Below are 144,179 nucleotides of genomic sequence, written 5' to 3' on the forward strand. Positions count from 1 at the left end.
AACATTAACCAAGATAACTAAACAAAGACCAATGAACCTTGAAAAAGAGGTCCAGGTCAGATGAACCATGCCAGGCAGACATGTACAGCTAACAATGCTTCTATACAACATATATAGTTGACACATTACTTATAGTTTAAGAAAAATAGACCAAAACACAAAAACTTAACACTGTGCAATGAACCGTGAAAATGAGGTCACGGTTAAATAAAACCTGCGCGACTGACATAAAGATCATAAAATATTTCCATACACCAAATATAGTTGACCTATGGCCTATAGCATTAGATAAAAAGACCAAAACTCAAAAAATTAACTTTGACCACTGAACCATGAAAATGAGGTCAAGGACACATGACATCTGCCCGCTAGACATGTACACTTTACAATCATTCCATACAACAAATATAGTAGACCTATTGCATACAATATGAGAAAAACAGACCAAAACACAAAAATTTAACTATAACCAATGAACCATGAAAATGGGGTCAAGGTCAGAGGACACCTGCCAGTTGGACATGTACACCTTACAGTCCTTCCATACACCGAATATACTAGCCCTATTGCTTATAGTATCTGAGATATGGACTTGACCACGAAAACTTAACCTTGTTCACTGATCCATGAAATGAGGTTGAGGTCAAGTGAAAACTGTCTAACAGACACGAGGACCTTGCAAGGTACTCACATATCAAATATAGTTATCCTATTACTTATAATAAGAGAGAATTCAACATTACAAAAAAAATGAACTTTTTTTTCAAGTGGTCACTGAACCATGAATATGAGGTCAAGGACATTGGACATGTGACTAACGGAAACTTCGTAACATGAAGCATCTATATACAAAGTATGAAGCATCCAGGTATTCCACCTTCTAAAATATAAAGCTTTTAAGAAGTGAGCTGCCGCCGCCGCCGTAGCCCCCGTCGGATCACTATCCCTATGTCGAGCTTTCTGCAACAAAAGTTGAAGGTTCGACAAAAACTGGTTTGAGCAACAACAAAATCTACAATTATATGGAATCCAATGAGGTTAAGAACTTTAACCATTCACATCTTCCATATAACTATACTAGTAAATCAAATACATAGAAAAAGCATGAGTATTTTATTTAATAGAACATTGTGTATAAAGATTGCATTATAAATTTAAATGTAAACAAAACAATTGCTGGATTTCTGGAAATAAAATATAACAGAACTGAATGTGTATACTTGAACTATGATTAAAATTAGTACACATTCACATTCAATAATTAATGAAGTACATTTCACAGTGAAAAACTGCATGTATTTCAATTCAAATTCTAACATAATAGTGAGTTCTAACATATCAGTCAGATGAATGACCATAGTTTATTTTCGTCACTTGAAATAAGCCTGTTGTAATAATTTTTACAGTGGAATGTTAATTATACTTTAATAAAAAAAAAGATTTACTATTATTCACAAAAAAAATCTTCAACAAAATTAAATCAATATTGGATCTCTAAAAAGAACATCAAATTTTATTTAAAGTTTTTCATGACTAAAATTAACTTATATGCATGAACAACTGTCATTATACGGAATGATGAAGTTCATGAAATACAAAGAAATGCACTGTGAGAAACAAAACCCAATAATTTGATTGTTACATTGAATGTTATATTTCTGATACTTCTAACAAGTGTAATCATTTATCAACATTTAACTGCAAAAAAGAGAACAACACTATATCATGTTATACCCTTAACTTAACTGATCCCCTTTTTCCAATATTTTCAAATCACCCTTTTATATAGTTAACCCTTGTCCCCTTATTTACCTCTTCTTTCAGATTAACATTGTTCATACACAGCTGTTGACATAATATCTGTGTCAAAAGCAATAAAGCTTCACATTTTTCATATTTTTCGTGTATATAGCTTTTTGAGTTAGTAATGTCCCTTTATCACAGAGATAACCACAGTTAGAGTAGAATATTTTGATTCATTTAACAAATATACAATATTTTTATGTACACTATATACAATAATATCACATTCTGTTGAGCAACCTTCAAATCAGAAGAAGTAATCTTGAACTCTATACTTCTTTGGTTATAATCTTCAACTCTATACTTCCTTGGAAGTAACCTAAATCATTAACTTTTCTACGAAAATTCATCACAAATAACGTAAATACATCATTCAATTCATTTAATCAGTTTATAAACTTTAAGATACTTGTCTACTTAATATTTACAAGCTGAACCTAGATTTATGAATATCATTGAAAATTGCTTATTGTAGCTATGTCAACTTTATTTCAGAATACAGAAATGTAGTACAATGTTATTATAACATTGTTGGTTAACATAATGACATTTTAAATAGGATGTTAATAAAATATTAATTTTATTTAATTGAAATTAATGATTTTTAATCCTGTTAAAACAAACTGTCCATCTGATAAAGAATCTAATTTTCATTTACTACATTAAAACCAAAAGTGACACTTATGATAATTCCAAATTGTTGAATTGATGAACTGGCTTAGGACTTATTTGGCTGGTACGGTTTGTGTTGTTCCACTTCTGGGGCTCTTCTATTATATGCTTCATTCAAAAGTAAGCATTCATGATCCTGTGTTATAAGAACAATCAGTACTATTTCTTTTAATAAATGCTATGGACAAAAGGAAAATAGGCTGAAAATGTTTTTTTTTGTTCTGTAGAGAGAGAGTTGAATGTCAAAATGTAATCAGAAATTGCTTTTGAGATACAGTGCGACATGTGAAAAATGCACCCCCCTGTTTTAGTTATAAAGTCCCGTAAATCAAAAAGTTTAAATCCTATTTTCACCAAAGAGTATACAGATCGTTTGACCATCATAAGAAACAAATATGTTAAGTTTCATGAAATTTGGATGAGCAGTTCTTAAGTTACAGTTCGACATGTGGACGTCAGACAGAGGGACAGACAGATGCCGGACATTTTTATACCATAATACGCCCCGTCAAAATTTGACGGGCGTATAAAAGCTGTTTGAAAAACCTTTATAAAAATATCAAAGTGTCCAGAAATGTATTAAGAGATCACTTTATTGGATTAGACATCAAAATATCTTATCAAGAAATAGAAACCCTGTTTTTAAATAATAACACAAGTGCAAAGTTTAATGATACAAATATGGACTTATTGATACTTCAAAAGATTATATGCAATCATCTGGTGACATTTTTATAATAATAGGAAAATTTGTTTTTTTTGTCAAGGAGGGAAGTGCCTTTATATATACACAGAATGAAAATTGATTTAATTTGCAGATTTGTATCAAAGTACATCTCAATTATTTTTATTTTTATTTCACCAAGATTTCCTGAACTAATCACACGTTTATCAACATTTCAACTGTCACTTGTCTGCATTATTTTTATCATCAGAGTTTATCATCTATAATTTATAAATAATTTAAGCCATAAAGAGATTACATCAATAGCAGACAACGAAACTTCTTTTATTGAATTTGATTGTTGAAATTGTAAAATGAAACATTTCTGTCTAATAATTTTGTTTAAATTGATGAAAATCTATACATTAAGTTTTGTTGGCCTACATGGAATTTCAAATTGATTGATGTTTCATCGACAACTGTTGCCTTTTTCAAAGTATAAATAAACCGAAGCAATTATAAAATGCAACATTTAACAAATTCCTAATTGCACAATGATATATGAGGTATTTGGAATATTTAAGCTTAAAGCAATTTGTTTCCAACACTTTATATATATATTGACAACATACTGCAACCACTTTTTGTTAGATAATTTAGTAAGCTTAGATCATTTTTATCTTATCAAATATTTATACCCAGAGTTTTGTTTGAAGGCTTAAAGTACAGTAGTCTTTTTATTCAATATGAATGTCATTATAGTTTATACTCTTGAAAGAAGAAACAGTTAAATATTTATGATCATTTCTTTTGAAAAATTAGAAATTACAACATATGCAATTTATTGGCAGCCTTTTTTTAAAACAATTGTATCTCTCCAAGTCTTTCAACAATGTAAATTATTCTGCTCTCTGTCTCATTATCTTCACCAATGTCATCTCCTCCATCTTGAATCAATTAGAAGCATCTACTCCATGTCCATCTGATAACTGATACAACTGAGCATGCTTAGCACCATCAATTATGATTGGATATTATTTTGTGATGTCACTTCCTTTTACTCATGGTAGATCTGAGTACCAGAGCGCCATCTATCCAGAAATTAGGTCTATCTACCATTGCCTGCCATAATGAGATCTCCTCTCCTCTTGCATCCATCCAATCTACAAGCTTACTATAACTTTTTCCTGAAATTTAATCATATTCAATCATTACAAACTCATACAAACTACCAGATCTTGCATAACATAATTAAACAAGTGAGTTAGTTCCATTTTATACAACAAATTTGAGAATTATCTCACTCTACAAAACTTTATTTAAAAAAAAATGAGAATCCTCATAACCATCAATTTACTAAAAAAAATCAAAACATTAAAATTCACTTTTATAACAAATAATTTATTATCCTAATATTTTACAGACTTCATTGGAGTTTTCTACCCATTCCATATATATCCAACAACGTTTTGTTCAATCACTAAATAAATACCAATTAACAGTAAAGAGAAATCGTAGTTATACCTGTTCCCAGATTAAGCCTAACTCCTCCTAAGAAGTCATTACTTGACAGCTTGTCATGGTCCCATATTGTCAGCTCCAACGACTTCTCCCTCAGATTTTCAGCAGTGACATCTTCAAACACCATGGTACAATTCCATGCAGGGTTGCATTCTTTTTTTATCACTTGTGTTTTCTGTTTTTCTTTGTCTGGCTGTAATTGCCTGTAATAAATATAAAATCAAAGTTTACAACAATTAAGTACATTGTAGTGGCCACAGAACTTAGAAATGAATATGTCCATAATAAATGACACCATACAGTTATCCATGGTAAAATTTGAAGTCCTATCAAGTTCCAAATGCAAGTCTATTTTGTGTTAATGGCATATGACTTTGATAGTATTTGTTCAATTCATTAAATTTTCTAGACATTTTAAGACAATTAAGAGCTTGATTTTGAATATACATCTACCAATATCATAAAGTATTCAAAGAGTGTACCTCAAATACACTAAGAAGCAACAAATTGCACCTCACTTTTCAACATTCTTGTTATCGTTTAACAAAGTTGACTAACAGTTTACCTAACAATTACAACACTGACAGGCATACTGTGGATATATTCATTTATTTTCGTGGGTACCAATTTTTGTGGATATTTAATTTCGTGGTTTTGCTGAAATCTGTTTACAAGCCTATTGAAAATTTGCTATTCGTTAAACATTTAATTTCGTGGTTTACCTGTTCCCACGAAATCCACGAAAAATTGATATTCAACGAAAAATAATGAATCCACAGTACTTGTATTTTATAATATAATATAATGCTGTAAATTAGCATATAAAAACAATCATAGCAATACTACTAACCCTTTACAGAAAGGATCTGAGTAGCCATTAGATCTGACAGCAGTCAAGTTCCTAGCCTCCTTGATAAGCACATGTAACTGGCCTTTGTCTCCAGGCAGCTTAGGTTTCCTGGCCTTCTTCCTTGATGGAGAGGGGGAGTCTGAATCTCTGTTGACCTTTTCTGCTGGAACATACTTCAGACAAAGAATTATGTCCCCTTTATAAGTTAGAAGAGAGGTTGGCTGTTCAAACTGTAAAAGATAAAGTTCCTGTTAATGGATCTTAAGTGCCAGCAAATCTTCATTGCTTAAAATAAAAATGATTAATTCTGATCCACTCCATTTTCTTGTATACAATGTAAGTTTAGGGCTATTTTCCTAATGCTTGTAGTTTAAAGATTTGGTTGGTTCCAGGGTTTCCGCTGGGGGTCGCCATTTTCGCAATTTGCGAAAAAATAATAATTGTGGCGATTAAAATTCGTCATTGGCGAAAGAAATATATATACGATTTATTTTCAGCCATCTTGTTTATTTACATTTTTTCAGATTTCTCGGATTTTACCTGATCAGACAATATACTCGGAGTTCACCTTGAACTCGTTTAGATTTTGACAAAAAAATCAATAATCAGCTGAGGACTAAAGGGCTAAAAGGACTAACTTATAAAGGTGTTAATTGTATTGTTGACATTATGATATGGTTAAATGGCGTCCGTCATATACATATCACAAAAGGATCATTTATTAACTACTTTGCAACGCACGTGTTCGAAGCAAAGTTTTGATGTCTCCTCTCCTTTTAATGACAGTCCAGAAAAGAAAACTGTTGTTATGACAAAAATTTATTAAAAGCAAGAATTATTTCCGATTTAAAACTTTATCCTTTGACTTTGATATCGATAATTGATTTAAATGTTAAAAGTTTATTCATTACAATTTAACTGTAACAATGTAGACTCTAAGATAAGTTTGGGAGAATAATCATAGACAACGATGGGGCAAACTCATCTTATTTAGGGGGGGGGGGAATTGAACGACAAATATATAATATTACATGGCGAAAAAAATAACAAAGTGGCGAAAAATATATTGTTTTGGCCAAAGAGGTGGCGAAAAAGATAATTGACCCAGGGGAAACCCTGGTTGGTTCACTTGCTTTGTTTGTATAAATGTTTGCTCAGCCAATGCAATTAAGATTGACATTGCAATCAATAGATAGGTAAGGTTTTAACTTGTATACATTGCTTAACATCAACTACAAACTGAAGCCCTGCCTATCTATTAATTAAAGGTGTCAATCTTAATTACAATGCTTTAGTAAACATATCCATGATAAAATAAATAGTTTTTTGAGATTTTGAAGTGACTTTTTGATCCAATGGGTCAGATGTATTTAATGTATATGTATTATATTTATATTTTATTAAACTGTTAGTACACATGTCACTATAATAAAAATGTACTTACTTACTTAACATTGTATAAGTACAAGCACTAGGAAAATAGCTTTAATTAATGTGGCATGTAAAAACTAAATACTTGTACATAATATCAATGGATCCAGTGAATCTTTTTACAATTTACTCATTCATCCAATAAAGATTGCACAAAACATGATACTTGCCCAAATTAATTTGCTCATCACTTGCTAATGGATTGGTTTCTTTGAAAAAGGCTGATTAAACAAAGTTTAGAAACATATTTTTCATTTTATATTTTTTTTTTTTTTTTTTAAACTTTAATGATGTGTAGAATTGATGATAAAAAATTACTAAACCTGTAATTCTAGCCAAAAGTGGCTTCAATGACATTAAAACATGTTTCTCTTTAAAGATAGAGAGGTGTATTAGGTGAATCAATCTATCCACTAGATTGTGTGTTTTTTAAAATCAAAGTGTATATCTATAGTCTAACATTGATCAAGAATTGTGAACAGACATGCAAAGGAAAAAAAAGTTCCTATAAAAAATGAATTTATCAATACATGATTAAAGACAAATTGTCCATTTTGAATGTCCCTCTTGTATCTTTCGCCTCTCATTCAATTTCACTTAATTAAAAATAAATTAGTTAGCTTCTATAATACATGTATGTACATGTGTAATGTTGAATATGAAATATATGATATGATTATTATTTGTACATGAATGATCCTGAATATAAAAGGTAAAACCAGAATGTGTTATTGCTGTTGGAGTACGAAGACACAGTGAATGATACAGAAAACTATGCCAAAAACAAGTCCCCCAACAAGAATGTGTCCCAAGTACACGGATGTCCCATCCGCACTATCATTTTCTATATTCAATGGACCGTGAAAATGGGGGGGGATCTCTAATTTGGCATTAAAATTAGAAAGATCATATTATAATTGGAACATGTGTACTAAGTTTCAGGTTGATTGGACTTCAACTTCATAAAAAACTACCTCTACCAAAAACTTTAACCTGAAGCGGGACAGATGGACGGACAAACGAACAATCACAGACCAGAAAACATAATGCCCATAAATTGGGTATAAAAATGGGGCATAAAAAATCTTGTTCACTAATCATTGCTGTTGGAGTAAAAAGACACACCCAATGATGCAAAAAAAAATGTCAAAAACATGATAAGTCACTAAAAAACTTTCAAAAATTCTTGTAACTCAGTTACTCTAATTGTCAAACAATAATGAAATTGAAATAGAAGTTGAAAACCCTTTCGGCTGCAAATGTTTTCCTCATAATTATTTCTAAATATTATTACAAAATAACTGCTAGTCAAAATGTCTTTTTTAAATCTAAAATATTCACCGTGAAAAATGTTTAGTTGTTGAGATTATATAACATCTGGAAATAGAAATATTTTCATTTGATCCTTACAGCAAATCCTGACTATTCAGAATTCCTGATTGATTTATTGTTGGTTGCTTAACATCCAGTGGCAAATATTTCATGCATATTCAGGACAACTGAATTCATGAGAAATAGAATGAACCCATCAGCGTATGTGTGAATATGAAGTAAGGGATTGAATATAACAAAATACCAATAATTATTGGAATGTCAGCCTTTTTCAGAACCAAAAACTAACCAAAGAATTTGTCCATGGTTACATTGAGATTTAGTACCTATGATGTTTTGTAAGAAAGAGATTATTATTGACCTACAAGATGAATTAGTAAAAGACAGACCTTATCCAAAATTTTTAGCAATAACAAGATGAAGGCCAAAAACATAGAAAAAGATGAATAAATACTTTTGACAATCTGTAAAAGAAATATTGAATTCCACTGAGTTTTCAGAACCAAATACATATATCTTATCCAAAAGCAGTAACCTGATAACTATATAGACCATGAAAATGATTTTGAAAGTCATGTGACAGTAACTGTCCAATAAGATATTCTCAAAACATATTTTGGTGAAGAAAGGGATTAATAATGATGTTAACTTATTTGCTAATGTGAATGCTGTCCCTAAAATAAATATGATGGTGATTTCAGAATTGCCCCCTAAGACATTTTTTGCATGAGAAAAATAAATGGAAACTAAAATGTGAAAATCTTGATCACCTAGCTCTTCCACATTTAGAAATTCAGACTGGTCCAAGTCAAAATAGCATATTTATGTTTAGTCTTACAATAATCTAATCAAGGCCTAAATTTAATCTTTAGAAGCCTTCATTTACTCAAAATGTAAATTAAAATAATTTGCGTTAAATAAAAAGAATTTTGTGCGAATACTTCTCACCGGTATAGATAAGTCCTAAAAACAGAAGGTATTAAATCATAACTATAATATATTCATCAAGTTTATAATGTACTCATGACTTCCCCAAAATATATACATATATATCGAAGCTGGTATAACATAATCTTGTCAAACTGGATGTGCCCATAACAGCTAAGTCATAAAAGGTCATTCTATTTGTCACAGGTAACTAAGGTTTCACTATAGTCCCAACTGTTAAGTGCTCCCATTGTTTGAAACCCCTCTGGATTTATCCCTGATAATTTCTTACAACTTTTGCCAAGAAACCATAATGTTTCTAAAAAGATAATAAAGTCTTCTTGTAATATATCTTCAAACTTAAATATACTGTAAATTTAGAAATTATTGTGTGCATTTATTATTGAGATTTATCAAGATTTGTCAAAAATGTGAGATTAATCATTGCGATTTCAGGAAAACCTGCATACAGATACAAATATTGTATCAGATATCAGAATGCGAATTCTTATTATTGCGATACTCACCCAGTCACATTATTCACAATTATTAAGGAGGTAGACCTAGGTTAAGGGAAATAACTCTTAAAATCATCAGTACGTTTGTGTCAACCGTTTTCATAAATATATTCTAAGCTTCTAGGTTACATAGATTATTTCCAATATGTTTCAGGTAAATGCTTGAAAAACATTGATGAAACTTGACTTTAACAAACACATAACTGATTTAAAGAGTTATCTCCCTGAACCAAGGTCTACCACCTTAAAACCTCACAATAAATTCTGAATTTACAATAATTTTACATACAGCTTATTAATAATTTTCTTCAAGAATTTCATAAAAAAAAATCAAAAATATCCCAAAGAAAAATCTAGTTTTTAAAGCTTTTACCACAAAATTTCCTATTTCTACATAATTTTCATTTATTTTCACCAGCTAAAGAAATATCAAAACTTTGATGCTGTATCTGTAAATACAAATAATGTATCACAATCGGTGAAAAACACAATCTACAAATTTTTTTCCCATTTTCAATAGAATATCCCCAAACTATACAGCTGTTATAGCCAAACCCAGTCAGGTATTATTATTTAGGTAATATATCTTTGTATAATTCATCAATGGTGCAGGAAAAAAAAAATTGTAGAATTTTTAGGGTTATATTGGTTATTTGGTAAAAAAAATTTTGACTTCCATTATTGGGAGTATGTATATGTATCTATACTACATACTGTTCATCAGAAAATTTTCAAGCTTTGTTATTTTAAAAGGTATGGTTTATCTTTTGTTTTCTCTAAGCATTATCACCTTAAATGGTACATGGTAGGATTACCCTTTCAGAGCACAAGATAATTATTTCTATCGATATGAGTCAAATTATAGTGAATTAACTGTATATTGATTACTAAACCCTCAAACCTTGACCATCTTGCCCTAACTAACCTTAATAACTCTATTAAACAATTTTTTTTTTATGTCTTATATTTTCTTTTGAAATATTTGAAAACTTCTTTGATCCCTAAATAGGTGATATTTTTCATTTATTCCCCTTGTTCTGGAATGATCAAAGATGAAAATTGCTAAAATCAAAGGATGCATATTTTTACAAATCTTAGTATTTTGAAATAATTCATAGTGTATTGATATTAAAAAGCAAATCTATATGTTGTTGCAATGTTTGAAAAAAAGATTCCTTAACAGACAGTAATCCTCTTAACCTTCCCAACGAAGGTCAGTGTAGATCGCCTATGTCTCCCAGTGAAAATTTTCTGATGCACAGTACATCTCTCTTATGATAATGACAGTTTTATTAATGAAGAAATGGAAGTTTCAAAAGAGAAAATCTACTACAAGATGAACCAATACAACCCTAATGAATTTACCCTGATATTCTGTCGTAGGTGTGGAGGAACCTGTAATACAATAAGTCAACTGGATGCTTAAAATGCTTCCACAAAACTTTTTTCATAAGCACGGCTGGTAATCTACACACGCAGAACATTTGGTTCTGCAATGAAAACCGTGAGAGGATTTTCCGGTTGTGCTTGAGTGGAGTAATTGTCACCGCTTCAAAAGGTATGTGCATTTCTAAATCTTAATTTTCTTATTCAACTGATCAAAATATTTAAAATCGAAGAATGCTATGCTGTGGTGAATACTTAAACGAAGACATACATGTATTTCTTATTGCTCTACGTGGAGTTGAACTCCTATAAAATCAGTTGCCCCACGAGAAATTCCTTAAAAAAGTTACATTTAAATTTTGAAACGGCTCTATTAACAGACCTACAAGTTCAAATTTACTTTTTTTTCGGCCAATGCGTATGAATGTCGTTTTTGGCGGCGTGTATGCTGATCAGTGTCGATAGACATCTTAATGAATTTTAAAACCTCATATTTTCATAATGTCATGCGTGAGGGGATCAGTTCAGATTGAGGACATCGTGAATGCGTGAGGGGAAGTGAACTCATATCTTTGTATACAAGCTATATATGTGAGTCGTTGAAAGTTGCCTTAAAATGGTTAGATTGTTCATGAAAAAAAACCACATTTGTGTGCATAAAGAAAAGATATAAGATAGAATTTTGAAATAACAATAAATCACCAAGTTTTCTTTAAATGAATAAACAGTCTAACCACTTAATTGCAAATATGTCTCCAAATTCGTGGATTTGGGCAAATAATCGGTCTAGTTTACTACCACAATTTGATATATTGTAATTTTCATTGCTATTATTAAATGTTATAGGAGTACTACAAATCTTATCTTGAATTCTATCTTAAGTCTATCTTATTTTGGGGATTTTTTTTAGAAATTCAAACGCGACGTCACGTTGTGCGTTGATCGCTTTGGCTAACTCGACTGAATTTGTATGTGCTGGTTTAGGTTGTTTTATGTATCCGTGTTTATCCTGAAGTTAGTCACCACTTCGAGTTTAGCATGTTTATCTATTATATAGTCATTTTATATAAAAAATACTGGTTGCAAAAGTATGAATTATTATAAATGATAAAGATGTTCTTATCCCAGGCAGATAACCCTACCCGTATTAGACACAACATTTTTGGAACTTTTGGTCTTTAATGTACTTGTTTTGGCATTCGAACCTTTTTAATAGTCTCGTGTGGACGAAACGCACGTCTGGCGTATATATTTTTTTAAAACCTGGTACCTTTTGTTAGCTATGTTTTCTCTGTCCTATATGTTCTCTCATTTATTTGTATTGTAGTCCTCTCATGTAATGTGGTCATTTAAATGTTATATTTAACATTTCCATAAAAGCGGAAGGTTTGGCATGCCACATTTATGCAACTTTCAAAGACTTATAGCTTGGATATGAAGATATGATTTCACGTCCCCTCACGCATTCACGATGTCCTCAATCAGAACCGATCCCCTCACGCATTACATAATGAAAATTTTCGGTTGTTAGATTCACTGAGATGTTTATGAACACCGGACAGCGTACACGCCGCCCAAAACGACATTCATACCAATTGATTGAATAAAAAGTAAATTACAACTTGAAGGTCTGTAAATAGAACCATTTCAAAATTTATATGTCACTTTTTTAGGCAATTTCTCGTGGGGCAACTGATTTTGTAGGAGTTTAACTCCACGTACAACAGTAAATGATACATGTATCTCTTCGTTAAAGTATTCACCACAGCATAGCATTCTCCGATTTTCAATATTTTGATCAGTTGAATAAGAAAATTACGATTTAGAAATGCACATACCTTTTGAAGCGGTGACAATTACTCCACTCAAGCACAACCGGAAAATCCTCTCACGTTTTTCATTGCAGAACCAAATGTTCTGCGTGTGTAGATTACCAGCCGTGTAAGGGGTAAATTCAAAATAATAAATGAACATGCTCAACTTAAAAGTTTTGAGACAATCCCTCATAAATCATACAAAAGTACATGTATGCAATGACTAGTACCAAACACTTCTTTATTACTGTAAATAAATTTGTCGATATTTTAATATGTTAGATAGCATCTGTGTAATGTTATTTTATATTCTAGAAAACGTTAAAATTTAATTAATTATTCAATACTTGATTTTTATGGTCCCAGATCTAGAGCATACATTGGCGGACTACAATTTAAAACAACAGCCTTGACATTGTTTGGGTGTTGATACCACCAAATAATCAATTATTAAAATTTTAGCGTTTTTTTCATTATTATCATTCCCTATCCGATTTCTGTCTTCAACTGCATTACATATCATTTTCATGGATATGAGAAGATGATTTTTTTTAAACTAACACTAAGATTATCATTTAACAATGTTTTAAGCATAAATATGGAGACAGATTGGACGCATGAGCCCTAATATTCACAATATGTATGAAATTTGATAGAATGATGAAGATATTTTCTTTCAAATTTATCAAATTAGCACATTACACAAATTATGAATAAATGAATTATCAATGTTCAATAAACAGGATATTCAAATATACATAAATACAAACAGTTACAAATAAACAAATGATCATGATTTCAATACTTCTGACATATTGATTAAATATTTAAGCTTGGTTGAAGCATAATGGCTATAATGTGGTGAGATACAGTTGAACTGTCAGCAATCAAGCCTACTTATTCTCTAGTATGTCCTGTTGAATATAAATTCAAACCTGAAGTCTACTTATTTAATTCTTCATTTTCATCAAACTACTACAGTGTAACCTGCCTAATCCGACACCTGAGTATTCCAACCTTCTGCTTAAACTGACACATTTGTCTGGTCCTAAAATAGGCCTATCCTTGAAGAAAAAAACTGAGTATTCCGACATTTTTTTCTGGTCCCCCAGTGTGTTGGATGACACAGCTTACACTGTAATATGCTTTTGAGTCAAACAGTCTCAGTCCAAAAACGTGTCTATTCAGTTTATTTATCACAGAAACCTACCCTTTCTTGTAACTTGTACCATTTTGATGCAGAATCTCCAAATCTGTAATAGTCAAAATTGATGGTGACTTCCCCAAGGAAATCATTCCTACCAAATCTATCATTGTGCCAGACAGTCACCCATAAAGTTCTGTTCTCCAGTTCACTCTTAGATATCAAGTACTATAATGACAGTATAGAAACATATAGTGCTACATTAAACACAGAATTAGTATACATGTCTCATCTCATCCATCTACACAAATCAATAGCTACTCTTATTACAGCTGTAAAAATAATGACCGTCTTATAAAAACAAACGACAAAATCTGATTGAAAAGCAAAGTTCCATTCATAAGATCTTTTGCATTTTCAGTAGCACATGAGACCACCCCAGTTTTTTTAGAAGGGGGAGGTGTTACTCAGTCTGCAGTTTTCTATGTTGTGTTTTGTGTACTGTTAATCATGTTAATCAGGGTTTCCCCTGGGTCAATTATTTTTTTCGCCACCTCTTTCGCCAAAACAATATATTTTTCGCCACTTTACTATTTTTTTCGCCAAGTAACATAAATATATTTTTCGTTTAAAATTTACCTTTTTTTCTACCCCTCCCCCCTCCTTCCCTTAAATAAAATGATTTTGCCCTTTTGTACTAAGAAGTGGTTTTTTATACAACAATACAAAAGTTTTTATCACATGAAATTGATCCCTTATTTCATGTGTAGTCATTACATTAACATTGTAAATTGTCTTTTTTTGTTCTTTTTCCATTGAACTGCCAGCTTGATTTTGACTAAATTTGAATGTCCCTCTGGTATCTTTTGCCCTTCTTTTTTCAGTTCATTTTGATAATGTTTGGCTTTGAAATCTTTTGTTTCAAGCAAATTTTTCTGATTACCATCATTAATTATAGATTCAAGCATGTTTCCTGTGTGATGAGTTCTTGTTAGGAAGTTAATGTGCAACCTAGCATGAGTTGCTCTTACATAACATTATTGATATATTTTAAGTTATATTATTACTTGAAAGAGATACTTTATGTTTTCTCAAATATAACAACTGGTATCCCTGTAGACCATTAATTAATCAAATGCAATCTTGGACAAAAGCAGACGTCTACTATGACAACAGACAAGTCTGGCAGTAAAATAAACACAGATACATCATTTTAAAACAAAGAAAACCCATTTCTGAAGAGTAAATAGAAATTATGACATAAGTCTGGCTATGCAATCATAGAATATTACATTTTTTTTACTTGAGGATAAAATTTGCTTGGAGCCACACACAGAGTAAATATGACATTTAATCAATATTTGTGTGAATAGTAATTTTATAATTCTTCATTAACTCTATCATGTTACAGAAAGCACTTCTAATTACCAATGGATCAATTAGAAGTTGTTTTAATGCTATCATTTACAGATTTTAAAATGCTATAATTTACTTAAGTTACAATGCTACATGTATTATTTATTTCTGTTATTATGCTATTAATTAAATCTGATACTATGCTATCATTTATTCCTGCTTATTTGTTATTATGCGCATACTAAATCTTGATATTATGTTATCATTTTCCCTGTTAGTATTTGATATGAAGTAAAACTTGTAAAAATGGCAATCAATTTATGTTTATAAAATGGATTCCTTAAAAAAACTAGATGTGTCAAAGAGACACTTATGGCCCCGTCCCAAAAAGTTGAAATTTTCTGCAATTTCAATAACACATGTGGACACAAAGATGACGGTAGTCTCACATATCAAAAATCAGCTCAAAATCTGGAGGGGTATAGAAAAAAAATCTGTATAACTATGATTTTCAATAATTTATCCAAAAGTCCAAAAGCCTGTAATTTCAGCAAAAATTAGTGAAGCGGAACAAAACTTATACTTGATCTGTAACTCATCATGGTTAACTTTCATGTCAAAAATCAGCCCAATATCTGAAGGCGTTTAGAAAAAACTCAGTATAATAGTTTGTTGCGGAATGACAGAATGACGTAATTACAAAATTTCAAACTATCGGAATTATGGAATATCGGAATTTTGGACAAGGGTAAAACTATATGGCACCGACAACATTGTTGCGGGGCCATAAAAAAAAATCTCGTGTGTTTCAATATCGTAATTATTCTCTCTATTATATTAAAATTAAAAAATGGCTATATAAACCTGCGATTACTTGTATCAATATTTATGCCTGATTGCGAAGTAGAATCCATAAAATTGTCTTTTCAAAGCTATTAACAATGAAGATGTTATTGCAATAAAACTGTTACACTAACTTTATGTATCCTTGTATCATAAAATCAGAACATAGTGATCTAGGTCAAACTCTAGTTAGTCTGATGACCGAGTTATTTATACCAGTGGTTAAGGTATATTTCTAATGCTAAACTGAGAATAAATAAGCATGTTATATTCAATATGTTGGATCTCAGTGCACATTCCCACCATGGACAGGTTGAAAAATGACAAAACCGACCAATGTCTTAATGTTTGCTATGCAGTATGGGTTCTTTAACATTTGTGGGGTACCAGTTTTCATGGATTTTGTTGGTATAACCAGAAATTGAAGAGTTCAACAAAGTACAAATCCTTTGTAATGCTTTGTAATCCTCTTTAACACAATTTTTAGTCAATCTACAACAGGGGCGGATCAAGCCATTTTAAAAAGGTGGGGGTTCCCAACCCAGGACAAAGCAAGTATATGTCAATTAGTCAATCTACAACAGGAGCGGATCCAGCCATTTTAAAAAGGTGGGGGTTCCCAACCCAGGACAAAGCAAGTATATGTCAATTAGTCAATCTACAACAGGGGCGGATCCAGCCATTTTAAAAAGGTGGGGGTTCCCAACCCAGGACAAAGCAAGTATATGTCAATTAGTCAATCTACAACAGGGGCAGATCCAGCCATTTTAAAAAGGTGGGGGTTCCCAACCCAGGACAAAGCAAGTATATGTCAATTAGTCAATCTACAACAGGGGCAGATCCAGCCATTTTAAAAAGGTGGGGGTTCCCAACCCAGGACAAAGCAAGTATATGTCCCTATTCAAATGCATTGATCGTCAAAAAAAAAGAAGGGGTTCCAACTGCGGAACTGACCCTCCCCCCGGATTCGCCACTGCTACAATAACACAATTAAAGGAATCCACATTAAAACACCTGCATAAAATGTTATACATACTGTCAACTTTTCATCAAATACAGGATTAAGTGTGTGCTTCTTGATTTTTGTTTTCCTTTTTCCACTTCTTGTCTTGTCTGGCAATAAATATGTCTTTATATACCTAAAATTAAACATTATTCAAATCGTCAAGATCTCTTTAAAAAGAAATAAGACAAAAGTGGTCCAAAAATCAATTAGATGACAATGAAAGCAGAGAACATAAAAGTATGTATATATAAAAATATAGGAACTTTTTAAAAATGTATTATAGTTTTAGGTTTCAGTTGAGCAGTACAAAATTGTGAAGATCTACTCATATACTTAATATATCTAGTCTTTGTAGCTTAAAGCATTAAAAATTTGTAAGGCCAAAATAAAAAACATGTTTGTTTCCCCTCGCCCCGACCGGGTCAAAAATAAGCCCCCAAGTCAAAAAATTATTTGACCCCAAAAAATCGGATTTTTTTTTATTCCCGAAAATAATTTGTTTCCATTCCGACATTGGTTCCGATATTACCGGAAGTCTTCCCGGGACTCTCTGGAGTTATCTATCAATTTAACGGTATGTATCGAGGGTAAACTGTCTGCTTGAAAGATGGGCGACAAGATCGCATTGTCGTCTTCTGTACGAATTAAGTACAATGACGCGTCAAAGGTGTTACCCATTGTGGTAAATAGATTATACAGCTTTTCAAAAAGGTGCACATGGAACGACGTGTTGAACGATTTAACTACAGATGATGGTCACAACATAGATAAATTAGATGAAGTGACAGTTTCTGTGTCTGATAAGATGGCTAACAGTGTGACTTTTGAGCCCGATTTTGCTGAAGAAATAAGAGTTGTTCATGATTTTGACAAGAGACTCAAAGACGTCCAATCTGACATTATAAGGGATGCACCACCTTCAAATGACAAAAACAATAATCAGACTAATAGCAATGCACAAAATGCATTTGACGTCCTAATGAGAAAAGCTAATACTCAGGCAAACTCGAAAGTGCCTTCCAAACTTGATGAAACAGCACAAAGATTTACTGGTAAGTATGTTAAAATTATTTAAGGTATTAAAGAATTTTCTTTATTTTCTTGAAGGCTTGAGATGGTGTATGGTTCATGTCATTATGAATTAACCTGCCCCACACCAACTCAATTTCTATCTACATCCAAAACTTTTGGCCTGGAAAATGGTGTGGGAGGGGCTAAAATGGTAACTTCCTAGGCGAAATGCTGCCGAAATTTTTTACACGTAGTGGCGAGGTATTATGTGATACCCTCCTAAAAATTTGTAGGTGTAAAGGGGAAATATTATATACCAAACATGATAGTGATTAATTTTTTAGCTCATCTATGTGGGCTATTGCTATTCACTATATGTCCGTTGTCGTCATAAACTTTTCAAAGGTCTTCTCTTCTTGACACAAATGGGTGGATTTGAACCAAATATGGTACGAATGACTTTATGGCATCTTAAAAGGAACTGTCAGATGTTGGGATTTTCGATTGGTCAAAATCCTGGCCGCTGTTACTAAAAATAGACAACAGAGCTAAACAACAGTTTTTCGCAAACATCTTGAAAACCGTTCAGTTTAGCCAAATTCTGAAAGAGGGTAAAGTGTTCAGCATGATGAGATCTATCCTTGGCCAAATTTTCATGAAAATCTGTTTACCGGATGTTAGAGTTATTGTCCTTTTTTACTGTTTTATGCCCCACCTACGATAGTAGAGGGGCATTATGTTTTCTGGTCTGTGGCTCCATTCGTCCGTCCGTCCGTCCAGGTTAAAGTTTTTGGTCAAGGTAGTTTTTGATGAAGTTGAAGTCCAATCAACTTGAAACTTAGTACACTTGTTGCTTATGAGATGATCTTTCTAATTTTTAAGCCAAATTAGACTTTTGACCCCTATTTCACGGTCCACTGAACATAGAAAATGAAAGTGGGAGTTTCAGGTTAAAGTTTTTGGTCAAGGTAGTTTTTGATGAAGCTGAAGTCCAATCAACTTGAAACTTAGTACACTTGTTGCTTATTTATGATATGATCTTTCTAATTTTTATGCCAAATTTGATAATTACCCAATTTCACGGTCCATGGAACATGGAAAATGATAGTGTGAGTGGGGCATCCGTGTACTTTGGACACATTCTTGTTTTGAATATATGTCACACTGTGTAAATGTTTTAATCAAATTCAATATTGCCAGGATCATACACCTTTTTGAATAACTTTTTATAAATCCCATAGGTACATGAACATTTTGTTTTATTTATTTATATGATGAATGTAGTTTTGTACAGTGTGAACATATGCCTGGATCAGATCCTTGTCTGACATTAAATATTTCTTTCACCCCTGGCATGCCAGGAATGAAAGAAATATGTTATAAAGTGTAATAAACAAATTGCCTTGTCAGACAAGGATCTGATCCAGGAATATGTTCTGACACACTGTACAAAACTACATACAAACTGTGTCTTTGTTTTACAGGAGATGTTCTTCATGGTAAAGCTTTTGTGAGACTCCAGATGTCCTGCACCACACACATTGAGTTCGCGTACTATTGTTCAAGTGTTGGGAAATTGGATCTATGTGCACAATGTGTATCTCCTGATACCACCAAGGACCCAGAACTACTTAAAAAATTCAAAAACTTCCAGTTCTATATTTTGGAAGAAATCCAAAGAAACAGACTCTTAATTATTAATCTAGTACAGTTGATATAAAAGTTTGTTCAGTGCCTCTTTTCATTCTAGTCATTGTGTGTTCTATTGTTCTAGTCAGACACTTTAAATGTATTATTATATAAAATACATATATATAATAACTGCAAAGTTTGATTTTCTTAATGTTATTTCCAGTTTTATATTTTCGAGATTTTTGTGCCAGGGTAAATATCCTGGAATTGAATAACTGCAAAGTTTGATTTTCTTAATGTTATTTCCAGTTTTATATTTTCGAGATTTTTGTGCCAGGGTAAATATCCTGGAATTGAATACATGTATAACAAGCATGGCAATTTGGAATCTACACCTTGTCATACATGTATTAATATGTTATTAATAAAAGCTTTAATAACTGTCAAATCAGAAAGTAGTAAATATACACTTTAATGCTACATTAGTTTTATGCACTAAATGTGCATATTTTGAATAGTGCTTGAAAGCAAAAGGATTGATAATCTAAATAAATACACTCAAATTGAGCACTAACAACTGATAAGTTGCCTCCAGTGGACAAGTCAAACCATCCATGACATCCAGTTGGAAAAAAAAAGTTACCTGCCTGCCTGGTCTGTTTACAAAGAGTAGACCCGGGGCAGGGGAAACAGACATTCTTTTAAATGTGGCCTAATCACAAATACAATTATAGGTCTTTTGCATATTCCAATATCAATTTGTTAAGACGTGAATATTTCCAGAAAGATATGTGGTTGCAGAAACCTATTTAACAAAATGTATAATATTTTAATAAATTCTTTTAATCAACCAATAATTTCTAAATTTCACTACTACTTCTTTATTTCAATTCTTGTTCATCTCCATACCAATGATGTATGCATTCAATATTTTTCTTAAAGTTGCAATAGCTGCAGGTTTTCAATATTGAATTTTTCATAATAGAAAACAATGAAGTGATGGCTTTTGACCATAAAATATCCTGGTGATAAATTCAGTAAACATTTTGTTTGATTTAGTAACAAAACTGTAACAGAAATAAAACTTTGGCTATAAAAATCCATTTTATAAATTGCACATCTTCATTAATTTAATGTATTTTCTGTTCAGTCACTCAAAACGAAATAAAAAAGTCAAAGAATTTATCGTGTAATAATCAATGACTACAAGGTTACTGCTATGCAATGCGTTTTTGTTTGTTTTTGGATAAGGTTTTAAAGTTAATTCAAAATTTCATGAAATTTATGTTGTCACAACTGCAAGAAATTAAAATGTGAATATCTAGTATATTGCTTTGAAGGATATGCAAATGAGTTAACTGCTTGAATTTCACCCTTGCAAAAAGTTTGTGCATTAAAATCATAAAAAATAGCAATCCCTTAACTACAAAATAAGAACACATAAATCAATTGACAAAAGTTGCAGAATAAGGAAAACAATTTTTTTTCCAAAGGGACATAATCTACTAGCTTCAACAACTACTTACGGGTCAGATCTATTTCTCCTGGTGTCTGCAGGTGCTAATCCTTTACACTGCGTAATATGTATCTCCAGCGTCCCTGTTCTGTAGTTATAATCCATACCAAACTGTATATCTCCTGTAATTGGTATTTTACCATAATCTACATCGCCAGCATTGCTGTAAAAACTGACAATACTCTCTCTGCTCTCCTGAAATTAGTAAGTGTGACAGTAGTTAATTTAGTAGGGTACAAATTTTGGCTACTACATGGTAACTGTATGATAAAACAACTTCCTGGGGACAAGGTACAAAGATACCTTCATCAACAAGTCTAAATTTTAAATTCTGAATTCACTGGAGCATGTGTGAAGGAGCAAGGGTTAAAGATATCTTCATCAACACATCTAAATTTTAAATTCTGAACTCTCTTGACCACATTTTAAGGATACTCAAATACTGCATGCAATTAGACACATTTATGCTGATATAATTGAATACAAATAACTACACATATCTATATTTATCAATGATACTTATTTTGAATGGACGTAAACAATAAAACAGAACAAAAGTTGTTAAAAACCTTGTCATGACTAGTAAAATTCACAAATATGACTCCTGTTTGTTACAGTCAATACCAAAATAACTCACTCATCTGGGTTATGAGGTGATGATTTCATGAAGCCCAAAATAATATATGGATAAATATTAACGCAAGACATCTTTAAAAAATTATACTGGGGCACCAAGGCCATCATTTATCTGAATCCACTTCAATATCAACCTTTTGAGTTTAGAAACAGGAACCACTACTTTGAAAAATATCTTGCTTCGAATTGTATTATGATAAGTTGTCTACAAAGTGGACATAAATTCCATTATTTAATTGTAATAATGGATCCCTTTAATGAGACAAGAATGACAAAGTCAGAAATATAAGCTAAAAGCAGATCATGCTTTGTCTATATATAGTAACACAGACCATCCATGGGGAGAAATCATTCTGTTGACTAATACCAATCAATAAACTGCCTGATGGAAACATTTTCAGTTATTATTAATTCATGGATATGGGAATATTTGACATCTTAAAACTGAGATCTGTTGTACCATTTTCACATTACATGTTGTTTACATGTATTTAAGAAGATAAAACATTAAACAAGTGGTCATAAGATATCTTTCTATTCAAAATGAGTATAGAGAGTTTTCATAATTGAGATGGCAACCCTAAAATAACATTCAAATTAGAAAAGACATCCAGGGGGCAACTAAGTGTCTATAACAAAAAAATGCTTTAATCAATTAAAATAATATTTTCTGAATTGATTGTCTATTTTCTTTAGAACCTTTAGCAGTCAATTTTCGATATGGAAAAGGAAAATTAATAATTCAAAGGAAAAGAATTTTCGATTGAATTGGAAATGATGTCTGACTGATTTTTAATAATCATACAGCAAATATAAACAAACAAATAATAAGCTTAATTAGCATATTGTACAGACACATGTCTATTGTAGAAGACTTTATGCTGACCTCCAAATTTATGTCTTTTTGGTTAAAACTAAAATAACAAAAAAATCTTGAAACTCTGAGGACATTTCTGAAAGAAAAGTCCTTAAGCAAACGGCAAAATCAAAAGCTCAAACACATCAAACTAATGGATAACAACTGTCATATTCCTGACTTGATACAGACAGATCATTATGCAGAAAAGGGTGGATTAAACATGATTTTCTAGCTAGCTGAACCTCTCACCGGTATGACAGTCCCATAACATTCCATACCACTGACAATTAAAACAATGTGTGAACAAATAAAACAGACATAACCTGTTTTCTTTTATTCCTATTCAAATTAAAATAATCAGCATCTACATAAGTATCGCAATCAATATGTTAGATTTGATAGAGCACATCAACTTGTGTAAACAAACAATTTTTGACACATCGCCAGGTAAACTAAATTTGCAACAGTAAAACTAGCGATGGACGTCCTTAAAGCTTCAAATACAGTTATCTCTTAAGTTTTGCAATTTTTATCGAAATTGGTCATTCTGATCACCCCTTCGAATTGGATTTATGCAAAGAAACGTCTTTTAAAGCTTTAAAATGAATAAATAAAAAAATTGGAAACTCTAATTAACATTTGATCAAGCTAACAGTTTAAAGTGCATAGAAAAACCCATCACCAGTAGATCTTTCAGGTAAATTGTACATGTAATTATTTTATTTCTCATAAAATGAATTATTGTAACTACTTACTGTCATGGCTGACAATAGGTTGCCACGACTACCACCCATTGAACCTTGATTAAGAGATCGATGTGACCTTACAAGTTCATCAATGTCAGGATCTTCCTCACTCTCCTTCTGCAAATATAAATACTATCATGTGACAAAATATTGTTTTCAGAATAACCATTAAAAAGTCATTTCTGCTCATTCATTAAACTGAACCATTCTGAAATGCAAAGATAATTATCAATGGAAATCAAAAAGCTTTTAAAATAGCAATAAAAATAAGGCTAGTAAAATGAAAACACTCATTTCAAGCCAAAAACAGGCTATAATAATCACAACTAATAATTTACAGAAAATAGTCTTGATCTTGCATTAAAGAGTAACATTGGACAGAGAAAAATTAAAATCCCAAAGAAATGAGACCAAGAGACAAATTTTATGTAAAATCTTTTGTGGTCTACATACATAAGGCTGCACTTAAGCATGGACCTATAAATCAAGAAGGTCTATTTTTGGATTTTGCTACTTTTATAAAAGACACTACCAAAAACATTGAAAATACTTGAGAGGCTTTTAGAGCCATGTATCGCTCACCTTGGTCGATGTACATATTCAACAAAGGACACCCTTCAAACATTGTTTACAAGATTAAAATTCGTGACAAATATCTGTATTTTGTTGACCCTGTATTGCTAATTATTTAGTCTGTTTAGTTTCTCTCTATCTTCTTAGTTTTTTTTCAAAACACAAAAGAGGTTAAAACAAATTCTTATTTAAGGGCAATCATTCCTATAAAGAGTGACAGGCTAATTAACTATATATTATATATATAAACCAAAAACTAAATAAAAAAGCTCATACCATATATATTAACAATATTAACATGCAATAAATATCTTACATCTGTAAGGGTAGATAACTTAGATGATGCCATTGATGCCTGACTCTGTAAACTATCGGTTCTACGATGTTCAGGCGTATTTTCCTGTGTTGATGCTCCACTGACATGACCACTATCTTCTAGGCTTGCTGACCCTTCTGAACTGGCTCTGGGCGATAATTTTGTAATGGAATCCGCTTCTGAAAATAACATTTTTGTTTTAAATTCAATGCATAGTCACACAGTATCAAATTAGTTTGCCTGTACGAAAGTGTACATGGGAACTAACTGTACAGTACTGCAGATAACTACATCTATCCTGTAATATATCAAATAATTCAGTCATGCATAAAAATGAAATTAAAATTTAATAATCACAGCAGGAAGTTGCCAGGTTTTTAAAAAAAAACATTGATTTTAAACATAATCATCTTTTTCATTATTTCAAAATTGAACGTTTAAAAAAAAAGTCAAGTGTATGAAAACATATTTAAGTGTTTTTAAGTCATGTGCATATATCCAATGTTCCTTGGTTTCAAAGGATTCAAATAAATATTTCAACATAGCTATAGCTACCTTAAAGTACATTTCAAGTTTAAATCAATTTCTAAACTGTTTTAAATTCTTTGTATCCATAGGAACAACTATACAGCTGAAGACATTTTAATTAATTTATATCTCTATGGTAGAATATCTATGCACTAAAATTTATACAATTTTTTCTTTTATTTACCATCATTTTCTTAGAACCACCAAAACATATCTGCAGCTGTTGCTTTGCTACAAATGTTATGCTGGTTATGAGATTGTAGTTTTTATGATTACTTATCTTGGCCTAATTTGTTTTGTGTTGCCTTAAAAGATGTATACAAAATTGTATTGTGAGTAATTTATAATTTTTATTCTCATTGATACTCAATACAAAATCCATTTTTACATGTTTAGCAAGCAAGCAACACTAATTCCTCTTTCTTATCCAAACACCCCCAGGTCTGGCATTTAAATGTTTTTACTGGCATTAAATGCCATTTTGATGAATTTTGTTGGCTTACTATTATTTAATAATATACTGTAAAATCAATCTATTCTGAAAAATTTAATCTTATATTTACTTTCTAACGGACAAGCCCCAAACTTCTTTTGGTTTAATGTTTAAGTAATATCTGGCGGTAACAGTTACAAGTAAAGAAATACACCTTTATGTCTTTTTCATGATTTTTGTAGTACGCCTGTTGGCATTGTGTTTACAGAAAATACTTTTACATTATTTGAGGTGTTTGTCTCTTAAGCTGTATATAGTTTTGTAACTCTTTGGGTTTTGCTTTTTATAACATTTATCTTTATTCCCTAGCCAGTGACTTTTATGTTATTGTATTCATTAAAAAAAACAACATTTATCTATCTTAATTACACTTCTGGCTAAGCGTTTCATTTTTTTAAATCTCAAATACCTTTTCATAGGTACACATTGTTCTTTCTGAACCTTTTACATTATTTTTTTTAAAATACAGCTTAAAACTTTAATCTCTAGTTTAAAAATTTGTTGGCAGATATCTCAAAAATATATTTATAAATATATATTTACAAAGAAAACTGTACTCTGTGTAAAGTAGAAACCTGTCTTAACTTAACCCTGAGTTAACCAGAAAACTAACTGTCTTGCCTAAACCATGTTTAAATCAGAGACAGAAACTTGTTCCAATTAAACCTTGTGTTAACCAGAAACCTGTCTTAACTTAACCTTGTGTTAACCAGAAACCTGTCTTAACTAACCTTGTGTTAACCAGAAACCTGTCTTAACTAACCCTGTGTTAACCAGAAACCTGTCTTAACTAACCCTGTGTTAACCAGAAACCTGTCTTAAGAAAATCCTGTGTTAAAGGGAAACCTGTCTAAAGGAAATCATGTGTTAATCAGAAACCTATCTTAAGGAATTCTGTGTTAACCAGAAACTTGTCTTAACTAAATCTTCTGTTAATCAGAACCCTGTCTAAACTTAACCCTGTGTTAACCAGAAAACTGTCTTAACTAATCCCATGGTTAATCAGAAACATGTTTAAACCCACCTTTCTTATTTCAAGACACGGAACAGGGGCGGATCCAGAACCTTGATGTCTGGAGGGGGGGGGCACCATGAAACCAAAATTTTAGATTTTTTAGAGATGTATATACGGTATATGCGAGTGTGTTTTTTTTTGGTTGTTGTTTTTTAAAAGGGGGGAGGGTCAGATCATCGTTTCTATATCTCTATATTTCTATATTTTTTTTATTGTTTTTACTATTTCACTTTATACTTTCTTTTCCTGCCAATTGATCTGTTATTATATTTGTCCTCAACATGCATCAAATATTTGCCACTGGACGTTAAACAACATACAATCAATCAATATTTTCTTCATCACCTCTATATTTTTTTGGCCTTGCTTCCAGACTTACTTTTTTGTACATTATTTTAATATCTGTAAAACACCTTCATATCCTTACAAATGGTGACCTTTTTTAGCCTCATACATGTACATGGCAATTGAAACAATAAAAAAAAACAAATATAACTGTATGCTCGGGCATTTAAAGAAATGATTAAGTCCCAGATTCAGTTACAAAATAGATCTTAGGAAAATAATTTAGCATTTTATTAATGATTTTTTTATAAGAAAATGTCAATTCATCATGTTTTTCCTAGACCGGTGAAAAAAAGGGGGTTTGACAAATTGTCGATTTCCCTTGAAAAAAAGAGGGAAGTAAATAGGACATTCTATTCCATTTAAAAAACAAACGTGTATGGTATTAAAAAATAATTTAATGATTTGATTTGTTGCTGAATAAATTCACAAAAAGACCGTTTTGAAGAGAGAAAACACATACTTTAATTCTAAATAAAATGGTAATGCGAGTACTGTATTTTGGAATGGAGAGAAATTAAGAACCTAAATATAGATGTATACCAACATTATCGACATAAACATATAATTTGTACCTATTCTTTAAAAACACAGATCAGAAGTTTCACCTGGTAATCGATTTTAATCTGTAATCTGTATTATAAACCAATAAAAATTCGTACTATTCCAATCAACATGTAAATGTATTTTCCATAATTTAAGCTTGCAAAGAGAAATTAAAAACACACAAAGGTGTCAATATTTACACACCCATCGATAAGTTGTCATAAATCACGCATGTGGACGCTGGCATTAATTAACGGCCAGTATAAGAAGTCAAATCAAGCTGTGATTCATTTCCGCTCTAGATTTTAAGAAGATTCAGTAGCAATAAAATTATGTTAAAATTTTTTTTTGGTGACCTGAACTGGGGGGGGCACATGCCCCCTGTGCCCCCCCGGTAAATCCGCCACTGCGGAATACTACAACTAACTTGTCTAAACTGACTTCAAGTCTGGAATTGCTTGGTTTAAACAGATATGATTGTTACAAGTTAAGTGAAGAATCATCAATTGTAAATTAATGTTTTCTTGTCGAGACAATAAATTGTTTATATAAATCTAGCTTTTTGTGCTTAAACAGTAATCATTTCAACAAAACCGATCATACTGTTTATGTTCTAAACACTATAATGTGGTTGCCTTTCACATACACCATATCTACACTTCACCAGACAAAAACAAAAAAGTTGATTAATTATATGAAAACATGCAGGATGCAAAAGGAAAAATACCATACAGGTATAAAAAACCATGTCATATGATATATTTAGTGCAAAATTATATAAATTTGTCCAATACAGAAAATCTTTTAATTTGACAAATTTTAGAAAACTAAACAAAAAGTTTAACAGATTTTTCTTTTTAAAAACTGTCAGCTCAATTTACTTTTTATGAATTGTATCTATAATGAAATTATATAAGTTATTTTAAATTTTTCAAAAAATTAAACAATAAAAAAACAAACTTGAAAATAAGAACTACATAAAGAAATGTTTTTCTCCCTCCAGATTAGAGATTAAAACTGAAGAACAAGTAAAATGCTTCATGACTATCTCAGATAAAAGTGTTCACTAAATGACTACTATTTACTTCTTATAGCCCCGTTTCTAACACTCTATTAAATTCAATAGAAAACTTTGTTACAAGTGACAGTCACACTGGACAAGCTGAATCTAAAATTGTTTTCAACCTTTTAATATTTAACTACAAATACTAAACTAAACAAAATTCTACTTAAACATAAAAGGGAGGTCATTCAAAATTGTATTACTCATCTAAAAATCAACTAAAATTTGAAAACATGCAAAAAATAAGTAATTTAAAGGACACTGCACTATGACAATGAAGCTAATATGAAAAAGAGTCAGAAAAAATTTCACTACATTTCTGAAATTGTCATCAAAAGCAAAGCTATAAAAACTATTTTCCAGGATAAATATAAAGCTAACTATTGATTAGTTGCTAAGGGAACGATTGTTAGTGTTTAGTCCCATCACCTTTTATACCTGTCTCTTTCCACTCCTGCATGTTTAATTTGGGCAGGGTCATCTGCTGGGAAGACAGGTCACATGCAGGGGTTTCAGATTTTAGGGCAGGGTTTATTTGCAAAGCCAGTTTGTCAGAGGCAAGTTCAGAAGAGTCTGACTGTGGACTAGAGTTGTCTTCTCTTGATTCCGTTTTTGATGTCAACCACTGTTTCACAAGGACTTCCCGAGACAGACTTTGACCTACAAGGTCAGATTTCTTAGACTCTTTCAACTTTTGACATGTAATGTCCTTGACCTCTTTGTCTGACATATTATCGTCTAATGCAGTACAAAATGTATTTTCAGAATCCATACTCCTTTCAGCTGGTGTTAACGTAATGTCTGCTGATAAATCTGCCTTTGTTGGAGTATAGCCACCCGGATACGGTGTATCATCTTTGGGTTTATTGTATGCCCTTTCAGGTGTAGATTCATTCATATAAGAAGGCTGCCTCATATTATCAGTTTCAAATGTCTTCTTTTCAACTGGAGAAGAAGCAATTTCAATTCGTTCATCAACGATTTTTCCAGAAGATCGACACTCGTTACCCACCAATACTAAACTTGACTCATCATCAAATCCATCTACCTCTAGTGTACCTGAACTGACTCGAGGATATGACTGATTCTGTTCAACAGATTTTGGGCTTGGTTCTGATTGGCTTGTTTTTAAGTTCACTTCAAGGTCACCAGACTTATATTCATACGCAGAAATGTCTTCTTTAGACAGTTTACTCCCATCTGACTGAATATCTTTATCAGTACTTATACCATGGAGCTTTTCTGTCATCTGCAGACGGTCAATATCTTTATCAGTACTAATACCATGGAGCTTTTCTGTCATCTGCAGACGGTCAATATCTTTATCAGTACTTATACCATGGAGCTTTTCTGTCATCTGCAGACGGTCAATATCTTTATCAGTACTTATACCATGGAGCTTTTCTGTCATCTGCAGACGGTCAATATCTTTATCAGTACTAATACCATGGAGCTTTTCTGTCATCTGCAGACGGTCAATATCTTTATCAGTACTAATACCATGGAGCTTTTCTGTCATCTGCAGACGGTCAATATCTTTATCAGTACTTATACCATGGAGCTTTTCTGTCATCTGCAGACGGTCAATATCTTTATCAGTACTTATACCATGGAGCTTTTCTGTCATCTGCAGACGGTCAATATCTTTATCAGTACTTATACCATGGAGCTTTTCTGTCATCTGCAGACGGTCAATATCTTTATCAGTACTTATACCATGGAGCTTTTCTGTCATCTGCAGACGGTCAATATCTTTATCAGTACTTATACCATGGAGCTTTTCTGTCATCTGCAGACGGTCAATATCTTCATTCCGCAGATTTTCTATTGGCAAACTGGAAAAATTACTTTTATGAAAATTTTCTGAAAATATCTCAGCTTTTAAGCTATCAGGTTTTTGATCATCCATTTGCTCATCGTTAGAATGTTTAGAAATCAATTCTTTTTCATGTTTAATATCTGTCTGCTCAGATGCTTGCCTGTCATTAAAATCTTCCGGTAAATTATCATCTCTTAAAGAATGGCTAGAATCTGTCGGTGAATTTTTTAATTTCTTAGTTTCCATATAACTTTCTAATGCAACCTGTTCTTTTACTTCTTGATAAAATTTCTGTAAATCATCAGTGCTTGTTTTTGCCTTTTTACTTTCATCCTTATCCACTGAAATATTTTTTTCAAAATTTTCTTGTTTAGAAGAGGCAACAATGGGTACAGAATTTTCAAGTTCTGTGGACATTTCAGAAACAACAACATGACCATGTACCTCAACATTTTTTGTAGGAAAAGGAAGTTTTTTATTCCTAGGAATGAGTTCATTTTCTGATGACTTCTCTTGTTCAAGGGCATCTGTGCTGTTTATTTCACCAATATTTTGTTCCAATTCTTCAGTTTGAGTATCTTTGGTAACAATAATATCTTCCTGTTCTGTATTACCCAGGGGTATTTGATTTTTTTCTGTAGATGTATCAGATTCACTTGGCTCTGATTCTTCGTCAATAATACTGAGTTCATCAGAATCACAACTACCCCTTGCCATCAGTGCAGGTGACAACTTTTCTCGATTCTGTGAAAACTCAATTAGACTAAGTATCTGTTCATCCATAGGTATTAACTTTCTCCTCATCAACTCACCAATTTGTTCCATAGTTAAATCATCAAAATCTATTTCCCCCATTTGTTCAAATTCTTCTGACATAGTAGAAGGAATTCCATCAGTACTATCTTTAGATTCATGCATTATCTCCCCTGATGAAAGATCTTCATCTAATGTTTTGTGAGTTGTCTCCCTTTTACTATCTAGTTGATCTTGTTCTGACCTTTGCTGTTTTCCACCTTTATCCAAGTTCTTTGTCATTGATAATTCAATGTTCTCAAGTTTTGCTATTGGTAATATTGATGCCTCTTCTCTGACAATCCGAACAGGGTTTATGACTTCCTCAGTTACAAGTTCTGGAGTTACTTCCCTTTCTAAAATTTTGTTTTCCACTTTCTGAGACTTACTAGTTACCTCTACTGATTGTTCATTGAGTTCACTTTCTTTTGGAATTTCAATATTTTGTTTTTGGACTTCATTTTTCTTTTCTTCTTTGCTATTCTTTTCAATTTTTCCATATTTATTCTTGACACTTAATTCTGCTTTCATATCGCTAACTTCTTTTTTGTGCTTGCTATCTTCCTTCACTTCATGATTATCTTTCTTACTTCCAATATTCATGTTTCTCAGATTTTCAGGATCTCTGCCCATTTTGTTTTCAATAACAGAATCTTTCTTTTCCATTTTTCTTTTCTTCATCAATTTTTTAATCCTCTTTCCCTTAGCTCTACTAAATGAACCAGTATCACTCATATCTGTAGTAGACTCATCAACTGAAAGGTCTGCTATGGCTATGTTAAATATTTTATCAAATTCTGAATCCACTGAATGTTTAGATTTTGCATCTTTCTCGGATACAAGCTCTTCAAAAGATAGGTCTCGGCCATCTGGCTCAGATGTTTTCATGTGTTTATCTATTTTACTGGCTTCTACACTTTTCTTACTCTTTTGATCTTTATTTTTCTTTTGAGAAACATCTAATTCAGATGTTGCTAAGTTTTTCTTACTGTCGTGAGATTCGTCCTGTTTCTTTGAAGTTTTTGATATCTGTTTTTTCTCCGACTGTTTTGTTTCAATCTTTTTACCTCCCAATTCCCTTTGAAGTTGTTCACTTGACTCTTTCTCAGTTCTTTCGTTCAATTTTTTAGACTTTTCACTTGATTTTGATTTCTTGGTCAATTCCGATTCTCTAACCTGTAAAGTGTGAACATTTTGCACATTTTCGGCATCAATTTTTGGTTCTGTTTTAGACACACTTTTATATGATATTTCTTTGTTGACTGAAGAAACTACTTGCCTTTTTACTTTTCTCGGAATGTTTTGTTTCGAGTCCACACCAGACTTTTGCGACAATTTCTGAGCTTCTTCATTGGTAATTGGACTGCCTGCACTTTTATCAGATAAAATAAACCCTTTACCATGTGAGTTTGAACTGGGAGGGGGGACAAGTTCAAGATTTAAAAATGTATCTCTGTCATTTTCAACGTCTTTTTCAATGTCAATAAGAGAAATTTCAGATATTTGAACAAACCCCTTTGCCTCAGGTAAATCTACAACTTGAACCCTGCCCTTACCTGAAGAACCCCTTCGGTGAACCTCCTCATCATCAATGGGACCTATGAAAGTAAAACATGCATACACATATAAACAATGCTGGATTAAAAACATCACATGCTAATACATAGATACACATACATATACATTTAGTTTGTGACAAAGACAGAAAGAGTTTCTTTTCCAGATATTTAGAGTTACTTCCCCTATTTAAGGAGGTAGACCTAGGTTAAGGGAAATAACTCTTAAAATCATCAGTACGTTTGTGTCAACCATTTTTAAAAATATATTCTAAGCTTCTAGGTTACATAGATTATTTTCAATCTGTTTCAGGTAAATGCTTAAAATACATTGATGAACTTGACTTTTACAAACGTACTGATGACTTAAAGAGTTATCTCCCTGAACCAAGGTCTATCCCCTTAAAAAGAATAAAATGCATTCAAAGGTAAAATGACAAATACAAAATTGATTTTCATTTAATTATTACTCTTTATATCAATTTTTAGATATTGGATATTTACTTCATGCATTTTATCCCTAAATTTTCAAGTACAAACAAGTTTTACATTCAAGAAAATATATGGTGGTTCTCTTTATACTGCAAGGTTCAAAACTAAATATCTTTATTGGAAATCTGACTTATTGATTAATTCCAAATTGGACCCAAAAAGGTTACCTAGTCTCAAGAAAACAAATAATGCTTTCTAATTGATGAGTGTTAGGTTTTGCTAACAATTTGCCTTCCAAAAAAATATACACCCCGATATTATAATCTATTTCCTTAATAATGAGGAAAAAAAAACCAGTAAAAGAAGACATGTTTTAGTACATGAAGATATATGATTTTAAGAGTTTAAAGTGACAAGTGCCTAATCTCACTGAAAACATATAAAGAGCAACATATAAAGCTAAAGTGTTAATTTACTTACAACAATGTCACATAATGCTAATGACCAAGGCCGGTACTTCCTTAAAAAAAATTCTAACAAAATTACATCTAAAAATATACATACTGTGCTCTGATGATCTTTGTGACTTTCCATTCTTCCTGGAAACTCGTCTAAATCTAATGTTAGAAAACTCCTCAACAGTGTAATCTTCCTCACCACTATCCTTAACTAATGATTCTGTTCCACTGTGCTCAGCCGTTCCACTTATTCCACTGACGCCACTAACACGAGAATCTGCGTCAGAATCCTGTCGATACAACTCCGTTGAAAACCTTTTCTTTGATAACGGTGAATCTGCATGTGATGATGGAATGCTGTCAAATGAATAAGGTGACGGTGACCTATTTTGCTGGTAGGCTTGTCTTTTTTGTAATTGAGGTGTGTCTATGTTTTCGGGTGATGTTGAACGATACGATGACATACTTCCCGTCCTAGCAACTTGGTCGTGTATATGATTTGATTTATGATCTTTGATTTTACCCGCCGTCTCTTGATCAAATTTTGAAGGTTTGATTTTTTTCGGTGTTGTTCCAGATGAATCAGAATGAATGTCAACACGTATCTGTGTTTCGGTACTTCCCGTATTTTTCATGAAAGGTGTTTCATCCGACATTGCTGTTTGATCAGAATCGTCAGAATAGTTTCGTTGTAAGACACCCCTCGTAAGATTGCTCACAGTTACAAAGTCATCTGCTGATCGTGTGTCTGTCATTCTGTGCGTTACATTTGGTGTTGAATCTCTTGACGATCGATCATCATCAGACGAACTTGATTCATCAGAATCATCGTAACGTTTCGTGGTTAATTTTTTCACTGACACCTGATGTTTAGTTTCAACATGTTCAGTTTTTTCACTAGTTTTACCCAATTTAAATGTATCGAAAAGTTGGCTCAACTTTCTTTTGTCAGAGTCATTAGGATATTCAATCCTTTCATTCTCTGCTTCTTTCTTACTTCGAAATGATGTTCCATTCTGGACTGGATTTCCATTCTGAACTCCTCTTGATTTCTCCACCTGAGAAGTGTCATCATTTACTCTACCAGGCCCTTGAAAGAGAAATAATGTTAAGTATAAAATTTTTAATCATACAAGTATTTTATTTTTATAATGATATTTTTTAACAAGCAACACTTGTTTCTACATTAGGATTGTTCTCAATAGAATTTTTATTACGATGATGACATTTTTTTCACAATTCCTCAGGATGCATTTTCATCTATGACCCAATATGTGCATGTAAAGGCTACTATTCAGGGAGACAACATCATAAATTTTTCAAATCAATATTAAACCTAAATGTACTAATCAGTGCTAGGGATTGTCTAGAATTTGCCGTGATGGGGTGAAAAAAGAGGCCAAGAAACCAAGGTGACATTATCAAAATTTCAAGTATAGGGAAATTATACAATATACTATAGCAACAACATCAACATAAAAGTGAAAGATAGACAAACATTAGTCAATTTAACACTACATAGAAAACCTGACTCCACCATAACCAGGGGTATTCTAATGCAACAACGTTTGTAACGTTCACTTTGATTGGATAACGTCACTTTCTTACATGACAATTGATGCTATGGGACGTACGTGCAAGCGCAGACAGCATATGACAGATTATAAATACATGTTTTAACTTTGTTTTCTGTCAGTTTCATTAGAATGGAGATAACAATATTGTATTTTAAGCTCCGACGGCATCAATTTGGGATTTGATGGTGGCAAATACCCGTTTACTGTCTCCGCTAACGCGTCGCCAGTAAACTTAATTTGCGACCACCAAATCCCCAATTGATGCCGTCAGACCTTAAAATACAATACAGTTATCTCCTAAATCTAGGGTGTGAAAATCTCATTGTCACTTTGAGATAAAGAGTATAATGAAAGCTGTTCCTTTCCTTTGAGTTTTCAAGAGTGCAAGTACATGTAGGGATTTTATGTCAAAACCAGTAATTAATATACCATTTCCCCTCCATCTTCCCATTGCTGATAAACATGTCAAATTCCAACTGGAAAACAAATAATATGATATAAAACCTCTACTTTTGTTTTACTATGTTGATACTTGACATGATATTGGATGATGCTTTTTAAACATCAACAAAAGTAATATCAGGTTTGGCTGCCTCTTTCACTTACAACAAAACGAGAGAACAATAATAAATTCTACTCTAACAATTGATTTGTAACCATTTAACAAAAGGTGATTCTATTTGGGTCATTCACGTATTAATGATTATTTTATACTTTTTAAATAGATAAAGAATTAGGAAATGTATAAATCACCAAACAATCAAAGCAAGCTTCATTTAATGGGATATTGTTGACAATAAATCTTATTCCAGTATAAATCGCAAAATTATGTCGTAAACTATGCAGTTACATGCACTTTATGTAAATAAACTTTGAAAATTATGTCATTTGTAGTTACAAGTATTATAAACAATTTTTTTAATTTAAAATTCTTGTTCCTTCCATTTTCTTCAGAATAATGCTAAAGCACAAGGTGAATGAAGTCTATGGTCAACTTGTAACCACTCTCAACAACGTACGTTATACGATAAAGCCTAACATTAATGAATTTCCTTGGAAAGAGAATCAAGGGATAGATTCAGTGCTTGTTTCAATCAGACAAGGATATCCTTTCATTTCTCCCAAATGCATCATATATCAATAAAACTTATTATCAGCCTTATCTTATATTATTTTAGGATCATAATAAAAACAAGATTCCGAAGGATTTATTACCCGTATTCAACCTATAATGATAAAACAATCTAAAATATGATAAAGGCAATTGAATAAAGAGGCTCCAGAAATGTTATATATTAAAAAAAATTGCCGCCATTTATCATTGAAAAAATATTCCTAAAATTTATAAACCTCAGAATGCAAGTTAAAAGTACTTTTTTTGTTTGAAAAATAGCTGCATAGTAGACATATTTACTATGGGCTATGCTGAAAATGTTACTTTATAAGCTCCCTGAAAATGTTCATTAATAACTCGTTCTGGTCCCTGTAAAAGTTAGGATTGGACTTACTTGTACCAGTCCAGTAAGCAAGAATATGTGTCATACTCCAGTCTAAGAAATCCACAGTTTTATAAATGTCTGGACTGTATTCGGCAGTGTATCTGTTTTTGATCTCCATTTGTTTATCAATTCCCATTTCACAAATATTGCTCAATAAACCATTCTTATATCATGTATATCAATGTTTAAATCGCAACTTATTCCAAAAGTATCTTTACGGTAAAATGTCAAAAACAATAAAAACTGTGCACTAAAAAAATATCTTGATTGTCAAAATCACACAACATATGTAAAATTCATAGAAAAAGTTAAGTTCCAACACAAACAAATATTGTATGTCTATTTAGACTGAGATTAAATATTAAATACTTCAAATTTTACAACCCTAAATTAAAATTTTTAGTTCCTTCTGAGTTAACGTTGCTTTATTGAATGAACACTCCAGCAATATGTTGGACAGTTTTACTAATAAACAAGTCATACAAAAAAGAAGGTTTACTTATTTCCTGTTGTCGGAGGCCTAATTTTTTGTGGTTTCCTGAACAATTATAAAGGAGTGCTTGTTTTGTTAAATCGACTGTATTGAAGAGATATGCATCAGCAGACTTTTTATCATCAACAAGGACGTCTTCATTGGACCACAGGATGTTTTCTCCCTAAATATTATCATCAACACCTATCTTACATACCCGGTACATGACCATAAACATCTATGCTACAAATGGGTTGGGACCGTCTAGAAACTTCATCAACTCATGACACTAAGGACAGTTAAATCCTTGAAATTTCAAAAATATTGATTGATTGTTGTTTGTTTAATGTGCAGTGGCAAATATTTCATGCATGTTCAAGGCTACCTGGATATATTATACAGACAGTTATCAGTTGACATTTTGGTACAAGTATGTTTACCCATATAACATGACATCTAAACCTAGTAAAGCAGGATCTGTTGACCCTTCCAGGAGTGCAAAGTTGTGTTTTTGGTTATGGAAGTGTGGTTTTTATTTGACTTCAGTATTTTTATTGCCCCTTGGTATCTTTTTGCTCTGGTTTTCAGGAAAAAAAGAACAAAAATTCAATAACATGATAACTCATGATTTCCTGGTCCTTGGTGATATCATGGAGATGAGTTAATCACTTTAAAAAGTCTGGACATTTAATTCATTGTTGTCATGCAATTTGGAGCTTCTTTAAAAGCTTTTAATTCAATAAACACATTATGCAAACATCAAAATAACCATCAAACGATGCCTGCAAATCAGCCAATACATTATCATAAATACTTTTATCTTCTAATTTTATTTATCCAAAAACCCTCAACATAATATATAACCCTGAATTTACACCTACTTGTACATGAATGTTCACTTCAAGTGACTTATATGTTTACATATGGTAACTAAAAGTTGTTATAAAAATTTATATTATCTAAATTAGTCAATTATTAGAAATTCAATAACAATATCATCCTTAGAATTTTAAAATCCATAGTTTTATAAAAGCTCTGTATTGTATTCAACAGTGTATTTGTCTATGATATCCATTTGTTTATCAATTCCCATTCTGTAACTGTTGTACAATAAAACCCTGTTACATGTTATATCAAGGTTGGAATCAATTTCATACAATTCTATTGAGGTATAAAAGTAACCCAGTATCCTGTTAAAATCAAATTTCGTCTATACCTTGCCATTTCTGGACATATTACAGAGGTTCCTGTAAAATTCAGATGCATCAATATAAATATCTGAGGCCACAAATGCAGGTGATTGTTGTATGAAATCAAAAGTTGGTGGTGCGCAGATTCTCCAGTCAAGCGGAGCAGATTTCCAATAAGCATTAGAGTCTATTGAATGAGATGTTTCAGCCCCAACCTTCTTCAAAGGACAAATGAGCTGATGAAACACTACATCTCTTTACCTTACCATTTCTATGAACCAGGGGACATCTTATAGTAATACAAAACGTAGGAAAATATCCATTCATTTAACAAAAACAGGTTTGAACAAGAATGTGTCCCCAGTACACGAATGCCCCACTCGCACTATCATTTTCTATGTTCAGTGGACCATGAAATTGGGGTCAAAACTTTAATTTGGAATTAAAATTAGAAAGATCATATCATAGGGAACATGTGTACTAAGTTTCAAGTTGATGTAACTTTAACTTCATCAAAACTACCTTGACCAAAAACTTTAACCTGAACTTCGCACTATCATTTTCTATGTTCAGTGGACCATGAAATTGGGGTCAAAACTATAATTTGGCATTAAAATTAGAAAGATCATATCATGGGGAACAAGTGTACTAAGTTTCAAGTTGATTGGACTTCAACTTCTTCAAAAACTACCTTGACCAAAAACTTTAACCTGAAGCGGACGGACGAACGGAGGCACAGACGGACGGACGGACAGACAGAGGCACAGACCAGAAAACATAATGCCCCTCTACTATCGTAGGTGGGGCATAAAAAGAAACTTCCTGTTAAGATTTACCGTTCCCTCTTACATTCTCACACTACAAAAAGATTGATTTGCTATACTTCGTTATGTCTATAAAATGTTGTTGTTTTTTGCATTGCCTTGTAAAGAGCATTAACCTTATAGTAATTTTTGTCATGACTTTTCCTTAATGATAATTTCAATATAAACTTTGCCATCTTTTTGTATTGATTTTAAATGTTTCATATTCTAAGGTACAAGAAATATCATTTGAATATTTTCACGGATAAAAAAAGCAACCCGCATACAACCTGCTCATCATTGATCCTGAAAATTAATATCTTGATAGAAAATCTTCCAGCTTTCAATGGAATATATTCAATGTACTAGACCCATATAATTAGCCGATAAATGAAACATTACAATAAATATTTGATGAGTTTGAACAAATGAGGATAAATAGATTTATAGACTAAGAAAGCAAACGCGGTTATGTTTACTCACTTTGCTATTTTAATAAATAATGAGCATGAAATAATTCAGTCTCACATGAGCGATTAAAATCCTGGAAAAGCTGGTTTATTTCGTAACTTAATATTGACCTATACATAAGTAACAAATAAATATCCTAGACTATGTGTCACTATGTCATGCAATTACCTACATGTAAATAAGGGATTACTGACACTCACTACTAGGTATAGAATTTTAGATGGATGCAAATACCCTCTGGTAAAATTTGAAAACATGTACTTTGATTAAAAGATCATTACAATTCTGAGATAACATACAAAATTGAAAGAATAAAAAGGGTGAGCATAAAACAAGGAAAAGATATTTTGAAAACTGAAAATTACAGATGCCATTATTGAAACTCAAACCTTTGTATATAAGCCACTCTTTCAAATTCAAAAGATATTTTCGTATTTTCAGTTATTCTTAAGATTTTATTATCTGAACAAAAATTGATATATCTTGACCAAAAGATTACTGAGTGAATAAAAATTACCAAGTGAAAAGCTTCAATATTAAAAAAAAAATAATGCATCAATGAATTGTGAAGAATAATCCCCTCAACAGAAAACAAATGAGTTTTTACTAATTAATACAAAAGCAATATTGGGTTAACAACTAAAAATAAACAGAACAACAAAAACACAAAATCAATATAACTATTCTGTAATGGAAACCGAACTACATCTATATATATAACAAAACCAAATTACATCTAGTACAACATATGACAACATTGTTATTACCTGACGCTGCAGCCTCCAGAATTAACATCCGAAACCTCTCCAGCATGCTTAAAACCAAGCATTACCATTAATACATCAAAATACAACTAATCACCACTTTTAAAATGATGAACAAAAACATATCGCTATCATCCCATATTTAAAAGTAAAAGTAAGAATCGTTGATTACTCTTCACCGATTTAATCAATATTCATCTACGGGAGATACCATCAGGACAATCTTTACGACACTCTTGGAAGTGCAAGTTGCACTGAATGTTGTTACTAATCAATTACACGTTAGACAGAGACGGGTCGTAATTGTTTGGAGATGCATGTTACATTGATCACTAGATCTAGGAATATAAATCTATATTAGCTCTCAATAGATTAAAAATGACGAGAATTATTATCCAAACTGACAAGCGTAGTGGTATGCAACAAAACCTTGCTAAGCTTCACAGAGTTAGGAATTGTTAGCAAGCTGCTTTCATATAATTAATATCTATATTCAATATATATATAATGCCCAGCCTGATAAGGATATCATGATTGTATTTATACAGATATTATCAATATTTCCTGTGAATTCTGTAATCCTAGACACATTGTCTGTGTATTACCTTAACTAAATAAGATACTGTCTATAATAGAACTGAATAATGGATTTCTGATTCTATAGTAAACAGAACAGATATTTCAGAAATTCTCAAAAATGAAGAACTTTATTTAATTACTTCCACAGAAGAGCAGACATCATAAAACAAGGACATATGGTATGATTGCCAACCAGACAAAATACATAGATTTAAGCAATTATAGGTCATCATATGGCACAGTCTCTGTTGTTTTATCAATAGACAGACAGTAATTGAAACAAGAAAGATCAATGCCTACATTATATCTTAATAGGAAAGTCTGTGAGTTTCAATGAATTTGCCATCTCATATATCTAAAGAAAATTAAGATATCATATAATTTGTCAGGTGATAAAAAACCCACCACCTGTCTAAAAGTGCTTAGCTGTCTTATAACAGTATAAAACTAAGTATTTTCTCAACTTTATCTTTAAAGAAAGCATATATAGTAGTCTGTCTGTCCCTAAATTGCTTTCTTTAGTGATGCTAGATATTTACTTATTTAATTCAGGTAAATTTGGCTGTTTTATACCTGTCCACTATCATGACTATGGGAGTGTGTTTGTCCCCCTTTTCCAACCTCTTATCAATTAAATAGACTCAGGAGCCTGTAATTCAGTGGTTGTCGTTTGTTTATGTGTTACATATTTGTTTTTCGTTCATTTTTTTACATTAATAAGGCCGTTAGTTTTCTCGTTTGAATTGTTTTACATTGTCTTATCGGGGCCTTTTATAGCTCACTATGCGGTATGGGCTTTGCTCATTGTTGAAGGCCGTACGGTGACCTATAGTTGTTAATGTCTGTGTCATTTTGGTCTTTTGTGGATAGTTGTCTCATTGGCAATCATACCACATCTTCTTTTTTATATTGTACTAGTTAATCATCAGTATTTCAATTTTAGTCATCAGTATTTCAAATTTTCCATAAAACGAAACCAATAAACTTAAGCAGAAATGAGCAAGTTGGTCACAGTTGATTGGTGAAAAGCAAATAACTCATATAACGAAGTGCACTACTAAATTTTCAATCAATTTTGTTTTCAAATTACTTTACATTTTAAATTGTTACATCAATCTGTTTATCTAACGTGATTACATCATATTTGTCAGATCTGTTTAATTAAATACTCATTTCAAATTCATGGATGTCAGGCACCAAACACTTTCTAATCAAATATTTACTTAATTTAATCTGCTTAGAACTATAATGCTTTAAAAAAACAAAGTTCATCATAAATTTTGAAACAAAATCCATTTTCTACAATTTCTGATTAAAATTAATCGATGGGAATAGATTAATAAATGCAATAGATAATTAAAATCATAGGTGCATAACCTTTTTAAGCTTATTTTTAATCAAATTTCCAATTCTTTTTATCTTTCACTTAGATCTGAGAATAAGAATTAATTAATTTTGAACTCCTTTCTTAAACAGCTACCACAAGAAAAGCACTTAGTAAATTTCAAAAACTGAAAATTGTACTTAAATTTAGTACTGATGGCCTTGTAGAAAGCTTTCCTTTTTTAACTAAAGCTTTACAGATAAATACATTAATTTTCTTTTCTCTATTTATTGTTAAAACATTTGCATTTGTTATACGATATTCCCTGTATCAAATTACGTCTTTTTTGTACATAACGACAGCAAAGATTCTCTGTTTTATTCCTCTCTATAGCAAGAAGACCTCTTATCAAAGAACTTCATCTTCACAAATTGTCTCCCTTTGTATGTAGAACAACTTTTAAGAGGCCACATTATCATAAACAATCCTTTGCAGGAAGACTTCCAATAATGTATTCAATTTCACATACACCAATTCAGCTGATTCAGGTCTAGGGAACTTCAAACATGTTATCAAATTATATTTTTTTTTAGATTTGAGTTCTATCAATTTTATTAATTCTGAACTAATCCATAAAACTACCTCGATGTAACAAGAATAACTGTAAACAAGAAATGAGCTATCAACTTGATGGCAGACAAATGTTTTCTGTATTTACAAGCCACTCTCAGGCTTGTTTTACCTGCAAAATTCTGTGCCTATTTTCCAATCGATCAAGGACCATAACTCCAGAACAACAAAAGTGAAAATTGTCAATATAGAACCGTCTGACCACTGTACTCATTATTCAAATAGAAACGGATTTTTTCTCTGGAAAATGGGTGTTTTGTTTTTAATAGGTTGGCAGGTACTCATGAATTTCAGTAAATGCTCATCATATTAAAGAAATAAAGCAAATATCTTGACTGCCTGAAAGCTCAAATACAATATATCTACATTTTCACTTTAATGTACTTACTTCTTTGTTTGACCATAGAGGCCTTGACCAGGTCAGTACCTGTCTTTTTAGTAGTCTTTCCTTTCTTATTCCATTCTTCCATAAAAAATTTCAACTGCCTGAAATATCACATCTCATTTATTTAAATAATTCTGAATATTTATTTGAGTTATCTCCCTTAAGTGAAGAAATTTGAAGCCTACATTATGTATAGATTTGAAGGTAATGAAAAAATAATTCACACATTTAAAGAGAGCAATTAAAGTTCACTCAATCATTGAATACTAAAATTCTATGCTAGAGTTAATATTCTACACTATATAAACAGTGCATAAAACATGTCACTATAAAAGCGACCAAGGTCACAAGTTGAAAAGTAGTAGTAATGATCGGATAAACTGCACAAACGAAGCCCTTAACTTATTGCTTTTATCTTTCCAAAATACCAGGGTTTTCACTCTTTTAAAAGATAAAGCACAGTGTTTATCCAGGACAAAAATTTTATTTCAAGGATGGTATCAAAGACGATGTAAAAAGCATAAATTTAAAAAAAATTGACTGTAGTCTTGCTGTTGTTAACAATTGCAAACAAATTACTAATATAACTTTCTTATAAATTCTCTTCTGGCTGAATTCATAGCCAGGTTCTTAACTTATAAATCCAGCTATTCTTGTTCAGAAAAAAAATAGCTATTTGCTATTGAACATTTAGCAACCTAAAATTAATCAATATTTTTTTATTTTATTTTAGATGAACTATACCTTTGCTTATGGCATAATGTACACAACCATGTGCCTGCAAGCCCTTGTTCTTGACATGCTCGACACACTCGAAAATGACACTTTGGACAAAGGTCACCACGATTGAAGAGAAATCCCAGCTCTGCATGACACCTGGCACAGATTTTTGACAAGTCGTCACCATTCCGTAGCACACTTTTCATGCGAATAGCTTGTATTTCTAACTTCAGATGCCTGAAAGAAAATACATAATTCTGTTTATTTCATATGCAAAATGCAGATTCAAAATATATATATACCTTAGATTCAGAAATTATTGTGTGCATCTATAATTGTGATCTTGTCATTTAAGACTTAAATGCGATTTTAATTATTGCGATATTGAGAAAAATCCTGTTTAATTCATATAAAACAATTCAAAATGCAGGTTTTAAATATATTAGGATTATAATCCTATTGCATTTTTCACAATAATTTCTGAATTTACAGTACTTGAACATTTACATAGTTTATAGTCAAATTGGTGACCAATACTTGCCTCATCATTGAAAGATCAACAATTAGTGTCATTTTTCCATTCATTCAAAGGACAGCAATTATTTTTATAAACAATCTGCTGAGACAAATATATTGTTGGTCACAAACAATACAGTATATAAACTCCAGATCAATTCTAAACATAAAATTTTATTTTACCAGCAGCTGGTGTTGTTTTGAAATGCAGTAAAAAAGTGTTTCATTCAATAAAAGAAGGAATTTTCATATTAGAAATATCTGCACATAACATTTATCACAAATTTTAAATCCTACAAATGATATTTGTTCGATTAAATATATATCGGTCAATGCAATATTTGTGTCTCTATTATACTTCATAGAAGACATACTGTCCTGTGATAACCTATCATTGTACGATCCCCCAAAATATCAATTAATTTAAACATTAGAATGTTGTATAATACTTGTCCTTGGTTGAAGAATTAAGATTTTTCCACATCCCTGTAAAATTGGTAAAAAGTATATAAAAAAAAAAAATGTACGGAAAAATCTGAAGAAAATCAACAAAAGATGACAGAACAAGAATTTCAAAAACAAAGGCCATCATACAACCTTCAACAAAGAGCAAAAACCATACTGTATAGTATAAGAAAGCTATAAAATGTCCGAGGATGACAACGTACGAAACAATACAAAAGAGAAAACCAAAGTCCTGGTTTATATTTCTATGTAAGGCAGAAATAAGCTTTTAATCACTGGTAATTACAAAAGTTATTATATTATCTTGTATAATTATGGTTTACCATTCATTAACTTGAATTAACTATTATAATTCATTAAATACATGTAATTGCAAGTAACTTCACACACAATTATCTTGGTGGTTCGTGTCATGAATATTTATTTCACTGATATAAGTTTTTGTTGTCGAACAGAAAAAAATGTTCCACTTTTTAAATATAAGATATGATTAATTTTATTTACCATTCATGTTTTGCATTTAATCTGCTTTCATGTTTTACAATGTATGCTAACCAAGTGGGTCTCATTGGGGTCTAAGCTTGACGCGGGATTGCCGATTTTTGGTCAGCGTGACACGGGAAAGTCAAATTATTGTGTCGTGAAAATGGGAAATTAGGTCTAGCGGGACTCGGGAAATGACAAAAAAATGAGAATTGCTTACGTACATAGTGTAAGCGGGATATGGGAATCTGACAAAACAGTAAGCGGGATCCGGGATCGGAACCCCCCAATGAGACCCCCTTGCAACCAATTGTTAACTATCTGTTAACATGAACAATTACATAAACAAATCTTGAAAAAACTGGGCATAAAATGGTCATCCTCATTTTGCTCAGGTAGTTAAGGGTAACACAAATACAAGTTATTTGCTTGAAGATGTTATTTCTTAAATAAATTCAACAGATACCAGGATTATAATTTTGTACACAAGATGCAATTTTGTTTCATCTACAGAAGACTCATCAGCTTGGATCAAAGAATTTAAAAGACCATATAAATTTGATCAGGATATCTATAAGTACATATGTCTGATTTAAATTTTATTTTCAAATAGAATGAGTCGACAATGGGTGAAGGGAAAACTAATTTGATCAAAGAAAAAGTATCTGTTTTAGCGATTGCTTTTTTAATGTGAAAATTCGATTTGACTTTTGCAGTGTTCAAGTTATCCTTATTCATATACAATAGTTATGTAAAAAAACCTAAATAATAACATTAAAACACCCATACTTTGTTCTTTCAAGCATGACATTTGACACCAGAATATAACCTTAGGCAATAAAATATTAATTCAAAATAGTTTCACCTCAATTGAATCTATTATAGGTAAATTCCTCAATAAGTATAATTATACATATGAATGAAAAAGAAAATAAATATCTACATCACACATACTGATCCTTTTGAAATTACTACAAGATTTCAAGATTTAACGTAAAAAAATCGATTTAATACCTATTGATAAAAAGATTATGTGGTCGTTTGGTATTTATTTATTATTTCCCCGTGACATATTGTGTACTGTCCAACTATCCCAAGTATTTACTTAAAAGATTAACTAGCAGTGTTTACATTATGTATATAAAACATTTCATTCAACAATACTGCTAATTATATAACAGGATTGCATGTACTTGTGCATCATATGCATTTAAAGTGTATCGTCTTATTACACAGTGTGCAATAAAAGCATAAAAAACCATTCAGTTTACTGTCAAGTGGAACATTAGCAAGATTTCCTTTGTAGCCTTTGGACCCACCTGTCCCCTTATGTGTTTATGCCAATTCTATCAATAGGAAGGTTACAAAATGAAGTCCCTCTGAAATATTTTGGGCTTAATTCAAATTGGCACTGTAAATTCACAAAAAGGTTAACATGAAATTATGATTAGTGAAAATACTATGTTAAAAGTATAAGGTGATGTAATAGGGACCAGGAAAACCTGCTTCATTAATGACATATACAAGTAATAACAAAAATAATTGAAAATTGAAAAAAAAAAAAAACGATTTTTATAAAGTGCCAATGTAACTACGCAACTGTTCTTCCAAAAAATTGTAACCATTTCTAAGAAACAATGAATAACTTAGTCACCAAAACACAAAAAAAAAAGAGCAAAGAAAACACAATAATATATTACCCTCTTCAAATAGAAATTTCATATAATTTTCAAACATTCAGTCACAAGTTTATCATGTTTATATAACACATGAAGTTGTGATCACAAAACAGGTGTCCTTTTTACAACAATAATTTTTACTTTTCATCATAAAACAAAATATTTAAGTCTATTCAGGATAAGACATTAAACCTGTATGTTACATCATTCTGATGAAATATGAGAAAATTCAATTCACTTCACAATTAAAATCGACAACAGCAAACAGGATTTCATTTTTTAGAAAGAAAATACTTGTATAATAAAGATTCTTAGAATACCTGTACAGAAGCATAAGTGGAATTACAATATGAAAAGATAGCTTATCAAATCACACTTATGGCAACACAAAACCAGAGGCTCTGAAAAGCCTATATATCGATAAAATTTGGCTACAAAGTTACAAAACTTGGTCAGCACCTAATAAGGAACATTCATGCTAAGTAGACTTTTGTATGCATTTCCCATAGGGTCCTATGTTTAAAACTACCCTCCCTGGGCCATCTTGGATGATGGATCGGCTACAAATTAACAACACTTGGTCAGCATCTCATAAGAAACATTTATGCTATGTTTGATTTCATTCCATTCAGTGGTTCTTTAAAAGAAGAAATTTGAATGTATTTCCCATAAGGTTCTATGTTAAACTAAGTTCCCTGCTGGCAGCCATCTTGGATGGTGGATCAGCTACAAAGTAACAACACTTGGTATGCACCTCATAAGGAACATTCATGCCATGTTTGGTTTCATTCCATTTGTGGTTCTTTAGAAGAAGTTCAAAAAGTAAAATGTTAACGACGACGACGACATACGACGACGGACACCAAGTGATGAGAAAACTCACTTGGCCCTTTGGGCCAGGTGAGCTAAAAATAAACAGAGATCTTGGTTAAACTTGCATGCAACAGCAACCCAACATCACCCCATTACAGATCCTCAAAAATTCTTAATAAATAAATAGAGAAGCACAAACAAAAGGCAAACCGAAAATGACTAAATGAGTTGTTAATCAGTTCAAAAGACACCATCAAAGATTAGATATTATATGAACACCATATATAATCATAATTCTGAACAGAAAATGTGTCACCAAAATGGTTCCAGACAAACCCATTTATATATAATGAATTAAATATGTATATAGGCATACAGTGGATTCATTTTCGTGGGTTCCAAATTTCGTGGATTGAGAAAAATAATTCATGGATATCTGATTTTGTGGTTTTGTTGATGTATGTATATAACAAAATAGAAGATACACAATTGGTTGAACATTTAAATAAAACAAAATCCACGAAAATTAGTAACACACGAATATTAATGAACCCACAGTAGTTTGTAATGTAGAATATATTTGTGAAGTTGACCCTAGAGGTAACATTTCAACCCTCATGTATTTGAGATTGAAATTCCGGAAAGTCAATACCGTTTTAGATTTCTATCACTTTTGTCTATGCTCACATGGTAAGTATATCATCTCAAGATCTGATGTGCAATACCAATTAAGAATTAGGCTTCTTGTACCTTACTTTACTATGGTGTATTTTGTATTCTGGTAGTTTATTTGTCTTTCAGTCTTTTTTGTATTTTAACATAGCAATGTCAGTTAATGTTCCTCCTCTGTTATGTATACAGTGTTTGTTTGTCTTTTTGTTTTTTGACATGGGGTTTTCAATTAAGTTTTTCAACTTATGAGTTTGAATGTCACTTTGGTAGTTTTTGCCTAGCTCTCTTTTACATTTATCTAGAATATAAAACTTCAAATTACCCTATTTTTTTGTCTTGAGTCCTTTTAAGTTCATCATCTTTCTTCAAGACAGACAAGATAATCTTGCGTTCTTCTTCAGTCAAAGTGTCCAGATTTATCAAACTTTCCATTGACATAATGAGGGTTTGGGTTGAAACTTCTTTAACTTTTAACTATAATATGCATGTTGGTGTCTTCCTCAAACATTCTGAAAATATAAAACCAAAATTTGATTAAGTCGGTTTCTCACCATTTCATATCCAATAACAAGCTTTTGTTTTGTAAAAGTAAAACCAAGAGCAGTATTGGGAAAGATCGTTGTGAATCTCTAATTACAGTTAATCAGATTTCAGTACATGTGAAAAATAATTCTAATGCGACAACGTTTGTAACGTTCATTTTGATTGGATAACGTCACTTTTTTACATGGCATCAATTGACAATTGATGCTATGGGAGGTACGTACAGACGGCATATGACAGATTTTAATTACATGTTTTAACGTTGTCTTCTGTCAGTTTCATTAGAATGGAGATAACAATATTGTATTTTAAGCTCCGACGGCATCAATTGAGGATTTGATGGTCGCAAATACCCGTTTTACTGCCGTCGGAGCTTAAACTACAATACAGTTATCTCCTAAATGATCCTTATGCCCTTTGTAATGTGTGAAAAAGCTATTTTTTTATATTTCAGATATATTCCAACAAAATATTTAAGTAGTTCATAATCAAGCTAACTTTAGCAGAATAAAATCAACAATTATTCACTGCAACCTTGAATAAGCAATACCTATGTCTCAATTTCCACAAAAAGTGATGCAAGAACAAATCCAAACTGATTAGATTTCATTACCATTATTAATTATCAACCATAAAAAAGTCAATTATAATTTTTTTTAGGTTGTGATGTCAATTTGTTTTTAATCTTTGAACATTTACACAAATAAATTGCAAAAAAAAACAAAAAAAAACAAAAAAAAAACAAAAAAAAACCATACAGGTATCATAAGTATTTTAAATGTTTCTTTCATTTACATAAACTTTCCATAAATTTGAGTTGGATCAGTGAAGTATTATACATTACACAAACACAATGCCATTTAAAAGAACATTCTGATGCAAACCTAATAAAATTTGTCATTTTTATCTAATGAAATTGTGCATTTAACACCCTAACATGTATAAATATATTTGATGTCAAGCAATAAACTGTAATATTATTCTGACATGCATTTTAGATACCATCACTTGTTCAGAGTTAACTTAAATGTATACCTTGATCTGCCTTCTCGAAATTTTTATAAGATATTGAAAGAACATTTTGCAATAGAAATTAAACCAGAAAATTAAAAAAAAAAATGAATATGTGTCAATAAGCATGATAAGACACATATCACATCATCAGATTTCACTGTTAAAGAAGCATGTAATCTGAGTCAAAACTTGAAAACCCTACTTTTGAATAAATTGAAATCTGAGCCAAAACCCTAAGTTACAATGTTGGTAATTTCATATTGAACATGTGCACTAACATGACTAAATTTCAAGAAACAGTTGTTGTGACCAAAACTACCATGAACCAACATTTCGATCATCACAATAGGAGAGATGAATCGAAAAAAAACAAGAATGTGTCCATAGTAAACAGATGCCCCACTCCCTCTATCATTTTCTATGTTCAGTGGACCGTGAAATTGGGGTCAAAACTTTCATTTGGAATTAAAATTAGAAAGATCATATCATAGGAAACATGTGTACTAAGTTTCAAGTTGATGTAACTTTAACTTCATCAAAAACTACCTTGACCAAAAACTTTAACCTGAACTTTGCACTATCATTTTCTATGTTCAGTGGACCATGAAATTGGGGTCAAAACTATAATTTGGCATTAAAATTAGAAAGATCATATCATGGGGAACATGTGTATTAAGTTTCAAGTTGATTGGACTTCAGCTTCATCAAAAACTACCTTGACCAAAAACTTTAACCGGACAGACGAACGGAGGCACAGACGGACGGACGGACGAACGGAGGCACAGACCAGAAAACATAATGCCCCTCTACAATCGTAGGTGGGGCATAAAAAAAACAACGATTGGTCCTCTTTGATCATAGATAAGGCATAAAAACAAGGTAAACTAGATATAACAACAGAAATTTTCTTAAAGTTTCAGCATATTTACTCCCTAATTGCTGAATATGTCATGGAATATGTCTAGAGCATTTCTGCCATTAGAACGGCTATCATCAATAGAAATAAATCTAGGAGCAATTTAAGGCTTACTGGACTGTCTTGACACTTGTCACAAGAGGTAGTGATTTTGGAAGGTGCGTTTGACTCAAACCTTGGCTAAGGACTGCCAGTTTACCTGCCATTAGGTCTGTGGTGCTACAATATGTAGAGTCAATAGTGCTGAAAATTCTGATAAAGGTGATCAATCAATCAACCAACACATACATGTAGGTGACCTTTAGATATACATGTCATGTTTTTTGTAAAAAGTCTATAGATCATACAGCCTCATTGAATTTCAAAATTAATAAATCTTTATCATGTTTATGAGAAAAGGCTACAAAATTCAATACAAAATGGTTCAATTTCAATTTGTCATAATTTCATTAAAACTACTTAAAAGTTGTTTACTTCTTTCAAAAACTGATAAAATTTAATCAATATTAAGGTGAAAATTAAATCTAACTCACCAATAACATTTAAAACACCTTTAAAGCTACAGCATTTTTCAAATGAACGAAGAAATTGCTTTTTTTCGCATTTTCTACGCACAACTGACTATGAAATTATTGCCTTTCGTGATATATTAAAGTGAATAAATACATGTAAATATCACAACCTATAACATGAAATTGCAGGACTAATTTAGATTGATTATTCTCAATAAATGGTTGAAGTACACATGGTATTTTGTATGAAAATCAGCTAATTATTATACACTTATTCTTTACAACTGTCATCTATAAATTTGTGAGTTTCTTTCATTCATTTTCCCTGAGTTTACATTTGATTATATTCACTATATTCACTAGGAATTGACATGTAAACGACATTAACAACCAAACACTTTTATTAGTAACTATGGACAAAGATGCATAACCTCCATTATCAAAACCGCCACACATTTTCTGTGAAACAGTATACTGTGGATTCATTGTTTTCGTGGGTATCAATTTTCGTGGATTGCTCAAAACTTGCATATTTGTGGATATTTGATTTGGTGGTTTTGACAATCTCTGTATACAAAGTCTGTTGAAAATATGTTATTCGTTGAACCTTTGAATTCATGGTTCACATGTACCCACGAAACCTACAAAAATTGGTACTACGAGTAATAATGAATCCACAGTATCTTTGTACAAGTTTTCCACTGCTCCAATATAATGTTGTTGCTTCAAGAAAATTTCAATATTTTGTAATTAATGTATCTATTTTTGCAACTAAAAACTTAATACTATTGTTGAGATTATATATAGTGGTTTGCTAGGAAAACTACAAAAATAATTACCCCTGAGGAATAATAAGAAATCTACAGTGTATATTATACTTTACATTAAAAAAAAATCCGGAAAGAATGCTTGGCTGCATCAAGATCAAAAGTTCACACAATCCATTAAAATTCAACCAAACAAAGTCATCACATTAAATTATACATACAAACAATCAGTATCAGAAAAACAAATCTATACCTTCCCTACCTAAGGGTAGAATTCTTCATATATACATGTAAGTAGTATCAATGAATAATACACTTTGAATTAGCAACCTGTTGCATTGACAAAATAACCCCAGGCTAAAAAACAGATTGTAACATGGGATCAAAATAATATAATCTCTCTTTTAAGGAAAACAATTATGCTAAATTTATCGAGGTTAATCAGAAATATGTAAAGCATCTACATGTAATATATCTTTAACTAGTAGGTGAAAATTGTGTAAAAAAAAAACTCACATTTTTTTCTGAGAGGAAAAGGGGATTTAAAGATTAGTCAAAGGGGAATAACTAGTATCATGTATGTTATAAAATTGAGACTTGAAATGGGGGATTATGTTAAAGAGACAACAACCTGACCAAAGAGCAGATAACAGCCTAGGCCACTAATGGGTCTTCAACTCAGCAAGAGATTCCATCACCTGATGAAGTGACTTAGAAAAAGACTTTTGGAAATTACAATTCTTTGCATTTTTCTTAACAAATACACATGATAATATCTATTATCAAATCAAGAATAATACCATGTATCCCATGCTTTTTCAACCAGATATATAATATCAAGCAGATGGAGTGGTTGAACCAAATTTTACCTTTTATTTTCACTTTTTCAATTTACAAACAAAATAATTCTAGCGGTACTCACAGGGCATGCACTAAAAGTAATATGATAAAATGTCATTTGAAATGTAAATAACAGTTGACTTTCATATATTTTGTATAATTCTTATCAAAATAAAAACATAAAGTAACAAAAGTATTACTGTATTACGTAATACATCAATTCTATATTAATCTATATCTGTTTTTTCTAGAGACTGATTTATACAAGCATAATTTATCTATCAAATATAATTAATCTTTCATTGGAGATAACCCTTTCAGCACTCTCTGAATTAGTATGATTATTAATCCTAATGATATGAATAGTTTTTGGCAATGTGGCACAAGATAAACTTGATATGGCCAAACCAAGGAGTTCAACTAAGATGGCAAGTTCATTTTGAACACACAAAGAAAGGCTTAGTTACCCAAAACAAAATTTAAATATTATCATTGAACATACCTTTTATTGCTTCAATGCATAATTATGTCAGCAACATGTTCTAAAATATTTATAAATACATCCAATTTTACAGATTTTTTCCCCCAATGAACTCTTACAAAATATACACATCGTAGGTTTTTGTAGACCATGAGAGACTCTTTTTCACATAACATTAAAGGAATTTCTTATATCCATACTTAAATACTTACAAAAATTCCGATGTAAAAATCGTAAAATCCTCTTTTATGCAGTGCACATTAAATCACTTAAATTCACAAATAAGGTAAAATATTGACCTACATTTACACATTTTTAATTTAAAATTAAATCTTTTGTGTCAACTGACAAACTTGTTATAGAACATTTATAAACACAAATCTGACAATTTGAGGTCAATATTGACATTTTTTTTTTACGTAAAGTACCCAAGTATTATCCAGCTTATTAACTTGCATACCACTCCACCCAATGGACAAATTTACCTGCATTTTAACACCTGTTGACGTGTCATACCTGTTTAATGACAATCTCTACTCCATTTGTAGATCTTGATCAGAGTTCAATAAATAAAACTATTAATACAAAAGATGGAAGAACACCCCACATTTTCTTTTTTTAAATCCTTTAATTATTGGCACACAGATATTGTTTAAGCTGACATAAACTATTCCAACTATTAGAAAAAGTACACTTTGATCTCAGATTTCACATTCAATATATAAACTTTTTAAATTTTGTACGGTGGAAGACTGTCTCCAAAACACTCAACAGTGATGTCAAAGGAAAAAAGTAAAAAAAAAAAAAAAGACCCAAATGAATTCTACAATCGAAACACCACTATTCTCTTATCTAATACCCTATATGTATGTAACTGTGGTCAATTTAATCTTACATTTGAATATAAAGTTAATTACTTATGTATTCTTGTATGTATGTTTTTACTTGTTATAGCTTGACCCCTATGGGTGTATTTTGCAATAAAGATTATTATAATGAAAATTACTTATGAAATAGAGTACATCTAGATTTTAACACCTAAATTTATAACAAAAGTTATTGATTCACAACAAAATGCATTTAGAATGAGATATCTCTTTTTATCAGTCTTTTTTTAATCGTAAATTTATCCTTACAATTAGACATACATGTACCTATTGTTAAACAGGTTAAAAGTAAGGTAACAATACAATATCTCCTTAAAGAGCCAATGACCCGATTAGTTCAACCAATTTTATTTATGGGACGGTTTTTAATTGAACTAGACCTTTATATATCTCTATGTGTGACAGAATTTACATATACAATGTATTTTGTAAAACACTTTACATAAAACTTAAATAAAATTTTTCATACAAAACATTTTTTTTTAAATTTTAAATTCCTTTTCTAATCTTATTGTCCTGAAATGCTCTTCTAATTTTTTAAAAGTAGAATAACCTCTGTTATTGGTATTAATATGTAATAAATTTTTGATTTAACTGGAGTATGGCACTGAGATCAACATGTTGTGTACATGTACGCCTCATGTGCTGATTTAATAACTCAATGGTGTAAGAATTTTTCGTGCACACAAAAATATTTCTCAGGACTAAATGAACTCGAAAATCAAGATATAGGTTCAAAATGATGTTGTGTTCTTTCCTTACAACTTTAATGCTGTCGATCTTTTATCAAATCAAGCTAGAAATATAATGTATGAATTACTGGTATACATATACAGAACCTGTTAACCTTTCTACCACCAATAGCACTCTAGTTTGGACAACAAACTGAATGCTCCCTAACAAAACAAGGTAATATGTAAAAAAAAAAATTGTAAGGATTCTTGGGAACCCAGTGTCTCGCCTACTTTTGCTGTAAATTGCAGGCTCAACAAAAATGAGAAAAAATAATTTTAAAAATATTCCTTTGGAAACAATCTTTTGATTGTAAGAACATGAAGAAGCTTATTAATTCTGTCCAAGTTTGGTAAAAATGCAGGATAGTTTATGATTCTAATAAATGTTTTTCATCATTAATTTTAATATAGGATTTTTTTCTAAATCATGTTTTATAAAAATCAAAAGGGTTATAATTTGAAGAAATTTAAGAAATTGGTCATGTTAGTGGACAACAATTAATTTTCCACAGGGAATCATTTTGAAACAGCAAATTATATATATCTACCTATTGCTTTTCATTGAAATCCTAGCAAAATCAAATGTTCCTAAAAAATTTGACACCACTGAGGGATCAATTAGGAATATTAATGGATTAAATATATCTAAACATCAACTTTAAAAAAAATCCTAACACAGATATGTTTCTCTCTTTGGGATTTTATTTAAAAAAAAAATATACTATTTTTCTATCACCTTGTTCACTTTTAAAAATCAACAACAAGATTTAAATAACTGATCTGCCTTGTTTATAATTGAACTGTATATATGTATACTGTTCAACGGTTAGACAACTTCATTTATAATACTGCTCTATTTGTACTGAACAAAATGACCATTTAAACCTTTGATGGTAAGTCCTTTGATCACTGACTGTCCACTAATAAAATGTATTCAATAAGTTGTGAATTAAAGCAATTGTAACATTACAAGTTGAATAGAAGACTAAAATAAATATACAAAATATACAATGTTTAAATGAAAGCATTTTTATTCATATTGAATTAGTAAAAATGTAGTACATTTGTGTACCAGCTAGTAAACAAATTATATTGTATACCATATTCAATACTCCTCAATATACACGTACTTAAAAATATAGGAGTGGGGGAAAAGGGTGGTGGGGGGGGGGGGGGGGTATAAAACTATCACTGTCAAGCTGCTCACCAATATGAACACGTATTTTATTCTTGAAACTGTTCCTGATAAAAGTGCGACAAAAATAGTTGTTATACTAACAGATGGACAGACAGTTGATTGCAAGATAGATAATTAGGATAAATTTATTTTTATTAAAGTCTCACGTAGTGATCTTACACACCAGTAAAATATTTACAAGTACAATCACAAAAAAAAAAACAAGATCAGCACCCAGCCTATTAAGGCTTTCTTGTTTTTATATATAGATTAGACCGTTGGTTTTCCCGTTTGAATAATTTCACACTGGTAATTTTTGGGCCCCTTTATAGCTTGGGGTTCGGTGTGAGCCTAGGTTCTGTGTTGAAGACCGTACCTTGACCTATAATGGTTTACTTTTATAAATTGTGACTTGGATGGAGAGTTGTCTCATTAGAACTCATACACATCTTTCTACATGTGTATCTATTATGAGACACTATATATGTCGCTCCAATTCTAAACTGGAGTGTAAAATTGTTCTGCTATACCATGAGACCAGACATATTGTCTGACTTCTGGACAAGAAAGTATTAATCTGTGTAATATTTCTTGTCAGTCCTTTCAACTAGTGTCAATGATAGCTTAAATTCTAACTTAAAAGCTTTCAATGCACATGTACATCATGTATATTTATAACATTAGTGGATTATAATTAAAATATGATGTAATTATAATCTTAAATTTCATCTTTAAGATTATGCATAGCGCAACAAACCTAGGAAAAAACTATAAATAGTAAAATTCATGTAAACGTGGCAAATATGGTATATTAACTTAAAGTGGGAGTCAGAATTTTATAAAGACCACACAATAACTTGCATCAGAATTGTAATAATTCAATACTAAAATTACTTGCCATTTAAAATCTATCCCTTTAAATAGAAACATATATACATGTATAATCTAAAATACATATATTCCTAAGGAAGTATTGATATGTTTTTAGAAATTGCACCTAAATGTATATAGATATCACTGATAAAAGAATTCCTGTAGCTTTGTAAGATGTAAATTCTTACATGTCTTAACATAAATGAATCAAATTACTAAAAAAAAAAACATCAAAGTTTTGTATGACAATGTGTAATACATTTGCAAGTTTAAATTTTTGCAGGCTAGCTATAGATGCACTTAAACATGTACATGATACATGCACAACATATGCAGACTATATTCGTACTGTTTGAGGGTTAAGTGAGAGGAAAAACTTCTTTCATACATGTTTGTGTACACATGTCTTACCTCATTTATATTCCCTTTTCCATCATCTCAGGAGCCTGGCTAGACAGGGTGTCACTAAAATGAAAAAAAAACATACTTAGGATAAATAATTGAGCATAAGTTTACACTAAGATAATTATATATATAAGATTGTTGTTTGTTTTTTGTTGTACTTCAGTGTTTCTGTTGTTACGTTGTATTTCTCTTTAAATTGATGTGATTCCCTCTGGTTTTTTTTGCCTTTATTTATATACATATATCATGTATATACGTTTTTTGTTTTTATATAGATTAGACTGTTGGTTTTCCTGTTTGAATGGTTTAACACTGGTAGTTTTTTGGGCCCTTTATCTGTGTCAGCCAAGGCTCCTTGTTGAAGACCGTACATTAACCTATAATGCTTTACTTTTATACATTGTTACTTGGATGCAGAGTTGTCTCATTGGCACTCATACCACATCTTCCTATATCTATGTACATGTATAATACACATTTACATCCTTGCAACAAGATGATCAATGAATTCGGTAGAAATCAAATTGAATTCACAGAATGTTTTTTTTCTATATTCACAGTGTAGTGATGGTTTCAAACACTTTATACAATGTTATACAATGTAATGAAATTCTTTTAGATCAAATGATTAGATATTAAAGGGTGCAATACATTATACATCATTTTGTGTACATTTATCAACAGTAATAATATATTATAAACATGCAACAATTTTGTACTCAACATGTTTAATTTGTTTATATGTCCATGATGTCAATAAACATGATAAAGATTATAATTAAAAAATTCAAATTCAAAATCATATTTGATTGATTCCAAATTTAAACAAATCATTTGACTCCTGAGTTTTCAGCTTTTAAGGGTACAATGTATTATTCACCATTCCAACTTAGCAGGCTTCAGAACACTTATAAATGTGGTTTTTGTATATCATATTTAACAATTTACTAGGTAATCTTCAACATAATTATTTGCCCATAGGTATTTGTTTTTAGGATTTACAGATAAATCCTTTTCAATGGATTGCTTTGTAAATAGAGATTTGAAATTAATTTTACTCCATTTCAATTGTATATTCTGAATTTAATTATTTAATATGTTTTTAAACCAATTTCTATCAATAAAACTGTCAGTCCCCCTGGCAATATATTATACATGTACAATGTACATGTATAATATTTTAAACACATTTAAAAACTACATGTACATTGTATAAACACAAGAGTAAATTTGGAAAATACACTGTCATGACTGTAGGCATAATTTGGAATGATGGCTCTTGAAATGGGGGACCTGTGACAGGATTGATTTCCTCAGTACACGTTCATAGCCAACCTTAAGCGATTGTTCAAGAAAAGTATTTCAGAGAATTTTCTCTAGCTCAGCCAGTTAAAACACTGCCTTGTTATACAAGAGGTCCAGGGTTTTAGTCCGGGAGGAGACTATCATTTGATTATTGAAAATATGAAGAATCCTCTTTTAGAAAAGTTGTTTCAAATATAATTAATTTCCCCCTTTTACTTTTTTATTTTCTACAACAGCAAGCTATAGCCCCTTGTGTATCCCACATTTGGAAGGTAACAAATTATTATGTTCCCAACCTGTCAACCTCTATAGTTTTTAAAATAGAATATGTTGCACTTCCTTACATTGCTCACTGAGAAAAGTGCTGAGTCATCATGATAGGTCAAATTGATTGGTAATGATATAAAACTTTATTCTAGGATGTCAATACTAACTATATTGTGTAAAATGCACCATATTATAGTTCTTTTGTATTCTATTTCACCTTTCGCAATGATTTTTTCAATTGGAAACACCAGAATTCAAGTCGCGATAAATTATTTTTACTGAAATGTTTGCCTTTTTTGCTGTGTAACTCTCTAAATGTATCACTTGGGTATTTCTGTAAACATAATCTATTAAAATGGGAAATTGTTTGGTTTAGTTTGTACTGTTTATGGAATTAGGCAATATTTGGTCACATTGGAAGCATTTTCAGTGTTAGAATTGTTCATCTAAGAAAAAAAGAGGCCCACTTGAGGCTAAATTTACATAGAATTTATACTCTCCTGTGTAAAGAATTGTTCACATTCTTGATAATTCATGCAGCAAATATTTCAAAAGTGCTTCATTTTGTAGTTTATTTCTTTTATGATATCAGACATAAGTAATTTTTCATTTCCTACTGTTTGAAAGGACTTTTGGTGGAAATTAATACTCCCAAGGGACATAATTCAGCTTATTCATTGATTAATACAGGCAACAAAGGCAACTTTACAGCTGAGTATTTTCCATATTTAATGTTTAAATTGTCTAATATCTTTGTTTTCATCATCTCAAGACAGAATAATAGATTTTATAACAAGCTCTGAAATTTTTAACCACAATATGGCATATACTAAAGCATGGAATGGAGATTAGTATGAAAAATCTTGAATTTGTGCATTTGTTGTAAATTTTTGATAAAATGAATACAAATTGAATGGAACTGTCCATTTTATCTGTTTAAATGGAACTATTTATCATTCTTTTTAAATAAGATAAGATATGATTGGATACAGGTTGTTTATTAAGGCTTTTCTGAAAGAAGTAGAGAATGAGGTAAACCAGCTTGTAGGGGTGGGGACATAAAATGATCTATGTTTCTTTAAGTACTGGGGACATACAAGTATTTTTTATAGCCAAGGTTTTCACAATAGCCCAGTATTGCTTTAATAATGTCATAAGAATTCTTTATATCTTTATGTCACAGTATAGGGAAAACGGTAGTATTTAATTTTCCCAGCATTAGGTTGGCCTTTTGTGTACCCAAGGCAGGTGAAGGAAGTCAAATTAGGAGCGCTGTGATTGGATGTAAGGCTTAAAAAAAAAAGATATGTGGTTCCGGTAACATCATTTTGAAAAATAGGGTCGGTAGGTCGGAATTCTTTTTTTTTTTTTTTTTTTTTTTTTGACATCGTAAATGAAATCCGGAAAATTATCATGTTTTTTCCAAGTCCGGATCCGTAATTAGTTTCAAAAACCGGAAGTGTGCCATTTGCAATGTTTTTGAAGCACCTGCTGTGCAAATTTCTTGGATTTTAACCTATTTGGAATACCTTTTGACATTAATAAAATGTTTTACTGGCTTTCTATGCAAGAGGAAGCAAGAGAGAAAAAATATTATGTCATCTATCAGAAGCCCGTGTCAAAAACAGGGTCGGTTGATAAATTTTTTAAAATTTTTTTTTGGAAGATCCAATAAAAAAGTTAGGGTCGGGGCTAAAAAAAACAGGGTCGGTCGGGTTACCGGAAACACAGATCTTTTTTTTCTCGGCCTAAGGGTACAATATATTTTTTATTTATCTATGAATAACTGCAGTGTGTATATTTACAATATAAATTTTGAAACCTATTAAAATATTTTCTAGAGAATTATTCGAAAAGACTTGTAAAATTTCATAAATTTGGTGCAAAATGACGGTGGGCATGGATAACATAAACAAGCTCCGTTGGAAGTTGGTCATGATACTATTTGGCTTTAATTTTTAAAACACAATAATAAAGTACTAATTAAACACATCATATAGCTGTTTTATCCAGGTTTTTATCTTGAAAAGTGGTAAATTTAGAAAATGTTAACATTGTCGCCTATGGCAGTATAAATAGTACCGTTTTCCCTTAAACAGGCTCCCAGATAGTTTCAACTGGATGAAAAAGCTGTGTAATTTTAGAACGTATCTGGAATGGCATGAACAGGAATAAAAAGGGATTAGGTGTATATAATTTATTTAGGTGTGTAAGATGGTATTTCAATTTGTTCGGTAGTATGCGGTGGTCACTGGTGTTCGGTGATGAAATGACCCACAGCATTTAAATGCATTGTTCGTCCCAAAAATATGGGGGGGGGGGGGGGGGGGGGAAGTCTGTCCAACAACTGGAACCTGACCTGATCGTGATGTTTATATCTTCTTAGACTCTTGCATTTTCGAATTTTACCCCATGTTATAGTTCAAATAACAAACATACAACAAGATAATTGTATTTACACCTGTAACACATGTATAGATATTTACACATATGTATATGCTCCACTTCGATGTCACCTTTATAACAACACACCTGTTACAATAATACATTGACAGGTGTCCGACGGGAAAATATTTTCAATGCTTGACAGTGGCTTAAACTCCTAAAAAATAATTCAGTAGCCTTTGCTTACCTTTACACATGCATAAAACCGGTTATTATCAATGTAGTTCTTTAATAAGCCATGAATACAATTTCTGAACTGTTTAGGTGGCACGGTAGTATTTCCTGGCCCATAAGGGATAATGATAGCCTTTTTAGAATTTTCACCACTTTCTAACACTGCAAAAAATTCTACATTCACAGTTAACTGAAGTACTTTCATTTTACTATTCAGAAATGAATTTGAATATGTATCATGACCGTTTACTTTTTTTGCTATTTTTAAAAACCTAAGGCCACTAGTACTTTTAGGTCTTTTACGGTGCAGTGAATACAAAATTTAAAAAAATTCTCAAAAATTCATTTTCATCTGTATGTAAAATTATTTCATATTTTTCTACACCTGATTCATCCCTCAGTTTGGAAAAGTATGTTCAGTTGATACTGTATTTTTTGTCCAATCACACTGTTTAGATACATTTACCTAAGTAGGGTACACAAAAGAGCAACCTAAATTCTGGAATGCAAATACTACCGTGCCACCTTAACCAAGACATAACAAACTTGAAACCAGTCATGACACCTATGATGCATAGACTTCTTACTTTGGAACATATTACAATAAAGAATACTAGTCTGCACTCATTTGTTACCCCAAAAAGATGAAACATTACATCCCTACCCCATCTGGCAGATTTTCACTTTTTTTTCATCTTACCATTTTTACTTAAGGAGTGAACAAAACCCAAATATATGATGTTTTAAATCAACACAGAAGTCAAACATGGTGATTCAGGAGGAATTGTTGGATTGCCAACTCTGTTTATGGTTAATCTGACTGAAAGAAATAGTTTAAGCACCAAATCATGAAAACTGATATTAAAGTCCATTCCACATTTTACAGCATGCCTTATATTACTTTAAACATTTCCAGATTATGAGAGCAATACAACAAGAGTCTTTAGATTGCAGTTAACTATTATTCCAAAATCTGTTTGACAATACATGTACTAGAATACATCTCTAAGTTGACTGTTTGTCTATTTCTCATGTATGCATTAAGTTAAATTATGTCCCCTTACATAATCAATTTGCCTTTATTAGGCTTTTCACTGTCAGAAAATCTTAACAACTAATGGTATTTGCATGGAAAATGAATAAACCATTTAATCTTGCTGATATAACATAATAAATACATTCTTTGTCAAAAATAATGTCTAGCCAATGTATAGAAACCCCTATTTCTATCTCTATTTCAGACCAATATGAGAGCTAAATGGATAAGTAAGGACCCCTTAACCACTTACTGGTTCCCCAAAAGCTCCTACTGGTGTCATGTTACATCAGAACTACAAATTAAACCTCAAGAAAACTAGTATAGCTGTACTTGTGTTGAAAAAAATAAGAAATTATGCAATTTATTTATTTCGGTGAAAATAATAGGATGTACATGCAACCGAAGAATGTCGCGTCTCAAATTTCAGTGGTTGCACATGTGTCAGACACTGCGAAAAGTTAAAGCGAGCATATATAATTAAAAAAGTATTGCAAGTTACATAAAAATAATGAAGTTCTACTTTCTAGGTAAATTTGTACATTATTACCTACAGATCAGGCAAAATTTGCTGAATCAGCAATTTTTACTCTAAGGGGTGGAATTTAAGGCTTGTTTTTATCATAGTTGCCCTTAAACAACTTTTTATTGATAAACTTACAAATTGCATAGGTAAAAAAAGCTCCTTTATTGATTTAGTGTAAAAATATATATCCCCCTTAAGGTGGCACGGTAGTATTTCCTGGCCCATAAGGGATAATGATAGCCTTTTTAGAATTTTCACCACTTTCTAACACTGCAAAAAATTCTACATTCACAGTTAACTGAAGTACTTTCATTTTACTATTCAGAAATGAATTTGAATATGTATCATGACCGTTTACTTTTTTTGCTATTTTTAAAAACCTAAGGCCACTAGTACTTTTAGGTCTTTTACGGTGCAGTGAATACAAAATTTAAAAAAATTCTCAAAAATTCATTTTCATCTGTATGTAAAATTATTTCATATTTTTCTACACCTGATTCATCCCTCAGTTTGGAAAAGTATGTTCAGTTGATACTGTATTTTTTGTCCAATCACACTGTTTAGATACATTTACCTAAGTAGGGTACACAAAAGAGCAACCTAAATTCTGGAATGCAAATACTACCGTGCCACCTTTAGGCAACTTGAGCAATGAACTTTTTTCATTGGCTGAAAGATAAGGTCAACCGGATACACCTGAATACCCGCCAAAATGCCAAATTTCAGTTTAGCTGAAAACCATTGTGAGCGAAAATAATATAAAGCTTCAACGGACGAAAATGAAATAAAACTCATATTTTAAATTTGATTTATTTTTCGGTATTTTAACGGGCCACTTTTGAGTTATTTCGTGGCCAGTTTTATTAAGTGGATGCTCAATCATCGCATGGTCAACCATACTGAGTAAAAATCCTACCTACTGTATTGATTGTTATTTTTTTCTTCCTAAACATGCATGATATATTTGTCACTGAACTTTAAGAAACAACAATCGATCATAATGCACAAGTCATGCATCAGTGCTAATTCATTCAACGTCACAGTACTCAACATGATTCACCGAGTAACCAAATTGCACCTATCAAGTTATTCAAAGTATCTTGTCTTAGGGAGGGATAAATCCTACTTTGTAAAGGATCAATCTGATTCAAACAAAAAAATCTCTGAAACTGACATTATCAAGATGCTTTTATAACGAATTGTTCCCCTCTTCTTGCCGACTTGTTTCTTTATTATTATGCGGCTGACTTTATACAGGAACTTCGTAGGAAGAAAGATAAGAAGTTAGCAATATCCTTTCATTCTACTTTCCGCTATATAGATGATTTTCTTTCACTAAATAATTCAAAATTTGGTGACTATGTTGAACACATCTATCCCATAGAACTAGAGATAAAGCCACAACAGATACAGTGAAGTCGGCCTCATATCTTGACTTACATCTAGAAATTGACCGGCAATAAGGGTCGGTTGAAAACAAAACTTTACGACAAAAGAGATGATTTCAGCTTTCCAATTGTGAACTTTCTATTTCTAAGTAGAAACATTCCAGCAGCACCTGCATACGGGGTATATATCTCCCAATTGATACGATATTCCCGTCCTTGCATTTCAGTCTAACATGATTTTCTTGATAGATGGTTGCTGCTCACAAATAAGCTATGAAACAAAGAGTTACAAATGGTGAAGTTGAAATCATCCCTTCGTAAATTTTACCGTGACGCAATCACAAGTTAGTTGACCGTTATGGAATAACCGTTTCACAAATGATCTCAGATATGTTCCTTACGTCGTAACTACAATCCCCTTCCCTTTCATGAATGTGATCTACCGAATTAGACAACTGACCTGAATGTTATATCATGAGCAACACGACGAGTGCCACATGTGTAGCAGGATCTGCTAACGCATCCGGAGCACCTGATATCACCCCTAGTTTTTGACGGGGTTCGTCTTGCTTAATCTTTAGATATCTATGTTGTGTCATGTGTACTATTGTTTGTCTGTTTGTCGTTTTCATTTTTAGCCATTGCATTGTCAGTCATTGTAAATTTTCGATTTATGAGTTTGACTGTCCCTCTGGTATCTTTCGTCCCTCTTTTATTAAAAAACAGCAGCGGAAATCTTACAAGCTGTCATACAGACAAAATAATTTATTTGTTTTTAACCTGATAAGCTCTCTATCTGAGTACTGACATTCTCGACAGTATTGATACACTTATCATGTAGACAATTTTAAGAACGACAGAAGTTTGAAAAGTCGAATGTAAATTTCGTATTTTGTCAAATACACAACCCCACTGTATAACCACTTACATCCGTTTCTTATTTTAGCACGTCCTTTAGTCTTAAAGTAAATCTAATACATTTTTAAATTGTATTGGAAATATAATGACTTATTTTTAGGGATTTACTTATTGGTAAATTACTATAGTATTACATGTACTCTATATGGTGCACCACCTCAGTGGGAAAAGGGTTAGATGGTGACCCCAGGATTCACCTCTGAGGAAGAGTGAAACTGTAAGTAATGCTTCATTGCAGATCAAAATCAAACATGTAAACAAAGCAATGTATACACATTTCTTATTGTAACCGGAGGGGGTCTTAATCAAAATTCATAGATTTTTTTTAATAATTTGTCAAAATGAAGCTTTTAGCATGCGTTTGTCAAAAATATAATAAAAAGTATTGGTCACCGGACCCCTCAATGCTACAGATCTTGTGTAGAGTATGGCATGGGAAATCAAAAAGATAACTCCTTGAAAGAATTTTTAGATAAAATGTGAGAATATATCTCTTATATATAAAAAGAAGATGTGGTATGATTGCCAATGAGACAACTATCCACAAAAGACCAAAATGACACAGACATTAACAACTATAGGTCACCGTACGGCCTTCAACAATGAGCAAAGCCCATGCCGCATAGTCAACTATAAAAGGCCCCGATAAGACAATGTAAAACAATTCAAACGAGAAAACTAACGGCCTTATTCATGTAAAAAAATGAACGAAAGACAAATATGTAACACATAAACAAACGACAACCACTGAATTACAGGCTCCTGACTTGGGACAGGCACATACATAAATAATGTGGCGGGTTTAAACATGTTAGCGGGATCCCAACCCTCCCCCTAACCTAGGACAGTGGTATAACAATACAACATAAGAACGAACTATAAAAATCAGTTGAAAAAGGCTTAACTCATCAGATCGACAAAAATACAAGTGGACGTGGCCCGGTACTTATACATCCCGACACAAAAAGCCACAATGAACAGATCTGAAAGTACTGGCAGTTATCTGACAGCTAGTTCAAAGCTACTTACAACTAATAAAAAAAATCATGCAACTAAGACTAAACTATCAATCCGTACACATCCAACATCCAATGGATTTAGTGTAAAGACGTCATAAACAGCCAGAGAAAAACATGACCTTGTGCAATGCCAAGTTACAGGTATCGACAGATTGTAGATCCATGAATATGTATATGCATATAACATACTAGTAATATTTAGTTAGCTTTTAATTTACTGATAAAAAAATCAATATTTCTAAAAATAAAAACAATATTCAATGATCCTATTACAGTGCTGAATAGGTAACCTTTTAGAATATGTTTATTTAAAGGAGCGACAAGTTTACATGGATCATTTCTAAATTTCCGGGCACAGTTAACAACATTTCCGTAAAAATGAGGATGTGCTATCCCGTTTGAAATAAGTTTTCTACAGGTACAACCAAACTTCAAAACCAAATCTTTATATCTATGGAAAAATTTAGTAAAGGTTTTAAGTAATTTATGGTAACGATATCCCTGGTTTAATAATTTACTAGTAATACATAGGTTGTGTTCGTTAAAATCAAAAACGTCACAACAGACACGGGCATAGCGAACAAGTTGTGAAATATAAACACCGTAAGATGGTGCCAAAGGAACATCACCATCTAAAAATGGAAAATTAACAATAGGGAACGAAAAATCGTCTCTTTTGTCGTAAATTTTAGTGTGGAGTTTCCCGTTTAAAACCGAAATATGTGAATCCAGGAAAGGACAGTTATTACCGAATAAATTTGATTTATTTAAAGTAAGTTCCTTGGGGTAAACTTCCGCAGTATATTGAGAAAATTCTTGATTATTTAACGAAAATATATCATCAAGATAACGGTAAGTGTTGTTGAATTTATCAATTAAATGCAATTTCGACGGGTCTTTACTGAGTTTAGTCATGAACTGTGATTCGTAACAGTACAAAAACAAATCTGCTATTAAAGGGGCACAATTAGTGCCCATGGGGATACCTACAACCTGTCAATAAACTTTGTTGCCGAAACGTACATAAATATTATCAAGGAGAAAATTAACAGCTTCAATCATCTCATCACACCCCCAGTAAGTATATCTAGCATATTTACCTTTCTCATTAGAGAAGAAGGCTTAAAATGAGTTGCAGCAAATATATCTAGATTCAGCTTTACAAAACGACCATTTAATTAAATAGGAAAACTTTTGTTTAATAAGATAGCGTGGAAGTGTAGTGTAAAGAGGAGAAAAATCAAAACTATTAACAGAATCAAAAGGACCATCAAAAGCACGTAATTTATCTAAAACATCCAAAGAATTTTTTACATTCCAAAAATGGTTAATACCACTATGTTCATATATTTTATTACAATAGTTTATGATAAGCTCTTTAATAGTAGTTAATGAACTACTTATAACATGCTTACAGATAAGAAAAAGAAAAAATGGTGTCACCGCGAATTTGTTTTTGTTATGTACAGATTAAAATTGGTAAATTCCCAACACTTTCTATTATAAAAATTACTTTATCTGAGTTATCTCCCCTTATATGGTAAAAGTTGAAAAAAGTTAACCAAACACAAATAAGGTGTTTTTGAGAAATTACAGCCGTAATTATGATAAAACATACAATTTTCTATATTTACATTAAAAGTCTTAAATTATATACTACTCTCAAAATTTGCACATTTCATCAAAGAATAGACCAAAGTTATCTGCTACTTCACAATCAAAGATGGAGGAAGACACCTGGAGTCACGTTATATATTTTTTTCGTCTTCCATTATTTCATTTTTTTCAATGTTTATTAAAATCTAAAAAATCTACAACCGATACTATTCCATCAATGTTATATCTCAGACAGTATGCATTAGCATAACAGAGTTTGGTACTATTAAAACGTTTAAACCCGCCACAATTGCTTGCACCTGTCCTAAGTAAGGATTCTGATGTTCAATAGTTGTCGTCTGCTGATGTGGTTCATAAGTGTTCAACGTTTCTCGTTTTTGTTTTATAGATAAGACTGTTGGTTTTCCTGTTTGAATGGTTTTACACTTGTAATTTTTGGGGCCCTTTGTATAATTGCTGTTCGGCGTGAGCCAATGGCTTCTTGTTGAAAACCGTACTGTGACCTTGATGGTTTACTTTAACAAATTGTGACTTGGATGGAAATTTGTCTCATTATCTCTCACACCACATCTTCTTATATCCATTAAAAATCAAGTGTACTCTGATTGGTTCATCATAGAATATGACAAGACTGGTTCATCATAGAATATGACAACAATGATTCATCAAATAATATGGCAACAATGATTCACTAAATAATATGGCAACGATTTTTTACCAAAGTTTATGACAACAATGGTTCACCAAAGAATATAGCAACAATGGTTCATCACATACTATGGCAACAATAGATCATCACAGAATATGGCAAAAATGGTTCACCAAAGATTATGGCAACAATGGTTCACCAAAGAATATAGCAACAATGGTTCATCACATACTATGGCAACAATAGATCATCACAGAATATGGCAAAAATGGTTCACCAAAGATTATGGCAACAATGGTTCATCACAGAATATGGCAACAATGGTTCATCACAGAATATGGCAACAACGGTTTACCAAAGAGTATGGCAACAATAATTCATCACAGAATATGGCACCAATGGTTCACCAAAAAATATGGCAACAATGGTTCATCAGCGAATATGGCAACAATGGTTCACCAAAGAATATGGCAATAATGATTCATCAAAGAGTATGGCAACATTGGTTCACCAAAGAATAGAACAACAATGGTTCATCACAGAATATGGCAACAATGGTTCACCAAAGAATATGGCGATAATGATTCATCAAAGAGTATGGCAACACTGGTTCACCAAAGAATATGGCAACAATGGTTCATCACAGAATATGGCGACAATCATTCATCACAGAATACGACAACAACGGTTTTCCAAAGAGTATGGCAACAATAATTCATCACAGAATATGGCACCGAAGAATCTGTTATTGATCGCGACGTAAATAAAGCTGGATGTTTGGTCTTCTAAATGGCTTATGTCATTTAACCCTGACAAAACCGAAATTATGATTTGCTCAAATATAGACCCCAGACTATTCCTTAGATAATAAAAATATACCTATAAGTGCATCTCATAAGCACCTGGGAGTAAATTTCAGTAGTGACGCAAAATGGAACAATCATATTGAAAGTATTATTACAAATAAAGACTTAAATGTTTTACATAAACTTAAATGCCGATTATCATGAAACAATATAGAAAAAAAATGTACTTAGTTTTTATTCGACCCATTTTTGAATATGCCACGGAAGTGTTTGATAATTGTGGAATATGCTACTCTCATAAATTTAAAAATTCGCAATTAGAGGCTGCAAGAATAGTCACCGGTCTACCAGTATTTACTAAAACTGAAATTGTATACCCTGAGGTTGGCTGGGAATCTCTTTTTGAAGGTAGAAAGAGAAGAAAATTACAGATGTTTTATAAAATGAACCAAAAACATGCACAATAGTACCTATGCCATCTTGTACCTCCAAAGAACAACCAACTATCCGTTACGAAATGGTCATGATTTTTTTTTGTTCCATTTTTCCGACTTTCCCTTACTACTGAATCGTTTATTCCCTCCACAATACGTGAGTGAAACAAACTTGATCTAAAAATTCGCAGTATCGACTCTATTTCTAAGTTTAAGAAAGAATTGAAACATGATAGTCATGTAAGTAAAGTTGAAACGTTTTATTTGTACGGCCCAGGGAAATCGATTATCATTTTAACGCAGTTGCGATGTTCCGCTTCATTCTTAAACCATGGCCATTCTAGAGCTATTATCATAAATGATAATTGACAATGTGGGTCAGACATTGAGGATATCCAGTACTACCTCTTTATTTGTACAAAATATACTTCATATAGTTAACTTTATTCAATAATCTTAACTGGCTTTCCGAAAACTCTGTTTGTTTTAGATACATTAAACATGTTTCTGAGCGCTCAACCTCCTTATAACCTGGTCAGTGTTGTTACAAAGCAGAATTAGAACAAACTTATAAAAATCAGTCGAAAAAGGCTTAACTCATCAGATTGATACAAATAGATATACAACCATCTAACAAAAAACACAAAAAGGATGTAAACGGATACTTGTCAATCAGCAACATTTTTTATCATAGCATAGTATGTAATATTCTTTAATTACAGCGGTTACCTGAGCTGAGGTCACGCCAAAAAACACAAAACACATCCAATTCGTCTCAAATAAACTCAGTTCACCATACTTAATGAAGAAATTAGTTTATTACAACACAATCATATACTCTAGCATTGTATCTATAATGGTTTCCAGAAAAACAACAACAAATATAACCCATTTAACTCAAATTAAGTCAAGTCAACTTATCAAAAACATTTAAATAAACAATACAACATCCATGAAGACCTACATTTAGAAACGAAGAATTGACGCTATTATTCTTTCATTCGAGTATTTGCAGTCATCCCCCCCCCCCCAAAAAAAAAAAAAATTAAAAAAAAATCCATATTTAGCCTGACAATGTACAGTAATACAGATATGACCTGAGGTAACCTGGAAATATTTTATTTTTGTAAAGCTGACCCTTTCGTCAAATGATCATGTACAATAATACATAGGTGACCTGAGGTAACCTGACCAAGAACAGTTATACAGAGCTTAGCTGGACATATCTATGCTTTGTAAAGCTGATATGGGGTAACCTGAACATGTATGGTATTAATAAAGATAAAGATTAAGATATTTTTATTTCCTAATCATAAGGCTCATAACAAGCATGTAATCACATAAAGTAAAAATAAAAAGCCTTTCTCTCCGACTCGCATACACTCACACATACAACTCTCGTTCTGATTAAGGATGATTGATTTAACAATACAACATGTAAATGAAAAATGAAATACAGTAAAAATACAGATACAAATGTATTTTTATTTTATTTTTTATTTTTTTATGAGGAGAGTCAGTTGGAGTAGATATGGAACGAAGGATAACTCTTACTGCCCAGAAAAGAAAAAAAAAAAAAAAAAACAATTCAAGTATAATGTGACAATGAACTGGTGAAGACTATAAATAGGTTTTATAAGTTTCAGTTAAGCAAATATTTAGTTTCTCAATGTGTAAAATGAGGATAGCAATTCACATAGTTTAGAGTTAAAATGAAGGCTATCGTTTGACATGAACCAAATAAGCAGATTACTATCGGATATTTGGGATAAATATGGGTATTTTGTAAAGAGTTCATCCAGAAAGGTTTTTCTTTCCTTATTATAAAGGGTACATTTAAATAAAAAATGTTCTTCGTCTTCAACCGAGTTCAGAGAGAACATGTTCTCTCTGATCTTGGCAGTGTAATATTTTTTCCATGTTCATCAATTTTTCGTTTGTAACGGCCTCTCTATGCGGAAACAATGATTGCTTATTCTAAACCTAGTAAGTATAACTCTCTTATCTCTGTTCTTAATATTGAAGTAATCTTCAAAAGTGAAATTATGTTTAAATTTAAAGTAGTTGCTCAATTTACTGTGATCATATTTTTTTATTAAGTCTTTTTGATTGCTCCAATATGTTAAAAATCAGTTTTGATACATTTTCTAAGTAAACTTTTGTATTTATTTTTACTGAGTTTTTTACAAAGTGCTAAATTTAAACCAAGTTTTTCACTAAAAAACTTTATGTTTGCATACCACGATTGATTAGCCACAGCTTTATCAGAGGAGCTTTCAATATAAGCATCACTTAAGAGATCAGTGGGCGAGTTTTCAAGGCGGTGCCAATACATCATAAACATTTGAATTACTATGTTTATATATATTGAAGGAAATCTACCTAGCTCTGATATAACATGTATAACTCCAATATTTGTGCAATTTTTGGAGACACCAAGAACATACTTGCAAAATTTAAGATTTAGTTTATCAGGTTCCCAATTTTTGAAGATTTCAAAAAGATGCATGGCTCTTCTTTTTGGAGTAAAATTTAACATACCCCATATTTCACAGCCATATAAAGCTATTGGTTTGATGGTGTGATCAGATATATGACGTAAAGTCTTAATAGATGGAGAACATGACTTAATGTTTTTGTAAAATTTAAAAGAAACCTTCAGTCCTTTATCATATAGGGTTTTCTAGCTACATTGAATTTTCCAGTATTAGAAAGAACTAATCCTAAGTATTTATAGAATTTCACACACTCTATTCTGTTTGCACCTATATTAAATTCATCTGACAGTAGTCTCCCAGTTTTATTAAAGATTATAATTTGTGTTTTCTTTGTGTTTATTTCAAGACACCAGTCATTACAATATTGGTACAAAATATTAAGTTGGGTTTGTAACACCTTTTTATTATCTGAAAATAACACCAGGTCATCCCCATAGAGAAGGCAAAGTACACATTTATTATTTAATTGTAAACAGTCACAGTTGTCCTCTAAAGCTTTGGGCAAATCGTTTATGAAAAATTTAAACAGGTTAGGACTTAAAACATCCCCTTGACAGACTCCAACTTTTGAGCTAAAAAAATCAGTTATTTTATTACCTACCCTCACACAGAGTTTGTCATTGTTATACATACTATTTAGAATTCTATAGAAAAAACCATCAATATTAATTTCCCTCTAACAATTTCAACAGGATACCAACGTGAAGCACTTTATCAAGGCTTTACGAAAGTCCAAAAAACATGTATATAGTTTTTTGCTACCACAGTTTAAATATTTATCAACAATGCATTTTAGAACAAAGACATGATCTGAAGTCCTGGATTTCTTAGAGAACCCAATTTGAGTTTGATGTATAATCCCGTTTTCAGACAAAAAATTATCAAGTCTGGTGTTTAAAATAATGTTAAACAGTTTGCCAATACTATTATTAATTGCTATGCCTCTATAGTTTTCAGGTTTATTGGGATCTTTAGATTTGTACAAAGGGCATATTAAACTTTGAGACCAAGACTTCAGATAGTGACCACATCTAAATATTGCATTGAATAGTTTTAGAAAACACGGGATCATGTGGGATTGTGACACTTTCAGCATTTCAAAACCGTCGGATTGTTCCATGCCGGAACCCGGGATTGAACCGGGGGACTTCAGATCATGTCTTTGTTCTAAAATGCATTGTTGATAAATTAAGAAAATTATTTTCTTCAGTCTAAAGCTCTCCCAACTGAGCTATTCCGGCTGACATGGATTGTTCTGCATTTATAGGTATTGAGCTGTTAGACTTATGATATAATTACATGAAACTGAAAGTGCATGTGCATGTGCAAATTAAGAAAACTATTTTCTTGTGTTGAAAATTGAAATAACTATAGATACCAGACAGACAGTCTAGTTTCAAACACGTGTTCTTAGAATATTTATCATTCATTTCTATGTGAAAAAGTCCGTGTACATATTAAAATTAAGATTTTAGCTTTAATAAAAGAAGAAAAAAAAAAACCCTGTTTTCTTCTTCCAAGAAGAGAAGAAAGCCGTTACTCTTTCGTCAACGTTATCTTTGAACATCCGTGATTGACTTGACATCATAAAGGATCATCGCCAACGTTACCAAGTTAGATTAACCACATATTCAGAAGCAAGGTCAATTGAAAAAGGTAATATACCGATGAACACACTGCAATATAATGACACACCCAACATGCATACATGTAGGTCAGGAGTCAAAAAGTCATCATGGTACACGTAACAATGTCCTATGTCGTGATACACTACACATGCAAAATATAGAAAACCTAGGGCAGAGACAGAAACACAAGACATTTAACTAAACTCAATTAAATGTTACTTGTATTGCAGGTCACTACAATTGCCTTCAACAAAGAATATAAACTCTCGCAACAATGCAAAGTGAAATCCGTCTTTCGCTAAGTTTGAGCATGATTCTTTGCAACGATTATCTTACCACTGTTAATTGAGAATCGAGTCGTGCAGTTATGCCAATAAATTAAAACGGTATTAAGATAAGACTTTAAAACACAAAAAACTAGGGTTTACCATTAATTTTTAAACCAACCATATGATAGTACTATCATGGTTAGCTTATGCAAACACATGATACAGTTATGAAATTGAATATTTGAAATAGTACGACCAGAACATAACAAGACAGAGTTGTAAACAATTCTGTCTGTAATGATACTTATCGAATTTTTAATCCTAATGCACAAATTAGGAACCGTACTTTTCATTCAATTTATTTATCTAAAATGTACGCTTGGGTTGAACAATGGAAATTAACACTGTATATTTATATAAACGATCAATCTTGTAAAATAAAATAAATAAATAACCAAAGGGTGTATGTAAATTGACTGCTTTGTGCTAGCCTACCGTAGTTGCAGGACTTTATAGTGCTAGTACACTGGAACGCTATCCGCAGGAAGACAGCGCCCCACGCTAATTAAAACTGGGTTAGCGCAAACCAGGTCTCGCGAAGTACCATTTTTTAAGTCTTAGATTTGACTTGCGGCTTAATGACATGAAAAATTAAAATAAGGACCAAAAGTAGATACAAAAATAATTTGGGTGTCGCAAATTAGGAAAAATAAAAAAGCCAAAGGTTATCGTGAGTTTTTGTTTAGTTAGCATAATTTCAATAGTTTAATTAGCTTATCCCTACATATATTTTATATAATTTTAGATATGTTAAATTATTTCGAATGATTAGAATTATTTTTGTTTTTTTTTTTATTTTATAATTTATTTTGGTTTTAATTCGTCTTGAAGATCTCGCTGAACTGCCGGTTATGGCCTAACTCCATTTCTGAGTCACTGACCCCGGATAACTCTTGCAGTGTAGTTGGTCTTCTTTACGTTGTTTGGTTGGTCCGTCTTGAAGAGCCTTCTGTACTTCCGGTTATGGCCTGACTCCATTTCTGAGTCACTGACCCCGGATAACTCTTGCAGTGTAGTTGGTCTTCTTAACGTTGTTTGGTTGGACCGTCTTGAAGAGCCTTCTGTACTGCCGGTTATGGCCTGGCTCCATTTTGAGTCTCTGACCCCGGATAACTCTTGCAGTGTAGTTGGTCTTCTTAACGATCGTATTTTAATTATTTTATTTCTATTATTGTTTTATTTTTATATATACTTATATAAATTTATGATAATCAATTTCTGTTAAATATTTTACCAAACACGACCAGACATATTGTTGTTTATCTTTAGGAGGATCTAGTAATATTTTGGTATTAATATTTTGAATTTGAACCTTATCCAAGTTTGATTGCAAATTTTGTCTCTCTTGTGAATGTTTAATACAGTTTACTAGTAAGTGTTCTATATCCTCTTTAATGCCGCATGTATTGCATATTGGAGAGACATTGCGGATGTACTGGCCTAGTTAACCAGGTAATAAAGTAGTGCCCAACCTAAGTCTAGTTATTGTTTTTGCATGAAATCGATCACCTTGATAAAAATTTGGTTTTTTATTTACTGTATTATTTATAGAACGACTTCATAGGGAGCATGTGTTATCCCATCTTGCTTGCCACTTTTTCTAATATAATGCTATTGTTATTGCAATGAATTCGTTTGCACTAAGACTCAAGTTAAGGTCAATCTTATCATTACTTAGCGCTAATTTAGCTAGTTTGTCAACCTGTTCATTACCTAGGATACCAACATGCACTGGTATCCATTCTATGGTTACTTCTATATTTTTTTCCATATATATTGCTCATATTCTTCATTTGACACAAATATTCATTAAAATAAGTCACATAATGCTTCAATGCATTATATCTTCTATTTCATTACAACAAATATCACACAAATCATTATCTACCAACTTCATTTTTAATAAACGTTCGTTTGTAAATATACAACAGTGAGCTGTTTTAAAATCAAGCTCCGTCATTATTGACGGTTTCCAAAACATATTAACTATTTTCCATACTTTATGCATAATACTTTCACCCTCTTGAAAGATATCCATTCATTTGTCAACAGATTTTGGTTGCTGACACAATTTATCTATAACAAGACAATACAACTATTTTGATGAACACATCTTAAAATTAACAACTTTACAATTCATATTCAAATTAATGTCAATGTCTCAGTCAAACGCTCTCCTAACTGAGCTATTCCGGCTGACATGGATTGTTCTGCAATTAGGTGCATTTATAAGTATCGAGCTGTTAGACCAATGATATAATTACATGAAACTGAAAGTGCATGTGCATGTGCAAATTAAGAAAATTATTTTCTTGTGTTGAAAATTGAAATAACTATAGATACCAGTATAGTTTCAAACACGTGTTCTTCGAATATTTATCATTCAATTCTATGTGAACAAGTCCGTGTACATATTAACATTAAGATTTTAGCTTTAACATGTTTAATAAACGAAGAAAAAAAAAACCACCCTGTTTTCTTCTTCCAAGAAGAGAAGAAAACAGTTACTCTTTCGTCAACGTTATCTTTGAACATCCGTGATTGACTTGACATCATAAAGGATCATCGCCAACGTTACCATGTTAGATTAACGAACAGTTGATCATTAGAAAGACATCACCGTTGAGCTGGTAAATGTGTGTTTTCTTCTCCCGTATCATGTGCACTGTTTCTGCAATCTGACATGCCATTAGTATAGTTACATCTAGTCATTCTATGGAGAAAAGTTTCTTTGGATTATCTTGCAAAAGTAGTGAGTAGCAAAAAATATCCTGCCAGCCGCCGGATTGTTCCGTGCCGGAACCCGGGATTGAACCGGGGGCCTTTAGATCTTCAGTCTAACGCTCTCCCAACTGAGCTATTCCGGCTGACATGGATTGTTCTGCAATTAGGTGCATTTATAGGTATCGAGCTGTTAGACCAATGATATAATTACATGAAACTGAAAGTGCATGTGCATGTGCAAATTAAGAAAATTATTTTCTTGTGTTGAAAATTGAAATAGCTATAGATACCAGTATAGTTTCAAACACGTGTTCTAAGAATATTTAGCATTCATTTCTATGTGAAAAAGTCCGTGTAGTACTATACATAATAGCATTAAGATTTTAGCTTTAATAAAAGAAGAAAAAAAAAAAAACACCCTATTTTCTTCTTCCAAGAAGAGAAGAAAACAGTTACTCTTTCGTCGACGTTATCTTTGAACATCCGTGATTGACTTGACATCATAAAGGATCATCGTCAACGTTACCAAGTTAGATTAACGAACAGTTGATCATTAGAAAGACATCACCGTTGAGCTGGTAAATGTGTGTTTTCTTCTCCCGTATCATGTGCACTGTTTCTGCAATCTGACATGCCATTAGTATAGTTACATCTAGTCATTCTATGGAGAAAAGTTTCTTTGGATTATCTTGCAAAAGTAGTGAGTAGCAAAAAATATCCTGCCAGCCGCCGGATTGTTCCGTGCCGGAACCCGGGATTGAACCGGGGGCCTTTAGATCTTCAGTCTAACGCTCTCCCAACTGAGCTATTCCGGCTGACATGGATTGTTCTGCAATTAGGTGCATTTATAAGTATTGAGCTGTTAGACCAATGATATCATTACATGAAACTGAAAGTGCATGTGCATGTGCAAATTAAGAAAATTATTTTCTTGTGTTGAAAATTGAAATAGCTATAGATACCAGTATAGTTTCAAACACGTGTTCTAAGAATATTTATCATTCATTTCTATGTGAAAAAGTCCGTGTAGTACTATACATAATAGCATTAAGATTTTAGCTTTAATAAAAGAAGAAAAAAAAAACACCCTATTTTCTTCTTCCAAGAAGAGAAGAAAACAGTTACTCTTTCGTCGACGTTATCTTTGAACATCCGTGATTGACTTGACATCATAAAGGATCATCGTCAACGTTACCAAGTTAGATTAACGAACAGTTGATCATTAGAAAGACATCACCGTTGAGCTGGTAAATGTGTGTTTTCTTCTCCCGTATCATGTGCACTGTTTCTGCAATCTGACATGCCATTAGTATAGTTACATCTAGTCATTCTATGGAGAAAAGTTTCTTTGGATTATCTTGCAAAAGTAGTGAGTAGCAAAAAATATCCTGCCAGCCGCCGGATTGTTCCGTGCCGGAACCCGGGATTGAACCGGGGGCCTTTAGATCTTCAGTCTAACGCTCTCCCAACTGAGCTATTCCGGCTGACATGGATTGTTCTGCAATTAGGTGCATTTATAAGTATTGAGCTGTTAGACCAATGATATCATTACATGAAACTGAAAGTGCATGTGCATGTGCAAATTAAGAAAATTATTTTCTTGTGTTGAAAATTGAAATAGCTATAGATACCAGTATAGTTTCAAACACGTGTTCTAAGAATATTTATCATTCATTTCTATGTGAAAAAGTCCGTGTAGTACTATACATAATTTAGCATTAAGATTTTAGCTTTAATAAAAGAAGAAAAAAAAAACACCCTATTTTCTTCTTCCAAGAAGAGAAGAAAACAGTTACTCTTTCGTCGACGTTATCTTTGAACATCCGTGATTGACTTGACATCATAAAGGATCATCGTCAACGTTACCAAGTTAGATTAACGAACAGTTGATCATTAGAAAGACATCACCGTTGAGCTGGTAAATGTGTGTTTTCTTCTCCCGTATCATGTGCACTGTTTCTGCAATCTGACATGCCATTAGTATAGTTACATCTAGTCATTCTATGGAGAAAAGTTTCTTTGGATTATCTTGCAAAAGTAGTGAGTAGCAAAAAATATCCTGCCAGCCGCCGGATTGTTCCGTGCCGGAACCCGGGATTGAACCGGGGGCCTTTAGATCTTCAGTCTAACGCTCTCCCAACTGAGCTATTCCGGCTGACATGGATTGTTCTGCAATTAGGTGCATTTATAAGTATTGAGCTGTTAGACCAATGATATCATTACATGAAACTGAAAGTGCATGTGCATGTGCAAATTAAGAAAATTATTTTCTTGTGTTGAAAATTGAAATAGCTATAGATACCAGTATAGTTTCAAACACGTGTTCTAAGAATATTTATCATTCATTTCTATGTGAAAAAGTCCGTGTAGTACTATACATAATAGCATTAAGATTTTAGCTTTAATAAAAGAAGAAAAAAAAAACACCCTATTTTCTTCTTCCAAGAAGAGAAGAAAACAGTTACTCTTTCGTCGACGTTATCTTTGAACATCCGTGATTGACTTGACATCATAAAGGATCATCGTCAACGTTACCAAGTTAGATTAACGAACAGTTGATCATTAGAAAGACATCACCGTTGAGCTGGTAAATGTGTGTTTTCTTCTCCCGTATCATGTGCACTGTTTCTGCAATCTGACATGCCATTAGTATAGTTACATCTAGTCATTCTATGGAGAAAAGTTTCTTTGGATTATCTTGCAAAAGTAGTGAGTAGCAAAAAATATCCTGCCAGCCGCCGGATTGTTCCGTGCCGGAACCCGGGATTGAACCGGGGGCCTTTAGATCTTCAGTCTAACGCTCTCCCAACTGAGCTATTCCGGCTGACATGGATTGTTCTGCAATTAGGTGCATTTATAAGTATTGAGCTGTTAGACCAATGATATCATTACATGAAACTGAAAGTGCATGTGCATGTGCAAATTAAGAAAATTATTTTCTTGTGTTGAAAATTGAAATAGCTATAGATACCAGTATAGTTTCAAACACGTGTTCTAAGAATATTTATCATTCATTTCTATGTGAAAAAGTCCGTGTAGTACTATACATAATAGCATTAAGATTTTAGCTTTAATAAAAGAAGAAAAAAAAAACACCCTATTTTCTTCTTCCAAGAAGAGAAGAAAACAGTTACTCTTTCGTCGACGTTATCTTTGAACATCCGTGATTGACTTGACATCATAAAGGATCATCGTCAACGTTACCAAGTTAGATTAACGAACAGTTGATCATTAGAAAGACATCACCGTTGAGCTGGTAAATGTGTGTTTTCTTCTCCCGTATCATGTGCACTGTTTCTGCAATCTGACATGCCATTAGTATAGTTACATCTAGTCATTCTATGGAGAAAAGTTTCTTTGGATTATCTTGCAAAAGTAGTGAGTAGCAAAAAATATCCTGCCAGCCGCCGGATTGTTCCGTGCCGGAACCCGGGATTGAACCGGGTGCCTTTAGATCTTCAGTCTAACGCTCTCCCAACTGAGCTATTCCGGCTGACATGGATTGTTCTGCAATTAGGTGCATTTATAAGTATTGAGCTGTTAGACCAATGATATCATTACATGAAACTGAAATTGCATGTGCATGTGCAAATTAAGAAAATTATTTTCTTGTGTTGAAAATTGAAATAGCTATAGATACCAGTATAGTTTCAAACACGTGTTCTAAGAATATTTATCATTCATTTCTATGTGAAAAAGTCCGTGTAGTACTATACATAATTTAGCATTAAGATTTTAGCTTTAATAAAAGAAGAAAAAAAAAAACACCCTATTTTCTTCTTCCAAGAAGAGAAGAAAACAGTTACTCTTTCGTCGACGTTATCTTTGAACATCCGTGATTGACTTGACATCATAAAGGATCATCGTCAACGTTACCAAGTTAGATTAACGAACAGTTGATCATTAGAAAGACATCACCGTTGAGCTGGTAAATGTGTGTTTTCTTCTCCCGTATCATGTGCACTGTTTCTGCAATCTGACATGCCATTAGTATAGTTACATCTAGTCATTCTATGGAGAAAAGTTTCTTTGGATTATCTTGCAAAAGTAGTGAGTAGCAAAAAATATCCTGCCAGCCGCCGGATTGTTCCGTGCCGGAACCCGGGATTGAACCGGGGGCCTTTAGATCTTCAGTCTAACGCTCTCCCAACTGAGCTATTCCGGCTGACATGGATTGTTCTGCAATTAGGTGCATTTATAAGTATTGAGCTGTTAGACCAATGATATCATTACATGAAACTGAAAGTGCATGTGCATGTGCAAATTAAGAAAATTATTTTCTTGTGTTGAAAATTGAAATAGCTATAGATACCAGTATAGTTTCAAACACGTGTTCTAAGAATATTTATCATTTATTTCTATGTGAAAAAGTCCGTGTAGTACTATACATAATAGCATTAAGATTTTAGCTTTAATAAAAGAAGAAAAAAAAAACACCCTATTTTCTTCTTCCAAGAAGAGAAGAAAACAGTTACTCTTTCGTCGACGTTATCTTTGAACATCCGTGATTGACTTGACATCATAAAGGATCATCGTCAACGTTACCAAGTTAGATTAACGAACAGTTGATCATTAGAAAGACATCACCGTTGAGCTGGTAAATGTGTGTTTTCTTCTCCCGTATCATGTGCACTGTTTCTGCAATCTGACATGCCATTAGTATAGTTACATCTAGTCATTCTATGGAGAAAAGTTTCTTTGGATTATCTTGCAAAAGTAGTGAGTAGCAAAAAATATCCTGCCAGCCGCCGGATTGTTCCGTGCCGGAACCCGGGATTGAACCGGGGGCCTTTAGATCTTCAGTCTAACGCTCTCCCAACTGAGCTATTCCGGCTGACATGGATTGTTCTGCAATTAGGTGCATTTATAAGTATTGAGCTGTTAGACCAATGATATCATTACATGAAACTGAAAGTGCATGTGCATGTGCAAATTAAGAAAATTATTTTCTTGTGTTGAAAATTGAAATAGCTATAGATACCAGTATAGTTTCAAACACGTGTTCTAAGAATATTTATCATTCATTTCTATGTGAAAAAGTCCGTGTAGTACTATACATAATAGCATTAAGATTTTAGCTTTAATAAAAGAAGAAAAAAAAACACCCTATTTTCTTCTTCCAAGAAGAGAAGAAAACAGTTACTCTTTCGTCGACGTTATCTTTGAACATCCGTGATTGACTTGACATCATAAAGGATCATCGTCAACGTTACCAAGTTAGATTAACGAACAGTTGATCATTAGAAAGACATCACCGTTGAGCTGGTAAATGTGTGTTTTCTTCTCCCGTATCATGTGCACTGTTTCTGCAATCTGACATGCCATTAGTATAGTTACATCTAGTCATTCTATGGAGAAAAGTTTCTTTGGATTATCTTGCAAAAGTAGTGAGTAGCAAAAAATATCCTGCCAGCCGCCGGATTGTTCCGTGCCGGAACCCGGGATTGAACCGGGGGCCTTTAGATCTTCAGTCTAACGCTCTCCCAACTGAGCTATTCCGGCTGACATGGATTGTTCTGCAATTAGGTGCATTTATAAGTATTGAGCTGTTAGACCAATGATATCATTACATGAAACTGAAAGTGCATGTGCATGTGCAAATTAAGAAAATTATTTTCTTGTGTTGAAAATTGAAATAGCTATAGATACCAGTATAGTTTCAAACACGTGTTCTAAGAATATTTATCATTCATTTCTATGTGAAAAAGTCCGTGTAGTACTATACATAATAGCATTAAGATTTTAGCTTTAATAAAAGAAGAAAAAAAAAACACCCTATTTTCTTCTTCCAAGAAGAGAAGAAAACAGTTACTCTTTCGTCGACGTTATCTTTGAACATCCGTGATTGACTTGACATCATAAAGGATCATCGTCAACGTTACCAAGTTAGATTAACGAACAGTTGATCATTAGAAAGACATCACCGTTGAGCTGGTAAATGTGTGTTTTCTTCTCCCGTATCATGTGCACTGTTTCTGCAATCTGACATGCCATTAGTATAGTTACATCTAGTCATTCTATGGAGAAAAGTTTCTTTGGATTATCTTGCAAAAGTAGTGAGTAGCAAAAAATATCCTGCCAGCCGCCGGATTGTTCCGTGCCGGAACCCGGGATTGAACCGGGGGCCTTTAGATCTTCAGTCTAACGCTCTCCCAACTGAGCTATTCCGGCTGACATGGATTGTTCTGCAATTAGGTGCATTTATAAGTATTGAGCTGTTAGACCAATGATATCATTACATGAAACTGAAAGTGCATGTGCATGTGCAAATTAAGAAAATTATTTTCTTGTGTTGAAAATTGAAATAGCTATAGATACCAGTATAGTTTCAAACACGTGTTCTAAGAATATTTATCATTCATTTCTATGTGAAAAAGTCCGTGTAGTACTATACATAATTTAGCATTAAGATTTTAGCTTTAATAAAAGAAGAAAAAAAAAACACCCTATTTTCTTCTTCCAAGAAGAGAAGAAAACAGTTACTCTTTCGTCGACGTTATCTTTGAACATCCGTGATTGACTTGACATCATAAAGGATCATCGTCAACGTTACCAAGTTAGATTAACGAACAGTTGATCATTAGAAAGACATCACCGTTGAGCTGGTAAATGTGTGTTTTCTTCTCCCGTATCATGTGCACTGTTTCTGCAATCTGACATGCCATTAGTATAGTTACATCTAGTCATTCTATGGAGAAAAGTTTCTTTGGATTATCTTGCAAAAGTAGTGAGTAGCAAAAAATATCCTGCCAGCCGCCGGATTGTTCCGTGCCGGAACCCGGGATTGAACCGGGGGCCTTTAGATCTTCAGTCTAACGCTCTCCCAACTGAGCTATTCCGGCTGACATGGATTGTTCTGCAATTAGGTGCATTTATAAGTATTGAGCTGTTAGACCAATGATATCATTACATGAAACTGAAAGTGCATGTGCATGTGCAAATTAAGAAAATTATTTTCTTGTGTTGAAAATTGAAATAGCTATAGATACCAGTATAGTTTCAAACACGTGTTCTAAGAATATTTATCATTCATTTCTATGTGAAAAAGTCCGTGTAGTACTATACATAATAGCATTAAGATTTTAGCTTTAATAAAAGAAGAAAAAAAAAACACCCTATTTTCTTCTTCCAAGAAGAGAAGAAAACAGTTACTCTTTCGTCGACGTTATCTTTGAACATCCGTGATTGACTTGACATCATAAAGGATCATCGTCAACGTTACCAAGTTAGATTAACGAACAGTTGATCATTAGAAAGACATCACCGTTGAGCTGGTAAATGTGTGTTTTCTTCTCCCGTATCATGTGCACTGTTTCTGCAATCTGACATGCCATTAGTATAGTTACATCTAGTCATTCTATGGAGAAAAGTTTCTTTGGATTATCTTGCAAAAGTAGTGAGTAGCAAAAAATATCCTGCCAGCCGCCGGATTGTTCCGTGCCGGAACCCGGGATTGAACCGGGGGCCTTTAGATCTTCAGTCTAACGCTCTCCCAACTGAGCTATTCCGGCTGACATGGATTGTTCTGCAATTAGGTGCATTTATAAGTATTGAGCTGTTAGACCAATGATATCATTACATGAAACTGAAAGTGCATGTGCATGTGCAAATTAAGAAAATTATTTTCTTGTGTTGAAAATTGAAATAGCTATAGATACCAGTATAGTTTCAAACACGTGTTCTAAGAATATTTATCATTCATTTCTATGTGAAAAAGTCCGTGTAGTACTATACATAATAGCATTAAGATTTTAGCTTTAATAAAAGAAGAAAAAAAAAACACCCTATTTTCTTCTTCCAAGAAGAGAAGAAAACAGTTACTCTTTCGTCGACGTTATCTTTGAACATCCGTGATTGACTTGACATCATAAAGGATCATCGTCAACGTTACCAAGTTAGATTAACGAACAGTTGATCATTAGAAAGACATCACCGTTGAGCTGGTAAATGTGTGTTTTCTTCTCCCGTATCATGTGCACTGTTTCTGCAATCTGACATGCCATTAGTATAGTTACATCTAGTCATTCTATGGAGAAAAGTTTCTTTGGATTATCTTGCAAAAGTAGTGAGTAGCAAAAAATATCCTGCCAGCCGCCGGATTGTTCCGTGCCGGAACCCGGGATTGAACCGGGTGCCTTTAGATCTTCAGTCTAACGCTCTCCCAACTGAGCTATTCCGGCTGACATGGATTGTTCTGCAATTAGGTGCATTTATAAGTATTGAGCTGTTAGACCAATGATATCATTACATGAAACTGAAATTGCATGTGCATGTGCAAATTAAGAAAATTATTTTCTTGTGTTGAAAATTGAAATAGCTATAGATACCAGTATAGTTTCAAACACGTGTTCTAAGAATATTTATCATTCATTTCTATGTGAAAAAGTCCGTGTAGTACTATACATAATTTAGCATTAAGATTTTAGCTTTAATAAAAGAAGAAAAAAAAAAACACCCTATTTTCTTCTTCCAAGAAGAGAAGAAAACAGTTACTCTTTCGTCGACGTTATCTTTGAACATCCGTGATTGACTTGACATCATAAAGGATCATCGTCAACGTTACCAAGTTAGATTAACGAACAGTTGATCATTAGAAAGACATCACCGTTGAGCTGGTAAATGTGTGTTTTCTTCTCCCGTATCATGTGCACTGTTTCTGCAATCTGACATGCCATTAGTATAGTTACATCTAGTCATTCTATGGAGAAAAGTTTCTTTGGATTATCTTGCAAAAGTAGTGAGTAGCAAAAAATATCCTGCCAGCCGCCGGATTGTTCCGTGCCGGAACCCGGGATTGAACCGGGGGCCTTTAGATCTTCAGTCTAACGCTCTCCCAACTGAGCTATTCCGGCTGACATGGATTGTTCTGCAATTAGGTGCATTTATAAGTATTGAGCTGTTAGACCAATGATATCATTACATGAAACTGAAAGTGCATGTGCATGTGCAAATTAAGAAAATTATTTTCTTGTGTTGAAAATTGAAATAGCTATAGATACCAGTATAGTTTCAAACACGTGTTCTAAGAATATTTATCATTTATTTCTATGTGAAAAAGTCCGTGTAGTACTATACATAATAGCATTAAGATTTTAGCTTTAATAAAAGAAGAAAAAAAAAACACCCTATTTTCTTCTTCCAAGAAGAGAAGAAAACAGTTACTCTTTCGTCGACGTTATCTTTGAACATCCGTGATTGACTTGACATCATAAAGGATCATCGTCAACGTTACCAAGTTAGATTAACGAACAGTTGATCATTAGAAAGACATCACCGTTGAGCTGGTAAATGTGTGTTTTCTTCTCCCGTATCATGTGCACTGTTTCTGCAATCTGACATGCCATTAGTATAGTTACATCTAGTCATTCTATGGAGAAAAGTTTCTTTGGATTATCTTGCAAAAGTAGTGAGTAGCAAAAAATATCCTGCCAGCCGCCGGATTGTTCCGTGCCGGAACCCGGGATTGAACCGGGGGCCTTTAGATCTTCAGTCTAACGCTCTCCCAACTGAGCTATTCCGGCTGACATGGATTGTTCTGCAATTAGGTGCATTTATAAGTATTGAGCTGTTAGACCAATGATATCATTACATGAAACTGAAAGTGCATGTGCATGTGCAAATTAAGAAAATTATTTTCTTGTGTTGAAAATTGAAATAGCTATAGATACCAGTATAGTTTCAAACACGTGTTCTAAGAATATTTATCATTCATTTCTATGTGAAAAAGTCCGTGTAGTACTATACATAATAGCATTAAGATTTTAGCTTTAATAAAAGAAGAAAAAAAAACACCCTATTTTCTTCTTCCAAGAAGAGAAGAAAACAGTTACTCTTTCGTCGACGTTATCTTTGAACATCCGTGATTGACTTGACATCATAAAGGATCATCGTCAACGTTACCAAGTTAGATTAACGAACAGTTGATCATTAGAAAGACATCACCGTTGAGCTGGTAAATGTGTGTTTTCTTCTCCCGTATCATGTGCACTGTTTCTGCAATCTGACATGCCATTAGTATAGTTACATCTAGTCATTCTATGGAGAAAAGTTTCTTTGGATTATCTTGCAAAAGTAGTGAGTAGCAAAAAATATCCTGCCAGCCGCCGGATTGTTCCGTGCCGGAACCCGGGATTGAACCGGGGGCCTTTAGATCTTCAGTCTAACGCTCTCCCAACTGAGCTATTCCGGCTGACATGGATTGTTCTGCAATTAGGTGCATTTATAAGTATTGAGCTGTTAGACCAATGATATCATTACATGAAACTGAAAGTGCATGTGCATGTGCAAATTAAGAAAATTATTTTCTTGTGTTGAAAATTGAAATAGCTATAGATACCAGTATAGTTTCAAACACGTGTTCTAAGAATATTTATCATTCATTTCTATGTGAAAAAGTCCGTGTAGTACTATACATAATTTAGCATTAAGATTTTAGCTTTAATAAAAGAAGAAAAAAAAAACACCCTATTTTCTTCTTCCAAGAAGAGAAGAAAACAGTTACTCTTTCGTCGACGTTATCTTTGAACATCCGTGATTGACTTGACATCATAAAGGATCATCGTCAACGTTACCAAGTTAGATTAACGAACAGTTGATCATTAGAAAGACATCACCGTTGAGCTGGTAAATGTGTGTTTTCTTCTCCCGTATCATGTGCACTGTTTCTGCAATCTGACATGCCATTAGTATAGTTACATCTAGTCATTCTATGGAGAAAAGTTTCTTTGGATTATCTTGCAAAAGTAGTGAGTAGCAAAAAATATCCTGCCAGCCGCCGGATTGTTCCGTGCCGGAACCCGGGATTGAACCGGGGGCCTTTAGATCTTCAGTCTAACGCTCTCCCAACTGAGCTATTCCGGCTGACATGGATTGTTCTGCAATTAGGTGCATTTATAAGTATTGAGCTGTTAGACCAATGATATCATTACATGAAACTGAAAGTGCATGTGCATGTGCAAATTAAGAAAATTATTTTCTTGTGTTGAAAATTGAAATAGCTATAGATACCAGTATAGTTTCAAACACGTGTTCTAAGAATATTTATCATTCATTTCTATGTGAAAAAGTCCGTGTAGTACTATACATAATAGCATTAAGATTTTAGCTTTAATAAAAGAAGAAAAAAAAAAACACCCTATTTTCTTCTTCCAAGAAGAGAAGAAAACAGTTACTCTTTCGTCGACGTTATCTTTGAACATCCGTGATTGACTTGACATCATAAAGGATCATCGTCAACGTTACCAAGTTAGATTAACGAACAGTTGATCATTAGAAAGACATCACCGTTGAGCTGGTAAATGTGTGTTTTCTTCTCCCGTATCATGTGCACTGTTTCTGCAATCTGACATGCCATTAGTATAGTTACATCTAGTCATTCTATGGAGAAAAGTTTCTTTGGATTATCTTGCAAAAGTAGTGAGTAGCAAAAAATATCCTGCCAGCCGCCGGATTGTTCCGTGCCGGAACCCGGGATTGAACCGGGGGCCTTTAGATCTTCAGTCTAACGCTCTCCCAACTGAGCTATTCCGGCTGACATGGATTGTTCTGCAATTAGGTGCATTTATAAGTATTGAGCTGTTAGACCAATGATATCATTACATGAAACTGAAAGTGCATGTGCATGTGCAAATTAAGAAAATTATTTTCTTGTGTTGAAAATTGAAATAGCTATAGATACCAGTATAGTTTCAAACACGTGTTCTAAGAATATTTATCATTCATTTCTATGTGAAAAAGTCCGTGTAGTACTATACATAATAGCATTAAGATTTTAGCTTTAATAAAAGAAGAAAAAAAAAACACCCTATTTTCTTCTTCCAAGAAGAGAAGAAAACAGTTACTCTTTCGTCGACGTTATCTTTGAACATCCGTGATTGACTTGACATCATAAAGGATCATCGTCAACGTTACCAAGTTAGATTAACGAACAGTTGATCATTAGAAAGACATCACCGTTGAGCTGGTAAATGTGTGTTTTCTTCTCCCGTATCATGTGCACTGTTTCTGCAATCTGACATGCCATTAGTATAGTTACATCTAGTCATTCTATGGAGAAAAGTTTCTTTGGATTATCTTGCAAAAGTAGTGAGTAGCAAAAAATATCCTGCCAGCCGCCGGATTGTTCCGTGCCGGAACCCGGGATTGAACCGGGGGCCTTTAGATCTTCAGTCTAACGCTCTCCCAACTGAGCTATTCCGGCTGACATGGATTGTTCTGCAATTAGGTGCATTTATAAGTATTGAGCTGTTAGACCAATGATATCATTACATGAAACTGAAATTGCATGTGCATGTGCAAATTAAGAAAATTATTTTCTTGTGTTGAAAATTGAAATAGCTATAGATACCAGTATAGTTTCAAACACGTGTTCTAAGAATATTTATCATTCATTTCTATGTGAAAAAGTCCGTGTAGTACTATACATAATTTAGCATTAAGATTTTAGCTTTAATAAAAGAAGAAAAAAAAAAACACCCTATTTTCTTCTTCCAAGAAGAGAAGAAAACAGTTACTCTTTCGTCGACGTTATCTTTGAACATCCGTGATTGACTTGACATCATAAAGGATCATCGTCAACGTTACCAAGTTAGATTAACGAACAGTTGATCATTAGAAAGACATCACCGTTGAGCTGGTAAATGTGTGTTTTCTTCTCCCGTATCATGTGCACTGTTTCTGCAATCTGACATGCCATTAGTATAGTTACATCTAGTCATTCTATGGAGAAAAGTTTCTTTGGATTATCTTGCAAAAGTAGTGAGTAGCAAAAAATATCCTGCCAGCCGCCGGATTGTTCCGTGCCGGAACCCGGGATTGAACCGGGGGCCTTTAGATCTTCAGTCTAACGCTCTCCCAACTGAGCTATTCCGGCTGACATGGATTGTTCTGCAATTAGGTGCATTTATAAGTATTGAGCTGTTAGACCAATGATATCATTACATGAAACTGAAAGTGCATGTGCATGTGCAAATTAAGAAAATTATTTTCTTGTGTTGAAAATTGAAATAGCTATAGATACCAGTATAGTTTCAAACACGTGTTCTAAGAATATTTATCATTTATTTCTATGTGAAAAAGTCCGTGTAGTACTATACATAATAGCATTAAGATTTTAGCTTTAATAAAAGAAGAAAAAAAAAACACCCTATTTTCTTCTTCCAAGAAGAGAAGAAAACAGTTACTCTTTCGTCGACGTTATCTTTGAACATCCGTGATTGACTTGACATCATAAAGGATCATCGTCAACGTTACCAAGTTAGATTAACGAACAGTTGATCATTAGAAAGACATCACCGTTGAGCTGGTAAATGTGTGTTTTCTTCTCCCGTATCATGTGCACTGTTTCTGCAATCTGACATGCCATTAGTATAGTTACATCTAGTCATTCTATGGAGAAAAGTTTCTTTGGATTATCTTGCAAAAGTAGTGAGTAGCAAAAAATATCCTGCCAGCCGCCGGATTGTTCCGTGCCGGAACCCGGGATTGAACCGGGGGCCTTTAGATCTTCAGTCTAACGCTCTCCCAACTGAGCTATTCCGGCTGACATGGATTGTTCTGCAATTAGGTGCATTTATAAGTATTGAGCTGTTAGACCAATGATATCATTACATGAAACTGAAAGTGCATGTGCATGTGCAAATTAAGAAAATTATTTTCTTGTGTTGAAAATTGAAATAGCTATAGATACCAGTATAGTTTCAAACACGTGTTCTAAGAATATTTATCATTCATTTCTATGTGAAAAAGTCCGTGTAGTACTATACATAATAGCATTAAGATTTTAGCTTTAATAAAAGAAGAAAAAAAAACACACCCTATTTTCTTCTTCCAAGAAGAGAAGAAAACAGTTACTCTTTCGTCGACGTTATCTTTGAACATCCGTGATTGACTTGACATCATAAAGGATCATCGTCAACGTTACCAAGTTAGATTAACGAACAGTTGATCATTAGAAAGACATCACCGTTGAGCTGGTAAATGTGTGTTTTCTTCTCCCGTATCATGTGCACTGTTTCTGCAATCTGACATGCCATTAGTATAGTTACATCTAGTCATTCTATGGAGAAAAGTTTCTTTGGATTATCTTGCAAAAGTAGTGAGTAGCAAAAAATATCCTGCCAGCCGCCGGATTGTTCCGTGCCGGAACCCGGGATTGAACCGGGGGCCTTTAGATCTTCAGTCTAACGCTCTCCCAACTGAGCTATTCCGGCTGACATGGATTGTTCTGCAATTAGGTGCATTTATAAGTATTGAGCTGTTAGACCAATGATATCATTACATGAAACTGAAAGTGCATGTGCATGTGCAAATTAAGAAAATTATTTTCTTGTGTTGAAAATTGAAATAGCTATAGATACCAGTATAGTTTCAAACACGTGTTCTAAGAATATTTATCATTCATTTCTATGTGAAAAAGTCCGTGTAGTACTATACATAATAGCATTAAGATTTTAGCTTTAATAAAAGAAGAAAAAAAAAAAACACCCTATTTTCTTCTTCCAAGAAGAGAAGAAAACAGTTACTCTTTCGTCGACGTTATCTTTGAACATCCGTGATTGACTTGACATCACAAAGGATCATCGTCAACGTTACCAAGTTAGATTAACGAACAGTTGATCATTAGAAAGACATCACCGTTGAGCTGGTAAATGTGTGTTTTCTTCTCCCGTATCATGTGCACTGTTTCTGCAATCTGACATGCCATTAGTATAGTTACATCTAGTCATTCTATGGAGAAAAGTTTCTTTGGATTATCTTGCAAAAGTAGTGAGTAGCAAAAAATATCCTGCCAGCCGCCGGATTGTTCCGTGCCGGAACCCGGGATTGAACCGGGGGCCTTTAGATCTTCAGTCTAACGCTCTCTCAACTGAGCTATTCCGGCTGACATGGATTGTTCTGCAATTAGGTGCATTTATAAGTATTGAGCTGTTAGACCAATGATATCATTACATGAAACTGAAAGTGCATGTGCATGTGCAAATTAAGAAAATTATTTTCTTGTGTTGAAAATTGAAATAGCTATAGATACCAGTATAGTTTCAAACACCTGTTCTAAGAATATTTATCATTCATTTCTATGTGAAAAAGTCCGTGTAGTACTATACATAATAGCATTAAGATTTTAGCTTTAATAAAAGAAGAAAAAAAAAAACACCCTATTTTCTTCTTCCAAGAAGAGAAGAAAACAGTTACTCTTTCGTCGACGTTATCTTTGAACATCCGTGATTGACTTGACATCATAAAGGATCATCGTCAACGTTACCAAGTTAGATTAACGAACAGTTGATCATTAGAAAGACATCACCGTTGAGCTGGTAAATGTGTGTTTTCTTCTCCCGTATCATGTGCACTGTTTCTGCAATCTGACATGCCATTAGTATAGTTACATCTAGTCATTCTATGGAGAAAAGTTTCTTTGGATTATCTTGCAAAAGTAGTGAGTAGCAAAAAATATCCTGCCAGCCGCCGGATTGTTCCGTGCCGGAACCCGGGATTGAACCGGGGGCCTTTAGATCTTCAGTCTGATCCAACTTTTTGTGTACTATACATATGTGGATATCTATTTTTCTTTTTTTCTTTTTGGGCTACTTGTTTGTTATCTATATCAATCACACTTGCAATAAAATGCATTAGTATTAAAAAAAAAAAACATACTATAGATTCTTTATCTACGTATTCTTTAAGAACTTAAAAAGTTCTTGTTTAACTTTTTTTTTTTTTTATCTCATTGTTTGTATTGTATTATGAAAAAATTATTGATGTTGTAATGTTTATGCCCTTTGGGGCCCATAATTGGAAAAATAAAGTATCTTATCTTATCTTATCTTATCTAACGCTCTCCCAACTGAGCTATTCCGGCTGACATGGATTGTTCTGCAATTAGGTGCATTTATAAGTATTGAGCTGTTAGACCAATGATATCATTACATGAAACTGAAAGTGCATGTGCATGTGCAAATTAAGAAAATTATTTTCTTGTGTTGAAAATTGAAATAGCTATAGATACCAGTATAGTTTCAAACACGTGTTCTAAGAATATTTATCATTCATTTCTATGTGAAAAAGTCCGTGTAGTACTATACATAATAGCATTAAGATTTTAGCTTTAATAAAAGAAGAAAAAAAAAACACCCTATTTTCTTCTTCCAAGAAGAGAAGAAAACAGTTACTCTTTCGTCGACGTTATCTTTGAACATCCGTGATTGACTTGACATCACAAAGGATCATCGTCAACGTTACCAAGTTAGATTAACGAACAGTTGATCATTAGAAAGACATCACCGTTGAGCTGGTAAATGTGTGTTTTCTTCTCCCGTATCATGTGCACTGTTTCTGCAATCTGACATGCCATTAGTATAGTTACATCTAGTCATTCTATGGAGAAAAGTTTCTTTGGATTATCTTGCAAAAGTAGTGAGTAGCAAAAAATATCCTGCCAGCCGCCGGATTGTTCCGTGCCGGAACCCGGGATTGAACCGGGGGCCTTTAGATCTTCAGTCTAACGCTCTCTCAACTGAGCTATTCCGGCTGACATGGATTGTTCTGCAATTAGGTGCATTTATAAGTATTGAGCTGTTAGACCAATGATATCATTACATGAAACTGAAAGTGCATGTGCATGTGCAAATTAAGAAAATTATTTTCTTGTGTTGAAAATTGAAATAGCTATAGATACCAGTATAGTTTCAAACACCTGTTCTAAGAATATTTATCATTCATTTCTATGTGAAAAAGTCCGTGTAGTACTATACATAATAGCATTAAGATTTTAGCTTTAATAAAAGAAGAAAAAAAAAAACACCCTATTTTCTTCTTCCAAGAAGAGAAGAAAACAGTTACTCTTTCGTCGACGTTATCTTTGAACATCCGTGATTGACTTGACATCATAAAGGATCATCGTCAACGTTACCAAGTTAGATTAACGAACAGTTGATCATTAGAAAGACATCACCGTTGAGCTGGTAAATGTGTGTTTTCTTCTCCCGTATCATGTGCACTGTTTCTGCAATCTGACATGCCATTAGTATAGTTACATCTAGTCATTCTATGGAGAAAAGTTTCTTTGGATTATCTTGCAAAAGTAGTGAGTAGCAAAAAATATCCTGCCAGCCGCCGGATTGTTCCGTGCCGGAACCCGGGATTGAACCGGGGGCCTTTAGATCTTCAGTCTGATCCAACTTTTTGTGTACTATACATATGTGGATATCTATTTTTCTTTTTTTCTTTTTGGGCTACTTGTTTGTTATCTATATCAATCACACTTGCAATAAAATGCATTAGTATTAAAAAAAAAAAACATACTATAGATTCTTTATCTACGTATTCTTTAAGAACTTAAAAAGTTCTTGTTTAACTTTTTTTTTTTTTTATCTCATTGTTTGTATTGTATTATGAAAAAATTATTGATGTTGTAATGTTTATGCCCTTTGGGGCCCATAATTGGAAAAATAAAGTATCTTATCTTATCTTATCTTATCTAACGCTCTCCCAACTGAGCTATTCCGGCTGACATGGATTGTTCTGCAATTAGGTGCATTTATAAGTATTGAGCTGTTAGACCAATGATATCATTACATGAAACTGAAAGTGCATGTGCATGTGCAAATTAAGAAAATTATTTTCTTGTGTTGAAAATTGAAATAGCTATAGATACCAGTATAGTTTCAAACACGTGTTCTAAGAATATTTATCATTCATTTCTATGTGAAAAAGTCCGTGTAGTACTATACATAATAGCATTAAGATTTTAGCTTTAATAAAAGAAGAAAAAAAAAAAACACCCTATTTTCTTCTTCCAAGAAGAGAAGAAAACAGTTACTCTTTCGTCGACGTTATCTTTGAACATCCGTGATTGACTTGACATCACAAAGGATCATCGTCAACGTTACCAAGTTAGATTAACGAACAGTTGATCATTAGAAAGACATCACCGTTGAGCTGGTAAATGTGTGTTTTCTTCTCCCGTATCATGTGCACTGTTTCTGCAATCTGACATGCCATTAGTATAGTTACATCTAGTCATTCTATGGAGAAAAGTTTCTTTGGATTATCTTGCAAAAGTAGTGAGTAGCAAAAAATATCCTGCCAGCCGCCGGATTGTTCCGTGCCGGAACCCGGGATTGAACCGGGGGCCTTTAGATCTTCAGTCTAACGCTCTCTCAACTGAGCTATTCCGGCTGACATGGATTGTTCTGCAATTAGGTGCATTTATAAGTATTGAGCTGTTAGACCAATGATATCATTACATGAAACTGAAAGTGCATGTGCATGTGCAAATTAAGAAAATTATTTTCTTGTGTTGAAAATTGAAATAGCTATAGATACCAGTATAGTTTCAAACACCTGTTCTAAGAATATTTATCATTCATTTCTATGTGAAAAAGTCCGTGTAGTACTATACATAATAGCATTAAGATTTTAGCTTTAATAAAAGAAGAAAAAAAAAAACACCCTATTTTCTTCTTCCAAGAAGAGAAGAAAACAGTTACTCTTTCGTCGACGTTATCTTTGAACATCCGTGATTGACTTGACATCATAAAGGATCATCGTCAACGTTACCAAGTTAGATTAACGAACAGTTGATCATTAGAAAGACATCACCGTTGAGCTGGTAAATGTGTGTTTTCTTCTCCCGTATCATGTGCACTGTTTCTGCAATCTGACATGCCATTAGTATAGTTACATCTAGTCATTCTATGGAGAAAAGTTTCTTTGGATTATCTTGCAAAAGTAGTGAGTAGCAAAAAATATCCTGCCAGCCGCCGGATTGTTCCGTGCCGGAACCCGGGATTGAACCGGGGGCCTTTAGATCTTCAGTCTGATCCAACTTTTTGTGTACTATACATATGTGGATATCTATTTTTCTTTTTTTCTTTTTGGGCTACTTGTTTGTTATCTATATCAATCACACTTGCAATAAAATGCATTAGTATTAAAAAAAAAAAACATACTATAGATTCTTTATCTACGTATTCTTTAAGAACTTAAAAAGTTCTTGTTTAACTTTTTTTTTTTTTTATCTCATTGTTTGTATTGTATTATGAAAAAATTATTGATGTTGTAATGTTTATGCCCTTTGGGGCCCATAATTGGAAAAATAAAGTATCTTATCTTATCTTATCTTATCTAACGCTCTCCCAACTGAGCTATTCCGGCTGACATGGATTGTTCTGCAATTAGGTGCATTTATAAGTATTGAGCTGTTAGACCAATGATATCATTACATGAAACTGAAAGTGCATGTGCATGTGCAAATTAAGAAAATTATTTTCTTGTGTTGAAAATTGAAATAGCTATAGATACCAGTATAGTTTCAAACACGTGTTCTAAGAATATTTATCATTCATTTCTATGTGAAAAAGTCCGTGTAGTACTATACATAATAGCATTAAGATTTTAGCTTTAATAAAAGAAGAAAAAAAAAACACCCTATTTTCTTCTTCCAAGAAGAGAAGAAAACAGTTACTCTTTCGTCGACGTTATCTTTGAACATCCGTGATTGACTTGACATCACAAAGGATCATCGTCAACGTTACCAAGTTAGATTAACGAACAGTTGATCATTAGAAAGACATCACCGTTGAGCTGGTAAATGTGTGTTTTCTTCTCCCGTATCATGTGCACTGTTTCTGCAATCTGACATGCCATTAGTATAGTTACATCTAGTCATTCTATGGAGAAAAGTTTCTTTGGATTATCTTGCAAAAGTAGTGAGTAGCAAAAAATATCCTGCCAGCCGCCGGATTGTTCCGTGCCGGAACCCGGGATTGAACCGGGGGCCTTTAGATCTTCAGTCTAACGCTCTCTCAACTGAGCTATTCCGGCTGACATGGATTGTTCTGCAATTAGGTGCATTTATAAGTATTGAGCTGTTAGACCAATGATATCATTACATGAAACTGAAAGTGCATGTGCATGTGCAAATTAAGAAAATTATTTTCTTGTGTTGAAAATTGAAATAGCTATAGATACCAGTATAGTTTCAAACACCTGTTCTAAGAATATTTATCATTCATTTCTATGTGAAAAAGTCCGTGTAGTACTATACATAATAGCATTAAGATTTTAGCTTTAATAAAAGAAGAAAAAAAAAAACACCCTATTTTCTTCTTCCAAGAAGAGAAGAAAACAGTTACTCTTTCGTCGACGTTATCTTTGAACATCCGTGATTGACTTGACATCATAAAGGATCATCGTCAACGTTACCAAGTTAGATTAACGAACAGTTGATCATTAGAAAGACATCACCGTTGAGCTGGTAAATGTGTGTTTTCTTCTCCCGTATCATGTGCACTGTTTCTGCAATCTGACATGCCATTAGTATAGTTACATCTAGTCATTCTATGGAGAAAAGTTTCTTTGGATTATCTTGCAAAAGTAGTGAGTAGCAAAAAATATCCTGCCAGCCGCCGGATTGTTCCGTGCCGGAACCCGGGATTGAACCGGGGGCCTTTAGATCTTCAGTCTGATCCAACTTTTTGTGTACTATACATATGTGGATATCTATTTTTCTTTTTTTCTTTTTGGGCTACTTGTTTGTTATCTATATCAATCACACTTGCAATAAAATGCATTAGTATTAAAAAAAAAAAACATACTATAGATTCTTTATCTACGTATTCTTTAAGAACTTAAAAAGTTCTTGTTTAACTTTTTTTTTTTTTTATCTCATTGTTTGTATTGTATTATGAAAAAATTATTGATGTTGTAATGTTTATGCCCTTTGGGGCCCATAATTGGAAAAATAAAGTATCTTATCTTATCTTATCTTATCTAACGCTCTCCCAACTGAGCTATTCCGGCTGACATGGATTGTTCTGCAATTAGGTGCATTTATAAGTATTGAGCTGTTAGACCAATGATATCATTACATGAAACTGAAAGTGCATGTGCATGTGCAAATTAAGAAAATTATTTTCTTGTGTTGAAAATTGAAATAGCTATAGATACCAGTATAGTTTCAAACACGTGTTCTAAGAATATTTATCATTCATTTCTATGTGAAAAAGTCCGTGTAGTACTATACATAATAGCATTAAGATTTTAGCTTTAATAAAAGAAGAAAAAAAAAACACCCTATTTTCTTCTTCCAAGAAGAGAAGAAAACAGTTACTCTTTCGTCGACGTTATCTTTGAACATCCGTGATTGACTTGACATCATAAAGGATCATCGTCAACGTTACCAAGTTAGATTAACGAACAGTTGATCATTAGAAAGACATCACCGTTGAGCTGGTAAATGTGTGTTTTCTTCTCCCGTATCATGTGCACTGTTTCTGCAATCTGACATGCCATTAGTATAGTTACATCTAGTCATTCTATGGAGAAAAGTTTCTTTGGATTATCTTGCAAAAGTAGTGAGTAGCAAAAAATATCCTGCCAGCCGCCGGATTGTTCCGTGCCGGAACCCGGGATTGAACCGGGGGCCTTTAGATCTTCAGTCTAACGCTCTCCCAACTGAGCTATTCCGGCTGACATGGATTGTTCTGCAATTAGGTGCATTTATAAGTATTGAGCTGTTAGACCAATGATATCATTACATGAAACTGAAAGTGCATGTGCATGTGCAAATTAAGAAAATTATTTTCTTGTGTTGAAAATTGAAATAGCTATAGATACCAGTATAGTTTCAAACACCTGTTCTAAGAATATTTATCATTCATTTCTATGTGAAAAAGTCCGTGTAGTACTATACATAATAGCATTAAGATTTTAGCTTTAATAAAAGAAGAAAAAAAAAAACACCCTATTTTCTTCTTCCAAGAAGAGAAGAAAACAGTTACTCTTTCGTCGACGTTATCTTTGAACATCCGTGATTGACTTGACATCATAAAGGATCATCGTCAACGTTACCAAGTTAGATTAACGAACAGTTGATCATTAGAAAGACATCACCGTTGAGCTGGTAAATGTGTGTTTTCTTCTCCCGTATCATGTGCACTGTTTCTGCAATCTGACATGCCATTAGTATAGTTACATCTAGTCATTCTATGGAGAAAAGTTTCTTTGGATTATCTTGCAAAAGTAGTGAGTAGCAAAAAATATCCTGCCAGCCGCCGGATTGTTCCGTGCCGGAACCCGGGATTGAACCGGGGGCCTTTAGATCTTCAGTCTGATCCAACTTTTTGTGTACTATACATATGTGGATATCTATTTTTCTTTTTTTCTTTTTGGGCTACTTGTTTGTTATCTATATCAATCACACTTGCAATAAAATGCATTAGTATTAAAAAAAAAAAACATACTATAGATTCTTTATCTACGTATTCTTTAAGAACTTAAAAAGTTCTTGTTTAACTTTTTTTTTTTTTTATCTCATTGTTTGTATTGTATTATGAAAAAATTATTGATGTTGTAATGTTTATGCCCTTTGGGGCCCATAATTGGAAAAATAAAGTATCTTATCTTATCTTATCTTATCTAACGCTCTCCCAACTGAGCTATTCCGGCTGACATGGATTGTTCTGCAATTAGGTGCATTTATAAGTATTGAGCTGTTAGACCAATGATATCATTACATGAAACTGAAAGTGCATGTGCATGTGCAAATTAAGAAAATTATTTTCTTGTGTTGAAAATTGAAATAGCTATAGATACCAGTATAGTTTCAAACACGTGTTCTAAGAATATTTATCATTCATTTCTATGTGAAAAAGTCCGTGTAGTACTATACATAATAGCATTAAGATTTTAGCTTTAATAAAAGAAGAAAAAAAAAACACCCTATTTTCTTCTTCCAAGAAGAGAAGAAAACAGTTACTCTTTCGTCGACGTTATCTTTGAACATCCGTGATTGACTTGACATCATAAAGGATCATCGTCAACGTTACCAAGTTAGATTAACGAACAGTTGATCATTAGAAAGACATCACCGTTGAGCTGGTAAATGTGTGTTTTCTTCTCCCGTATCATGTGCACTGTTTCTGCAATCTGACATGCCATTAGTATAGTTACATCTAGTCATTCTATGGAGAAAAGTTTCTTTGGATTATCTTGCAAAAGTAGTGAGTAGCAAAAAATATCCTGCCAGCCGCCGGATTGTTCCGTGCCGGAACCCGGGATTGAACCGGGGGCCTTTAGATCTTCAGTCTAACGCTCTCCCAACTGAGCTATTCCGGCTGACATGGATTGTTCTGCAATTAGGTGCATTTATAAGTATTGAGCTGTTAGACCAATGATATCATTACATGAAACTGAAAGTGCATGTGCATGTGCAAATTAAGAAAATTATTTTCTTGTGTTGAAAATTGAAATAGCTATAGATACCAGTATAGTTTCAAACACGTGTTCTAAGAATATTTATCATTCATTTCTATGTGAAAAAGTCCGTGTAGTACTATACATAATAGCATTAAGATTTTAGCTTTAATAAAAGAAGAAAAAAAAACACACCCTATTTTCTTCTTCCAAGAAGAGAAGAAAACAGTTACTCTTTCGTCGACGTTATCTTTGAACATCCGTGATTGACTTGACATCATAAAGGATCATCGTCAACGTTACCAAGTTAGATTAACGAACAGTTGATCATTAGAAAGACATCACCGTTGAGCTGGTAAATGTGTGTTTTCTTCTCCCGTATCATGTGCACTGTTTCTGCAATCTGACATGCCATTAGTATAGTTACATCTAGTCATTCTATGGAGAAAAGTTTCTTTGGATTATCTTGCAAAAGTAGTGAGTAGCAAAAAATATCCTGCCAGCCGCCGGATTGTTCCGTGCCGGAACCCGGGATTGAACCGGGGGCCTTTAGATCTTCAGTCTAACGCTCTCCCAACTGAGCTATTCCGGCTGACATGGATTGTTCTGCAATTAGGTGCATTTATAAGTATTGAGCTGTTAGACCAATGATATCATTACATGAAACTGAAAGTGCATGTGCATGTGCAAATTAAGAAAATTATTTTCTTGTGTTGAAAATTGAAATAGCTATAGATACCAGTATAGTTTCAAACACGTGTTCTAAGAATATTTATCATTCATTTCTATGTGAAAAAGTCCGTGTAGTACTATACATAATAGCATTAAGATTTTAGCTTTAATAAAAGAAGAAAAAAAAACACACCCTATGTTCTTCTTCCAAGAAGAGAAGAAAACAGTTACTCTTTCGTCGACGTTATCTTTGAACATCCGTGATTGACTTGACATCATAAAGGATCATCGTCAACGTTACCAAGTTAGATTAACGAACAGTTGATCATTAGAAAGACATCACCGTTGAGCTGGTAAATGTGTGTTTTCTTCTCCCGTATCATGTGCACTGTTTCTGCAATCTGACATGCCATTAGTATAGTTACATCTAGTCATTCTATGGAGAAAAGTTTCTTTGGATTATCTTGCAAAAGTAGTGAGTAGCAAAAAATATCCTGCCAGCCGCCGGATTGTTCCGTGCCGGAACCCGGGATTGAACCGGGGGCCTTTAGATCTTCAGTCTAACGCTCTTTTTTTTTTTATCTTTATTAAAATCAAACATCACATTACATAAATAAAATCATTGAAATGTATCTATCACAGTTGAGTTACACAATACAATACATTTCTAATTACATAATACAAATTCTATTTTACAGTTATCTAAGATTATAGTTCATTAGTACATCAGAGATCAAATATAATCACATCACTGTCTGTTTTCTGCAGTATAGAATTATGCAGTAGGAAATGTTTTTCAAATATGTTGCTCATATTCTTCATTTGACACAAATATTCATTAAAATAAGTCACATAATGCTTCAATGTGTATTGAAAAAATCTTAAAATATCAATATTCTTCACATTATTTTTTACAAGATTTCTTCTTCTAAATATACAGTAACGTGCAACTGATAACATAAAGTTAACAAAACTGGCATTCACACCATTGATTGTCACAGTTAAACCGAGCATAAATATTTGTTCATATACAACAGAATTCACTTGATCTGAATCACAAGTATCTAATAATAACTCTACTTTTGTAATCAAATACTGATGAAAGTCATATAATTCAGAACACTTTATAAACAAATGCATAATATCTTCTATTTCATTACAACAAATATCACACAAATCATTATCTACCAACTTCATTTTTAATAAACGTTCGTTTGTAAATATACAACAGTGAGCTATTTTAAAATCAAGCTCCGTCATTAATGACGGTTTCCAAAACATATTAACTATTTTCCATACTTTATGCATAATACTTTCATCATCTTGAAAGATATTCATCCATTTGTCAACAGATTTTGGTTGCTGACACAATTTATCTATAACAAGACAATATAACTGTTTTGATGAACACATCTTAAAATCAACAAGTTTACAATTCATATTCAAATTAATGTCAATGTTTCTATTGTTTGTTCTATGATACACCTCAGTCCCTACAGTTTTAGTCCACAATTCTGGTAAAGCAGACTGAAGTGATCTATAACGTTTTATAATACTATCTATATCATATTCATCATTCCCATTAGCAACAATTTCTACAATAGCGTTTAGAGGTAAAAACCCAGGTTTCACCTCATAACAAATGTCTTTCAACTGAATTATTCCAGCCTCTATAAAATCATTCCATAAAATTGTTTTCCCACATATCAAAATTTCTGAATTACAAAACAACGGTTGATTATAAATATTTTCAACTGTATAATCAAATGACACATTTTCTCGTATAAAGCAAAATGATTTTAACATTTCTTTGTATATCACAGGAATACAAGACATATATTTATCTTTTAATGACATGAATACAATGTCTTCTGCCAATTTCATATTCAATACTTTGGAAATAAAATACCTAAATATGTCTTTCCATATTACTTTATAATCTTCATTTAAAAATCTGGCTAAAAACTTCAATCTAAAAGCACAAATTTTTGATTTAATATCAGGCAGTTGTAAATCACCTTTGTTTTTATCACAAATAATAGTATTATACTGTACAAGGTGTGCACCACCATTCCACACAAAGTTAACACATAGTCTCTTCATTTCATCAATAGCCCATTCAGGCATAGAAGTAACAAATAAATTATACCACAATCTAGACATTAACAGAGAGGTTATTACATTTACTCTACCATGTATTGTCAATTTTCTTTGTATCCACATATTTAATAACATCTTGATTTTATTTAGTTTTCCTCTCCAATTCAATTCATTACATACATGTTCATTTTTGCCAATATAAACACCTAATAACAAAATTTCATTTTCACAAATTTTGAGACCATGGCAATTTTGTTCATTTTCTGTCATACAACCTTTCCCAATAGGCATTATTTCTGACTTTTGCCTATTTATTTTAGCACCAGAACATTTACCATACAATTCAAATACATTAAATACTTCATCAATTGACTTCTTATCAGATACAGTTACAGTAGTATCATCAGCATGTTGAAACATTTTACACACTTTTTCTGACATTGGAATATTGATTCCGGAAATATTACAATTATTGCTAATCATACATTGTAAAGGCTCAGCTGCCAAAACATATAACAGAGCACTAATTGGACAGCCTTGTCTTATCCCATTCTTAATAGCAAAATACTTGGTTAAAAAACCATTACATTTTACAAAGCTATTTATTTCATTATAAAAAATTGTAATCCATTTAATAAAACTTTCACCAAAACCAAATTTCTTTAATACACTTAACATGTACTCATGACTAAGCCTATCAAAGGCTTTTTCTTGGTCAGCTTTTACAATATATCCTTCCATATCATCATTTTCTACTAAAGTTATAATATCTCGTACATTTGCAATACTATTAGAAATATCTCTTCCTACTATACAACATGTTTGATTTTCAGACACTATTTTTGGCAATACTTTTTTAAATCTATTTGCCATGACACGAGCTAAAATTTTGTAATCAACTTGCAGTAATGAAATAGGTCTATAATTTTTAATACCTCTTTTATCACCTTTTTTCTTAAAAATTAAACTGATAACACCAGATCTCATTGATCTTGATAAAATACCTTCATCATAAACAGCATTAAAAACTTTATATAAAATCTCTCTAAGTGAATCGTAAAAAGTACAATAAAATTCTGTAGTAAGTCCATCTGAGCCTGGGCTCTTATTCTTAGACATCGATGATAAGGCCTCAGCAATTTCATTAAATGTTATATCTGAGTCACAAATCTCTTTATCATCGTCATCAACCTTTTTATCAACATGTTGTAAAAAATCACATAGTTTATCAGTTTCTATCTCAACACAAGAGTACAACTCTTTGTAAAAATTATATTCAATATCTAAAATTCCATCAGTATCATTTACAATTTCATCATTTACATTATACAATTCTTTCACAGAATTACTTTCCTGTCTATACTTTTCTAAGTTTAGAAAATATTTTGTATTTTTGTCACCCTCTGTAGCCCATGTGGCTTTAGATCGTAAAATAGCACCTTTACATTTATCTAATTCATATTTACTAAGATCTAATTGCAATGTTTCTAATCTAGTTACATCTATATCTATACCACTTGCTTGTAAAGCACATAACCTTTGTATTTTATTTTGTATATAAAAAAATTCCCTTTTCTTTTCCTTAACTAAATCTGAAGAAAAAACTTGAGAATATCTCTTAATTCTATATTTCAAATTATCCCACCAAATAAGTGGTTCACTGTCATATAAAGAACAATTCATAGATTCAACTATAATCTCTTTAACTCTTTTTACATAATTTACATTTGACAATACAGTATTATTCAACACCCATATTCCAGGGCCTCGTTCAACAACACAAAAGTTAAAATTCATAAAAACATATGTATGATCACTAAAGCTTGTTTCATTATAATACACATTTTGTACATTTGGTGATAAGGATTTACTAATTAAAAAATAGTCTATTCTACTCTGCTGCAATATATTATTACATATTCTTTTCCAAGAAAATATTTTTTTACATTCATTTCTTGCTCTCCATACATCATATATATTACAATTACACATGGTTTTATTTAATTCTCTATATGCCTCATCAATACAATGTTTAGATTTACCTCCTTTGTCTAAGTTTGACAGAGTTGTATTAAAATCTCCTCCTATTATAACATTTTGTAAATTTTCAATATAACTGTTAACAAACTTAAAATATCTTGCTCTTTCTATACAATTATTAGGTGCATAAACAGATACAAAATTAAAAATTTGACCATCTGTTTCATATGAAACATGTATAAACCTTCCTTCATCATCTTTATATACTAATTTTGTTTTATCTTTTACACTATTGGCAACCATGATAGCAACACCTTGCCTACTATTATAACCATTACATTCATATATTTTCCCTTCATACATATTTTGTATTCCATCAACATATGATTTATCCCAGAAAGTCTCTTGCAACAAAGCAAAAGTAGCCCTTCTATCATATAAAACAGATACAAAATTTTGAAAATTATTCACATTTTTTAAACCATTACAATTAAACGAACAAATCAGCACCATTATAATACAAATAAAATAATAAAATTTGTTATCCATTTTTATTTTTATTTTCAGACACCTGAGAGCTTCTACCAGCATTAACATTAGGTTTAGGATTCAACGGCGACCTTCTTGTAAGCTTTCGTTGTTGCTTTTTATATTTTCTAAGCTCTTTAGCAGAGAGAGAAAACACATCAACCTCTTCGTTTGTGTTACCTCCTTCATCCATGTTTTCTTCAACACAGACAGAGGAGTCATCATCACCATCACCACTACCACCCTCTGTGTTGTTTAATGTAACATCACAAAGGGTGTCGTTTCGTTTTTCCCAATGATCGGGATCAAAATCTCCAAAATCTAAATCTTCATTAACAGCTTCTTCACATAGAAGAGTGCTATCTCCGTTACGTTTAACTTTTTTGCCAGTTTTTTCATCTTTTTTCTCTTCCTCAACGGCACTAACACTAGGAGCAGAGATATCAACACCATCATCATCTTTCACATCTACATCAGTATTTTCATCTGACTCGGAACAATTATCTTCCGAATTAGCAATTTTTCTCTTTCTTGTCTCATGCTGTACAATATTTTCCATGTGCACGGCGGCTTCAACAATCAATTCATTTTTGTTATTATGAATATCATCCACCAGACCTTCACTTTCTGGTACATCAACACTTTTAACCTCGGTTTGTTCTGACACTTCATTATTGGTTTGTTCTTGCGAAGTACTCATATCGTTGACTCCCGTTGCTTCCACGTTGTTAACCTCATTCACGCAACTACATGCGATTTTATTACAAACATTGCACTTAGCAATGATTGGCTGCGGTCGCGTTTTCAAATTGTCTCCCTTCTTACATTTACATTTCAACGGTAGTTCATGACAATGTTCACACTTTGCTGCACGACACCTTCTCGCAACATGACCCTGTTCTCCACAACCACCACAAATAATGTAAGGACAGTTTTTGTGAACATGTTCAGGTGAATAGCATTCTGAACATACCTTTGTCTGGTTATTGTGAACACATTTGTAATACTTTGTGTTTTTACCAACCTTAAAAGGCATACTCCATGGAAGTGCAATAATATGAGGTGGAAAAACACATTTGACAAATCGCGTTCCATCGGCTACCTGCGTACCCGGTACAACTCTTCTAAATACTGGTGAAACGATTTTAATTCCCCTATCTCTTAACATGTCTATAATATCGTCATCCTCAATGAATGCTGGGATGTACATGAAAGACACAACTGTCGTATCTGAGTACATTAACGAACATTCGTAATCTTTGTCTAAAATCTCAACTCCACTAAGTATTTTTGTTGCATTAGACTTTGAGTCAAGCGTAACATCGTACGAAGAGGTATCATCCTTAACCACAGCAAGAACAGAGTTCAAACCTGTGACATGCTCAATTGCCCTTATCACAGAAATTGCTTGCACATTTTCTGTTGATATTCCTATAACACGAATAGTACAGTCTCTCGAATATCTTTTTATCTCCATGACATAATTTTCTTTACTCTTAGGAACTTTCTCAGGCCCTTTCCCAAATCCTTGTGGTCCTTTTCCAAAATATTCATTTGCGCCGGTCATTTTGGTTTTTCGAAAGCAAGTTCACCCCTAAACAGACGAGTGCACCGCTCCACCCCCCTTTCACCAAACGACTAAATCGCCGGTGTAAGGGGTTTAAATGTTAAATAATTGTTAATAAATACTCGTATTCATAAACGGAAGTATAACAATGTTTGAAAATACCTTTCAATATGAAATTAAGTCCATTTATACACTGAAAACAGCAAAATCACATCGGAGGAATGTAAACAACATCTACGTCCGGCTGTGCTTCATTCAGCTCTCTCCTCAGTCTAAAGCTCTCCCAACTGAGCTATTCCGGCTGACATGGATTGTTCTGCAATTAGGTGCATTTATAAGTATTGAGCTGTTAGACCAATGATATCATTACATGAAACTGAAAGTGCATGTGCATGTGCAAATTAAGAAAATTATTTTCTTGTGTTGAAAATTGAAATAGCTATAGATACCAGTATAGTTTCAAACACGTGTTCTAAGAATATTTATCATTCATTTCTATGTGAAAAAGTCCGTGTAGTACTATACATAATAGCATTAAGATTTTAGCTTTAATAAAAGAAGAAAAAAAAAAACACCCTATTTTCTTCTTCCAAGAAGAGAAGAAAACAGTTACTCTTTCGTCGACGTTATCTTTGAACATCCGTGATTGACTTGACATCATAAAGGATCATCGTCAACGTTACCAAGTTAGATTAACGAACAGTTGATCATTAGAAAGACATCACCGTTGAGCTGGTAAATGTGTGTTTTCTTCTCCCGTATCATGTGCACTGTTTCTGCAATCTGACATGCCATTAGTATAGTTACATCTAGTCATTCTATGGAGAAAAGTTTCTTTGGATTATCTTGCAAAAGTAGTGAGTAGCAAAAAATATCCTGCCAGCCGCCGGATTGTTCCGTGCCGGAACCCGGGTTTGAACCGGGGGCCTTTAGATCTTCAGTCTAACGCTCTCCCAACTGAGCTATTCCGGCTGACATGGATTGTTCTGCAATTAGGTGCATTTATAAGTATTGAGCTGTTAGACCAATGATATCATTACATGAAACTGAAAGTGCATGTGCATGTGCAAATTAAGAAAATTATTTTCTTGTGTTGAAAATTGAAATAGCTATAGATACCAGTATAGTTTCAAACACGTGTTCTAAGAATATTTATCATTCATTTCTATGTGAAAAAGTCCGTGTAGTACTATACATAATAGCATTAAGATTTTAGCTTTAATAAAAGAAGAAAAAAAAAACACCCTATTTTCTTCTTCCAAGAAGAGAAGAAAACAGTTACTCTTTCGTCGACGTTATCTTTGAACATCCGTGATTGACTTGACATCATAAAGGATCATCGTCAACGTTACCAAGTTAGATTAACGAACAGTTGATCATTAGAAAGACATCACCGTTGAGCTGGTAAATGTGTGTTTTCTTCTCCCGTATCATGTGCACTGTTTCTGCAATCTGACATGCCATTAGTATAGTTACATCTAGTCATTCTATGGAGAAAAGTTTCTTTGGATTATCTTGCAAAAGTAGTGAGTAGCAAAAAATATCCTGCCAGCCGCCGGATTGTTCCGTGCCGGAACCCGGGATTGAACCGGGGGCCTTTAGATCTTCAGTCTAACGCTCTCCCAACTGAGCTATTCCGGCTGACATGGATTGTTCTGCAATTAGGTGCATTTATAAGTATTGAGCTGTTAGACCAATGATATCATTACATGAAACTGAAAGTGCATGTGCATGTGCAAATTAAGAAAATTATTTTCTTGTGTTGAAAATTGAAATAGCTATAGATACCAGTATAGTTTCAAACACGTGTTCTAAGAATATTTATCATTCATTTCTATGTGAAAAAGTCCGTGTAGTACTATACATAATAGCATTAAGATTTTAGCTTTAATAAAAGAAGAAAAAAAAAACACCCTATTTTCTTCTTCCAAGAAGAGAAGAAAACAGTTACTCTTTCGTCGACGTTATCTTTGAACATCCGTGATTGACTTGACATCATAAAGGATCATCGTCAACGTTACCAAGTTAGATTAACGAACAGTTGATCATTAGAAAGACATCACCGTTGAGCTGGTAAATGTGTGTTTTCTTCTCCCGTATCATGTGCACTGTTTCTGCAATCTGACATGCCATTAGTATAGTTACATCTAGTCATTCTATGGAGAAAAGTTTCTTTGGATTATCTTGCAAAAGTAGTGAGTAGCAAAAAATATCCTGCCAGCCGCCGGATTGTTCCGTGCCGGAACCCGGGATTGAACCGGGGGCCTTTAGATCTTCAGTCTAACGCTCTCCCAACTGAGCTATTCCGGCTGACATGGATTGTTCTGCAATTAGGTGCATTTATAAGTATTGAGCTGTTAGACCAATGATATCATTACATGAAACTGAAAGTGCATGTGCATGTGCAAATTAAGAAAATTATTTTCTTGTGTTGAAAATTGAAATAGCTATAGATACCAGTATAGTTTCAAACACGTGTTCTAAGAATATTTATCATTCATTTCTATGTGAAAAAGTCCGTGTAGTACTATACATAATAGCATTAAGATTTTAGCTTTAATAAAAGAAGAAAAAGAAAAAACACCCTATTTTCTTCTTCCAAGAAGAGAAGAAAACAGTTACTCTTTCGTCGACGTTATCTTTGAACATCCGTGATTGACTTGACATCATAAAGGATCATCGTCAACGTTACCAAGTTAGATTAACGAACAGTTGATCATTAGAAAGACATCACCGTTGAGCTGGTAAATGTGTGTTTTCTTCTCCCGTATCATGTGCACTGTTTCTGCAATCTGACATGCCATTAGTATAGTTACATCTAGTCATTCTATGGAGAAAAGTTTCTTTGGATTATCTTGCAAAAGTAGTGAGTAGCAAAAAATATCCTGCCAGCCGCCGGATTGTTCCGTGCCGGAACCCGGGATTGAACCGGGGGCCTTTAGATCTTCAGTCTAACGCTCTTTTTTTTTTTTTATCTTTATTCAATAAAACATATAAAATCACAATTCACATTGATAATAAAAGAATAAAATATTCAATAGAGTATCACAGTATTTCTAACGTCATTAAAAGTTAAATATCAAAACACCATCTATTTCAATGATTTTACAATTATTCTTTAGAAAGTTCCTTTCAAAAGTGTTCATCTTGTTAACCATCTTACAATATACATGAAAATAAGAAATATAATGTTTCAGTGTATACCTGAAAAATCTCGTAAGATCTATTTTCTTGACATCATTTTTGATCATTTGTCTCCTTTTGAAAACACAAAGTCTTGCAACAGAAAGAACAAAATTAACAAAATATGTATTTACATCAGTATAAGTACTTGTCATACCAAGCAAAAACATCTGTCTATATCCTTGATTTACCAAGACATCAATTTTACATTTCTCTAGAAGCTCACATAAAAAACTAAACATATAGCTATGAAAAACATCTAGATCATGACATTTCAAAAATAAGTGAAACAAATCTTCTACTTCAGATTTACAACTATCACAAATGTCTGAGTCAGAAAGTTTTATTCTTTTTAGTTTTAAATTTGTAAATATTCTATTGTGAACAATTTTAAAATCTAATTGCACACAGTCTGGCGATTTCCAATAACAATGAACACTTGTCCATACGAACTTAAAAGGAACATATTGGACATTAAAACTTTCTAACCAATATTGATGAGCATCAGGTTCAATATAACATTTATCTACTAATATACCATAAAAATCTTTTGTTTTACAACATACAAAATCTTTTGTTTTGTTATTATAATTTACAATAAACAATGGAACCTCATCACAGTTAACTGGTTTTGTTTCATTTAATATCACCTTTTTCCATTCATTTGGAATACATTCTAGCAAACTATTATATTGCTGTCTTAGTTTATTACAATCTACATTGTCATCAACATTTTCAATCATTTCATAAATAGCATTAAAAGGTAAAAAACCTGGAACCACTTCATATGCTACATGTTTCAATTTGGTAATTCCAGCTAATAAAAACTGTTTCCAAAGTATGCATTTACCATTCACCTTGATGGATTCATTCAAAAAAATTGGTTGATTAAAAATATCAACCGATCGTATATCAATATCAACATAAGGTTTAAAATATTGCCATGCATCAATGATTTCCCTATAAAACACAGGTATGTTTGTACAGTCTTTCTTTTGTAGCAATAAAAATAAACAATGTACACCTAGATTTGTATTGTGTATCTTGTTCAAAAAATATGTCATAGTGTATTTCCATATAGCATGAAAATCCTTATCTAAAAATCTTGTCAAAAATTTTAATCTAAATGCTAATAGTTTTAAATAAATATCAGGGTATTTTAACCCTCCATCAGTTTTGGCTCCTATTATCGTTCTATATTTGATCAAATGCGATCCATTATTCCATAAAAAATCTAAACATATCTTCTTGATTGACTGTAAAGCCCAATCAGGAATGGAACACACTGCTATTGTGTACCATAACCTAGACATCAATAGTGAGGATATCACAGTAGCTCTACCAGATAATGTCAATCGTCTCTGCTTCCATAAATTAACTAACATTTTAATTTTACTAATTTTATCTTTCCAATTAAGATCATCACAAAATAATTTATTTTTGCCTACATACACACCTAATATCTGTATACAATCTACAGAATATTTCAACCCTATTTGCTGTATTTCTGATACATTAATTTTTGCTTTACCAATACACATAATCTCCGATTTTGACATATTTATCTTTGAACCTGATGCTTTTCCATAAATTTCAAAAATATTCAATGTTTCATTGATAGACTCTTTATTACATAATGTGAGAGTAGTGTCATCAGCATGTTGAAAAATAACAGCTTTTTCATCACAATTAGGTATATTAATACCTTCAATGTTTAAATTATTTCTAATTGCACACTGCAAAGGTTCGGCAGAAAGCACGTACAAAAGAGCACTAATGGGACATCCCTGTCTAATCCCATTTTTAATTTTAAAATATTTTGTAAGAAACCCATTACTTTTAACAGAACTTTGAATGTCTGTATAAAAAATCCCTACCCAATTTACAAATCTATCACCAAATCCATACTTTTTAAGAACCTCCCTTAAATAAGTATGCCCAACTTTATCGAATGCTTTCTCCTGATCCATTTTAAGTAAATAACCCTCCAATTCTTCACTTTCTATAAGGTCAAGTACATCTCTTATATTAGCAATAGTATCAGCAATATCTCTACCAGGTATACAACAAGACTGACATTTTGATACAATTTTACATAAAACTTGTTTAAATCTATTAGCCATCACTTTGGCTAATATTTTATAATCTACCTGAAGGAGTGAAATAGGTCTATAATTTTTCAAACATCTTTTATCTCCTTTTTTCTTAAATATTAAACTAATAATTCCACATCTCATAGACCGAGAAAGCTTTGAATATTTTTCAATTTCTTCAAACAATTTCAATAGAATGTCTTTCAGTGAACTAAAAAAAGTACAATAGAATTCAACTGTAAGACCATCAGAGCCAGGACTTTTATTTCTAGCCATTTTCTGTAATGCAAATTCAATTTCTTTAACTGTTATATCATTATCACATAGATCTACATCCTCCTGATTTATTTTAGTATTTACATTTTTTAAAAATTCTTTCATAACCTCATCATCTGTTTTAACAGAAGAATACAATTTATTATAAAAATCATACTGTGTATCTAAGATACCTTCAGTATTAGTAACACTCTCATTGTTTTCATTCAATAGTTCCTTAATGCAATGTGACTCTTGCTTTTGCTTTTCCATTTGTAAAAAATATTTAGTGCATTTATCACTCTCAGTAGCCCAAAAAGCCTTAGAACGCAGGATTGCTCCTTTACATTTTTGTTCTTCATACACTGACAAATCTAATTTCAAATTTTCATACTGAGCCACATCTATAACTTCTCCTAGAGCAATTCTCTCTGATATTCTTTTCAACTTATTTTGCAGTAAAAAATATTCTGCATTCTTTTCTTTTTGAATTCTTTTTCCAAATACTTGACTAAATTTCTTGATTTTATATTTCAAATTATCCCACCAAATGAGAAACTCTGAATTAAAAAGTGTGCTTTGTTTTTCTTCCTCAATGATATTTCTAATTTTTGAAATATATTCTTCATTTTTCAAAAATGTATTGTTTAAAATCCATAAACCTGGACCTCTTTCAATTTTTTCAAAATTCATTTTCATTTCAACAAAACAGTGATCACTAATTGTAGTATCAAAATGATATACACTCTGTACAAAGAATGTCAAATCCCTGTTCAATAAAAAATAATCTATTCTTGATTGTTTGAGTTCACCATTGTAAACCATTTTTCTTGAAAATACAAGTTTATCTGGATTTCTAAATCTCCATATATCGTATACATTATGATTAAGCATAATATCATTTAACTTTTTGACCGATACATCATTTTTGTGCACAGTTCTACTACACCTGTCTTTGCCAGACAATGATGTATTCCAGTCACCAGCAATAATGGTATTTTCAAATAATTTCATATAATCATTTAAAAAATCAAAAAAATCCGCCTTTTCATTTACAATATTAGGCGCATAGACATTCATTATATTATAAATACTATCATCATATTCAAACTGTAAATGTAAAAATCTACCATTGTTATCTTTATATATTTGTTTAACATTTGCACACAAGTTTGACTTCACTAATATGGCAACACCTTGCCTATTATTTGTCCCATCACTGTGATAAATATCACCATTATATAAATGTTTAACATTTTGTACAAGTTGGTCATCCCAAAACGTTTCTTGAAATAACATAAAATCAACATTTTTTTCAGACATAATAGACACATACTTTTTAAATTTGTCTATATTTCTAATACCATTACAGTTGTGACTTACAAGTAGAACCATCATTGTAAGTAAAAAAATACATGTTTTATGATGATCCATTATTAACATTTTTTTCATAGGGCGTCGATCTTACTCTCATTTTAGCACTATTCACATTAGGAGTATGCTTAGTTTTATTCCTTCTCTTTACTGATGACTTTTGGGATTGTGTCTGAGAAAGCCCATCGCCCCCCTCAGACACATCCATTAAAACTTCTATCTCGTGATCTTGTCCATCAGTACCTGAGGCACCAACAGGCGAGATATTATCTAAATCTCCGATTCCAGTTCTGGTGACATCACCACCAGAAGAGGAATCAGCAACATTATGTTCATGTATAATAACTTCAGTTTGAATCTGAGTAGAACCATGCTTGTTTTGACTTTCATGTACAATAGTTTGTTTAACAATTTTATCATTTTGTTCATTTGTAACTGTCATATTATCAGAAGTATCTTGACTGTTTTCTTTCTTTTCATCATCTCTTTCATCTACCACTATGTCTTCATCCGAGTCCGCAGCCTTCGAAACATCACCATTCACCACTTTACCATTTACCAATTTACCATTTACCACTTCACCATTCACCAATTTACCATTCACCGCTTTACCATTTACCACTTTACCATTTACCACTTTACCATTTACCACTTCACCATTCACCACTTCACCATTCACCACTTTACCATTTACCACTTTACCATTAACCACTTCATCATTCACAACTTCACCATTCTCAATTCCTCCATTCACTACTTCACCATTCACCACGTCACTATTCGCTTTTTCATCATTCACTGCGTCACCATCCACCACGTCACCATTCACCACGTTATCATCCTCTTCACAAGTGTTTTCTTCTAAGTTTAAAATGTCAGTATCACCATCTTTATTGTTTTCACTCATCATCTGATCATTGTCATCTCCATTAACCTCGACGATTTCATCATCCTCATTACTAGTATGGTCGTTGTTATCTGCTTCCACAGTTTTAATTTTAGCCTGCTTCACATTTTCATCGACATTTTCTGATTTTCTTTTTTTCCGCTCAACATTTTCCTTCTTTTTACCCACATTCATATCACTTTCTTTATCAGACCCATTTTCATTAGTGTCTGTCGTTTCTTTCGTCAAATCTCTATCCGTGTTGTCAGTGCCGCATTTGCAGAGATTGAAGGCTAACTTACATCCTTCACAAGCACAAACGCACGGTTCTTTTCTACAATATGGACAAATTTTGTCAATTTTTCCACACCAACATTTCGAAGGCAGACTCCGACAAGTTTCACATTTGGGCGCCTTGCATTCCCTCATTTTGTGACCTTGTTCGTCACACCCATCACACACTAACTGTGGACATTTTCTGTATTTGTGATAAGGCGATCCACACTTATTACAAAGTGACTTTTGTTTATCATGCATCACTCTAAAGTATCTATCTCCGCTAACAGTTTTGAATTTCATACTCCATGGTAAAGATACAAGCGTAGGTGGAAATTTTACATGCACATACCTCGTAACATCGGCTACTTGTGTTTTAGGATGAACATGCCTGAAAACACTCGATTTTATCTCACAATTTCTAATTTCTAGAGCGTCAATGATATCTTGATCTTCAATATAAGCAGGTAAGTAAATAAATGACACAACTACAATTTGATTAAATTGCAATGTACATTCAAAATTTTCATTATCAATCTTAAGTCCATTTGTCAGTTGCCAAGCACTCTCTTCCGAATCTGTTGTTATTTCATAACCATTATTGTTATCAACTGGAACAACAGCTAAAACTGTGTTCTCTCCACATATCTTTTCCACTGTCTCTATCACAGTTTCAGCATTAAAAGATGTGTTTGGTATATCATGTACATGAAGAGTACATTCTTTCTTATAATGTCTATCGAGTCTATGAACATATCGTAGCGACTTTTTTTGTCCTCCTGATACCTCTTTTGTCCTTTCTGAACTCTGTTTTAATTTATTATTCTGCATTATCACTATAGGTGTTTATCAGAACGCACCCTTTACAACTGATTGGTTATAGGTTAAACCCTAATGTCAAAGTCAGGCGCACCGAAACACCCCCCTTATCCTGCACAACAAAAGCAGGAATAAGGGGTTAAAAAGTCTGTATTTCAACTAATTCCTTATCTTTTACACATCAATGTCACAAAATAAAGATATTGTACAAGTTTTTCATCAACAATTTGGCTTTTAACTCACCAAAATAGAAAAAATTCCCGGACCTCACAATGTAAACATCCTATTGATTAGTGCGTTCGAAAATCCTCCACAGTCTAACGCTCTCCCAACTGAGCTATTCCGGCTGACATGGATTGTTCTGCAATTAGGTGCATTTATAAGTATTGAGCTGTTAGACCAATGATATCATTACATGAAACTGAAAGTGCATGTGCATGTGCAAATTAAGAAAATTATTTTCTTGTGTTGAAAATTGAAATAGCTATAGATACCAGTATAGTTTCAAACACGTGTTCTAAGAATATTTATCATTCATTTCTATGTGAAAAAGTCCGTGTAGTACTATACATAATAGCATTAAGATTTTAGCTTTAATAAAAGAAGAAAAAAAAAACACCCTATTTTCTTCTTCCAAGAAGAGAAGAAAACAGTTACTCTTTCGTCGACGTTATCTTTGAACATCCGTGATTGACTTGACATCATAAAGGATCATCGTCAACGTTACCAAGTTAGATTAACGAACAGTTGATCATTAGAAAGACATCACCGTTGAGCTGGTAAATGTGTGTTTTCTTCTCCCGTATCATGTGCACTGTTTCTGCAATCTGACATGCCATTAGTATAGTTACATCTAGTCATTCTATGGAGAAAAGTTTCTTTGGATTATCTTGCAAAAGTAGTGAGTAGCAAAAAATATCCTGCCAGCCGCCGGATTGTTCCGTGCCGGAACCCGGGATTGAACCGGGGGCCTTTAGATCTTCAGTCTAACGCTCTCCCAACTGAGCTATTCCGGCTGACATGGATTGTTCTGCAATTAGGTGCATTTATAAGTATTGAGCTGTTAGACCAATGATATCATTACATGAAACTGAAAGTGCATGTGCATGTGCAAATTAAGAAAATTATTTTCTTGTGTTGAAAATTGAAATAGCTATAGATACCAGTATAGTTTCAAACACGTGTTCTAAGAATATTTATCATTCATTTCTATGTGAAAAAGTCCGTGTAGTACTATACATAATAGCATTAAGATTTTAGCTTTAATAAAAGAAGAAAAAAAAAAACACCCTATTTTCTTCTTCCAAGAAGAGAAGAAAACAGTTACTCTTTCGTCGACGTTATCTTTGAACATCCGTGATTGACTTGACATCATAAAGGATCATCGTCAACGTTACCAAGTTAGATTAACGAACAGTTGATCATTAGAAAGACATCACCGTTGAGCTGGTACATGTGTGTTTTCTTCTCCCGTATCATGTGCACTGTTTCTGCAATCTGACATGCCATTAGTATAGTTACATCTAGTCATTCTATGGAGAAAAGTTTCTTTGGATTATCTTGCAAAAGTAGTGAGTAGCAAAAAATATCCTGCCAGCCGCCGGATTGTTCCGTGCCGGAACCCGGGATTGAACCGGGGGCCTTTAGATCTTCAGTCTAACGCTCTCCCAACTGAGCTATTCCGGCTGACATGGATTGTTCTGCAATTAGGTGCATTTATAAGTATTGAGCTGTTAGACCAATGATATCATTACATGAAACTGAAAGTGCATGTGCATGTGCAAATTAAGAAAAATATTTTCTTGTGTTGAAAATTGAAATAGCTATAGATACCAGTATAGTTTCAAACACGTGTTCTAAGAATATTTATCATTCATTTCTATGTGAAAAAGTCCGTGTAGTACTATACATAATAGCATTAAGATTTTAGCTTTAATAAAAGAAGAAAAAAAAAAACACCCTATTTTCTTCTTCCAAGAAGAGAAGAAAACAGTTACTCTTTCGTCGACGTTATCTTTGAACATCCGTGATTGACTTGACATCATAAAGGATCATCGTCAACGTTACCAAGTTAGATTAACGAACAGTTGATCATTAGAAAGACATCACCGTTGAGCTGGTAAATGTGTGTTTTCTTCTCCCGTATCATGTGCACTGTTTCTGCAATCTGACATGCCATTAGTATAGTTACATCTAGTCATTCTATGGAGAAAAGTTTCTTTGGATTATCTTGCAAAAGTAGTGAGTAGCAAAAAATATCCTGCCAGCCGCCGGATTGTTCCGTGCCGGAACCCGGGATTGAACCGGGGGCCTTTAGATCTTCAGTCTAACGCTCTCCCAACTGAGCTATTCCGGCTGACATGGATTGTTCTGCAATTAGGTGCATTTATAAGTATTGAGCTGTTAGACCAATGATATCATTACATGAAACTGAAAGTGCATATGCATGTGCAAATTAAGAAAATTATTTTCTTGTGTTGAAAATTGAAATAGCTATAGATACCAGTATAGTTTCAAACACGTGTTCTAAGAATATTTATCATTCATTTCTATGTGAAAAAGTCCGTGTAGTACTATACATAATAGCATTAAGATTTTAGCTTTAATAAAAGAAGAAAAAAAAAAACACCCTATTTTCTTCTTCCAAGAAGAGAAGAAAACAGTTACTCTTTCGTCGACGTTATCTTTGAACATCCGTGATTGACTTGACATCATAAAGGATCATCGTCAACGTTACCAAGTTAGATTAACGAACAGTTGATCATTAGAAAGACATCACCGTTGAGCTGGTAAATGTGTGTTTTCTTCTCCCGTATCATGTGCACTGTTTCTGCAATCTGACATGCCATTAGTATAGTTACATCTAGTCATTCTATGGAGAAAAGTTTCTTTGGATTATCTTGCAAAAGTAGTGAGTAGCAAAAAATATCCTGCCAGCCGCCGGATTGTTCCGTGCCGGAACCCGGGATTGAACCGGGGGCCTTTAGATCTTCAGTCTAACGCTCTCCCAACTGAGCTATTCCGGCTGACATGGATTGTTCTGCAATTAGGTGCATTTATAAGTATTGAGCTGTTAGACCAATGATATCATTACATGAAACTGAAAGTGCATGTGCATGTGCAAATTAAGAAAATTATTTTCTTGTGTTGAAAATTGAAATAGCTATAGATACCAGTATAGTTTCAAACACGTGTTCTAAGAATATTTATCATTCATTTCTATGTGAAAAAGTCCGTGTAGTACTATACATAATAGCATTAAGATTTTAGCTTTAATAAAAGAAGAAAAAAAAAAACACCCTATTTTCTTCTTCCAAGAAGAGAAGAAAACAGTTACTCTTTCGTCGACGTTATCTTTGAACATCCGTGATTGACTTGACATCATAAAGGATCATCGTCAACGTTACCAAGTTAGATTAACGAACAGTTGATCATTAGAAAGACATCACCGTTGAGCTGGTAAATGTGTGTTTTCTTCTCCCGTATCATGTGCACTGTTTCTGCAATCTGACATGCCATTAGTATAGTTACATCTAGTCATTCTATGGAGAAAAGTTTCTTTGGATTATCTTGCAAAAGTAGTGAGTAGCAAAAAATATCCTGCCAGCCGCCGGATTGTTCCGTGCCGGAACCCGGGATTGAACCGGGGGCCTTTAGATCTTCAGTCTAACGCTCTCCCAACTGAGCTATTCCGGCTGACATGGATTGTTCTGCAATTAGGTGCATTTATAAGTATTGAGCTGTTAGACCAATGATATCATTACATGAAACTGAAAGTGCATATGCATGTGCAAATTAAGAAAATTATTTTCTTGTGTTGAAAATTGAAATAGCTATAGATACCAGTATAGTTTCAAACACGTGTTCTAAGAATATTTATCATTCATTTCTATGTGAAAAAGTCCGTGTAGTACTATACATAATAGCATTAAGATTTTAGCTTTAATAAAAGAAGAAAAAAAAAAACACCCTATTTTCTTCTTCCAAGAAGAGAAGAAAACAGTTACTCTTTCGTCGACGTTATCTTTGAACATCCGTGATTGACTTGACATCATAAAGGATCATCGTCAACGTTACCAAGTTAGATTAACGAACAGTTGATCATTAGAAAGACATCACCGTTGAGCTGGTAAATGTGTGTTTTCTTCTCCCGTATCATGTGCACTGTTTCTGCAATCTGACATGCCATTAGTATAGTTACATCTAGTCATTCTATGGAGAAAAGTTTCTTTGGATTATCTTGCAAAAGTAGTGAGTAGCAAAAAATATCCTGCCAGCCGCCGGATTGTTCCGTGCCGGAACCCGGGATTGAACCGGGGGCCTTTAGATCTTCAGTCTAACGCTCTCCCAACTGAGCTATTCCGGCTGACATGGATTGTTCTGCAATTAGGTGCATTTATAAGTATTGAGCTGTTAGACCAATGATATCATTACATGAAACTGAAAGTGCATGTGCATGTGCAAATTAAGAAAATTATTTTCTTGTGTTGAAAATTGAAATAGCTATAGATACCAGTATAGTTTCAAACACGTGTTCTAAGAATATTTATCATTCATTTCTATGTGAAAAAGTCCGTGTAGTACTATACATAATAGCATTAAGATTTTAGCTTTAATAAAAGAAGAAAAAAAAAAACACCCTATTTTCTTCTTCCAAGAAGAGAAGAAAACAGTTACTCTTTCGTCGACGTTATCTTTGAACATCCGTGATTGACTTGACATCATAAAGGATCATCGTCAACGTTACCAAGTTAGATTAACGAACAGTTGATCATTAGAAAGACATCACCGTTGAGCTGGTAAATGTGTGTTTTCTTCTCCCGTATCATGTGCACTGTTTCTGCAATCTGACATGCCATTAGTATAGTTACATCTAGTCATTCTATGGAGAAAAGTTTCTTTGGATTATCTTGCAAAAGTAGTGAGTAGCAAAAAATATCCTGCCAGCCGCCGGATTGTTCCGTGCCGGAACCCGGGATTGAACCGGGGGCCTTTAGATCTTCAGTCTAACGCTCTCCCAACTGAGCTATTCCGGCTGACATGGATTGTTCTGCAATTAGGTGCATTTATAAGTATTGAGCTGTTAGACCAATGATATCATTACATGAAACTGAAAGTGCATGTGCATGTGCAAATTAAGAAAATTATTTTCTTGTGTTGAAAATTGAAATAGCTATAGATACCAGTATAGTTTCAAACACGTGTTCTAAGAATATTTATCATTCATTTCTATGTGAAAAAGTCCGTGTAGTACTATACATAATAGCATTAAGATTTTAGCTTTAATAAAAGAAGAAAAAAAAAACACCCTATTTTCTTCTTCCAAGAAGAGAAGAAAACAGTTACTCTTTCGTCGACGTTATCTTTGAACATCCGTGATTGACTTGACATCATAAAGGATCATCGTCAACGTTACCAAGTTAGATTAACGAACAGTTGATCATTAGAAAGACATCACCGTTGAGCTGGTAAATGTGTGTTTTCTTCTCCCGTATCATGTGCACTGTTTCTGCAATCTGACATGCCATTAGTATAGTTACATCTAGTCATTCTATGGAGAAAAGTTTCTTTGGATTATCTTGCAAAAGTAGTGAGTAGCAAAAAATATCCTGCCAGCCGCCGGATTGTTCCGTGCCGGAACCCGGGATTGAACCGGGGGCCTTTAGATCTTCAGTCTAACGCTCTCCCAACTGAGCTATTCCGGCTGACATGGATTGTTCTGCAATTAGGTGCATTTATAAGTATTGAGCTGTTAGACCAATGATATCATTACATGAAACTGAAAGTGCATGTGCATGTGCAAATTAAGAAAATTATTTTCTTGTGTTGAAAATTGAAATAGCTATAGATACCAGTATAGTTTCAAACACGTGTTCTAAGAATATTTATCATTCATTTCTATGTGAAAAAGTCCGTGTAGTACTATACATAATAGCATTAAGATTTTAGCTTTAATAAAAGAAGAAAAAAAAAAACACCCTATTTTCTTCTTCCAAGAAGAGAAGAAAACAGTTACTCTTTCGTCGACGTTATCTTTGAACATCCGTGATTGACTTGACATCATAAAGGATCATCGTCAACGTTACCAAGTTAGATTAACGAACAGTTGATCATTAGAAAGACATCACCGTTGAGCTGGTAAATGTGTGTTTTCTTCTCCCGTATCATGTGCACTGTTTCTGCAATCTGACATGCCATTAGTATAGTTACATCTAGTCATTCTATGGAGAAAAGTTTCTTTGGATTATCTTGCAAAAGTAGTGAGTAGCAAAAAATATCCTGCCAGCCGCCGGATTGTTCCGTGCCGGAACCCGGGATTGAACCGGGGGCCTTTAGATCTTCAGTCTAACGCTCTTTTTTTTTTTTATCTTTATTAAAATCAAACATCACATTACATAAATAAAATCATTGAAATGTATCTATCACAGTTGAGTTACACAATACAATACATTTCTAATTACATAATACAAATTCTATTTTACAGTTATCTAAGATTATAGTTCATTAGTACATCAGAGATCAAATATAATCACATCACTGTCTGTTTTCTGCAGTATAGAATTATGCAGTAGGAAATGTTTTTCAAATATGTTGCTCATATTCTTCATTTGACACAAATATTCATTAAAATAAGTCACATAATGCTTCAATGTGTATTGAAAAAATCTTAAAATATCAATATTCTTCACATTATTTTTTACAAGATTTCTTCTTCTAAATATACAGTAACGTGCAACTGATAACATAAAGTTAACAAAACTGGCATTCACACCATTGATTGTCACAGTTAAACCGAGCATAAATATTTGTTCATATACAACAGAATTCACTTGATCTGAATCACAAGTATCTAATAATAACTCTACTTTTGTAATCAAATACTGATGAAAGTCATATAATTCAGAACACTTTATAAACAAATGCATAATATCTTCTATTTCATTACAACAAATATCACACAAATCATTATCTACCAACTTCATTTTTAATAAACGTTCGTTTGTAAATATACAACAGTGAGCTATTTTAAAATCAAGCTCCGTCATTAATGACGGTTTCCAAAACATATTAACTATTTTCCATACTTTATGCATAATACTTTCATCATCTTGAAAGATATTCATCCATTTGTCAACAGATTTTGGTTGCTGACACAATTTATCTATAACAAGACAATATAACTGTTTTGATGAACACATCTTAAAATCAACAAGTTTACAATTCATATTCAAATTAATGTCAATGTTTCTATTGTTTGTTCTATGATACACCTCAGTCCCTACAGTTTTAGTCCACAATTCTGGTAAAGCAGACTGAAGTGATCTATAACGTTTTATAATACTATCTATATCATATTCATCATTCCCATTAGCAACAATTTCTACAATAGCGTTTAGAGGTAAAAACCCAGGTTTCACCTCATAACAAATGTCTTTCAACTGAATTATTCCAGCCTCTATAAAATCATTCCATAAAATTGTTTTCCCACATATCAAAATTTCTGAATTACAAAACAACGGTTGATTATAAATATTTTCAACTGTATAATCAAATGACACATTTTCTCGTATAAAGCAAAATGATTTTAACATTTCTTTGTATATCACAGGAATACAAGACATATATTTATCTTTTAATGACATGAATACAATGTCTTCTGCCAATTTCATATTCAATACTTTGGAAATAAAATACCTAAATATGTCTTTCCATATTACTTTATAATCTTCATTTAAAAATCTGGCTAAAAACTTCAATCTAAAAGCACAAATTTTTGATTTAATATCAGGCAGTTGTAAATCACCTTTGTTTTTATCACAAATAATAGTATTATACTGTACAAGGTGTGCACCACCATTCCACACAAAGTTAACACATAGTCTCTTCATTTCATCAATAGCCCATTCAGGCATAGAAGTAACAAATAAATTATACCACAATCTAGACATTAACAGAGAGGTTATTACATTTACTCTACCATGTATTGTCAATTTTCTTTGTATCCACATATTTAATAACATCTTGATTTTATTTAGTTTTCCTCTCCAATTCAATTCATTACATACATGTTCATTTTTGCCAATATAAACACCTAATAACAAAATTTCATTTTCACAAATTTTGAGACCATGGCAATTTTGTTCATTTTCTGTCATACAACCTTTCCCAATAGGCATTATTTCTGACTTTTGCCTATTTATTTTAGCACCAGAACATTTACCATACAATTCAAATACATTAAATACTTCATCAATTGACTTCTTATCAGATACAGTTACAGTAGTATCATCAGCATGTTGAAACATTTTACACACTTTTTCTGACATTGGAATATTGATTCCGGAAATATTACAATTATTGCTAATCATACATTGTAAAGGCTCAGCTGCCAAAACATATAACAGAGCACTAATTGGACAGCCTTGTCTTATCCCATTCTTAATAGCAAAATACTTGGTTAAAAAACCATTACATTTTACAGAGCTATTTATTTCATTATAAAAAATTGTAATCCATTTAATAAAACTTTCACCAAAACCAAATTTCTTTAATACACTTAACATGTACTCATGACTAAGCCTATCAAAGGCTTTTTCTTGGTCAGCTTTTACAATATATCCTTCCATATCATCATTTTCTACTAAAGTTATAATATCTCGTACATTTGCAATACTATTAGAAATATCTCTTCCTACTATACAACATGTTTGATTTTCAGACACTATTTTTGGCAATACTTTTTTAAATCTATTTGCCATGACACGAGCTAAAATTTTGTAATCAACTTGCAGTAATGAAATAGGTCTATAATTTTTAATACCTCTTTTATCACCTTTTTTCTTAAAAATTAAACTGATAACACCAGATCTCATTGATCTTGATAAAATACCTTCATCATAAACAGCATTAAAAACTTTATATAAAATCTCTCTAAGTGAATCGTAAAAAGTACAATAAAATTCTGTAGTAAGTCCATCTGAGCCTGGGCTCTTATTCTTAGACATCGATGATAAGGCCTCAGCAATTTCATTAAATGTTATATCTGAGTCACAAATCTCTTTATCATCGTCATCAACCTTTTTATCAACATGTTGTAAAAAATCACATAGTTTATCAGTTTCTATCTCAACACAAGAGTACAACTCTTTGTAAAAATTATATTCAATATCTAAAATTCCATCAGTATCATTTACAATTTCATCATTTACATTATACAATTCTTTCACAGAATTACTTTCCTGTCTATACTTTTCTAAGTTTAGAAAATATTTTGTATTTTTGTCACCCTCTGTAGCCCATGTGGCTTTAGATCGTAAAATAGCACCTTTACATTTATCTAATTCATATTTACTAAGATCTAATTGCAATGTTTCTAATCTAGTTACATCTATATCTATACCACTTGCTTGTAAAGCACATAACCTTTGTATTTTATTTTGTATATAAAAAAATTCCCTTTTCTTTTCCTTAACTAAATCTGAAGAAAAAACTTGAGAATATCTCTTAATTCTATATTTCAAATTATCCCACCAAATAAGTGGTTCACTGTCATATAAAGAACAATTCATAGATTCAACTATAATCTCTTTAACTCTTTTTACATAATTTACATTTGACAATACAGTATTATTCAACACCCATATTCCAGGGCCTCGTTCAACAACACAAAAGTTAAAATTCATAAAAACATATGTATGATCACTAAAGCTTGTTTCATTATAATACACATTTTGTACATTTGGTGATAAGGATTTACTAATTAAAAAATAGTCTATTCTACTCTGCTGCAATATATTATTACATATTCTTTTCCAAGAAAATATTTTTTTACATTCATTTCTTGCTCTCCATACATCATATATATTACAATTACACATGGTTTTATTTAATTCTCTATATGCCTCATCAATACAATGTTTAGATTTACCTCCTTTGTCTAAGTTTGACAGAGTTGTATTAAAATCTCCTCCTATTATAACATTTTGTAAATTTTCAATATAACTGTTAACAAACTTAAAATATCTTGCTCTTTCTATACAATTATTAGGTGCATAAACAGATACAAAATTAAAAATTTGACCATCTGTTTCATATGAAACATGTATAAACCTTCCTTCATCATCTTTATATACTAATTTTGTTTTATCTTTTACACTATTGGCAACCATGATAGCAACACCTTGCCTACTATTATAACCATTACATTCATATATTTTCCCTTCATACATATTTTGTATTCCATCAACATATGATTTATCCCAGAAAGTCTCTTGCAACAAAGCAAAAGTAGCCCTTCTATCATATAAAACAGATACAAAATTTTGAAAATTATTCACATTTTTTAAACCATTACAATTAAACGAACAAATCAGCACCATTATAATACAAATAAAATAATAAAATTTGTTATCCATTTTTATTTTTATTTTCAGACACCTGAGAGCTTCTACCAGCATTAACATTAGGTTTAGGATTCAACGGCGACCTTCTTGTAAGCTTTCGTTGTTGCTTTTTATATTTTCTAAGCTCTTTAGCAGAGAGAGAAAACACATCAACCTCTTCGTTTGTGTTACCTCCTTCATCCATGTTTTCTTCAACACAGACAGAGGAGTCATCATCACCATCACCACTACCACCCTCTGTGTTGTTTAATGTAACATCACAAAGGGTGTCGTTTCGTTTTTCCCAATGATCGGGATCAAAATCTCCAAAATCTAAATCTTCATTAACAGCTTCTTCACCTAGAAGAGTGCTATCTCCGTTACGTTTAACTTTTTTGCCAGTTTTTTCATCTTTTTTCTCTTCCTCAACGGCACTAACACTAGGAGCAGAGATATCAACACCATCATCATCTTTCACATCTACATCAGTATTTTCATCTGACTCGGAACAATTATCTTCCGAATTAGCAATTTTTCTCTTTCTTGTCTCATGCTGTACAATATTTTCCATGTGCACGGCGGCTTCAACAATCAATTCATTTTTGTTATTATGAATATCATCCACCAGACCTTCACTTTCTGGTACATCAACACTTTTAACCTCGGTTTGTTCTGACACTTCATTATTGGTTTGTTCTTGCGAAGTACTCATATCGTTGACTCCCGTTGCTTCCACGTTGTTAACCTCATTCACGCAACTACATGCGATTTTATTACAAACATTGCACTTAGCAATGATTGGCTGCGGTCGCGTTTTCAAATTGTCTCCCTTCTTACATTTACATTTCAACGGTAGTTCATGACAATGTTCACACTTTGCTGCACGACACCTTCTCGCAACATGACCCTGTTCTCCACAACCACCACAAATAATGTAAGGACAGTTTTTGTGAACATGTTCAGGTGAATAGCATTCTGAACATACCTTTGTCTGGTTATTGTGAACACATTTGTAATACTTTGTGTTTTTACCAACCTTAAAAGGCATACTCCATGGAAGTGCAATAATATGAGGTGGAAAAACACATTTGACAAATCGCGTTCCATCGGCTACCTGCGTACCCGGTACAACTCTTCTAAATACTGGTGAAACGATTTTAATTCCCCTATCTCTTAACATGTCTATAATATCGTCATCCTCAATGAATGCTGGGATGTACATGAAAGACACAACTGTCGTATCTGAGTACATTAACGAACATTCGTAATCTTTGTCTAAAATCTCAACTCCACTAAGTATTTTTGTTGCATTAGACTTTGAGTCAAGCGTAACATCGTACGAAGAGGTATCATCCTTAACCACAGCAAGAACAGAGTTCAAACCTGTGACATGCTCAATTGCCCTTATCACAGAAATTGCTTGCACATTTTCTGTTGATATTCCTATAACACGAATAGTACAGTCTCTCGAATATCTTTTTATCTCCATGACATAATTTTCTTTACTCTTAGGAACTTTCTCAGGCCCTTTCCCAAATCCTTGTGGTCCTTTTCCAAAATATTCATTTGCGCCGGTCATTTTGGTTTTTCGAAAGCAAGTTCACCCCTAAACAGACGAGTGCACCGCTCCACCCCCCTTTCACCAAACGACTAAATCGCCGGTGTAAGGGGTTTAAATGTTAAATAATTGTTAATAAATACTCGTATTCATCAACGGAAGTATAACAATGTTTGAAAATACCTTTCAATATGAAATTAAGTCCATTTATACACTGAAAACAGCAAAATCACATCGGAGGAATGTAAACAACATATACGTCCGGCTGTGCTTCATTCAGCTCTCTCCTCAGTCTAACGCTCTCCCAACTGAGCTATTCCGGCTGACATGGATTGTTCTGCAATTAGGTGCATTTATAAGTATTGAGCTGTTAGACCAATGATATCATTACATGAAACTGAAAGTGCATGTGCATGTGCAAATTAAGAAAATTATTTTCTTGTGTTGAAAATTGAAATAGCTATAGATACCAGTATAGTTTCAAACACGTGTTCTAAGAATATTTATCATTCATTTCTATGTGAAAAAGTCCGTGTAGTACTATACATAATAGCATTAAGATTTTAGCTTTAATAAAAGAAGAAAAAAAAAACACCCTATTTTCTTCTTCCAAGAAGAGAAGAAAACAGTTACTCTTTCGTCGACGTTATCTTTGAACATCCGTGATTGACTTGACATCATAAAGGATCATCGTCAACGTTACCAAGTTAGATTAACGAACAGTTGATCATTAGAAAGACATCACCGTTGAGCTGGTAAATGTGTGTTTTCTTCTCCCGTATCATGTGCACTGTTTCTGCAATCTGACATGCCATTAGTATAGTTACATCTAGTCATTCTATGGAGAAAAGTTTCTTTGGATTATCTTGCAAAAGTAGTGAGTAGCAAAAAATATCCTGCCAGCCGCCGGATTGTTCCGTGCCGGAACCCGGGATTGAACCGGGGGCCTTTAGATCTTCAGTCTAACGCTCTCCCAACTGAGCTATTCCGGCTGACATGGATTGTTCTGCAATTAGGTGCATTTATAAGTATTGAGCTGTTAGACCAATGATATCATTACATGAAACTGAAAGTGCATGTGCATGTGCAAATTAAGAAAATTATTTTCTTGTGTTGAAAATTGAAATAGCTATAGATACCAGTATAGTTTCAAACACGTGTTCTAAGAATATTTATCATTCATTTCTATGTGAAAAAGTCCGTGTAGTACTATACATAATAGCATTAAGATTTTAGCTTTAATAAAAGAAGAAAAAAAAAACACCCTATTTTCTTCTTCCAAGAAGAGAAGAAAACAGTTACTCTTTCGTCGACGTTATCTTTGAACATCCGTGATTGACTTGACATCATAAAGGATCATCGTCAACGTTACCAAGTTAGATTAACGAACAGTTGATCATTAGAAAGACATCACCGTTGAGCTGGTAAATGTGTGTTTTCTTCTCCCGTATCATGTGCACTGTTTCTGCAATCTGACATGCCATTAGTATAGTTACATCTAGTCATTCTATGGAGAAAAGTTTCTTTGGATTATCTTGCAAAAGTAGTGAGTAGCAAAAAATATCCTGCCAGCCGCCGGATTGTTCCGTGCCGGAACCCGGGATTGAACCGGGGGCCTTTAGATCTTCAGTCTAACGCTCTCCCAACTGAGCTATTCCGGCTGACATGGATTGTTCTGCAATTAGGTGCATTTATAAGTATTGAGCTGTTAGACCAATGATATCATTACATGAAACTGAAAGTGCATGTGCATGTGCAAATTAAGAAAATTATTTTCTTGTGTTGAAAATTGAAATAGCTATAGATACCAGTATAGTTTCAAACACGTGTTCTAAGAATATTTATCATTCATTTCTATGTGAAAAAGTCCGTGTAGTACTATACATAATAGCATTAAGATTTTAGCTTTAATAAAAGAAGAAAAAAAAAAACACCCTATTTTCTTCTTCCAAGAAGAGAAGAAAACAGTTACTCTTTCGTCGACGTTATCTTTGAACATCCGTGATTGACTTGACATCATAAAGGATCATCGTCAACGTTACCAAGTTAGATTAACGAACAGTTGATCATTAGAAAGACATCACCGTTGAGCTGGTAAATGTGTGTTTTCTTCTCCCGTATCATGTGCACTGTTTCTGCAATCTGACATGCCATTAGTATAGTTACATCTAGTCATTCTATGGAGAAAAGTTTCTTTGGATTATCTTGCAAAAGTAGTGAGTAGCAAAAAATATCCTGCCAGCCGCCGGATTGTTCCGTGCCGGAACCCGGGATTGAACCGGGGGCCTTTAGATCTTCAGTCTAACGCTCTTTTTTTTTTTTATCTTTATTAAAATCAAACATCATATAATACAAATAAAACAAAATATAAAATCAATTGTCCTTGATTGTTCTCATTATAGCTATATGCTATACTTTGTATTCACAATACTGTTATTTCTCATTTCAGGTACACAATAATTATTACAATTTAAAGACTAGAACATTGTCTGTTTCTTCTAACAAAGGGTTATCCATTACAAACTTTTTTTGAAATATATGACTCATATTATGACATCGACAGAGATAGACATACATATATGTTACATAATGTTTTAATGTATATTTAAATAATTTTATCAAATTTACACTAGAATAACCACTATTCAACAAGTTTCTCCTTCTGAAGATACAAAATCTGGCAACAGACATAAAAAAATTAAGAAAAGAATCATTCACACCTTTCATATGCCATCTCAATCCCAAAATCAATAGTTCCTCACTTCTTACTAAACTAATCTTATCTGAATCACAGTTTTCAAATATTCTAACTAATAAGGATGACAAATAATTATGAAAATCTTCAAGTTTATCACAATTCATAAATATATGCAGGATGTCTTCCTTTTCACTGCAACACACTTTACAGATATTATCATCAACTAAACCTATCTTTTGAAGTTTTACATTAGTAAAAATACAGTTATGTAACACCTTAAAGTCTAACTCAACCAAATTAGAAGGTTTCCAATACATATTGACATGTTCCCATATTTTACTGAATGCTTCAGAACTCACATCAAATTCTGATTTCCATAACTCAATACCAACAGGTTCTTCAACAATATTTTCCAACATAATAGTATATAATGTTTTAGTACTACATAATTTCAAATCATAATGCACATTTTTACAAATAATTGAAATGTCTATTGTTCTTGGTATAGATATTCTGTGAATATCAGTGTTCACTGTGTTTTTCCATTCTACAGGTATAACATTCAACAAGTTTCTATATCTATCAACTACATATTGTACATTAACATCTTCATATACAACTTGAATCATTTCAACTATAGCATGATCAGGCAAGAAACCAGTTTTTACTTCAAAACATATATCTTTGAGACAAACAATACCAGCACCTATAAAATCGTGCCATACAATTGTTCTGTTATTAAAAACAATATTTGGATTAACAAACAAAGGCTGGTCATAAATATTTTCTACAGACAATGGAAACTCTATTTGTTTCCTTATACAATTCAGTGCTTGAAAAAATTCTTGATAAACAACAGGCAGTTTTTTCAATTCACAATTAGGTATCACAGTATAAAAAACATTATGACAAAGTTTCATCTCATAAATTGAAGATACAAAATACTTAAATGTGTATTTCCATAACACTTCATATTCATCATCTAACAATCTACCTAGAAATTTTAGCCTAAAAGCATAAATTTTACATTTGATATCAGCAACATTTAAACCACCTCTACTTTTATCATCTACTATACAGTTGTATTTTACTAAGTGACATCTATTTTTCCATATAAAATTCACACAAAGTCTTTTTATCTCTATATAAGCCCATTCAGGTAATGCAGTTACAAATAAGGCATACCAAAATCTAGATAACATCAGTGAATTAATTACACTAACCCTGCCATGTATAGTTAATCTTCTCAACAACCATATGTTGAGAAGGGATTTTATCTTAACTATCTTATTTTTCCAATTCATTTCATCACACATTTTTCTATTTTTTCCAATAAAAACTCCTAACAGTTGAAAATAATCTTCACAAACCTTAAGACCAATATAGTCTTTTTCTACTGCAGATAAAGTACCAGTACCTAAACATAATATCTCTGATTTTTGTCTATTTATTTTAGCACCTGTTGCTTTGCTATACAAATCAAATTCCTTAAACACTTCAGGAATTGATTCCTTATTACATAAAGACAAAGTTGTATCATCAGCATGTTGATAAATCAAACCAATCTTATTACTATTTGGGATATTAATTCCCTTTATATTTACATTTTGTACAATTTTACAATGCAGAGGTTCTGCAACAAGTACATACAATAAAGCACTTATAGGACAACCTTGCCTAATACCATTCTTTATAACAAAATACTTTGTTAAAAAACCATTACATTTCACTGCACTATTTATACCATTATAAAATATGCTAATCCATTTCACAAATCTATCACCAAAACCAAATTTCTTCAGTACTTCTAACAGATAAGTATGACTAACTCTATCAAAAGCATTTGCTTGATCTAATTTTAAAAAATATCCCTCAAGATCATCTCTTTCAACAAGTTCCATAATATCTCTTACATTTGAAATATTATTTGAGATATCTCTTCCAATAACACAACAAGTTTGATCTTCAGAAATTATCTTTGGTAATACATACTTTAATCTGTTTGACATTATTCTTGCTAAAATTTTGTAATCTACTTGTAATAAAGATATTGGCCTATAATTTTTCAAAAAATTCCTTTCTCCTTTTTTCTTATAAACTAGACTTATAATTCCACATTTCATTGATCTACTTAAAATACCTTCTTCTTCAATAGCATCAAACAATTTCAGTAACACATATTTTAATTCAGAATAAAATTTACAATAAAACTCTACAGTTAGTCCATCTGAGCCTGGACTTTTATTTTTAGACAACTGATTAATAGCTTTACATAGTTCATCTTCTGTTACATCATCATTACACATAGTGTTATCATCCTCATTTACTGTTTTTGTAACATAATTTAACAATTCTAACATCTTATTTTCATCAGTAGTTACACATGAATATAAGTCACTAAAAAAACTATGTTGTAATTCTAAAATACCTTCAGTATCTGACACAGTATCACCATTTTCATTTAACAATTCTTTTATAGCATTACTCTCTTGTTTATACTTTTCTAAATTTAGAAAGTATTTTGTGTTTTTATCAGACTCCACAGCCCATATAGCTTTAGCTCTTAAGACAGCTCCTTTACACTTTTCTATTTCAAAATTTGACAGTTCTAATTTCAGACTTTCTAATTTGGCAATATCAATTACCATACCACTAGCTGCCTTTGAACAAATATTATTAATTTGCCTTTCTAATTTATAATACTCTCTCTTATTTTGTTTAGCTAAATCAGATGACAATATCTGAGAATATCTTTTAATTCTATATTTTAAATTATCCCACCAAACTAAAAAATCTCTATGAAATAATTCACTTTTTTTTTCTTGTGATATAATATCTTTGACTCTTTGAACATATTCTTCATTAAACAACAATGTATTATTCAAAACCCAGAGTCCAGGACCTCTTTCGATACATGTACAATTTAAATTCATGATAACAAAAGAATGGTCACTCATACTAGTAACATTATAATACAAACTTTGTACAAAAGATGACATATTCCTACTTATAAGAAAATAATCTATTCTACTTTGTTGTAGTTTACCCTCTGAAATTCTTTTCCAGGAAAATATTTGACAATCTGGGTTTCTAGCCCTCCATATATCATATAAATTATTATCATTCATCAATTTAGAAAGTTTTCTATAGGGTTCATCATTCATATGACATGTTTTACTCCCTCTATCTAACACAGACAAAGAAGTATTAAAATCACCTCCAATAATCAAATTATCTAAATCTTTAGTATAATCTATCACAAAATCAAAGAAGTTACATCTATCAGAAACGACATTAGGTGCATACAAAGAAACCAAATTCACCAATGTATCATTCTCATGATAAGTCACATGAATAAATCTACCTTGTTTATCTTTATAAATACATTTTATTTTATCTTTATAATATTTGCTAACTAGAACAGCTACACCCTGTCTGCCATCCGTACCATTACTATAATAAATATCACCTTCATACATATGTTTCATACTTTGAATGAAACCATCATCCCAAAATGTTTCTTGTAGTAATACAATACCAAATTTTCTGTCTTGTACAATACTTAGAAATCTTTGTAAATTTACAACATTTCTCATACCATTACAATTCAAACTACATATAACAACCATTACAAAAAATATTAAACAATGACATATATTTCTATCCATTTTTACTTCTTGTTTTTTTTTTTGGACAAATTTCTAACAGTTTGACTATTCAGATTTGGAGCAACATTAAGTTTTCTCCTCCTATCTTTCATTTCTTTTTTTCTAATTTTTTTCAACATTTTAACACTAATACATTTTTCCTTTCCACTATTATTAATTTTACTCTCTGTATCTAACTCCACATCAGAACAGACAAGTGATTCCGTATAACTACTTGCACCTTCAACAATGACTTCTTCGTCATCATCTAAGGTGCTATACTCATCATCTATATTTATCGACTGCTCCTCTGTTGACATCTCTTCATTACACTCCTCTGTTACAACAACGTCAACAGAAGAGCATTCTTCATTTTTTTTCTTTTTCACAACATCATCAGAATCACTGTCTGCTCTCTTGTTTTTCTCTTGAACCTGTTCAATAGCATTACTATCATCATCACAATCATAACCATCATCAAAAATTTCTTCATCTCTGTCCAATTTCCTCTTCCTACTGTCTTCCTGTATTCCACCACTATTGACATGTACCTCTGCTACAATAGTTTTAACATTTTTGTGAGAATCATCTACTATTTTCAACTCTGTTTGTTCATCCTCATTTATGTTTTCACTACTTTCTGCATCATCATCCTTAACTACCTCATTTTCATCATTGTTATCCTTATCACCATCAATGTTTTGATCCATACAGGTACAATCTTTCAACAAATTCGAGCAATTTGCACAATTACATTCACATGGTTGTCTTTCACAATCCTGACATGGACACACGCATGATTCTTCATGGCAGTACATACAGCTACAAACACACGGGTAAAGTTCACATTTTGAACAAACACAGCTGCATACCTTATTGCCACAGACTCTACATTTGCAATTACAAAAGAATTTGCCACATTCTTTACAATTTTTTGACGCATGAGGTGTCCTGTCCTCCATTCCAGGAGCAACCCGAGCACAAACACACAATAGTGGTAAATTACTGCACGACTTGCATTTTGTTGCTTTACAATACCTCTTTGAATGTCCAACCGCACCACAGCCATAACATTCAAAATGAGGACAACTATTTTTCATATGATCCGGCGATGAGCATTCCGAACATACTTTTGTTTGATTGTTGTGTTTTAGTCTGAAATATTTTGTATCAGATCCTATTTTGAACGGTATTGTCCAGGGTAACGCTACTAAACCTGGAGGGAACTTACATCTCATGAACCTAGTACCATCCGCAACTTGTGTACCAGGGACAGTTCTTCTATAAATCGGAGATACGACATTGACTCCTTTTATGGCTAATTTAATACGAATATCTTCATCTGGAACATAAGACGGCAGTTTCATAATAGACACAACAGTAATATCTGAATGCATCAAGCTTACTGAATATTCCCGACTTCCGATAGATACACCACCCATCATCTTTAAAGCATTCTGTTTACTATCCATAGTGACATCGTACGACGATGCATCATGCTGAACCACAGCTAAAACAGTATTAAGACCTGTGATAGTCTCAACTTCTTCAATAATTAATCTCTCTTTAACCACATTTGTATTTACCCGTTCAATCCTTATAGTACAATCCCTTGAGTACGCTTTATCTCCAACAACATAGTTCTGTTTCTGTCGATTCGGAGATCGAAAACGTTTATTAGTCACCTTATCCATTTTTCCGAACGCAAAACACAAATTCAGAAAAACGAAGTAAGACACGATACTGTCCCCTTCAAACTAAATCCCCTCCCCCTTATCCTGTTTGCCGATAAACAGGAATAAGGGTACTCAAATAAGTCAAAATACAGTCAAAAACGTTCTTTTTGCATTAATAAATACTATGTACAACAATTCGAGTGGAAAACATTCATCCAAACTCACCAATTTCGGAATTTTTATAGAGTCCTATAAACACTACATCTTGACCTTTCGGTGCGTTCGAACCATCCCCATTCAGTCTAACGCTCTCCCAACTGAGCTATTCCGGCTGACATGGATTGTTCTGCAATTAGGTGCATTTATAAGTATTGAGCTGTTAGACCAATGATATCATTACATGAAACTGAAAGTGCATGTGCATGTGCAAATTAAGAAAATTATTTTCTTGTGTTGAAAATTGAAATAGCTATAGATACCAGTATAGTTTCAAACACGTGTTCTAAGAATATTTATCATTCATTTCTATGTGAAAAAGTCCGTGTAGTACTATACATAATAGCATTAAGATTTTAGCTTTAATAAAAGAAGAAAAAAAAAACACACCCTATTTTCTTCTTCCAAGAAGAGAAGAAAACAGTTACTCTTTCGTCGACGTTATCTTTGAACATCCGTGATTGACTTGACATCATAAAGGATCATCGTCAACGTTACCAAGTTAGATTAACGAACAGTTGATCATTAGAAAGACATCACCGTTGAGCTGGTAAATGTGTGTTTTCTTCTCCCGTATCATGTGCACTGTTTCTGCAATCTGACATGCCATTAGTATAGTTACATCTAGTCATTCTATGGAGAAAAGTTTCTTTGGATTATCTTGCAAAAGTAGTGAGTAGCAAAAAATATCCTGCCAGCCGCCGGATTGTTCCGTGCCGGAACCCGGGATTGAACCGGGGGCCTTTAGATCTTCAGTCTAACGCTCTCCCAACTGAGCTATTCCGGCTGACATGGATTGTTCTGCAATTAGGTGCATTTATAAGTATTGAGCTGTTAGACCAATGATATCATTACATGAAACTGAAAGTGCATGTGCATGTGCAAATTAAGAAAATTATTTTCTTGTGTTGAAAATTGAAATAGCTATAGATACCAGTATAGTTTCAAACACGTGTTCTAAGAATATTTATCATTCATTTCTATGTGAAAAAGTCCGTGTAGTACTATACATAATAGCATTAAGATTTTAGCTTTAATAAAAGAAGAAAAAAAAAACACCCTATTTTCTTCTTCCAAGAAGAGAAGAAAACAGTTACTCTTTCGTCGACGTTATCTTTGAACATCCGTGATTGACTTGACATCATAAAGGATCATCGTCAACGTTACCAAGTTAGATTAACGAACAGTTGATCATTAGAAAGACATCACCGTTGAGCTGGTAAATGTGTGTTTTCTTCTCCCGTATCATGTGCACTGTTTCTGCAATCTGACATGCCATTAGTATAGTTACATCTAGTCATTCTATGGAGAAAAGTTTCTTTGGATTATCTTGCAAAAGTAGTGAGTAGCAAAAAATATCCTGCCAGCCGCCGGATTGTTCCGTGCCGGAACCCGGGATTGAACCGGGGGCCTTTAGATCTTCAGTCTAACGCTCTCCCAACTGAGCTATTCCGGCTGACATGGATTGTTCTGCAATTAGGTGCATTTATAAGTATTGAGCTGTTAGACCAATGATATCATTACATGAAACTGAAAGTGCATGTGCATGTGCAAATTAAGAAAATTATTTTCTTGTGTTGAAAATTGAAATAGCTATAGATACCAGTATAGTTTCAAACACGTGTTCTAAGAATATTTATCATTCATTTCTATGTGAAAAAGTCCGTGTAGTACTATACATAATAGCATTAAGATTTTAGCTTTAATAAAAGAAGAAAAAAAAAAACACCCTATTTTCTTCTTCCAAGAAGAGAAGAAAACAGTTACTCTTTCGTCGACGTTATCTTTGAACATCCGTGATTGACTTGACATCATAAAGGATCATCGTCAACGTTACCAAGTTAGATTAACGAACAGTTGATCATTAGAAAGACATCACCGTTGAGCTGGTAAATGTGTGTTTTCTTCTCCCGTATCATGTGCACTGTTTCTGCAATCTGACATGCCATTAGTATAGTTACATCTAGTCATTCTATGGAGAAAAGTTTCTTTGGATTATCTTGCAAAAGTAGTGAGTAGCAAAAAATATCCTGCCAGCCGCCGGATTGTTCCGTGCCGGAACCCGGGATTGAACCGGGGGCCTTTAGATCTTCAGTCTAACGCTCTCCCAACTGAGCTATTCCGGCTGACATGGATTGTTCTGCAATTAGGTGCATTTATAAGTATTGAGCTGTTAGACCAATGATATCATTACATGAAACTGAAAGTGCATGTGCATGTGCAAATTAAGAAAATTATTTTCTTGTGTTGAAAATTGAAATAGCTATAGATACCAGTATAGTTTCAAACACGTGTTCTAAGAATATTTATCATTCATTTCTATGTGAAAAAGTCCGTGTAGTACTATACATAATAGCATTAAGATTTTAGCTTTAATAAAAGAAGAAAAAAAAAACACACCCTATTTTCTTCTTCCAAGAAGAGAAGAAAACAGTTACTCTTTCGTCGACGTTATCTTTGAACATCCGTGATTGACTTGACATCATAAAGGATCATCGTCAACGTTACCAAGTTAGATTAACGAACAGTTGATCATTAGAAAGACATCACCGTTGAGCTGGTAAATGTGTGTTTTCTTCTCCCGTATCATGTGCACTGTTTCTGCAATCTGACATGCCATTAGTATAGTTACATCTAGTCATTCTATGGAGAAAAGTTTCTTTGGATTATCTTGCAAAAGTAGTGAGTAGCAAAAAATATCCTGCCAGCCGCCGGATTGTTCCGTGCCGGAACCCGGGATTGAACCGGGGGCCTTTAGATCTTCAGTCTAACGCTCTCCCAACTGAGCTATTCCGGCTGACATGGATTGTTCTGCAATTAGGTGCATTTATAAGTATTGAGCTGTTAGACCAATGATATCATTACATGAAACTGAAAGTGCATGTGCATGTGCAAATTAAGAAAATTATTTTCTTGTGTTGAAAATTGAAATAGCTATAGATACCAGTATAGTTTCAAACACGTGTTCTAAGAATATTTATCATTCATTTCTATGTGAAAAAGTCCGTGTAGTACTATACATAATAGCATTAAGATTTTAGCTTTAATAAAAGAAGAAAAAAAAAAACACCCTATTTTCTTCTTCCAAGAAGAGAAGAAAACAGTTACTCTTTCGTCGACGTTATCTTTGAACATCCGTGATTGACTTGACATCATAAAGGATCATCGTCAACGTTACCAAGTTAGATTAACGAACAGTTGATCATTAGAAAGACATCACCGTTGAGCTGGTAAATGTGTGTTTTCTTCTCCCGTATCATGTGCACTGTTTCTGCAATCTGACATGCCATTAGTATAGTTACATCTAGTCATTCTATGGAGAAAAGTTTCTTTGGATTATCTTGCAAAAGTAGTGAGTAGCAAAAAATATCCTGCCAGCCGCCGGATTGTTCCGTGCCGGAACCCGGGATTGAACCGGGGGCCTTTAGATCTTCAGTCTAACGCTCTCCCAACTGAGCTATTCCGGCTGACATGGATTGTTCTGCAATTAGGTGCATTTATAAGTATTGAGCTGTTAGACCAATGATATCATTACATGAAACTGAAAGTGCATGTGCATGTGCAAATTAAGAAAATTATTTTCTTGTGTTGAAAATTGAAATAGCTATAGATACCAGTATAGTTTCAAACACGTGTTCTAAGAATATTTATCATTCATTTCTATGTGAAAAAGTCCGTGTAGTACTATACATAATAGCATTAAGATTTTAGCTTTAATAAAAGAAGAAAAAAAAAAACACCCTATTTTCTTCTTCCAAGAAGAGAAGAAAACAGTTACTCTTTCGTCGACGTTATCTTTGAACATCCGTGATTGACTTGACATCATAAAGGATCATCGTCAACGTTACCAAGTTAGATTAACGAACAGTTGATCATTAGAAAGACATCACCGTTGAGCTGGTAAATGTGTGTTTTCTTCTCCCGTATCATGTGCACTGTTTCTGCAATCTGACATGCCATTAGTATAGTTACATCTAGTCATTCTATGGAGAAAAGTTTCTTTGGATTATCTTGCAAAAGTAGTGAGTAGCAAAAAATATCCTGCCAGCCGCCGGATTGTTCCGTGCCGGAACCCGGGATTGAACCGGGGGCCTTTAGATCTTCAGTCTAACGCTCTCCCAACTGAGCTATTCCGGCTGACATGGATTATTCTGCAATTAGGTGCATTTATAAGTATTGAGCTGTTAGACCAATGATATCATTACATGAAACTGAAAGTGCATGTGCATGTGCAAATTAAGAAAATTATTTTCTTGTGTTGAAAATTGAAATAGCTATAGATACCAGTATAGTTTCAAACACGTGTTCTAAGAATATTTATCATTCATTTCTATGTGAAAAAGTCCGTGTAGTACTATACATAATAGCATTAAGATTTTAGCTTTAATAAAAGAAGAAAAAAAAAAACACCCTATTTTCTTCTTCCAAGAAGAGAAGAAAACAGTTACTCTTTCGTCGACGTTATCTTTGAACATCCGTGATTTCCGTGCCGGAACCCGGGATTGAACCGGGGGCCTTTAGATCTTCAGTCTAACGCTCTCCCAACTGAGCTATTCCGGCTGACATGGATTGTTCTGCAATTAGGTGCATTTATAAGTATTGAGCTGTTAGACCAATGATATCATTACATGAAACTGAAAGTGCATGTGCATGTGCAAATTAAGAAAATTATTTTCTTGTGTTGAAAATTGAAATAGCTATAGATACCAGTATAGTTTCAAACACGTGTTCTAAGAATATTTATCATTCATTTCTATGTGAAAAAGTCCGTGTAGTACTATACATAATAGCATTAAGATTTTAGCTTTAATAAAAGAAGAAAAAAAAAAACACCCTATTTTCTTCTTCCAAGAAGAGAAGAAAACAGTTACTCTTTCGTCGACGTTATCTTTGAACATCCGTGATTGACTTGACATCATAAAGGATCATCGTCAACGTTACCAAGTTAGATTAACGAACAGTTGATCATTAGAAAGACATCACCGTTGAGCTGGTAAATGTGTGTTTTCTTCTCCCGTATCATGTGCACTGTTTCTGCAATCTGACATGCCATTAGTATAGTTACATCTAGTCATTCTATGGAGAAAAGTTTCTTTGGATTATCTTGCAAAAGTAGTGAGTAGCAAAAAATATCCTGCCAGCCGCCGGATTGTTCCGTGCCGGAACCCGGGATTGAACCGGGGGCCTTTAGATCTTCAGTCTAACGCTCTCCCAACTGAGCTATTCCGGCTGACATGGATTGTTCTGCAATTAGGTGCATTTATAAGTATTGAGCTGTTAGACCAATGATATCATTACATGAAACTGAAAGTGCATGTGCATGTGCAAATTAAGAAAATTATTTTCTTGTGTTGAAAATTGAAATAGCTATAGATACCAGTATAGTTTCAAACACGTGTTCTAAGAATATTTATCATTCATTTCTATGTGAAAAAGTCCGTGTAGTACTATACATAATAGCATTAAGATTTTAGCTTTAATAAAAGAAGAAAAAAAAAAACACCCTATTTTCTTCTTCCAAGAAGAGAAGAAAACAGTTACTCTTTCGTCGACGTTATCTTTGAACATCCGTGATTGACTTGACATCATAAAGGATCATCGTCAACGTTACCAAGTTAGATTAACGAACAGTTGATCATTAGAAAGACATCACCGTTGAGCTGGTAAATGTGTGTTTTCTTCTCCCGTATCATGTGCACTGTTTCTGCAATCTGACATGCCATTAGTATAGTTACATCTAGTCATTCTATGGAGAAAAGTTTCTTTGGATTATCTTGCAAAAGTAGTGAGTAGCAAAAAATATCCTGCCAGCCGCCGGATTGTTCCGTGCCGGAACCCGGGATTGAACCGGGGGCCTTTAGATCTTCAGTCTAACGCTCTCCCAACTGAGCTATTCCGGCTGACATGGATTGTTCTGCAATTAGGTGCATTTATAAGTATTGAGCTGTTAGACCAATGATATCATTACATGAAACTGAAAGTGCATGTGCATGTGCAAATTAAGAAAATTATTTTCTTGTGTTGAAAATTGAAATAGCTATAGATACCAGTATAGTTTCAAACACGTGTTCTAAGAATATTTATCATTCATTTCTATGTGAAAAAGTCCGTGTAGTACTATACATAATAGCATTAAGATTTTAGCTTTAATAAAAGAAGAAAAAAAAAAACACCCTATTTTCTTCTTCCAAGAAGAGAAGAAAACAGTTACTCTTTCGTCGACGTTATCTTTGAACATCCGTGATTGACTTGACATCATAAAGGATCATCGTCAACGTTACCAAGTTAGATTAACGAACAGTTGATCATTAGAAAGACATCACCGTTGAGCTGGTAAATGTGTGTTTTCTTCTCCCGTATCATGTGCACTGTTTCTGCAATCTGACATGCCATTAGTATAGTTACATCTAGTCATTCTATGGAGAAAAGTTTCTTTGGATTATCTTGCAAAAGTAGTGAGTAGCAAAAAATATCCTGCCAGCCGCCGGATTGTTCCGTGCCGGAACCCGGGATTGAACCGGGGGCCTTTAGATCTTCAGTCTAACGCTCTCCCAACTGAGCTATTCCGGCTGACATGGATTGTTCTGCAATTAGGTGCATTTATAAGTATTGAGCTGTTAGACCAATGATATCATTACATGAAACTGAAAGTGCATGTGCATGTGCAAATTAAGAAAATTATTTTCTTGTGTTGAAAATTGAAATAGCTATAGATACCAGTATAGTTTCAAACACGTGTTCTAAGAATATTTATCATTCATTTCTATGTGAAAAAGTCCGTGTAGTACTATACATAATAGCATTAAGATTTTAGCTTTAATAAAAGAAGAGAAGAAAACAGTTACTCTTTCGTCGACGTTATCTTTGAACATCCGTGATTGACTTGACATCATAAAGGATCATCGTCAACGTTACCAAGTTAGATTAACGAACAGTTGATCATTAGAAAGACATCACCGTTGAGCTGGTAAATGTGTGTTTTCTTCTCCCGTATCATGTGCACTGTTTCTGCAATCTGACATGCCATTAGTATAGTTACATCTAGTCATTCTATGGAGAAAAGTTTCTTTGGATTATCTTGCAAAAGTAGTGAGTAGCAAAAAATATCCTGCCAGCCGCCGGATTGTTCCGTGCCGGAACCCGGGATTGAACCGGGGGCCTTTAGATCTTCAGTCTAACGCTCTCCCAACTGAGCTATTCCGGCTGACATGGATTGTTCTGCAATTAGGTGCATTTATAAGTATTGAGCTGTTAGACCAATGATATCATTACATGAAACTGAAAGTGCATGTGCATGTGCAAATTAAGAAAATTATTTTCTTGTGTTGAAAATTGAAATAGCTATAGATACCAGTATAGTTTCAAACACGTGTTCTAAGAATATTTATCATTCATTTCTATGTGAAAAAGTCCGTGTAGTACTATACATAATAGCATTAAGATTTTAGCTTTAATAAAAGAAGAAAAAAAAAACCACCCTATTTTCTTCTTCCAAGAAGAGAAGAAAACAGTTACT

General features: G+C 32.8%; 2 protein-coding genes and 54 non-coding genes across 64 annotated transcripts; 1 reads left to right on the forward strand and 55 right to left on the reverse strand.

The window, feature by feature from the left end:
• Positions 1–1,098: 1,098 nt before the first annotated feature.
• On the reverse strand, positions 1,099–62,076 carry LOC143049954 (synaptotagmin-like protein 5). 9 transcript variants are annotated; one of them, XM_076223731.1, is made up of 16 exons: positions 61,999–62,076; positions 57,801–57,854; positions 48,968–49,154; positions 44,042–44,254; positions 43,301–43,398; positions 33,710–34,693; positions 32,714–32,755; positions 24,557–24,735; positions 23,677–23,784; positions 21,437–21,621; positions 17,298–17,400; positions 14,129–14,290; positions 11,084–11,113; positions 5,511–5,740; positions 4,664–4,863; positions 1,099–4,326 (listed from the first exon to the last, which is right to left on the reverse strand). In XM_076223731.1, the coding sequence occupies exons 3-16, from the start codon at positions 49,081–49,083 to the stop codon at positions 4,187–4,189; spliced, it is 2,790 nt and encodes a 929-aa protein (XP_076079846.1). In that variant the 5' UTR covers positions 49,084–49,154; positions 57,801–57,854; positions 61,999–62,076; the 3' UTR covers positions 1,099–4,186. The 9 variants fall into 9 exon arrangements, with proteins under 9 accessions (XP_076079846.1, XP_076079849.1, XP_076079848.1 ...); XM_076223734.1 differs by lacking the exon at positions 32,714–32,755; XM_076223733.1 differs by lacking the exons at positions 57,801–57,854; positions 61,999–62,076 and adding an exon at positions 54,235–54,256.
• LOC143049956 (uncharacterized) lies at positions 17,886–20,040 on the forward strand. Its single transcript, XM_076223738.1, has 2 exons — positions 17,886–18,319; positions 19,763–20,040. Exons 1-2 carry the CDS (start codon positions 18,073–18,075, stop codon positions 19,996–19,998), a joined length of 483 nt encoding a protein of 160 aa, XP_076079853.1. The 5' UTR covers positions 17,886–18,072; the 3' UTR covers positions 19,999–20,040.
• Positions 62,077–73,995: 11,919 nt separating the features above from the next.
• Positions 73,996–74,117, reverse strand: Trnaf-gaa (transfer RNA phenylalanine (anticodon GAA)). Its single transcript has 2 exons — positions 74,081–74,117; positions 73,996–74,031 (listed from the first exon to the last, which is right to left on the reverse strand). It is a non-coding gene; the product is annotated as a tRNA-Phe (tRNA).
• A 3,510-nt stretch (positions 74,118–77,627) lies between these two features.
• Trnaf-gaa (transfer RNA phenylalanine (anticodon GAA)) lies at positions 77,628–77,700 on the reverse strand. The gene has a single exon. It is a non-coding gene; the product is annotated as a tRNA-Phe (tRNA).
• Positions 77,701–78,299: 599 nt separating this feature from the next.
• Positions 78,300–78,372, reverse strand: Trnaf-gaa (transfer RNA phenylalanine (anticodon GAA)). Its single transcript has one exon. It is a non-coding gene; the product is annotated as a tRNA-Phe (tRNA).
• Positions 78,373–78,968: 596 nt separating this feature from the next.
• On the reverse strand, positions 78,969–79,041 carry Trnaf-gaa (transfer RNA phenylalanine (anticodon GAA)). The gene has a single exon. It is a non-coding gene; the product is annotated as a tRNA-Phe (tRNA).
• A 598-nt stretch (positions 79,042–79,639) lies between these two features.
• Positions 79,640–79,712, reverse strand: Trnaf-gaa (transfer RNA phenylalanine (anticodon GAA)). The gene has a single exon. It is a non-coding gene; the product is annotated as a tRNA-Phe (tRNA).
• A 596-nt stretch (positions 79,713–80,308) lies between these two features.
• Trnaf-gaa (transfer RNA phenylalanine (anticodon GAA)) lies at positions 80,309–80,381 on the reverse strand. The gene has a single exon. It is a non-coding gene; the product is annotated as a tRNA-Phe (tRNA).
• A 596-nt stretch (positions 80,382–80,977) lies between these two features.
• On the reverse strand, positions 80,978–81,050 carry Trnaf-gaa (transfer RNA phenylalanine (anticodon GAA)). The gene has a single exon. It is a non-coding gene; the product is annotated as a tRNA-Phe (tRNA).
• Positions 81,051–81,649: 599 nt separating this feature from the next.
• On the reverse strand, positions 81,650–81,722 carry Trnaf-gaa (transfer RNA phenylalanine (anticodon GAA)). Its single transcript has one exon. It is a non-coding gene; the product is annotated as a tRNA-Phe (tRNA).
• A 596-nt stretch (positions 81,723–82,318) lies between these two features.
• Trnaf-gaa (transfer RNA phenylalanine (anticodon GAA)) lies at positions 82,319–82,391 on the reverse strand. The gene has a single exon. It is a non-coding gene; the product is annotated as a tRNA-Phe (tRNA).
• A 595-nt stretch (positions 82,392–82,986) lies between these two features.
• On the reverse strand, positions 82,987–83,059 carry Trnaf-gaa (transfer RNA phenylalanine (anticodon GAA)). The gene has a single exon. It is a non-coding gene; the product is annotated as a tRNA-Phe (tRNA).
• Positions 83,060–83,655: 596 nt separating this feature from the next.
• Trnaf-gaa (transfer RNA phenylalanine (anticodon GAA)) lies at positions 83,656–83,728 on the reverse strand. Its single transcript has one exon. It is a non-coding gene; the product is annotated as a tRNA-Phe (tRNA).
• Positions 83,729–84,326: 598 nt separating this feature from the next.
• Positions 84,327–84,399, reverse strand: Trnaf-gaa (transfer RNA phenylalanine (anticodon GAA)). The gene has a single exon. It is a non-coding gene; the product is annotated as a tRNA-Phe (tRNA).
• Positions 84,400–84,995: 596 nt separating this feature from the next.
• Positions 84,996–85,068, reverse strand: Trnaf-gaa (transfer RNA phenylalanine (anticodon GAA)). The gene has a single exon. It is a non-coding gene; the product is annotated as a tRNA-Phe (tRNA).
• Positions 85,069–85,664: 596 nt separating this feature from the next.
• On the reverse strand, positions 85,665–85,737 carry Trnaf-gaa (transfer RNA phenylalanine (anticodon GAA)). The gene has a single exon. It is a non-coding gene; the product is annotated as a tRNA-Phe (tRNA).
• A 599-nt stretch (positions 85,738–86,336) lies between these two features.
• Trnaf-gaa (transfer RNA phenylalanine (anticodon GAA)) lies at positions 86,337–86,409 on the reverse strand. Its single transcript has one exon. It is a non-coding gene; the product is annotated as a tRNA-Phe (tRNA).
• A 596-nt stretch (positions 86,410–87,005) lies between these two features.
• On the reverse strand, positions 87,006–87,078 carry Trnaf-gaa (transfer RNA phenylalanine (anticodon GAA)). Its single transcript has one exon. It is a non-coding gene; the product is annotated as a tRNA-Phe (tRNA).
• Positions 87,079–87,673: 595 nt separating this feature from the next.
• Trnaf-gaa (transfer RNA phenylalanine (anticodon GAA)) lies at positions 87,674–87,746 on the reverse strand. The gene has a single exon. It is a non-coding gene; the product is annotated as a tRNA-Phe (tRNA).
• Positions 87,747–88,344: 598 nt separating this feature from the next.
• On the reverse strand, positions 88,345–88,417 carry Trnaf-gaa (transfer RNA phenylalanine (anticodon GAA)). Its single transcript has one exon. It is a non-coding gene; the product is annotated as a tRNA-Phe (tRNA).
• A 597-nt stretch (positions 88,418–89,014) lies between these two features.
• Positions 89,015–89,087, reverse strand: Trnaf-gaa (transfer RNA phenylalanine (anticodon GAA)). Its single transcript has one exon. It is a non-coding gene; the product is annotated as a tRNA-Phe (tRNA).
• A 596-nt stretch (positions 89,088–89,683) lies between these two features.
• On the reverse strand, positions 89,684–89,756 carry Trnaf-gaa (transfer RNA phenylalanine (anticodon GAA)). Its single transcript has one exon. It is a non-coding gene; the product is annotated as a tRNA-Phe (tRNA).
• Positions 89,757–90,355: 599 nt separating this feature from the next.
• On the reverse strand, positions 90,356–90,428 carry Trnaf-gaa (transfer RNA phenylalanine (anticodon GAA)). The gene has a single exon. It is a non-coding gene; the product is annotated as a tRNA-Phe (tRNA).
• A 596-nt stretch (positions 90,429–91,024) lies between these two features.
• Positions 91,025–91,097, reverse strand: Trnaf-gaa (transfer RNA phenylalanine (anticodon GAA)). The gene has a single exon. It is a non-coding gene; the product is annotated as a tRNA-Phe (tRNA).
• A 597-nt stretch (positions 91,098–91,694) lies between these two features.
• Positions 91,695–91,767, reverse strand: Trnaf-gaa (transfer RNA phenylalanine (anticodon GAA)). The gene has a single exon. It is a non-coding gene; the product is annotated as a tRNA-Phe (tRNA).
• A 598-nt stretch (positions 91,768–92,365) lies between these two features.
• On the reverse strand, positions 92,366–92,438 carry Trnaf-gaa (transfer RNA phenylalanine (anticodon GAA)). The gene has a single exon. It is a non-coding gene; the product is annotated as a tRNA-Phe (tRNA).
• A 1,574-nt stretch (positions 92,439–94,012) lies between these two features.
• Positions 94,013–94,085, reverse strand: Trnaf-gaa (transfer RNA phenylalanine (anticodon GAA)). The gene has a single exon. It is a non-coding gene; the product is annotated as a tRNA-Phe (tRNA).
• Positions 94,086–95,661: 1,576 nt separating this feature from the next.
• Positions 95,662–95,734, reverse strand: Trnaf-gaa (transfer RNA phenylalanine (anticodon GAA)). Its single transcript has one exon. It is a non-coding gene; the product is annotated as a tRNA-Phe (tRNA).
• Positions 95,735–97,308: 1,574 nt separating this feature from the next.
• On the reverse strand, positions 97,309–97,381 carry Trnaf-gaa (transfer RNA phenylalanine (anticodon GAA)). The gene has a single exon. It is a non-coding gene; the product is annotated as a tRNA-Phe (tRNA).
• A 1,574-nt stretch (positions 97,382–98,955) lies between these two features.
• Positions 98,956–99,028, reverse strand: Trnaf-gaa (transfer RNA phenylalanine (anticodon GAA)). Its single transcript has one exon. It is a non-coding gene; the product is annotated as a tRNA-Phe (tRNA).
• A 1,574-nt stretch (positions 99,029–100,602) lies between these two features.
• Trnaf-gaa (transfer RNA phenylalanine (anticodon GAA)) lies at positions 100,603–100,675 on the reverse strand. The gene has a single exon. It is a non-coding gene; the product is annotated as a tRNA-Phe (tRNA).
• A 597-nt stretch (positions 100,676–101,272) lies between these two features.
• On the reverse strand, positions 101,273–101,345 carry Trnaf-gaa (transfer RNA phenylalanine (anticodon GAA)). Its single transcript has one exon. It is a non-coding gene; the product is annotated as a tRNA-Phe (tRNA).
• A 7,154-nt stretch (positions 101,346–108,499) lies between these two features.
• Positions 108,500–108,572, reverse strand: Trnaf-gaa (transfer RNA phenylalanine (anticodon GAA)). Its single transcript has one exon. It is a non-coding gene; the product is annotated as a tRNA-Phe (tRNA).
• Positions 108,573–109,168: 596 nt separating this feature from the next.
• On the reverse strand, positions 109,169–109,241 carry Trnaf-gaa (transfer RNA phenylalanine (anticodon GAA)). The gene has a single exon. It is a non-coding gene; the product is annotated as a tRNA-Phe (tRNA).
• A 596-nt stretch (positions 109,242–109,837) lies between these two features.
• Positions 109,838–109,910, reverse strand: Trnaf-gaa (transfer RNA phenylalanine (anticodon GAA)). Its single transcript has one exon. It is a non-coding gene; the product is annotated as a tRNA-Phe (tRNA).
• A 7,519-nt stretch (positions 109,911–117,429) lies between these two features.
• Positions 117,430–117,502, reverse strand: Trnaf-gaa (transfer RNA phenylalanine (anticodon GAA)). Its single transcript has one exon. It is a non-coding gene; the product is annotated as a tRNA-Phe (tRNA).
• A 597-nt stretch (positions 117,503–118,099) lies between these two features.
• Positions 118,100–118,172, reverse strand: Trnaf-gaa (transfer RNA phenylalanine (anticodon GAA)). Its single transcript has one exon. It is a non-coding gene; the product is annotated as a tRNA-Phe (tRNA).
• Positions 118,173–118,769: 597 nt separating this feature from the next.
• On the reverse strand, positions 118,770–118,842 carry Trnaf-gaa (transfer RNA phenylalanine (anticodon GAA)). The gene has a single exon. It is a non-coding gene; the product is annotated as a tRNA-Phe (tRNA).
• A 597-nt stretch (positions 118,843–119,439) lies between these two features.
• On the reverse strand, positions 119,440–119,512 carry Trnaf-gaa (transfer RNA phenylalanine (anticodon GAA)). Its single transcript has one exon. It is a non-coding gene; the product is annotated as a tRNA-Phe (tRNA).
• A 597-nt stretch (positions 119,513–120,109) lies between these two features.
• On the reverse strand, positions 120,110–120,182 carry Trnaf-gaa (transfer RNA phenylalanine (anticodon GAA)). The gene has a single exon. It is a non-coding gene; the product is annotated as a tRNA-Phe (tRNA).
• Positions 120,183–120,779: 597 nt separating this feature from the next.
• On the reverse strand, positions 120,780–120,852 carry Trnaf-gaa (transfer RNA phenylalanine (anticodon GAA)). The gene has a single exon. It is a non-coding gene; the product is annotated as a tRNA-Phe (tRNA).
• A 597-nt stretch (positions 120,853–121,449) lies between these two features.
• Positions 121,450–121,522, reverse strand: Trnaf-gaa (transfer RNA phenylalanine (anticodon GAA)). Its single transcript has one exon. It is a non-coding gene; the product is annotated as a tRNA-Phe (tRNA).
• Positions 121,523–122,118: 596 nt separating this feature from the next.
• Trnaf-gaa (transfer RNA phenylalanine (anticodon GAA)) lies at positions 122,119–122,191 on the reverse strand. Its single transcript has one exon. It is a non-coding gene; the product is annotated as a tRNA-Phe (tRNA).
• A 7,154-nt stretch (positions 122,192–129,345) lies between these two features.
• Trnaf-gaa (transfer RNA phenylalanine (anticodon GAA)) lies at positions 129,346–129,418 on the reverse strand. Its single transcript has one exon. It is a non-coding gene; the product is annotated as a tRNA-Phe (tRNA).
• A 596-nt stretch (positions 129,419–130,014) lies between these two features.
• Trnaf-gaa (transfer RNA phenylalanine (anticodon GAA)) lies at positions 130,015–130,087 on the reverse strand. The gene has a single exon. It is a non-coding gene; the product is annotated as a tRNA-Phe (tRNA).
• A 7,290-nt stretch (positions 130,088–137,377) lies between these two features.
• Trnaf-gaa (transfer RNA phenylalanine (anticodon GAA)) lies at positions 137,378–137,450 on the reverse strand. Its single transcript has one exon. It is a non-coding gene; the product is annotated as a tRNA-Phe (tRNA).
• Positions 137,451–138,046: 596 nt separating this feature from the next.
• Trnaf-gaa (transfer RNA phenylalanine (anticodon GAA)) lies at positions 138,047–138,119 on the reverse strand. The gene has a single exon. It is a non-coding gene; the product is annotated as a tRNA-Phe (tRNA).
• A 597-nt stretch (positions 138,120–138,716) lies between these two features.
• On the reverse strand, positions 138,717–138,789 carry Trnaf-gaa (transfer RNA phenylalanine (anticodon GAA)). Its single transcript has one exon. It is a non-coding gene; the product is annotated as a tRNA-Phe (tRNA).
• A 598-nt stretch (positions 138,790–139,387) lies between these two features.
• On the reverse strand, positions 139,388–139,460 carry Trnaf-gaa (transfer RNA phenylalanine (anticodon GAA)). Its single transcript has one exon. It is a non-coding gene; the product is annotated as a tRNA-Phe (tRNA).
• A 597-nt stretch (positions 139,461–140,057) lies between these two features.
• Positions 140,058–140,130, reverse strand: Trnaf-gaa (transfer RNA phenylalanine (anticodon GAA)). The gene has a single exon. It is a non-coding gene; the product is annotated as a tRNA-Phe (tRNA).
• Positions 140,131–140,727: 597 nt separating this feature from the next.
• Positions 140,728–140,800, reverse strand: Trnaf-gaa (transfer RNA phenylalanine (anticodon GAA)). Its single transcript has one exon. It is a non-coding gene; the product is annotated as a tRNA-Phe (tRNA).
• A 350-nt stretch (positions 140,801–141,150) lies between these two features.
• Positions 141,151–141,223, reverse strand: Trnaf-gaa (transfer RNA phenylalanine (anticodon GAA)). The gene has a single exon. It is a non-coding gene; the product is annotated as a tRNA-Phe (tRNA).
• Positions 141,224–141,820: 597 nt separating this feature from the next.
• Trnaf-gaa (transfer RNA phenylalanine (anticodon GAA)) lies at positions 141,821–141,893 on the reverse strand. The gene has a single exon. It is a non-coding gene; the product is annotated as a tRNA-Phe (tRNA).
• Positions 141,894–142,490: 597 nt separating this feature from the next.
• Trnaf-gaa (transfer RNA phenylalanine (anticodon GAA)) lies at positions 142,491–142,563 on the reverse strand. Its single transcript has one exon. It is a non-coding gene; the product is annotated as a tRNA-Phe (tRNA).
• A 597-nt stretch (positions 142,564–143,160) lies between these two features.
• Positions 143,161–143,233, reverse strand: Trnaf-gaa (transfer RNA phenylalanine (anticodon GAA)). Its single transcript has one exon. It is a non-coding gene; the product is annotated as a tRNA-Phe (tRNA).
• Positions 143,234–143,794: 561 nt separating this feature from the next.
• On the reverse strand, positions 143,795–143,867 carry Trnaf-gaa (transfer RNA phenylalanine (anticodon GAA)). The gene has a single exon. It is a non-coding gene; the product is annotated as a tRNA-Phe (tRNA).
• Between the last annotated feature and the right edge of the window lie 312 nt (positions 143,868–144,179).

Source organism: Mytilus galloprovincialis, chromosome 10, assembly GCF_965363235.1.
Source record: "Mytilus galloprovincialis chromosome 10, xbMytGall1.hap1.1, whole genome shotgun sequence".
Classification (NCBI taxonomy): domain Eukaryota; kingdom Metazoa; phylum Mollusca; class Bivalvia; order Mytilida; family Mytilidae; genus Mytilus; species Mytilus galloprovincialis.

What these genes read in the sequence shown, in the direction of transcription:
- LOC143049956 (XM_076223738.1), top strand. Translation starts at nt 18,073, where the DNA reads ATGGCTAACAGTGTGACTTTTGAGCCCGATTTTGCTGAAGAAATAAGA. An exon ending in AACAGCACAAAGATTTACTG is followed by an intron (nt 18,320 to 19,762) that starts GTAAGTATGTTA and finishes TTTGTTTTACAG; the next exon opens with GAGATGTTCTTCATGGTAAA.
- LOC143049954 (XM_076223728.1), bottom strand. Translation starts at nt 32,045, where the DNA reads ATGAAAACATCTGAGCCAGATGGCCGAGACCTATCTTTTGAAGAGCTT. An exon ending in AGTTATCTACCCTTACAGAT is followed by an intron (nt 23,785 to 24,556) that starts GTAAGATATTTA and finishes TTATATTTGCAG; the next exon opens with AAGGAGAGTGAGGAAGATCC. An exon ending in ACCTACGACAGAATATCAGG is followed by an intron (nt 5,741 to 11,083) that starts GTAAATTCATTA and finishes TATCTTTTACAG; the next exon opens with TTTGAACAGCCAACCTCTCT.